The 115992-nt window shown below is 39.7% G+C and overlaps 1 protein-coding gene and 2 long non-coding RNA genes across 3 annotated transcripts; 2 read left to right on the plus strand and 1 right to left on the minus strand.

Moving 5' to 3' along the window:
• Window positions 1–5252: 5252 nt before the first annotated feature.
• Window positions 5253–82924, minus strand: UBL3 (ubiquitin like 3). The gene is made up of 5 exons (XM_006085459.3): window positions 82193–82924; window positions 22366–22474; window positions 17214–17300; window positions 8705–8782; window positions 5253–8149 (listed from the first exon to the last, which is right to left on the minus strand). The coding sequence occupies exons 1-5, from the start codon at window positions 82217–82219 to the stop codon at window positions 8097–8099; spliced, it is 354 nt and encodes a 117-aa protein (XP_006085521.1). The 5' UTR covers window positions 82220–82924; the 3' UTR covers window positions 5253–8096.
• A 461-nt stretch (window positions 82925–83385) lies between these two features.
• Window positions 83386–92339, plus strand: LOC106696533. The gene is made up of 3 exons (XR_002828414.1): window positions 83386–85001; window positions 89743–89882; window positions 92282–92339. It is a non-coding gene; the product is annotated as an uncharacterized LOC106696533 (long non-coding RNA).
• Window positions 92340–92345: 6 nt separating this feature from the next.
• LOC111825257 lies at window positions 92346–98192 on the plus strand. The gene is made up of 2 exons (XR_002828415.1): window positions 92346–92393; window positions 98090–98192. It is a non-coding gene; the product is annotated as an uncharacterized LOC111825257 (long non-coding RNA).
• Window positions 98193–115992: the final 17800 nt, after the last annotated feature.

The following is a 115992-nucleotide window of genomic DNA, read 5'->3' on the forward strand; positions in this document are numbered from 1 at the left end:
CGGGGATATGGGGGCTGCGGTAGGGTGTCCGTGCAGGGGGATTGGAAGAGCTCCCCGTGGCCGCTTCCTCTTCCTTCTTTGCAGTCCGGGCTCCTGTCAAGCACTCTCCTCAGACCCCCGGGAACTTGGCTCCAGCCGCTCTGCCCCTCCATGGCTCCCTGCAGCCCCTGCCTCACTTGGCTCTCCCGACAACCCTCCTGTCAGGAGGCTGCCAGGATGCCCTGCTGTGGGGCCACCAGGGAGTATGTGCTAAGCCTTAGCTAAGCCCCCGGCCCTGCACGCGCACGCTGGCAGGCCCCCCCTCTTTGCTCTTCGCTTGCCACGCCGGCCTTCGCTCGCTGCTCCTGCCCGGGGCCAGCCGGCTTCGCTCCATTGCTTGGTGCCTACATATGCAAATTAACTGCCATCTTTGTTGGTGGTTAACCACCATCTTTCTTGGCAGTTAATTTGCATATTGCCCTGATTAGCCAATGGGAAGCATAGTGGAGGTATGGTTAATTACCCTTTTTGTCTTTTATTAGATAGGATATATATATATATATTTTTTAGAGGCCTGGTGCATGAAAATTCATGCCCTTAAGGGGGGTCCCTCAGCCCAGCCTGCCCCCTCTCACAGTCCGGGAGCCCTCAGGGGCAGAAGGCCACCTGGCAATCAGGGGAAGGCGACACCCCATCACACCTCTGCTGCTGCCACTGCCAGCAGTGCAAGCTTTGGCAGGCCCTGGTTACCTGAGCCTCAGGCGGCCCTGGGTGGCTAGGCAGCTGACAGCCGAGGCTTGCCTGTGCCTCGGGCCGGTGCTGGGCAGCTGGGAGGCTGAGAGGACTGGGGTTCTCTGGAGGCAGGTGTGGGGAGTGCCCTGCTTGCCCTGGCAGGGCTGAGGGGACTGGGCATCGCCACCTTGTGGCTGTGGGTGCCACCATTTTTGAGGGCAGGGCAATTACCATATTTCCTCCTTATTGGCCATGGGTGCCATCTTTGAGGGAAGGGCAGTCAGTTAGCATATTCCCTCCTTATTAGATAGGATAATTCTTTATTGTTGAAAGTTTTACGTATGACCACCATTGACCTCCCTCAGCTCACCCCGCCCCCCCCTCTGCCCCATTGTCTGTGTCCATGGGCCATGCATATATGCGTATAAGGTTCTTGGTTGATTACTTCCCACCCACTCACCCTCCCCCTGCCTTCCCCTCTGAGACTTAGCACTCTGTTCCCATGCTTCCTTGACTCTGGATCCCACTCCATTCTCAGGTTTATTTTTATTAGGATTTCCAAATCTTAGGGAGATCATTGATACTTGTCTTTCTCTGACTGACATTTCACCTAGCTGATACCCTCCTTGTCCCCTCCGTCTGTCTAAAAGATAGAGATTCTTCCTTTTCTTATTGCTGAATTAGAACCCCGTTGCACGACAATTTGCGCCAAAGAGCCTTCCTTCCCCTGGCTGCTGGCACCGGTTTTCCTCCAGCACCCGGGACCCAGGCCTTTGGTCCAGCCGCAGCGAGGCTTGGCTTCTCCGCTGTGGCTGCAGCGGAGAAGCCAAGCTTCTTCAGTCTTCAGTCTTCAGTCTTCACTCTGTGCTGTGTAGCAAATTACGGCCATCTTGTGTGATTAATTTGCATAGTCACTGATTGGCTGGTGGGCGTAGTGGAGTGACACCAATTTGCATGTTTCTCTTTTATTAGTGTAGATAGTATTCCATGATATAAATGTACCACAGCCTTTTTATCCACTCATCTACTCATAGGCACTTGGGCTGTTTCCAGATCTTAGCTATTGTAATTGTGCTGCTATGAACATAGGGGTGCATACATTCCTTCTGATCTGTGTTTTGGGGTTTCTTAGGATATATTCCCAGAAGTGGGATCACTGGATCAAATGCAGTTCCATATTTAATTTTTTGAGGAAACTCCATACTGTTTTCCATATGGCTGCACCAGTCTTGTAAGCTATATTTGTAAAGTCTGGAGTACATGTTAATGCCTAGTACTTAATGTCTAACAAAAAGCCTTTGACAGGTTTGCCAGTTTGTCAAATTGAGAGATGTTAGTAAGCCCGGACAAGCAGAATAGGGAAACTAAGATAGATATACAGCTAAGTGGTTTACAGCCATACAGTAAATCACAAAATCCTACCTTCCCCAAACCAAGGACACATAAATGGTTTACACTTCTCAACCCAAAGAGCAAAGAGCTTTAAATCACCTCACTCAGGGAGATAGATAACAGAAAGCCAATTAGTGCCATTTGCCAACCACACCTATGGACAGATGAAGTTAAGGGAGTAAATCTCATTTTGGCACCTCAGGATCAAGCTGATGAATATTCTATCAAGGTCCTCCCTCAAGACCTCCCCTAAACTCCCAGCCTTTAAAACCCTCAAAACAAAGGTCCCAGTGCTCACTCTCTCTCCCCCCACCTTCCCCTCCAGGCATGGGTCTCCTAACCTCTAAGGGACCCCAGGAGGCTTGCAACCAGTAGCTGGTCCTGGGCTAACCCTCTGAACCTGTCCCCAAGGCCCCTATTTTTGGACGTCCTTGTGCTAAAGCAGCCCCACTTAGGCTCTCCTTGTTTCACTGTTCCCAGCCTTAATAAATGTACTTTGGAAAATTACCGAGACTCATGTGAAATCTTTTCTGCACAAACCCTAGGCTTGTCCTCTTTCTGGTAACAAAATGGGTTCTTGGGCAAAATGTGCTCTACATGTTTATTTAAAAGTAACTCTTACAGCCCTTCAAAGTAGGTATTATTCTTATTCTATATATGAACAAAACAGAAGTCCAAAGATTAAGTAATTTGTTCAGTCACCCAGCTTGAAACCAGGGCTGACTTCAAAGCCCAGGAATTCTCATGGGATTCTGAAATCTGAGGACCAAATGAGTGTCAGTCAAAACGGACTGTTCAAATGATCAAAAGGGCATCTGAGAAAGTGTGTGTGTGGGAGTGGGGGTGGGGGAAGCATACAAATTAGAGGAATTCAGGAAAGCAATGCCCCTAGTGAAAAACAAAACAGTGAGATAAAGATGGGGAATGTGAAGGAAGCCAGGCTGCAGAATGCTGGAAAAACCATCTTAAAGGCAATCAGTCCACTGGGACCTGAATAAACACTCACATGGAATGTCTGGACAAATGCAACACCAACTGGAACCTTGAGGTTCTAGCTCTGCTGATGGTCAGTTACTACTTCTAGAGTCTGTTCCTTCAAGTTATTTAAATACGGCAAAGTTGCCCTGGCCAGTGTGGCTCTCAGTTGAGCATCATCCAATGTCCTACGCAGCCAATGTTTCTCTCTCTCATTGATGTTTCTCTTTCCCTTCCTCTCTCTCTCAAATCAATAAAAACATCTACACTAATAAAAGACAAAGATGTGCCGAAACCGGTTTGGCTCAGTGGATAGAGCGTCGGCCTGTGGACTGAAGGGTCCCGGGTTCGATTCCGGTCAAGGGCATGTACATGGGTTGCGGGCACATCCCCGGTAGGAGATGTGCAGGAGGCAGCTGATCGATGTTCCTCTCTCATCGATGTTTCTAACTCTCTCTCTCTCCCTTCCTCTCTGTAAAAAATCAATAAAATATATATTAAAAAAAAAAAAAGACAAAGATGCTAATTGACCATACCTTCGCAAGGCCCCAAGCCACGCCCACCAGCCAATCAGAGCAACTATATGCATATTAACCCAACCAAGATGGCAGCCGGCAGCCCTGGAGCTGGAGCAAGCAGGAGGCTTGGTTGCCTGGGTGATGGAGGAAGCCAAGCTTCCCACCAGCCCTGAGCCGGCTGTAGGCTCCACTCATGGCAACAAAGTTTCAATTATAGAAGCTAAATAAATCCCAGATACCTGCTTCCAGCCAGTCTCCACTGGGAGCTTGGGTGGCTGGGGGCGGTGGCCAGCCTGCAAACAGCCATCAGCCCCTCACCCAGGATGGCCACACCCTCATGGGGTAAGGGTCCTCTCTGGGGGGCTTGGCCAGCATATAAAAAGCCATCAGCCCCTTACCCAGGCTGGCCACACCCTCATGGGGTGAGGGTCCCCGCTGGGGGCTTAGCCAGACTGAAAACAGCCCTCAGCCCCTTACCAGACTGGCCAGGCACCCCAGCAGGACCCCCCACCCTGAAGGGGCTGTGGCCAGCCTGCAAACAGCCATCAGCCCCTTACCCAGGCTGGCCAGGCACTCCTATATAATAAAAGGGTAATATGCAAATTGACCCTAACAGAACGAGTGCGAATGACTGGTCACTATGACACACACTAACCACCAGGGGGCAGACGCTCAATGCAGGAGCTGCACCCTGGTGGTCAGTGCATTCCCCCAGAGGGAGCTCTGCTCAGCCACAAGTCAGGCTGACGGCTGCCAGTACAGTGGTGGTGATGGGAGCCTCTCCTGCCTCCTCAGCAGCGCAAAGGATGTCCAACTGCAGCTTAGGCCTGCTCCCCCCTGGCAAGTGGACATCCCCTGAGGGCTCCTGGGCTGCCAGAGGGATGTCTGACTGCCAGCTTAGGCCCAATCCCCCAGGGAGCGGGCCTAAGCCAGCAGGTGGTTATCCCCCGAGGGGTCCCAGACTGCGAGAGGGCACAGGCCGGGCTGAGGGACCGCCCCCCCCCGCCAGTGCACAAATTTTTGTGCACCGGGCCTCTAGTATTTAAAATAAATTAAAAAGAGTGAAATTTCTCACTACATTATAGACATTACCAAAATAAGGCACAAGAAAAGTTTGTAGAAAATAAAAATCAGATACTAAATGTTTGAATGTGGAACTCTACTCTGAAACCAATGGAAGTCTCAGTGTAAGACTTAAATCCCTTCCAGATTCATTAAGAAGTGTGTGTGTGCTTACCCAACCAACTCCTTTGGTATCACTTAAATTGTAGAGTAACTGACATCCCTTTTCCGCCTGGGCCAGGGAAAGTGTGCCTGGATAATGGGCAGCAGTCTGCACTTTGTGTCCATCATAATTCTAGATTTTATACTCTTCCCTCAAGCCCTCATCTCACCCAAATCACTGTCTGGCTAACAAGAGACTATACTATGGAAATGTTAGTGGAAAACTTGAAGACATGCCTGTGAGTTACCATTAAGGATGGCACACTAAATTTTGGTTGATCCCTTCTCAGAAGAATAAAGGCTGGCACACACAATACTGATTTTACTGAAGAATGTAATAAAGTAAATTGAAGGGAAAAAAGAAAAACAGTAGAGAGATAAAGAACAGGAAAATACACCAAAATTATGAATAATTTAAAGGAAGTATCCTACAACAGATGAAGAAATTTTTAATTTCTTTTCACATTAAACATTGTTTACCACAATCAGCTAACAGAAATTACTGTAACAAAGGTCAAGATGACATAAAACTAAGGATAAATGTTTGTTATGAGAAAACCTCATTTAATATGAATGACAATGTCAGATACTATGTTTTTCATGACAGGATAAGATACAACTTATCTTGAAGAGAAAGCAAATAGTTCAGATCAAGGAGACATGCTGAGGCTTAATGGTGAAGGAAAGCTTAGCCTTGTCCAGAACACGTAAAGTCTAGGATAATTTACGTAAAAGAAGTGTGATAGATACCAAGCGCTGGGCAGAGTCACAGGCCCATGATTCAGGCTTTATTTACATTACTGGGTCTATGCAGCTTCCACCTTTTGGTAAGTGAGCTGTTGTTTTGGCAGAGGGACCTTCAGTAGTAGCCGTGGCTATGACCAATCATATTTCAGACATCAGGCAGTCCAAGGAACTATTTTAAAGAGATAACTGAGTATTTTCATGAATATACTATTAAGGCATCTATATTTTTGGTGTTTTCAGTATATAATTTTACTGTTATTTTTTATTTTTTTTCATTTGCACAACAATGATATTAAATATTAAGTGACATAATTCTTTCTCTAATAATAAACAAGTTTATCCATTTTGCAAACTTTAAATTGAGGTCTTATGAGAGGGAAATGTATAACATGGGAGCACACAGAAAAATATATTAAAAACCAGTAGAGAATATTTTTAACCGTCGTAAAAATTCAATCACAATTAGCTGATAGTTTTTAACTATGGAAAAACAGAAAAGTAAATATAATTAAAATAGGTATTAAAAATAATTACCAGTAGTTTGTTTTACAAAAGAAGAAGAGAGCCATACATGACTAAATTGCCCAATTAAGTAATTACCAGATTCTTCTTTAGTCAACACTAATAGAACTCACATTTGAGCTAGTCAACAAAGCATATAAATATTTAACATCTCTTGAATATAACATTTTAGTGATAACAGAGACTACATAATTCTAACCATTGTTTTGACTGTGCGCAAATTAACCAGATTAAATATCAAAGATACATTGTAAATAACTCCCAAAACTAACAATAGAATAGTAATTAAACAAATTTTTAAAGATTAAGAAATAAAAGTAGAAGACAAATGTAACATGAATGACAGCACTTAAACAATTATTAACCTAATCAAGACCTTTTAGAATGACCACTGAAATGCACGATACTTTTTTATTTAGTTTACAGAAAGAATCTATAAGTACAGGTTGCGGAAAAAAATGTTTAGTGCTATTTACATTCATTTTTAAAACTCTGCTCTATACAAATTTAATTCTATCAGTATGAACAATATTTTTGTAGACCTACTGCATATAAAGCCTTTTCATCAATGCATTAACAATGAATAAAATAATCTGATTATCTTTAAACAAAGCTGACAATCTGAAACCTTTACACTTAATGTTTGTAAGGACCGTGGACACTTATTTAAATACAGAACATGTCAGCCTGCAACTTCATTTTATAAAGGCTAAAGTTATTAATATGGATTATTGTTCTATATACTACACGCCAATCTATATTTAAGTTCTATAGTTAGGTATTTTATAAGTTTTTTATTAAATATAATCTACACATATTTGTAATTTCATCTAGGAAGAAAATTTCTCCCCAGTGAAAAAATATAAAATCTTTTATATTTTTACAGGTTTAGATGAAACTAGCTCATGCTTTAGTGCTGTGCAAATTGTTTTTAGCATATTCATTTTTAAATTATTGATTTAAAACAAAATAATTGATTTTAATACAACTGCAAGCACTAATACCAAATGCAAACTACATAAAGAAAGAAGTCAGTTATTATGGAGAATTTTTTAATTTTAAGAATTCATCTGAACTCTCTAATGAATAAGTCTGACACTGGACACAATTATAGATGAGGAAAAATTATGAAAAAATTCCATCTACTGATATTCAAATACATAAAATTGAACAGTAAATGAGGTTTTCTAATACTTCTGCCCAATCATGAAAGTCTATGAGTGATTAGAACTTACCCCTCCACATTAAGGCTAGGAAGCACACTCATCCCTTTTGTGCTGTGTGAACTAGCATTCGGTTACTTATGACTGAAGAGTGCATGTGTTACAGGAAAACAAATTGCTCATCAGCTCTCTACTGAGTCCTTCAAACACCAGGCACATTTGTTTCTTCACTTGCTGCGGTGAAGATCGTCACACCCAGTTTAGTGTCCGTGCCAGTGCAGCCACCACAGCTGACTTAGGTAGAATTCACCCAACATTTTAGTTTCTTTTCCATTTTTTCCCCTCTCCAGTTGGCCCAGTAATTAACTACATTAACTGCTGAGTGTTTTCCAGTGTGGAATTGTATACATGAGTATTTCTAGGTACCATAAACTACACTATAAATTCTGCTGATGAAAAAAATAATGTCAAACTTTTTTAGTGCAAACTGTATTTGGAACAGTTGATTTGTTAGTTCTGGTGATAAAATTTTTGTGGCAGCAGAAAGGCTTCTGCTATGAAAAGTAACTTGGTTAACTTTTCCGTTGGAGATTGACTGCATTCAAAAACCAGTATTTTAAAACTGCTCAACATAAACAAAAATACTAGGAATAGAAAATCATAGTGAAAAATGTTCTTGGTTCTTTTTACTTTCATGAGAGAAGATGACAGTGTTCATGTGATCATTCAATTCCATGGCTTTACAGGCAGACTTCCTAAGGGTTTCTGAAGCAATGTTGGGTCTCCTCTGTCCCAGCAGCATGAAAGACAAGGATGACATCACATCACACTTAACAGACAGTGTTTACAAGATTACACAACAATTACTCTCTCCAGTCTTCTCACGATTCCTCTGACCTGGAGAAAATGAAGAAAAGCCTTGTTTATAATAATGCTTCAATTGGAGGTAGGAAGTGGAAAGGAAGGCACCCAACACAAGAATTATAATAGTGTTTTTTTAATGTTTGCATTTTTTGCTATTAAAAAGCTATAATAAATGCTGTTAATTTTAATCTATTTCGAGAATGTCTGGTTATTTGCTCAACACATTCTATTCATAAACTATGAAAACTTCCTTTCCCTAAGAATTCCTGTTCAAGAAAAACTGAGCCTTTAAAAATATATATATATATATATATTTTAATTGATTTCAGAGAGGAAGGGAGAGGGATAGAGAGATAGAAACATCAATGATGAGCGAGAACCACTAATCGGCTGCCTCCTGCATGCCCCCCATTGGGGGATTGAGTCCGCAACCCAGATATGTGCCCTTGGCTGGAATCGAACCTGGGACCCTTCAGTCTGCAGGCCAATGCTCTATCCACTGAACCAACTGGCTAGGGCAAAACTGAGCCATTTTTGAATGCTTGTCTCTGTGGCTCAAGTGAGACCCTTCTCCAACGCCTGGCTTACCTTGAGAGTTTGGCTCTGGCAATGTCTCTCTGGCCACCAAATGCATCACTGTTGTTTTGCCAAAAGGAAGTTTTAATGCTGTGTGAAAGTAGAAGACAATCTGTTACATATTCATCAACTTATCGAAATCACTAACCAGAACTGAAACCATTTAATACATTTTTTGTTTTTTGTATGACTTCCTCAACAGGTTAAACTGCATCCTGGATAGAGTATCTCTTAAAAAATGAAATTAGGTTAATATTATCAAAAATAATTTTTTACAATTCAGAAGTTCAGATATGGCCATTAGCTTGATACATAAACCACACTGTTTAAAGAAGGCGACAAAAGAAAATGTATAACTGGTTAATATTGGAAATAACCTTTAGAAAAGAGGAGAAAAGGAATAAAAAAAAATTATTTCGGAGGGCAGTGACTTGGTGATCTGGAAACAATGCACCAGGGACAATGTTATAGGGACAATGCATCAACCACAAGGAACAATCTCACAGACAAGCTAAATTGGCATTCAAGAGCAAGGCTCAGAATTCAGGTTCAAGATGGTGGAGTAGGAAGATCCAAAGCTCACCTCCTCGCCCTGATATCAAAACTACAACGATATAAAGAATAGCTACCTTTGAGAATGGCCTGAAGACTTACAACAAATTTCCTACAACTACGGATACAAAGAAAAAGCCACATTAAGATGGGTAGGAGGGGCAGAGACTCAGTCTAGTCAGGACCTACCCTACCCTCACTTGCAGTGTGGTCACCCACAAGTGGGAGGGATATCACAATTGTGATGTACCCCTCTGAAGAGGGAGGGGTCCTAGCCCCAGCCTAGAGGACCTGCACCAGGAAGAGGAGCCCCCCAAAAATATGAAAACCAGTGGAGCTTACACCTAGGAGAGTCAAAGGGCTGTAGGAAATGAGCACAAAGGTAGCAATTTGAAAAGTATCTGGGCCGTACGTGAAGGTGATACACTGACTAATTTGAGGGATAGGGATCTACTGAAACTTTCTCCAGGGGCAAGAGTGCTGGTGGGCACCATTTCCCTCCTTTTAAACTCTCCTTCCACCTAGCTGGTCTGATGCTGGCAGGCATCATTTCTGACACTCTTCTTTAACCTTGCTAAGAATGTTCATTCCACTCTGGTGTTTCCCTGAAGACTCATGTATCTCCAGTAGTCAAAGCTGGGCCTCGAAGCCATTCACACCGAAGAGCTGCCCTGCACACCAGCATGCCCACAACAGTTGTGGCCAGGCCACAGCCAGAGGGCCAGGAACCAGCCTCGCCTGCCAGTGTGTCCTTAGCAGTTGGGGACCAACCACAACCGAAGGCCACACTAGTCCACATCTCTGGAGCATCTGGCTCTGGTGACAAGAAAGGATTCTACTTGCCCTAACCGGTTTGGCTCAATGGATAGAGCATCGGCCTGCGGACTCAAGGGTCCCAGGTTCGATTCCGGTCAAGGGCATGTACCTTAGTTGCGGGCACATCCCCAGTAGGGGGTGTGCAGGAGGCAGCTGATCGATGTTTCTCTCTCATCGATGTTTCTAACTCTCTCTCCCTCTCCCTTCCTCTCTGTAAAAAAATCAATAAAATATATTAAAAAAAAAAAAGAAAGAAAGGATTCTACCACCGGGCCCCACAGTACACCTTCTCAATAAGGTCACTTTTTCAAGGCCAGGAGATGTAACTCATCTTCCTAATGCATAGAAAAAGACAAAATGAAGAGACAAAAGCATATGTTACAAACAAACAAAAAGGACATTGCCCCCCAAACAGAACTAAACTAAAAGGAAGTAAGCTGTCTACTAGATAAAGAGTTCAAAGTAACAGTCATAAAGACGCTCATCAAACTCTGCCGATAAGTATAGAACTCCAACAAAGAGATAAAAAAGATTTAAAAAAAACTATCAGAACTGAAGACTATAACAACTGAAATGAAAAATACACTAAAGGGAATCAACAGCAGATCAGAAAATGCAGAAGAATGTATCAACAATCAGGATAAAGGAAATCACCCAATTGGGAAATTAAAAAAAAAAGGAATTAAAAAGAATAAGGATGCCATAAGGGACACCTGGGACAACATCAAGCATATTAACATTCACACCATATGAATCTCAGAGGGAGGGGAGAGAAAGGGACAGAAACCTATCTGAAGAAACAATGGCTGAAAACATCCCTAACCTTGTGAAGGAAATGACATTCAAGTCCAGGAAGTATAAAGAGTTTCAAACAAGATGAACCCAGAGACTCACTGAAATGTTAAAAGTTAAAGATAGCCCGGCCGGTATGGCTCGTTGGTTGAGTGTCGACTTACGAACCAGGAGGTCATGGTTCGATTTCTGGTCAGGGCACATATCGGGGTTGTGGGCTCAATTCCCAGTATGGGACCTCCAGGAGGCAGCTGATCAATGATTCTCAGCACTGATGTTTCTGTCTCTCTCCCCCTCTCATTTACTATCTGAAATCAATAGAAATATATATTTTTTAAATGTTAAAGATAAAGAGACTCTTAAAAGCAGCAAGAGAAAGACAGTTACCTAGAAGGAAGCTCTCAAAAAACTTACAGCTGATTTTTCAACAGAAAATTTGCAGGCCAGAAGGGAGTGGCATGATATATTCAACATGATAAAAGGGGAAAACCTACAACTAAGAATACTCTACCAGGCAAGGTTATCATTTGGAATTGAAGGAGAAATAGTTTCTCAGACAAGCAAAAGCTAAAGGAGTTTATCACCATTAAACTAGCATTACAAGAAATGTTAAAGACAATTCTTTAAGCTTGAAAAGAAAAGACCAAAACTAGAAATAAGAAAATATATAAAAGAAAAGAAAATCTCACTAATAAGGGCAAACATGTAATAAAGGTAGTAGACCAACCACTTATAAAGCAAGTATTAAAACAAAATGGTAATAAGTACCTATCTACCAATAATTACTTTAAATGTAAATGGACTAAGTGCTCCATTCAAAAGATATAGGGTGGGTGACTGGATAAAAAAAAAAAAAAAAAAGATGCACACATATGCTACCCATAAGAGACTCACTTCAGATCTAGAGATACACACAGACTGAAAGTAGATGGAAAAAGATATTCCATGCAAACGGAAATGAAAAGAAAGCTGGGTAGCTTTACTTAAAAAAAATAAACACTGTAACAAAACACAAGATTATGACATAATAAAGAGATCATCCAACTAGAGAATGTAACACAAAAATCTATGTACCTAACATAGGAGCACCTAAATATATACAGCAAATATTAACAGACATAAAGAGAGAGATTGGCAGTAATACAATAATAGTAGGGGACTGAAACATCCTACTTTCATCAATGGACAGATCATCCAGACAAAATCAATAAGGAAACATTAGACTAGATGGGCTTAATAGGTATATACAGAACTTTCCATTCCCAAACAGTAGAATACACATTCTTTTTAAATGAACATGAACATTCTCCATGATAGATAAAATGTTAGCCCACAAAACATTTCAATAAATTTAAAAAGACTGAAAACATATCAGGCATCTTTTCTGACCACAATGACATGAAACCAGAAATTAATTGTAAGAGGAAAATTGGAAAGAACATATGTGAAGACTGAACATAATGCTACCAAAAAACCAATGGATCAATGAAGAATTCAAAGAAGAAATTAAAAAAATATCTTGAGACAAATGAAAATGGAAATGTTACAAAATCTATGGCATGCAACAAATGCCATTCTAAGGAGGAAGTTTACATCAATATAGGCCTACCTCAAGAAACAAAAAAAATCTCAAATAATCTAATCTTATACTAAAGGAAGCAGGAAAAAACAAACAAACAAACAAACAAAACAAAGCCCAAAGTTAGTAGAAGGAAGGAAGTAATAAAGACCAGAGCAGAGGTAAATGAAATTGAAGTTAGAGACCTCACTCTCTGTGATTTCAAACTATACTACAAAGCTATAGTAATCTAAACTGTATGGTATTGGCACAAAACAGACATATAGGTCATGGAACAGAATAAAGAGCACAGAAAGAAAACTATGCTTATATAGTCAATTAAATTTACAACAAAGGAGGCAAGAATATACAATGGGGAAAAGTCTTCAATAAATGGTGGTGGGAAAACGGGATAGCTATAAGCAAAAGAATTAAACAGGACCACTTTGTTATACCATATAAAAAAATGAACACAAAATGGATGAAAGACTTGATTTAAGACCTGAAACCATAAAACTCCTAGAAGAAAACACAGGCAGTCAACTCTTTGACATTGGTCTTAGAAATACATTTTTGGATGTGTCTCCTTAGGCAAGGGCAACAAAATGAAAACATAAATAAATAAGATTACATTAAAGAAAAAGCTTTTGTACAGCAAAGGAAACTATGAACAAAACAAAAACGAAACCTATCGAAAGGGAGAAAATATTTGCAAATGATATACCTAATGAGGAGTTAACATCCAAAATATATAAAAAAAACTTATAAAACTCAGCATAAAAAAACAAATAATCCATTTTAAAAATGGGCAGAAAACCTGAAAAGGCATTTTTCCAAAGAAGACACACAGATGGCGAACAAACACGTGAAAAGATGCTCAACATCACTAAATATCAGGGAAATGCAAATAAAAACCACAATGAGATATCATCACACACCTTGTTAGAATGGCTGTCATAAAAAAGACAAGAAACAACAAGTGTTGGCGAGGATGTGGATAAAAGGGGACACTTAGTGTACTGTTGGTGGGACTGTAAATTGATGTAGCCACTATGAAAAACAGTATAGAGGTTCCATAAAACATCAAGTTTCATGGTACATTCCTTTGCTATTCTGTATATAGAATTAGAAGATCCAGCGTATCTAACTTCTAGAGTTATTTCCATCGTTGTGACCTTTGAGTTCTGACATCCCAAACTACTTGCTCTTCCCTAATTACAAACTGAAGGCAGGCTTAGGACCATTACTTAGCAAGTATGATCCTCCTGCTTGCTATCTGTCTTTTAAATCTTACTCTGTTGGATGATGTTCAACTTGTGGATTAAAAGAGTCCCAATTATCTTCAATCTTAATAGTTCATGTAATCAAGGTGAGTTTCCACCTTATTTAAAATTAGCTAGCCATTATTTGGTCTAGTCTCTTAACTTCTGAAATTCAAATGAAGCATGATGGCCCATAAATACACATGATAATGGAAAAAGGAGGGCCTTTTTGTGGATAATCTCCTAAACCTGACTTAATATTAAAATGCAAATAAGATGTCATATTAAAAATGTCACTAAATGTATTGGGAGAGCCTGACTGAATTTAATATGTACACATGCCCAGCTGTGCATCACTGTCATACCATCTTGTTGACTCTAGTATGTCAGACCTGAGTAAAAATCACACCTCTGCTATTCACCAATCATGTGAAAGGAGTTGTCTGTTACTGACCTCCCCTCCCTAAGCCTCAATTTCCTTCACTTAAATTGGAAATAGTAATTCTGTCACCTGCCACTTAATAGTTCTATTGACTAAATTAAACAATCCAAGGAAGTGCTTAGTTCAGGGCTTGACACAAGGAATGCAATCAGTATGTGTTGCCATGGCCATCATTAATATCAGCCTTTTGAGACAGCAAGGAAAATGGATCTCAGGAAACAGGGCAGAGAACTGAGATGGCAATTTAGAGAAATGTTGGGCAGGCCTGGAAAGCTGCTGAGAAGCTGGCCATTTGAAGCTAAAACTTGGACCGATGAGGCTATAGTTTTCCTTCTCCATTTTAATTTTAACTAGAAAGAATAGGTACTGCTACTAATAGCATCAAAGAAGCTGAAGGAAGAGGGCACAAGGATCCAAAATGCTTTGTATTTCCTTCACTGCGGATGCTTCTGCTTTCTGCTATGAAACTGCACAATATCCAGAACAGAGGTTTTCAACCTTCACATGAACATCACCCAGGACTTCGATTCAGTAGAAGATGGGAGATGGAAGGGAGAGAGGGCATGCAGAATCTGCCTGTTAAGAGTATCCAAGGAAGTCTCAAGCTCACCAGCTCATCCACATTTTGGGAAACACTGATCTGGAATGGAATGTACTGAACGTCAAACCTGTAGCTGATCTTCTTTATCCCCAATTAGTAAGGCTGTTATCACACCTTTTCTTTAGCAGATTGAAATTCTATGTAACTGAGATTAAGAAAAGGGGTTCAGGGCTATGTTTAAGAAACTTGTTAACAAAAATTTACTAGTAAACCTGAAACTTATTAAACCACAAAGTCTCAACAGTGGCAGAGAATGCCCAGGTCTCCTGGTTTAACATAATGACTAACCCCTACCCATGGCTGTATTCACCCACTGCTTGAACGTCACCAATAACAAGGACCTCACTCTTTCTCATGGAAGTCCATTCTTTCTTTAGGCAGCGCCACTGTTCAAATATTCTTCTGGTATTGAATAGAAATCTGTCTGCCTTTGACTTCCAGCTGTTGGTCCAACATCTAAGTCACAGGGCTATAGAGAAAGTCATAAGTGAAGCCTTCCCCACACTTGCCATTAGAATATGGGAAGACAGCTGCTATGACCCTGTGTGCTGTCTTCTTCATTATCCACATTCAAGGACAAAGGAAGACTAAAAAGAAAAGTTGCAATGAAAAAACCAAATAGTTGAATATTACTCAACCTTTATCAAACACCCAAATATACTGATCAACTTGAAAGGACTAGGTTATGCTCCTATGCTATTTGCCTAAATTACTAAAACCAGCGATGGTTAATTTTGTTTTTGAAAACACTGACAGCACCACAGTATGACAATAGCAATAAGTCAATCTGTTAATTATTCCAAAAAAATTCCCAGAAAATACTGGTAAAAATTTTAATTTTAATAGGAATGAAATCAATAGTTTGACTTTAACACAAATTCCACAATCTTTAATTCCATAGTTGGAACTGTGGGGCATAACAAAAAGATAAAGAATCCAAGTTGGTGGGAAATTGCTCATATAGATCAATACTCAAGGGAAACGGAGTCTCAAGATTCATTTACATTGTCAATAGATTAACTTCACTCAACATGTACCCATCAACAGTACAAGAGCTTATGTGAGACACAAACACTGAAAAAGAGACTAAAACATGGCCCCATCCTTAATGAATGTCCAATACAGCCAGGGAGCTAATGGTCAATTCTTACACTAAGAGTTGGTCCATGTAACTACACAAAGAGCTATAAAAAGAACTACAAGCCAATAACTGTATTTGAAATGGCAGATATCTCTTAGTAGGTAGCAGCACCCCTTAGACCAGTTATTACACTGCCACTGAAACGTGGTATTTGTGAAAATTATCCTGAAATGTTCTACCTACTTGATATTATTATACTTATCATTTGCACTTAGCTACTCCAGCACTGATCACACAAGATTTTAATATTGGATTTTATCTGTTTCTATATATTACTAGAGCACCTTGAAGGAAGAGATTCTATCTTGTTTACCTTTTACTGGTATATCTTCAACTGGTTAGCACAGTTTTGGCACATAGAACTAAGTATATGCTGAAGGAATGAATGAAAATATTCTACCTTCAAGGAAAAACAAATTAAACATTTCATGTTAGTTTTAGAGAAAAAAGTCAGATTGTAATTTAAATGAAGATATATTAAAGTAGATCAGCGGTCACCAACCTTTTGGACCTCACGGACCACGAGTGGTCTGCGGACCACCGGTTGGCAACTGCTGAAGTAGATCATTCATTGCTTACAAATTTCTAATCATCAGAATACTTCTGAAATACATGTACTAAAAACAAAACAAACCCTGATGATGGTAGAAAATGTACCCATAAGGGGGCACCATTGAGCTACATTTCTCCAATCACATGTAAAGAGAAGTAATTGCTAACAAGTGTTTACTATGTGCCAAACACTGTTCTAAAAGCTTCACACTAAAATTTAACCCTCCCAACCTAGGAGGCAGGTGCTATGGCCATTCCATTTTACTATGCGGAAACTAGGACACAAAGCAGTTAAGTCAGTTGCCAAGGTTACACAGCCAGTGAGCAGTGGAGCCAGGGTGCAACGTGGACTGTCTGGCTCTAAAATCTGCTCTTTCAGCCACTGTATGAGACTGTCTCTCTAATGTTACTCATTATTCTTGCATGAATGGCCATTACAACAGTTAAAGTCAAACTGAAAACATTCCTTCATCATTATATTTGAAAACCAATTATAATTTTTTCCTAGTTTGTCTGGCTTTAACTTAAATATTACATTTAAATTATATTATCCAGAAGTAAATAAGATTATATTTATAAGATAGTTATGGACAGAGTTTATTTCACAAGGTAGTAAACACTATAATGCTAAAATTAAATTTAACAGAATGCAAAATACAAAGAAGTGGACATAAAAACTAGGCAGAATTCACATTAAGTTTGAAGTTAAAATTTTTTAGTAAAATCAGACATTAGCATTAAACAAACAAATGGATAATGCTGCCATGAGACAGACATTAAATCCCATTACAAAGGCAAATATTACCTCCTAATGTGACATTTCCATGTAGAAATCGTCCTTGATAAATAAGTCGTAGAATATTTGGGCTGCTGACCTGCTCTTCTTCCCAGTCTGAAAAGAACCAGTGAACTTGTTAGGTGTATTTCAACACAAAATTAAAATACTACTGCATTGTTCTAAACTTCTGATCAAAACAGGTAGAATACATCAAGGAAGACACTTGGAGCTTCCACTTCAGTAAAAGCAGGCACTACTCATGCAATCATTGTGGGCTCAGTTTTTTTTTTAGTATCTTTATTGATTTCAGAGAGGAAGGGAGAGGGAAAGAGAGATAGAAACATCAATGATGAGAGAGAATCATTGATTGGCTGCCTCCTGCATGCCCCTACTGGGGATCAAGCCTGCAATCCAGGCAGGTGCCCTTGGCCGGAATCAAACCTGGGACCCTTCAGTCCGTAGGCTGATGCTCTATCCACTGAGCCAAACCAAGTAGGGCGTGGTCTCAGTTCTTGCTAGTTCTTCGCCTTAAATAGTCGGAGCTGTGGAAAGACTAGTTTTTGCTTTTTAAGAACACTAACATGTGCCAAAATAGAGTTCTGAAGTTTAAAAATTAAAAACAAACAAACAAAAAACAAGCTGTAAAAAATCTAATCCCAGGTGAAGAGAAACATCATTTAAAAATTAATTTCAATTGCCAGTAATTAACAGAGGATATTTTAATATTCTAATATTTGTACCTGTTAACATGAGGTTAGAAACAATATGTTTCACATAGATTTTGAAAAGAATTAATATATTGCTATAGAGAATAACAAAAAAATTATATCTCACTAAAACTGGAGAACAAAAATTTTAAAAGAGAATAACAAAAAATTTGTGTTTACTTTTGGACAATGGTGACTTATTACTTTATTGTCTTTTTGAAGCCATTTTATAAATATTACAGAAGACACAACTTTAATTCACTTTACCCAAACTACTTAAGAGAAACTTGAAAAAAAACAAAACACCCCATATATTAGAAGGTATGATGGAAAGTGCATAAAGAAAGCAAAAGACAAACTGGTGGGGGCATGATGAGTAACACAATAGTTCATTTTGAAACACTACTTAAGAAACTTATGAAACACTACTCTGTTAACATGATGGTGTAAGGACACTGGCATGTGATAGGCTATGGGGTTAGTAATTTTCTCTAGCTTGTCGATATAATTAAGCTCTGATTTTGATAGAGATTTGAGATTTCCATCATTATCTTTCTCAACAATTCTAGTATGATGTGCTTGTTTCTTACAGAAGCTCCTATTATCAGATGATAACTCTCAACACACGGACTAGTTTAAAATATTCCAAAGAGCCTAGCCGGTATGGTTCAGTGGTTGAGTGTCGACCTATGAACCAGAAGGTCACTGGTTCAACTCCGGGTCAGGGCATATTCCCTGGGTTGCAGGTTCGATCCCCAATAGGGGGCGTGCAGGAGGCAGCTTATCAATGATTCTCTCATCACTGATGTTTCTATCTCTATCTCTTGTGCAGGAGGCAGCTTATCAATGATTCTCTCATCACTGATGTTTCTATCTCTATCTCTCCCTCTTCCTTCCTCTCTGAAATCAATAAAAATATATTTTAAAAACAATCCCGAAGAGGAAGTGATAGCAGAGAATGGGGCTAAATAGAGCACTTTCCTTTTGCCATTTTTGTGTGTGTATGCAAAATAATGAATATGAATTTGATAAAACCAGTGCCTCTCAGTGACTCAGCACAACAAACTGGGTAGTGAAAAAATGAATGCAATTTCTCCCGCCTCCCCCTCCCCTAGACTCCTCCAGTCTTTTCTCTTGTCCCTCTTCCCTCCCCCAGCAAGCCTTCACTCCTGACTCTAGAGTTCCTAGATCCCTCCTCTTATAGAAGAAAGGTCAAATAAGCCTTGAACACTTTGGTATGGATTACTCTGAATCCATCACATCCAAAATTATGGTTTATCAGAATATTTCTGGTCAAGAGGCAAGTGTTTCATAGATATAGAAGACAAATTACAGCAAATGTCCAATTCACAGGAAAGCATTTTTGAGCTGCAGAAACTTGAAGCCACATATTTCATTATCTTTTTGTTCTGTTTTAATATATTTTTGTTGTTGATAGTATTACAGATATCTCCCATTTTCCCCTATTCCCAACTCCTCCCAGACCCTACCCAACCCTCCTATTTCATTATCTTACACAGAGTGTCCTGATTTCTGCATACACCACTGATTTAATAGGCTATCTCCCTTCCCTCTCAGAGGATCTGAAATTTAGAGAACTACAGAAGAACAATGCTTCAAGGAGCAATTTCAGCTATAGAAACATATATTTAATAAATTATATTTTGAACCTCCGATTCAGTAGGTATGTGTGGCACTATTCCAACTACTAACAATATTCCATTATACTGCGTAGGATTATACCAAGAAAATCCAATTCCTTCCAAAAACATATTGTGCAAAGTATTTTCTTGACTGATTTAACTTTTACTACAGTTTTATTACTAGCAACAATAAATATCTACATTTGTTGACTTTTGGTGCATTTATGTGATACAATGTAGAAATGGATTTTTAACATAAATATTTTATAGAAAATAAAAATTATTTATTTTTATTCCCTGCATTGTCTAAAATTGCTGAGTACAACTGACAAACTGAGGAAAGGCTGGGTTCAAAACTTTTGCCCTGGCTGGTGTGGCTCAGTTGGTTAGGCACTGATCCATGCACGGAAAAGTTGCTGGTTTGATTCTGGTCAGGGCATATGCCATGGTTGCAGGCTTGATCTTGGGTAGGGGGCATGCGGGAGGCAGCCAATCTATGTTTTGCTCTCACATAGATGTTTCTCACTCTCTCCCTCCCCCTTCCTCTCCTAAAAATCAATAAAAACTAAAAAAATTTTCAAAAACTTTTTGTGTGTACATAGCATAGGATTGATACAATAAATTTCCAATGCTGGTAGATGGTTCATTCATTTGGGAAACTATTTATGGCAAAGACCTGCACTTGGGTTGTACCTTTGTTTACCATTAGTCTATTCTAAGGAATTAAAACTAATTTTAATATCCAAGTCAAACAATTATGAAGGTAAAAGTATATCTTTTAGCTCAAATTACAATGTTGCCCTCAAAAAATAAATTTTTGAGACTGATTGTTTTTTGTTCTGTGTGATCTTTTCTAGAATATCCATAGATGTCAAAAGCTATCTATCTTTACCCTCCTTTTCCTCCAAAATCACAAAAGTAATGTTGTGTCATACTTAGTAAAACATCACTACTAAACAGGTATTTTAAAAATGCTTTTCATACTGACAGCTATCTGTCCTGCCTGGCTCCTGGCTATGAGGAAATTCCAATATCCCAAGAGCCCCAAGTTTAGCCCACTTCATCTTTTCTGAAATCCCTTCTTACCTATAACCTTTAGCTTCAGTAGCTCCCTGATTCAGGACTAACACTGACTTGACCCTTGGTTACCAATGGGAAGAAAGATCTTGTATTTCAAAGTATTTGTCTCAGTGTTTCTTAAACTCAGATCTATGAATCCACAAAGACATATTCGTAGGGTCTGAAAGTCCTCTTCAAGAATTTTTAAATTGTGTTTTCATTTTAATGATAATCTGGAAGAAATATTCTATATAATTCAAATAATCACTTTATAACCAAGTATACAGCCTTGGGATTTTAAAGCCCATGTATGTGTTTAAGTTTATGATTGAACTGATGCCAAATAGGACTTCTTTAATTGTTAAGAGGCTAACAATGAAAGAACAGAGGTTGACTTAATACATAATCAATCAATTGTTGCTGAGTGAAGGCTGAATGGCAATCTGGTACACGGTGTGAATGAAGGTTTTGTGGTGACTGTGTCCTCATTCCCCAAGCAAGAACACATGCACGCCAAGTCAACAGTACCACACTTACGGTGCAAGCCTTAAGTTGGTTTTAGTAAAAATACATCATAGGGTACAATAATGTTTTTAATTTGAATATTATTGGTTTTAGAGTTATGTTTGCATTTTCCTTGTGGATCTGTTTTAGTTTTATGGTATATGAGTTAATAAGGATAAAGAGTTTTAACTGGGTTTCATGTTTCTATCTTTAAAAATAAACATTGTGATAAAAATAATTTAAGCCAGCACTAAGGAATCTATAAGAATTTTCTTCCTCTAAAAAAATTCCATATATTATTTAAGGTTGAGAGACACTGAAGTAATTTAATCATTTGTATATACTGTGTTCTTTGTTGAAACAAGTCTTGTCCTTTAAAAGTCCAAATTGCTTTGACTAGTAAAATTAAGTGAAATCAGCTGAAACAGTCGTATCACTATGGTACATGCCATAAAAGGGTCAAGAGAACATGGGGAAAGTTCAAAGGAAGAACATAAGCTAAAGACTCACATTAGGAAGGCAAGATGGAGTCTTATTACAGAGAAAACCAGAGAAAAGAAGAAATGACACCCCCCAATTTTGGTGCCATGGATACTAGCTTAAATATGCAAAGCACAAATAGACTTTATACCTTCTTGACCTTGTAAGTAGTTCAGAAAACTTATGAAGTGACATAAATTAGAAATTAACTTTGTGTCAAACTCAATTTTAAATAGGCTATGTATAGAATAGACCAAAGAGAATGTATTATAATCTGTTAAGGTAGTTTTTCTTTTCCTTTACTTTGTGTTTCAGCATAAATGGGTTTACTTATATGAAAGTGTATGTTTGCTACATTATGTTTTACTTTTAAAAATAGTTTTCATTTATATCAAGCAGTTCTAAGTCAAAAACAAGGACCTGGCATTGTGGATCCTTTACCATTTTGCAGTGAGGTAGCTGAAGAGCAAAATAGGGAAGGTGGTCCCCTTTACCTTTGATCCTTATACCCTCTATTAGTTTGTTCTTTTATCTCTTATACTAGAGGCCTGATGCACGAAATTCATGCAGGGGGCTCGGCCCTCGCAGCCCCGGCTACCTCTTGGCCTCAAGGCCTCGCCCCCCGCCCACTGGTCGTTCCGGAAAGTTGTTCTGCTGTCTGGTCTAATTAGCATATTAGCTCTTTATTATATAGGATATTTAAAACTTTTTCAAAATGTTTGTGAAATAAGGTAAGGGCATGAAGAAGTAACATTATTCATTCTCAATAGGAAAAACACCACTCACCCATTGGCCAATTGTCATACACATGCTTGGCAATGTCAGAAGCAGAGTCATTCGGAGAAAACAGGAACTCTTTTGTCTTTCCGCTTACCAAGATGAGGCGCAAATTGATCTGAAAGAAGACAATGATGCTTTTAATATAAACCTTGAAATTTTAAAGTAATAAATGACTCAGTTTTTTATTTCAATCATATTCTAAATTATTACCAATTTCTCATTTGTGTTTAACTTAAGCTCTGCAAAAATTTTTTGAGAATGGGAATTTGATATATAATTTTATTTCTAACTAGAGGCCTGGTGCACTAATTTGTGCACCAGTGGGGTCCTTTGGCCTGGCCTGTGGGATCGGGCCGAAACCGGCTCTTCGACATCCCCAAGGGGTCCCAGATTGCGAGAGGGTACAGGTCAGGCCGAGGGACCCCACCGGTGCATGATTGGGGCCGGGGAAGGACGCAGGAGGTTGGCCAGCCGGGAAGGGAGCATGGGAGAGCTCCAGGGCGTGTCTGGCCCATGTCGCTCAGTCCCGATCGGCTGGACCCCAGCAGCAAGCTAATCTACCAGTTGGAGCGTCTGCCCCCTGGTGGTCAGTGCATGTCATAGCAACTAGACAAGCAATCGACTGTCTGCCCCCTAGTGGTCAGTGCACATCATAGTGAGTAGTTGAGTGGCCTTAGCATATCACTAGCATATTATGCTTTGATTGGTTGAACGGATGACTGGATGACTGGACATTTGGCATATTAGGCTTTTATTATATAGGATATCCTATACAATAAAAGAGAAACATGTAAATTGACCGTCCCTCTGCTATGCTCACCAGCCAATCAGGAATGAGTATGCAAATTAACCTCATCATCTCTGTGGAGACTGACAGCAGGTAGGAGGCAGCTCCCAGCATGGCCTGCTTGGCTATCACCGCAGCGACCCAGGAGCAGGCAAACGCCGTCCGCAGGCAGCTCCCAGCATGGCCTGCTTGGCTGTCGCTGCAGTGACCCAGGAGCAGGGAAGAGCAGCCTGCAGGCAGCTCCCAGCACAGCCTGCTTGGCCGTCGCCACGGCGACCGGGGAGCAGGCAAGTGTTGCCCGCAGGCAGCACCCAGCACGGCCTGCTTGGCAGTCGCTGCGGTGTGAAGCAGGCAGGCCATGCAGAGAGCAGAGAACCACAGGGAGTGGGCCTAAGCCATCAGTAGGACATCCCCTGAGGGCTCCCAGATTGGAGAGGGTGCAGGTCAGGCTGATGGACACACCCTCCTGCCCCCGTGCACAAATTTCGTGCACCGGGCTTCTAGTTTAATATATATGAGGGGGAGCAGACATATTTGTCACAATACATGAACAAAGGAAAACCAAAATTCATTATGCCTTTAAATTTTACTTCAACAATATTCAGAATTGGACTTTTTCAGGTTATCACTATTAGTATAGAATGCATATTTTCCATTGAAAATTAAAGAAAAGTGGTGACCCTACAGTTCACTTCACTAAATGGGAGAAAATTTAGTTGATAATCTACTTCTTAGAGAAAATAAAGAGAAAATAATAAATTATATAAAATATTTTACCCTATACAATCATTCGAAACTTAATCAAATTAACAAGAAACTATAACTTTAAAGAACTTTATTATGGTTAATAGAGGAATCAATGATAGCAGTTACTTTAATCCAAAATGCATGATGATATATTTTCCTAGGGAGGAGGAGGAGAATCTATATATGACAAAGAATACAGATTTTTAGTGAAAAACCTAAGGTGGATAATAGAATTAAAAATTTTGAGATCCAAAGAATTTATCGTTCTTACTAAATATATATTTGTTTACATGCCATTCTTAACTTTTTAATTATTTTTTTGAAATATATTTTTATTGATTTCAGAGAGGGAAAGAGAGATAGAAACATCAGTGATGAGAGAGAATCACTGATCAGCTGCCTCCTGCACGCCTTCAACAATGGAGATCAAGCCCATAACCTGGGCATGTGCCCTGACCGGGAATTGAACTATGACCTCCTGGTTCATAGGTCAATGCTTAGCCATGTGGGCTGGGCTTAACTTTTTAATTCTTATCTTTTCCACAATTAACTTGGTATTATTATTTTTTTAAACCACACCATCTATTCATTTCCATATAAGAAATACAAGTATGGTTTTCTATACTTCTGGCCCTCTTTTAAGATAGCAGAGAAGATCTTTCCAAAAGTTGGGTCTGCTCCAGAGCTGAGCCCTAGGACTAGCCCAGCATCTTTATATATAAAGAATAGAGAATGTCTTGTACCTGTTTGAATTGTGCCAGGTCACAAGTTACCTAAGCTCTCATCTTCAGTTACTAATGGTCACAAGTTACCCAAGCTCTCATCTTCAGTTACTAATATTTTTTTCCTTATAAAAAAATGCCAAAACATCTTTAATATGGCAAAGGCTACAATGAATAAATTGGTGCCTGCTGCAGCATCATTAAGACATCAGGGCACTGATCTACTATCTACCACCATGATGGCCAGTGCCACTCCCAGCACCTCACCACTTTGAAAATGTGTTAAAAGTTATAAAATATCTCATCTAAAAAAATGCTACACACAAACAATTCTACATTCAATGGGTGTGACTGGATTCCATATTAGATGAAGTAGAACTGGATTCCAAATTAGAAAATGTATTCTAACTGCATTATACTTTCAATTTCAATAAAAAAGTTTTTTAAAAGTCTATATTCCAGAGGAAAAGCTCTTAATATATGTCCAGTAAAACTTTCTTGCTATCTTTCCTGACTAGAATGAAATTAGACCAAAGGGCTTAATACAGGAAGCAAACTGATGAAATCACACTCCCATAAAGAAATGATATAATCCAGAAATTTAGTAAGTTCCACTTGAACTAAATTCAAGTAGTGGTTTGCCAAAATGATTAAACTGTAAGAAATCACCACTTTACTTATTTCCTATAATGAACAAGTAATGACTGATTCTTAAAGCAAGGACATCTACACAATATGATGTGAACTTTAGTTCTAACAGATACATCACTATTCGTAGCTGTCTCTTTATGTGTGAATGTTGATACATATATATTATGCTGTGAATTTACATAGAATCTTCTTTAGGCTTCAAACTACTGTATAAGGGCCCGTTATTCATCAATGCCCAAGAAATTGTGATCCTCAAAATGGTTCAGCTAAATTTATTTGTTTAACCGGAAAAAAATATAACTAAATTAAAGCTTCCTAAAAATTATGCAAATGATATGATCTACTATTTCTTAGAATAATCTTTTAAGTTTAAAAATAATTTCTACTAGACTTTTATTGAAATTACTAGAGGCCCGGTGCATGAAAATTCATGCACTGGAGGAAGGTCCCTCAGCCCGGCCTGCCCTCTCTCACAGTCCGGGAGGCAACCCAGCAATCAGGGGAAGGCGACACCCCCATCACACCTCTGCTGCTGCCACTGCCGGCAGCGCAAGCCTCGGCTGGCCCTGGTTACCTGAGCCTCGGGTGGCCCTGAGTGGCTGGGCAGCCACCATCTGAGGCTTGCCTGTACCTTGGGTGTTGGCTGGGCAGCTGACATCTAATGCTTGCCTGCCCTTCGGGCCGGCCCTGAGCAGCTGGGCAGCTGACAGCCGAGGCTTGCCTGCACCTCGGGCCGGCCCTGGGCCGCTGGGGGGCTGAGGGGACTGGGGGATTCCAGAAGCAGGCACGTGGCAAGGCCGGGCCCACCTTGCTGCACGCCTGCCACCCCAGTGGGGCTGAGGGGACTGGGCGCCACCATCTTGTGGCTGTGGGCATTGCCATCTTTGAGCACAAGGCAGTCAATTAGCATATTCCCTCCTTATTGGCTGTGGGTGCTGCCATATTTGCGATGGCGTGAGGGTCAATTAGCATATTCCCTCTTTATTTGCTAGGATATTTTAAAATAAAGAAAAATGACTTAATCTTTAGAATCTGTAATGGTGACATCAAAGCATATTTTAGATTTTTCCTAATATCAACATGGGAACGGAAAATAAATGATCATGCATCCTTACAATAGAAACTGGCACAGTTGTTAAATGATATAAAATATAGATCTATGTAATTTGACATGGAAAGATGTCCACAATAAATTAAAACAAAACAATACATATACCTCACCCCAGAAATGCATTAGCACTAGCTGGATTTGGGTTTATGCTGCAAAGTTCTTAGTATTTCCTATTTTAAAACTGGTACACATCACTGTCACCAATAAACTGATATTTCACTTTCTTATTTGAAAATGAATTATCTAAAAAATTTGTTTACACAGACCCTATCAATTCCTACTTACTTTACACTGGCCTGCTTCATATACTTATTACTAGAGGCCCAGTAAGCACAAAATTGCGCGTAGTTAAGGTCCCTAGGTCTAGCCTGGCCTCGGTTGCATGGCCTCTGCCGCCCTGTGATGCTAGGTGAAGTTCCCCGCCCCGGCACGCTCCGCGATGCTCACGGCCCCTCGACTGCTCCGCGAGCCCCGCAACTGCTCCGTGAGGCACCCCCCACCCCTCAATTGCTTAGTGAAGCTTGCTGCCGCCCCACAGAGCTTGCCATTGGACGCTCCGCTAAACTCCCCCGCCCCGCCACTGTTCCACGAGGCTCCCCCCACCCCGTGACAGCGTCGCTTCGCAAAAGTCCCCCGCCCCGCAACTGCTTTGAGAAACTTGCTGCTGCCCAGGTGACTGCTCTGGTAAGTCATGGCCACCCCGTGAAGCAGCCCGCCACTACCGCTCAACAGTCCCCAGTCCTGCCCTGCCGCCAGCCCCCCGTCATGGTGAGAGGCTCAAGGGCCAGGGGAGGGGGGGACCGAGAGGTGCTCCATGCACTTCATGGTGACCAGTTGCCCATTCGATCGTGATGGCACCTAGCTCTTTATATATATTAGGATACCTGTGTAGCCCCAGAAAACATTTGAGTTTGTAACTCGTGGCAGAGTTTGAAGTGGCTTTGGACTACAAAATGAGAACAAAAAGCGAGGTAAGATTTTAAAATCTACTTAGAGGAAACCTAATCACCTATGCAGAATGCAGAAGGAGGGAAATATGATGATGTGAGAGTAGGCCCATAAATACATAACTCTAAGAAATGACCAAATCTTACAGTCAAAATTACCTAAAACTGACAATAACAGATAAAGACTGCTTTAGGAAAGAAGCTTATGTCCAAACATTAAATTAACATCAATAAACCCACAAAATTAAGTTGATGAGGAAAGTAACACATTGCCTGGAACATAGTAGGTGTTCAACCAATATTTTTTGACTAATATTTCAGTTTCTTTAGTTTCAAGATGCAAGTGGAAATGCAGACTGGAAACATTAGCACTAAGATTCAAATCTAGGCTTCAGTATTCTGGGCATTTTATCAAATGGCCAGGGCCAGTGCATTATGTTGAATGGGGATGAATAACAATAACTTCTTGGTAGTGATATAGAGATATAGATTTAGTTCCAACTGTGAGCTATTTTCCTTTAAAAGATAATGTACCAATTATTTAAATATTTATTAATGAAAGACCTTTTTACTTATTTGAAGCCAAGCTAAGTCAATCTATAAAATACTCTAAAAGAACCTCTGGTTGTGAGGTAGTGGGATTCCTGACATATCAACAACAAGTTAGAAACAATATTCCTATTTACAGCTTAAAATATGCTATACTACATATACATACTTGTCTAAAAAGAAAACTATCAAGACTCTGGATGACTTAATATGAGATGGAGCTCCTATTAAGTAATAAAATTCCCAAGGGAGGGCATTTAGATCATTCAAATGAATTATATATTTTATAATTACTTTTGAAGCAAAACAAATCAAAACAAGACTATTAGTGAGGTAGAACTACCATGATCATTTCCTGTAAGGCAAATGGAAACAACAACTCTTCCATGCATGTAATTTTAAGTTTAAAATAAAAGTTTTCAGTCAAATTGATTACATCAATTTGGCAAAATCTCACCTAAAACTTAATTCAACAGCGATTTGTTTTCAATTGGTCAGGATTTAAAAAAAATTAAGAGGATGGAGAGAGAGGGAATGAAAGATGGACTTAACTGGAATGGTCTTTGGACATTAAACAGACAATTATGGAGATGGACCATGACCTTTAAAAGAAATAGGACTAATAGAAGAAGAAGAAGGAAAAAAAAGAAATAGGACTATTTTCTACCAAGAGATCAACACATCCTATATAATAAAACCCTAATATGCAAATTGACCGAGTGGCAGAATGACTGGTCGCTATGACGCTTACTGACTACCAGGGGGCAGACACTCAAAGCAGGAGCTGCCCCCGGTGGTCAATGCGCTCCCATGGGGGGAGCACTGCTCAGCCAGAAGCCAGTTCAATGCTGGCGAGTGCAGCAGCAGTGGCGGTAGCAGGCTTGGGCTAGCAGTTGGACATCCCCCAAGGGGTCCCAGACTGCAAGAGAGTGCAGGCCAGGCTAACCCGCCCCCGCCCAGTGCGTGAATGTTGTGCACCAGGCCTCTAGTAGATCAGAAAAGGAAATCCCAATTTCTCTGAGAGTCTCTGAATAACATGAGTAATGTGGTACTCTACCTCACATTCCAGGGAAGCACCTTTGCCTTTGTAATGCCAATTCCTACCTTTTTTGCCAGAGACCAGGCAATAGGCCCAGTGGGAAAGATGTTAGACTTTCTTTACAAATCACTTTTTAAAAGCTCTCAAGTTATCTCAAGGGGATTATACTGAATAAAAACAGGGAGCCCAAAAGATTACAGACTGATTCCATTTGTATAATATTCTTGAAATGACACAATTATGAATTGTGTGGCCAGGTTTGAGAAAGAGGCATAGCTGGCTGTGCTTACAAAAGGGAAACACAAGGGATCCTGGTGCTGGAACTATCCTGTATCTTACTGTGGTAAGTAGTCATATGAATCTGCACATGTGATAAAACTGCACAGAACTAAATACACACACAGACACAAATCTGTGCATGGAAACTAGAGAAATCTGAATGAAGTCTATGGATTTTACCAGTGTCAATTTCCTATTGGGCTATTGTACCACAGTTATGTAAGATATTACCACTAGGGAAAACTAGGTGAAGGATATATGGGATTTCTCTACTATTTCCTATAAAGGCATGTAAATCTATAATTATCTCAAAGTAAACAGATTTTTTTTTTTTAAAAAAAAGCAAGCATTCAACTTGCTAAAAGTTTATATGGTATATGTCTGTCTTTACTTACCTGTCTTATTTACATTTGAAGATAGTTCTTTAAAAACTACTGTATTAAAGTAGCTACTTAATCTTGAAAAAAGATAAACCTAACAGTAACTTATTTTGAGGCAATGTGTGAATTTAGAAATTGAAAGTAGAAAAATGTGTGAATTTGAAAATAGAAAATAAAAAAAAACATATTTTCTATTTTTCTAGAGTTAAGGATTTGTAACTGGCATGTTTTAAATTTCTGTTGAAGTAAAATGAAATGAGGGCGACAAGAAATATGTTTTGTTTTGTTTTTTACATAGGACTGATTTAAAACAAATTATCCAAACAACTGCATGCTAAATTATAGTAATCATGTTCCATAAACTTTCTATTAGGTGTCCATTTATTCAAACATTTTCTGAAGCAGATGCTATGCTTGCTGCTTGAGAATTTCATAACCTTGAAGCTATGAGGAAGACATACAAATATAATTAAGGCAAAGAGAGTTAGCTAGGATATAAAATTTTAAGTGCCCAATAAATATTTGCTGAATGAATTTTAAAAGTAACAGAAAGAAAAGCCTGTGAATCTTAGAATCCAGAGTAGGGTATGCATGGTACAGTGAATAAAGAGGTAAAGTGCTAGCAGCCTGCCATTTGTTGTGTGGTTTACTATATTTCAGGTAGTGCACACCACCTAGCCAGGCTCTGAAGCAGGTATTGCTACCATTTTAGAGTTGTGGGAATGAGTTTATAGAGACTTTAGGAAGTAGGGAAGCTGAGTGAGATTTGAATCCAGGTGTGCTAACAATTAGTATCTGCTGCTCACCACTCTGCTAGAGTGAACCAGGTGGCCCTAGCAAATTCCTCACCATAGTCTCCACTGTTATTCTCCATCATCATCTGGACCACTCTTGGTCTCACTATGCTCCAATCACAGGTATCTTCTTTCAGTTCCTCAAGGCCTTTACTCCGGTTGCTCCTTCTGCTTGTAAGGCTTGGTGCCCTACACTCCCCACCCCAATCCACACACACTCTTGCTGATATATGTTTGACAGGGGATGGCATCAATAAATCCTCCTGAACCTAACCATCTTGGATGAAATAATGAAACTGAATTTATTTTTAATTGTAGAAAAAAAATTCAAAATTAAATTAGGGAAGCCAAGAAATATTCATATTCCCCACTGGAAGGGAGTAGTCCTACTTATGAAGAAGTTATTTTAAGGCACTCATGACAACACATTTTAACCTCTAAGAAAACACACTGAATTCTTGTCTATGAATATACTTCTAGTATGGAATCATAAACAAGGTGCACTGAGATTTGACAAATGAATTAAAACTATGGAATTTTTTTCTACATTCTTCTTAGCACTCAGCAGGATGTCAATTCTAATTTATATGAAATATTAAATCTTTATGGGTAAAAACTCAGTGGGAGTCTATTTTTAATTGGAGAAACACCTATCCTGAAAGATAGGTAAAGAGGCTGACAGAGAGATCTCTAGCTTAACTTCCCAAATAAAACATCTCATTTTATGAGAAATGGAAAATTCCAGAACATTTAACTCATTTTTAAAATGAAGGTGAAGCACTATATTCCAAAGCAGTATTAATACTTCTTGAATTATATGAAATGCCAACTATTTATTCATTAAATTATTTTTTGAGTACTGAACATGAAGAATTGCTTCTGGGCTACAAAAATGAATTAACAGTAATAATTAGCCTACTTGCTTTCTGATTATTTTTTATCTCATCAATGAAGAAACAAAGAAAATGCTAGGTTCTTATAAGTACAATTCAGAATCAAATAATGTAGTTCAAAACTTACACACCATTTAGTGACTGGCACATAGCAAGGACCTAATTAAGCTAGTATCACAAATGATCTATTATTGTCATCATCATACCCATCATCAGTTTATCAAATCACAATACAAACTATATAATGCTCTTTAAATATTTTATAATGCATATTTACTTTAAAATAAGCTTGGAAAACTTTGATAAAATTAAAATTCCATCAGAAGACTGAACAATATATTTTTTTCAAGTTCCAAATCCTGTAATCTAAGGAAACATATTGGTTCTGAAATTAAATATGGTTTTGTATAACTTTAAAACCTGACCATAGGATATCCTTTAAAACTTGCACATACGATATCAACTAGCTGCTTTAACCAGATTTCAAGTCTAATTTCTTATACATATTATCATCTAAATAGTACATTCAAATGAAACCAAAGCACTCTCTCTGGGACACCAGATTTATATCTAGAGAAACCTTTTTTATTTTTATTGTCTAAAGTTTTACACATGTCTCCTTTTCCCCACAATTGAACCCCTCCCCTCCCTCCCTCACCTGCCCCCCCCCCCAAGCCATTCCCACTCTGGGCAAGACCCCACTGCCCCAGTGTCTTTGTCCATTGGTTATGCTCATATGCATGCATACAAGTCCTTTGGTTGCTCTCTAACCCTCCCAAACCTCCCCTGCCATTTCTCTCTGGATCTATTTTTATTCATCAAATTATGTTGATCATTATATCCCACATATGAGTGAGATCATGTGATATTTATCTTTCTCCAACTGGCTTATTTCGTTTAGCACAGTGGTCGGCAAACTGTGGCTCTCGAGCCACATGCGGCTCTTTGGCCCCTTGGGTGCGGCTCTTCCACAAAATACCACGTGCGGGCGCGCACATACAGTGCGATTGAAACTTCATGGCCCATGCTCAGAAGTCGGTTTTCGGCCTGGGCGAGTCTATTTTGAAGAAGTGACGTTAGAAGAAGTGGGGGTATGTTCACTGAGGTCGACCCCTCAGATTGAGGACGTTTTTAGCAAAGGCCAGCTTAGGAGTACCCTAATTAAGTTAATAACAATGTACCTACCTATATAGTTTAAGTTTAAAAAATTTGGCTCTCAAAAGAAATGTCAATCATTGTACTGTTGATATTTGGCTCTGTTGACTAATGAGTTTGCTGACCACTGGTTAGCATAATGCTCTCCAGTTCCATCCATGCTGTTGCAAATGGTAAAAGTTCCTTCTTTTTTATAGCGGCGTAGTATTCCATTGTGTAGATCAGGGGTCCTCAAACTTTTTAAACAGGGGGCCAGTTCACTGTCCCTCAGACCGTTGGAGGGCCGGACTATAGTTTAAAAAAAAACTATGAACAAATTCCTATGCACACTGCACATATCTTATTTTGAAGTAAAAAAACAAAACGGGAACAAATACAATATTTGTATTTGCATGTGGCCCGTGGGCCGTAGTTTGAGGACCCCTGGTGTAGATGTACCAGTTTTTTAATCCATTCATCTGCTGATGGGCACTTAGGTTGTTTCCAAATCTTAGCTATTGTAAATTGTGCTGCTATGAACATTAGGGAAACCTTTGTTTTAAGAACAAAAGTCCAGTACAATTATATCTGTCAACCAAGCACCTACGACATTGAACTATAGAAAGGAGAAAGGAACCCCGCAAAAGCATAGCAATAGAGAGGGCATTGGGGAAGGGAGAGAGTAGCTTTTTCTATACACTGAGTGGCCAGATTATTATGACCACCTGACGTTTGTAGGCAAATTAGCTATAATTTCGTGCTGAAGTTGCTAGAGGGCCAGACCATTATAAATAGGGAAGCAGGTTGTTTACCACGACAGTAGAAGTGATTTTTTTTTCTGAAGATATGGGTAAACAACGCGATTTAACAGCCTTTGAACGTGGGAGACATACATATACACATACACACACACACACACACACACACACACACATATACACACATATACACTGAGTGGCCAGATTATTATGACCACCCCATCAGTACTTCGTTGGGCCACACTTTGCCTTCAATACTGCAGAGATTCTTCTTGGCATTGACTCCACGAGATGTTGAAAGGTGATGCGAGGAATCTGACACCATGCCTGATGAATAGCACTGTCCAGTTCTGTGAGATTTGATGGTTGTGGAACCAGATGCCTGATGGCTCTTTTAACTTCGTCCTACAAATGCTCAATTGGATTGAGATCTGGTGATTGTGGGGGCCACCTAAGCAAGGTAAAGTCTTCCTTATGCTCTTGAAAGCATTCCTGCACAGTACGAGCACCGTGGCATGGCGCATTGTCTTGTTGGAAGAAGCCATCTCCATTGGGATACGCCATCAACATGATAGGATGAACTTGATCAGCAATGATACTTAGGTATGTTGCACTATTCAGACGTTGTTCCACACGAATTAAAGGGCCCAAATCATGCCAGGAAAACATGCCCCAAACCATAACACTGCACCCACCAGCTTGAAGGGTTGTACTCAATGCATATGGGGTGCATGCTTTCATGCTGTTTCCGCCAAATTCTCACTCTGCCATCTGCATGATGCAACTGGAAACGTGATTCATCAGACCACATGACTTTTTTTCCAATGCTCGACTGTCCAATCCTTGTGTTCCTGTGTGAATTGGAGATGTCTTATCTTGGTAACTGCAGACAGCAAAGGTGTTCGAACAGGCCTTCAGCTACAATGTAGTGTACGGCTAATTTGCCTACAAATATCAGGTGGTCATAATAATCTGGCCACTCAGAGTGTGTGTGTGTGTGTGTGTGTGTGTGTGTGTGTGTGTATACACACTAGTGGCTCGGTGCATGAAATTCATGCACGGGGGGTGGGGGAGGGTTCCCTCAGCCCAGACTGCACCCTCTCCAATCGGAGACCCCTTGGGGGATGTCTGACTGCCAGTTTAGGCCTGATCCCACAAGACTGCTGGCTCCTAACTGCCTCTGCCTGCCTGCCTGATTGCCCCTAACCCCTCTGCCTGACCTCTCCCCCAACTGCCCTCCCCTGCAGGCCTGATTGCCCCTAACTACCTCTGCCTCGGCCCCCACCACCATGGCTTTATCCAGAAGGAAGCCGGACGTCCAGAAGATGGTCAGTCAACCTGGTCTAATTAGCATATTACCCTTTTATTAGTATGTATGTATATGTGTGTGTGTGTGTGTGTGTATATATATATCTATATATATCTATATATATCTATATTTATCTATATATATCTATATATATCTATATATATCTATATAAATCCATCCCAGGTTCAAAGGCTGTTAAATCGCATTGTTTACTCATATCTTCAGAAAAAAAAAATCACTTCTACTGTCGTGGTAAACAACCTGCTTCCCTATTTATAATGGTCTGGCCCTCTAGTTTCAGCGTGAAATTATAGCTAATTTGCCTACAAACGTCAGGTGGTCAAAATAATCTGGCCACTCAGTGTATATTTTCATGTATTTCAGGAAGATGACAATTCTCTTTTCTCTGCCCATATTTCAGATTTTTTCCCTTTTACTTCTTCTGTTATTATCAAATTCTCACTACTACTTTTAAATTCCATGTCTTTTAAAATAGTCTTCAATCATTCAACTTTTAAGACTGCTAATAGTCCCAGCTCATATGGAACAGACAGGGGAAACGGCCCTGAAACGCTAGCTAGTTAGTGGCAAAGTAGAACAGGAGCCCAGGTTTTCTCTCTCCTACATCAAAGTTTGCTCTAGCATACTCAATGTCTCCCCAAAACACCCTCTCAACCTCCCCCTATATCTTTCTAAATACTGAATTCATGTCTTATTCAAATAGACATTTCAGAAGAGCTTGCTTTTCTCTTAGGATTCATGAAATTTTTGAGAAAAATATTCCTTAATCTGACACATCTATATAAATAAAAATGTAAATGTTCGTTTGTTCAAAATCTTAAATCTCCGAAAGTTCTTCACTGATTGCTTTGAAATTTTGTCACAACGTTGCATTCAAATACGCGCGTGTTTTTATATACCTATATACCTACTATTATATAGATGTCACAACTGTGACAGGTAAAAACATGCTTTTTTTGAAAAACAGCGCCATCTGTTGGACGTAAAAGCAACACACGCTATACTAAATATTTTACGATTCCATTTCAATGTTTCTGTTTACAATCATTAATTGTAGATAAAATTAACTACAAATATGCGTGTCCAGCTGCAAAACGATCAGCGGAGATATTCTCACATCAATTGCTGGAAATTGGGAACGGAAAGGTGCCGGTTGATCTGACCTCAGGATGAATTTCATTGCCTCATAACTTCTGCAATTTAGTGACGTCAAAAGAAGAATTGGTTGAAAAAGTATTTCCCAATATTCAAACCAATTATAAGAATCACGATTGGCTGAGTGAACGAGCTATTCTTGTGGCCAAGAACAAAGACGTCTACGAACTTAACAATATTATTCAGTCTAACATTCAAAGCAAGGCAGTCACATACAAGTCCGTCGACACTGTTGTGGAAGCAGATGAAGCGGTTAATTATACAACAGAATTTTTGAATTCACTCGATCTGCCAGGGATGCCACTGCACGTACTGCAATTGAAAATCGGCGTGCCAATTATCATGTTGCGAAATATCAACCAGCCAAAGCTTTGCAACGGCACGCGGCTTGCAGTAAAAAAATTAATGAGCAACGTCGTAGAAGCAACAATCTTGACAGGACCTTTCAAAGGTGAAGATGTCCTCATTCCTCGCATTCCTATGATTCCAACGGATATGCCATTTCAATTTAAGAGATTGCAATTCCCAATTCGATTGGCGTTTGCAATCACCATCAACAAAACTCAGGGCCAATCTTCAGAATTGTGCGGTTTAGATCTAGACATGGATTGCTTCTCACATGGACAATTATATGTTGCGTGTTCTAGAGTCGGCAAACCAGACAATCTTTATATCTGCACAGACAATGGGACAGCAAAAAATATTGTATACCCACAAGCATTGTGAAATTAAACATATTAGAAACGTGCGCTTTCTCTTTTCTTTCTTTTCCATTTAACCAGACTGAGCCACAGCAACGCGTGGCCGGGTACAGCTAGTACTAAATAAAAAATAATCCTGCGTTTTTCTCTGAGTGATGGAACATCTAGGGAATATAAGTAAATATTAAGAGAAAAAGAGTCCTTATTTACTATAAAATAAGTTTGGAAATGCCAGTTTTAAAAAGTCAACCAAGGTGTCTGTCAGGAGCTGAGGTAAATGGGGAAGGGGGTTACTATTGAATGAGCACAGTTGCAGTTTTGCAAGATGAAAAGAGTTCTGGAGATGGATGATGTTGATAGTTGCACAAGATTATGAATATCTTGAATACCACTAACCTGTACATTTAAAGATGATTAAGATGGTAAATATTATGTATATTTTACTACAATCTAAAAAGCCAAAAATAAATTTTTAAAAAATTCCAAAGTTTCTTCACTGCAAAACTTCTCAGAATCTTCTATCTGCCAACATGAATGTGTGCCTCTCCAAGGGGAACAGGGGCTTATACCAGAGTGTTTAGGATTGGTCTACTTGCAGCAGAAACTTCAAAAGACTTAGCACACCAATGTTTGTTAAACAAGATACTAGGCTGGATGCTATAAAAGATACAATAATCAAAAACAGTCACTAACTCTACAATACTCTGGGTTTGCTCTATAGCATTTAACCATCTCAGGAGGCAGTGGTGCTAACCCAAGCAGGTCACGAAAATTCAGGTTATTTATTGATTTTTAAATTTGTTGGGCATAGTGTGAAGATGTGGAACCTAATATACCCATAATAAAGAAATCAGTCATCAGTCCTAATGCATAATATTTTATCATAAAAAATGTTGAAATGGCTAAAAAAATTATCTATTTACAGTGATTGTGAGAGGATGTCAAAGTCACTTTCCTCTTTATAACATAACTATGAGTTAAATATTTGTATCATTGCTATATGAAAGGATAGGTTATACTCAAAGATGGTCTTTAATATCAGAGTAAAATTCACATAAGATGGACCCCTTAAAAACACACAATTGATAAGGCTTACCTTTCCCATATACTTTTATTTTATTTTTTAAAATATACTTTATTGATTTTTTACAGAGAGGAATAGAGATTTAGAAACATCGATGAGAGAGAAACATGGATCAGCTGCCTCTTGCACACCCACTACTGGGGACATGCCCGCAACCAAGGTACATGCCCTTGACCGGAATCGAACCTGGGACCCTTCAGTCCACAGGTCGACGCTCCACCCACTGAGCCAAACCAGTTAGGGCTACTTTTATTTTTTAAGCATGAAAAATTAGTTTAGACTTAGGCTGTGGTTAGAAAATAATTTTAATGTGTGCCTTTACCCTAAAAAAGGGAAACTAATGGTTCTCTGAGGGATTGTCCTACAATGACTGTTAAAGTCCCTTCCAGCTCTAATATAATCTAATTAGCATTAAACAAAAGGTCATATTATTTAGAAAAATAACAATTTATTATGTATAATAAAATATACATAGGATACAAAAATATTCAGTAATGACCAATTTGTTCCTATCAATCACACTTTAATTAGAATTAACAGAAGTGGAATGATGTAAACCTACTGCCTTCATTTCCTCATCAATAACTCTGATCCTTAACTAGAGGCCCGATGGTGTCCCTCAGCCCAACCTGCACCCTCTCCAATCTGGGACCCCTCAAGGGATGTCCAACTGCCCGTTACTGAACTGTATTTTTTTTCCCAAACTGTAAGAGAACATTTATTTGGTAAATCGCAGAGGTAGAAAAAGTAATTCCTAGAATAAACAGGCTTAGGAAACACGTCATAGAGGTAAAAGAAGGGCCCTTGGAGCTTGGGAGTGAGGAAAGGAGGAAGGGAGAGTGCACTGGGTCCTCCATGCTACTGAACTGTATTCTTAAAGGCCATGTATGATAACTTAATAAAAAAAACTAATTGCTTCTTCTCATTTCTCATGTTCCTGAATCTCTCTACATTTGACAAGTTTCATTCCTTCCTTCTTGAAACTCTTTCCTCATTAGGTTTCTATAATTCCCTAAGTGTGTTTTATGGAGCACTAGCTTTTATGAAGTATTCTGGGGAGAAGAGGGTTCAGCAAACAGATAAATCTGCAAACCATTACTTCATATATTTCTCTCTTGGAGATTTGCCGTGTATATTAACATACTAAAAAACATAATTCTTGCAATGAACTAATTTAACTTTAACAGAGTTGTAGAATTTAACCACAGAACCAATTTCCTTTCCTATATGCCCTGTTACCACACTATAGATCTAATGTTTGGTAAAACATACTTTGGGAAATACTACACCTGTTTCTTTGATTCTCCCTTTTAGTTGTTTTTTTCCTCTTGTACTTCAAATATGGGCTTCCAAGTTTCCCTCATCAATCGTTTCTTTCCCCTACACTCTATCCTTGAGAGAGATCATCATCTATGCCCAAGGTTTCAACTGTTACCTACGTATTTGGAACATTCCCAAACTCATTCTTCATGAGCACCACTTTTATTCCTCCAACTGCCAGCTGACCATTTCTAACTGGCTGTTCTCCCCTCAAAATTGTCATGTTTAAATTTGAACTTTTTCTTCCTAAATAACAGGTAACCCTTCTGACTTACTATTTTTTTGCTAAATTCTCCTGGTTTCCCAGTCATGCAGGCTTGGAAGCTCAGAGTCATAATTTACTCAGCCCCTTTTTCTCATCTCCACTTCATCACTTACTAAATTCTTTAAAAATCCCCTCTTCTGCCTCTCTCATCCCCAATCCATTTTGCACATTGCCAAACACTTTCAACAGTTTAACCCTTTGCACTCCGAACCATTCTGGACATTGGCTACCAGCTACTCGACGCTACTTTGCGGCGGAAACGTGCATTTACAGACCCTCGTATTATTTAGTATAATTTTGGAACCAAGTAACGTATTATAATGATATTGGACTTATATGAATTGGGTGACATCGAGGAATGTATATTTGCAAAAAAACCCAATATTTTATTGTTTATAATTTTGTACAGTATGATAAGTTTTGTAACACTCCCCAATATGCATTGCAGGCTGATTAGTGCATGTTTGACAGTAATAAGTGGTTTGACGCCTGCCACCAGGTGTTTTCCTGTTAGAACACACAATGCAGTCCCGTTTTCTTTGTCCCACATCGGGAATATGTAGTTTATTGTTTAATCCGACACAAAACCCGCTGACATTTCTTGTATATATCTTAGTAATTTTACGATATTTTGATTTAATTTCTTGTGCCATTTCAAGATAAAACTTCAGGGAAACATGCATGTCTCAAAAAGTTGCGTTGAAATAACTCAATTCCCCGTAATCACTAATAAACTGCAATGTCCCCTGAGAGGGGACCTCTTCTGCCTCTCTCATCCCCAATCCATTTTGCACATTGCCAAACACTTTCAACAGTTTAAAATTTTGTCAGTGTGCCACAGGTAGTTAACACAGTACTTTCCAGGAGGACATAGTTAATTGCTGTACAACCTTATGAGATAAGTACTGCTATCTCCATGCTGTTGATGGCAAACTGGGTCACTAAGGTTAAGTAACTTCTGAAGATCACGTAGTTCATAACCCAAACTTCTCAGCCCAACCCAACTACTAGTATTTCTCTACCCAAACTTCTATACCATCCAAATTGGTATATTCATTATAAATGAATATATTTATATCCTGGCAAGAATCACAAGAATGATTTTCCTCATTGAAGTTCTAATGCCTTCTTTGAAGCCTATGTGACCACTCTGGCCTACACTGCTCATTTTTCCCTCAGAGTTCCTAACCAATCACAAGTGAGTATCAGGGAGACCCTATGTGTCTATGTTTGCCTGGGACATTTCTGATTTATATTTGCTTTCTCACTATTATGAACAGGGCCCTCAAAAGTATTTCAATCTAAACAATAAATTATAAGGCCATTCTACACATATCATATCATTTTATTGAAGCGACAGTTTACGTATGTGTTTTAACTTTGCAATTAAATCATGCTCCTTGATGGTGGAAATCAGTCTTAAGACGCCTTAATAGTTCTCTTCTTTCAGAAATTGCTAACTTATATCAAACAGCACAGTCTCTTGCATGTGTGGCTGGCTATAGACTGGTTTTAGAAATGAGGTACCTTTGGCTGTGTTTTGTTTCCTAATTAAATCCTGCTTTTAGCTCAAAAGAGAAAAAATACCAGTATACATTTTAAATTAATTTATATAGTTAACTTATATAGTTACCTGTGCTTGAAAAATAACAGGTAGTTAATATATTGTAAGATGAATGAATAATGTACCAGAATATTTCAGACTGTAGGCAACATTCCTAAAATATTTCAATAATGTAAAGGTACTAGGATACTTTAAGTACAATGAGAAAGTGAATCTACCAACAATTACCAAGAAAAAATACACTGTAACATGTTTTACTGTTATACAAAGTGGGTGATGACACATTATTTTCCACACACAACTATCATGTAATACAGGCACTGAAACAGACCACAGTGATAATGAAAATCAGCTGACCCGAAGAAGGAAAAAAGAAACCCTAAAAAAAATCATCCTATTCTTTACCATATGCCTTTCAGTCTATTCAAAAGTGATAGCAAGTTCTCCTATTTAAGAAGAATACACTCTGTCTATGAAGAAAACAATTGTTTAGACTGCCTGTGCTCTGCAGTCTTATTCAGCTTGCACAGGCAATTTGCATCAACCTGTGACTAGGAATACTGTCTTTAGTGGTGTCCCAGATAGCTATGACCTCATGTGTTCTTAAGATTGAGGTTCTCATTTATAAATTAATGTCTCTGGAATCCTCATGAATTTGTACTTGAATACAATTGTGTTATATTAATTGTTGTTTATTAAAATTTTAAATCCTAATAAATAATTTATCAGCTTACTCAGGATCAGCATGACAAATTATTCAGAGGCAGAGCTCTGTATAAGCAGGAATAAGATGGGCAAATGTAACAAATGTATCAGGATCAGTATATAATATTAAACACCATTACCAGTAAAAGATAGCATAAAATCCTGCAACTATGCAACACATACCATCTAAGCTAAGAATGTTAATTAATATAATCACTGGTGCTATTCATTTCAAGAAAACGCTGAATGCTCATACAAAGTGGTTACAGAATAGAAATCCATAAGCACGAAAACATTTAGTATTACAATACAGAAAGCAAAAGATATGGTTTCAAAGACCAGAAATAAAGAGAACCACAGAGTAGTAAAGTTTAAATTAAAACTGAAAGTAAAAATTCGACAAATAAATTGTTAAGCAGAAAAACAGATGAACTGGGAAAAAGTAAATGACTAACAAACAGCAAAAAGAAGGAATATTTATAAACAGGAAAGATTGTTATGAGAAGATTAGACAATTATCTAAAGACAAGGACATGAAAGAGTAGAATGCATCATTACAAAAGAAACAATTCAGGAAATAAAGAACCACCACACTGAATTAGAAAATACCACATTATACTTGTTGCAAATTTAGACTTAGCTTTTGAGTTAAAGAAAAATTATCTCAAGTTATAAAGAAACCAGAAGACAGTTAGAAATCTAGGTAAACTGATTCAAGTCAGTTATTATGACAATCCTCTCATTTGGACTATATGCTGAACAATGTGCTAACTTTTAATCAATAAAATAGCCTACATTTGTGTCTATTAACACAACTGCAACAATATGTGAGGAATTTCAAAAATTGCTGTTATATCAATAATAATTCAGAATAACTAACACCATAAAACAGATATAAAAGTCAGACAAAGGTATGAGTTTCTGGAATTCTCATTAAAAGAATTAGATTTTGCCCTAGCCGGTTTGGCTCAGTGGCTAGAGCGTCGGCCTGCGGACTCAAGGGTCCCAGGTTCGATTCCGGGCAAGGGCATGTGCCTTGGTTGCGGGCACATCCCCAGTGGGGAGTGTGCAGGAGGCGGCTGATCAATGTTTCTCTCTCATCAATGTTTCTAACTCTCTATCCCTCTCCCTTCCTCTCTGTAAAAAATCAATAAAATATATTTTTAAAAAAAAGAATTAGATTTTTATTTTCAGAAAGTATGACTACAGCATAAAATGCTTTCTTAAGGAATATAATAAAATTATTTTTCCCCAGTTTCTTCAAAAGCAACCCAACAATGGTAAGGGAATATGTAATAGCTCTACACATACACACACATGGATATACCAATGTGTATGCTGACCTTTTGTGGCCTAGTTTACTTTTTTTCAGGTGGAAACCCAGGTAAAGGTTAATTTAATTTAGAGAATCAATAATGATCCTAGAAATTAGAAGATAATGAAGAACATGGATTCTTCAACAAGTGAGGCTGCTAGTGATATTATTTTAAATGGTATTTTGATCACAACTATTTTTCCATAGCTACACAGTTACCAGGTTTTGTTAGTTTTTCCTTCTGTATCTATTCTCCTCCCACCCATATTCATCTGTCAATATCCTAGTTTAGACCCATATTACTCGTTAAATAAACCACAATTGGTCTTTCTTGGGCATTCTGTACCCCTTCCCTCATGCATCTTGCTCTAATCAATCCTGTGCACTATAACTCATCCATGCAACAAACGTTTATCAGGCACTTATCATGGACCTACTATGTGAGTGCTTTAATATTCAAGACCTACCAAAGCAATAGAAATCAGCAGGTAAACTTCCCATATGTGCTTCTGAGATCATGAAATTGGCTATGCATCTGATTATGGGTTTTTTTGCAGCAGTTGTGGGGAAGAACTAATTGTAAGCAGGTAGCAAAAAAACAAAGACAGAATTCTACCCAAAGTTACTGTTATGATTATTGCCTATTGGAGCCAATACAGTCTTTTCTTGGCATTCTTAAGTGATAAGACTTGAAACATTCATTTCATATTCCAGTATTCATACTATTCACTCATGAATAAAGGTAATGGTTTTGATCATTTTTCATAAGCTTTTATGTGCACAGAACTTAATGCCTTCCAGGAACAACTCTACTATTAATGGCTTTAATCTAGCAAATACTGAATACTTTGGACTCTAACCAATTTTAATATATACTAGTAAGCTTTTATGTCCCAAGGCTTCACATTTGTAAATCCATTGTTTGTAACCTGGATTACATTTCTATAGAAAAAGACTATATATGGCAGTTAATTTCCCAGGGAATTCCTAAATCTATTTAACCTCATAACATGACTAAAGTACCTAATATGCAGTGAAAACTATTATTAATAATCACAACATTATTAATAATCACAAACATCCAGGTTCTCTTTTAGCTATTTTACATACATTGCCTCATTTAATCCTCACAGCAACTGACAGGAAAATTGCTATTATTATATCCATGTTTACAGAGGAGGAAACTATAACAGAGACTAAATACAGGTCCAAGGGCCAACAGCTAAGAAGTACCTGAGCAGGGTCTCCAACCAACCCTGGGTCCAAGGTCTGTGTTTTTTAAACACTGTTCAGTTGACTAGGACTATTGAAAAGTTTTAGGTAGTTTATACAGAGAATCCAAATTTTTTAAAGTACATCATGGTTTTACTTTGTTCAAATGACTCATCTCATACTTTAAGGTTCTCCTGAAGTCTAAGCGTTTAATTACTTCACTCAGTCATTGTTATTTCAGGAATTGCTCACATATATATATATAGAATTTACTTCTATATGGTCAGAGCCCCTGGATAAGCTGAAGCATATAGACTTCCCCATTTGTCTCGAAAATATATGCTTCCTAAATAAAAAAATATGAGTTGTCTAGCTTAAAACAAACAAAAAATAACACAAAACAAAAATCTCGGTCAGGAAGTTAACTGCAAGGGCAAATATTGCCATGACTTCTAATCACTCCAGAAATATACTGAATTAACTTTTTTGTTGTTGTTAATCCTCACCCAAGGATATTTTTCCATTGATTTTTTAGAGAGAGTGGAAGGGAGGGGGGAAAAGAGAGAAACATCGATGTGAGAGACACATCAACTGGCTGCTTCCCATACACACCTCAATGGGGGCCGGGGATCAAACCTGCAACCCAGGTATGTGCCACTGACCAGAATCGAACCTGCAATCCTTTGGTGCACAGGCAGATGCTCTAATGACTGAGAAACACAGGCCAGGGCTTGAATTAAATTTTGATTTCAGTTTTTAGTGTTGTCTTATAATTACTGGGGCAAAGTTATAGCTTGACATTTTCATTTGTTCATTTTCTGTCAATTTTCCTCTGCCACTGATTTGGCAATACTAATCTTGGTAGCACTATCTTGCCCCAAGGAACAAAGATTCAAAGAAGCTACTAACATGGGTTCAAATCACAAAGATTCACTGTTCTGTATGGGCCTATTTTTAGACTAGTTTTTCTGTGAAGAAAAGAAGAATAGGGATGGGTGAAGGACTGGAAGAAGAAAAGAAAGCTCAATAATGATTCAAATTAAAGTGAAAGAAATGAAGAAACATAGTCTCCAAGTAAGAGGGGAAAAAAGAAAAATCCTTGAAGGTGTTGAAGTATGAACTATTTGTTGACCCCATAACTTGCAGACAATTGAGGTCAATAATCCTGGATACCTTAAACACCTGTTATGGAAGCACGAGTGTGAAATAAAAATCTAGCCCTTAACCAAGGTGTAAATGAACAGAACAGCTCTGGAGCAGCAGAAAACATAGGGCTGTGATCACACTACATGAACCCACAAATTAGGGACACCTCCTTCTCCCATGACTTGCAGCTTGACTTTAGAATAATCATTTTTGCTTAAAAACAATCTGCAGAGAACAAAGATGGTAGCCAGTACTTGCTGCTTTCCACAACCACATCAAAATTACAACTGAAATACAGAACCACCAACATTCAGAACCAGGTGAAATCTGGCTGAATGGAAGTCCTACAACTAGAGAAGTAAAGAAGAAAGTACACCGAAACAGGTAGGAGGGGTGGAGATGCATAACAGGCTGGTCTGACACCACGTGTGGCATTATTTTTAATCAGGAGGAAGATTGTCTCTGCAGAGGCCTCCTGTGAGGAGCAAGGGGTCCCAGCCGCACAGCAGACCCCACTCCCAGGGTTCCAGAGCTGGAAAGAGAAGTCCCATAATTTTGGGTTATAAAAACCATCAGGGATTGTGGCTGAGTGACATGGAGGCTGCTGGAGTCCCAGTCACTTTCTCTTAAAGGGCTGGCACACAAACTACACAGTCTGCTTTCCCTGAGCTCCAGGACTGGGGTAACAGCTTGAGGGGAACCAGGGACATATGGGGAGGAACTGGATTGTCTGGCATCTGGGCAGGAACTTCCAGGTGGCTTTCTCCCAGGCAAGGGTGCTCTGTGGGGTCATTGTTCCTGTACTGGGACATCCCCCATCACAGAGCTGACTGGCAGCCATAGCTGAGTTTCCATCACCTTGGCCCACACTGTTCCCTATGACCTAGTAATTCCCTGAGACCCTACCCTATCCACTTTGCAGACTCACCCAAATTGTTTGCAGGGCTTTCACATATGAATGGCCTGTCCAGGCTCAGGTTTCAGACTTTGCTAAAATCTCTCAAACAAGCAGCAGCTGGCATCAGCATGCCCCAAACCTATCAATGAAAGGCCCAAGACCTGGCACTAGCATCAACCTGCCTTGCTTCACAGCTGAGCCTCCCCTGGGCACTTCCAAGCCCAATATAAGTAGCAGCCATCTGCAGATCTCTCTGTAGCTCCTGCCAGGTGGCCCCAGGCAGTGGCTGACTTTGCATCTTCCAGAGACCCCAGAGCCAGTGTACCCAGTGGGCAGCTTCAGGCCATACTAGATTACAACTCTACACATCCACAAGCTACACACTCGAGGGTCAGACTCAGTGAGCACCACAGCTCCACTGAAGCAAATTCTGCTCCATAGGGATGTCTCCTACACAGCATGTGTGAAGCTGTTCCACTGTAGTCGCAGCTGTGCTCACAGCTAATTGGCCTGGAGGTCAATTCCTCCCAGCAACACCAACAGCAATCAACTACAACAAGACTGTGCACACAGCCCAGGTGACTTGGAGGCTGAGCCACTGCACCCTACAGGACACCTACTACACAAGGCCACTCTACCAATTCCAGGAGACATACTAGCTCCACCTAATAGAAACAAACACAGGGAAGCAGCCAAAATGAGGAGACAAAAAAACATGTCACAAGTGAAAGAAATGGAAGTAAGTGAACTACTGGATATAAAGTCAAAACAATGGTTTTAAGTTTGCTCAAAAATCTTAATGAGAGCTTCAAGGGACTTAAAATGAGAGTTTCAAGGGAGTTAGTAAGACTTTCAAGGATCTTAGTGAGAATTTCAAAGACACAAAAAAGGACAAGTCAGAAATTACTAGTAAGCATACACTAACTGAAATAAAGAACAATTTACAGGGACTCAAAAGTAGAGTAGAGGATTCCGAGAATCAAATCAGCAATCTGGAATATGAGGAAGCAAAAAACACCCAATCAGAAGAAAAAAGAAAAAAGAAGAAAAAAATAGAAGCCTCTGGGACAACTTCAAGCATTTATGGGGATGCCAGAAGGAGGGGAGAGAGAGCAAGATATTGAAAACCTATTTGAATAAATAATGACAGAAAATTTCCCTTACCTTGTGAAAGAAATAGACTTACAAGTCCAGGAAGCACAGAGTCCCAAACAAGTGGAACCCAAAGAGGCCCACACCAACAAACATCCTATATAATAAACCCTAATATGCAAATTGACCAAACAGTGGAATGACTGGTCACTATGAACTGACCACCAGGGGGAAGACGCTCAACATAGGAGCTGCCCCCTGGTGGTCAGTGCGCTCCCACAGGGGGAGCACAGCTCAGCCAGAAGCCGGGCTCACGGCTGGTGAGTGCAGCAGCGGTGGTGGGAGCCTTCGAGGCAGCACTAAGGAGCAGTGAGCTGAGCGGTAGGGAGCAGCACGCAGGCGAGTGATAAGGGGCAAGGGGTCCCAGACTGCAAGAGGGCATAGGCCAAGCTGAGGGATCTCCCCCATCCCCAGTGCATGAATTTTGTGAACTGGGGCCTCTAGTCATAAATAAATACTAAGGGTTAAAGACAGAATCTTAAAAGCAGCAACAGAAAAGCAGTTAGTTACCTACAAGGGAGCACCCATACAACTGTCAGCTGATTTCTCAACAGAAACTTTGCAGGCCAGAAGGGATTGATGAGAAATATTCAAAATGATGAACAGCAAGGAACTACAACCAAGATTACTCTACCCAGCAAAGCTATTTAGAATTGAAGGGCAGATAAAGAGCTTCATAGACAAGGAAAAGCTAAAGGAGCTCATCACCACCAAATCAGTATTATGTTGAAGGAGGAGAAGGAGAAGAAGGTGAAGAAGAAGGTGAAGAAGAGGACGAAGAAAGAGGAAGAATGAGGAGATAAAAAACATGGACAATAAAATGGCAATAAATACATATGTATCAACAACTGAATCTAAAAATCAAAATAAATGAACAAGAAATCTAATGAACAAAATAAACTGATGAATAATATAGAATCAGAGACATGGAAACATGGAAGAGACTGACAAATCTTAGAGGGAAGGGGGGAGGGGGGTCAGGAAGAGATTAACCAAAGATCTTACATACATAGATGCATTACCTATGGACATAGACAATAGGGTGGTGAAGGCCTGGGGCAGGGCAGGAACCGGGTGGAGAGGGACAATGGGGGGAACAAAGAGGAGCATTTGTAATACTGTCAACAATAAATATTTTTTTAAAAATAAAAAGTAAAAACAATGTATAATTCCTTGTGAATCATACTGGTATTCTTGAAACTACTTCTACTAAATAAATAACTTGTCCAATATTGCTCCAAGCAAACTGGTCCACACAAGTTAATATAAAACTCCACAGTCTCTACCAAGTCAGAGCTTCTGATGAGATATAAAACCAATACTGAGGACCATTTTTTTAAAAGTCTGTGAGTGGTTGTAGTGGTGGTTGGAGTTTTGTTTTTTTTAAATAAGTAATTTTAACGTTTTTATTTTCAATGACACCAAAAATAATTTAGTTCTGCTGATCAATTTTTATGATGGAGATGGAAAAGACAGAAAAGAGAACTGATGATAAAGATTCATTGCAAAGGAGGAGGCATTATTAGAGCTATCCTAATAGAAATAATAATGTGAGTTGCTTTTGAGCCCACAGAGGTAGCTTTTGTGTCCCACAAATATTTTTTGTACACAGAAATTTATATTTAGAAGTTTACTTCCATTTTGGTTTGTTAAATTAATACTTGATTTATGAAAATTACAAATTCAAAAATTAGCACTAGCTTTTAGTTACCTTTAATTTTTATTCAATTTACAAATCTGTCAAAATGTATCACTTATGAGTAGCTTTCCATTAATTCCTTAGATTTTAAACTGCAATTATAATTGAATAGACTCTTTTTACCTTTTAGCTATTTCAACTACCTTATGGCAAATCTTTTCAATTACTTAAGAATTCTTATAAAACTAATAAAATAAACTTACAAAAACTGAACCTTAAATTCTCGTACATGTTATTACATTAATGTAAATAAACTTATCACAAGCTACATCACCTCAATTACATATTTTAAATTGAAAGTACACTGACCAATAAGTGCATGAAAAGATTTACATCATTAGTTAGTCATCAAAGAAATAAAAATCAAAACCACAATGAGATATCTTTTCAAACCCACTAGGTTTGCTATATTAAAAAGACAAGCAAGTGTTGGCAAAGATGTGGTGAAATTGGAATTCTCAAATATTGCTGATGGGAATGTTAAAGGGTGTAATCATTCTGGAAAATAGTATAGCAGTCCTCAAAATGTTAAACATAGATTTGTCCTACGATCCAACAACTCTAGTCCTCAGGTATGGTTGATTGTTGTTATTCACAGTAGTTCCATTCTACACAGTCCTGTGAAGAATGAACTACTGAACCATTACATCTTTGGGGGAAATACAGGCTTAGGTTGTGAGTCTGTGGTCACAACATTTTCATCAACCAATCAATATATAACCTTAAACAGATATTTGTAAAACTTTATGAATATTCTAAACATCCACTAAATTGTACACTTTGAAAGGGTGAATTTTTAAAAAAAAATATATTTTATTGATTTTTCACAGAGAGGAAGGGAGAGGGATAGAGAGCTAGAAACATCGATGAGAGAGAAACATCGATCAGCTGCCTCCTGCACACTCCCTACTGGGGATGTGCCGGCAACCAAGGTACATGCCCTTGGGCAGAATCGAACCTGGGACCCTTGAGTCCGCAGGCCGACGCTCTATCCACTAAGCCAAACCGGCTAGGGCGAAAGGGTGAATTTTTATTGTGTGTGAATTATATCGCAATTTTTAAGAAGTGGAATTACACTGAACCTGAATCTAATTGACTCTCTAAGTTTGCAGGAAAACTGGGGAATAGAGGAAGATATAAAATGATACTATGAAAAAGCAAAACTTAACCAAATTTAACATGTAGTATATTCTTCAGGATATAAGTCCTTTTCTTCCAACAAATCAATGGCATAGAAGAGAGAAAGGGGGATGGAGAGAGAGGGAACCTGAAGAATAAAAGACATTTTCAAATGCAATGTGCAAACCCTTTTTAGATGTCAATTTGAACAAACCAACTATTAATCAGGGAAATTTGAATATGGACTGGGGATTAAGTGTTACCAAGGAATTACTGTCATATAATGAAGTCATGATTATAGATATTCTTATCTGTTAAGGATTCATACCTACAAAATTTAAGAGGAAATGACAAGATATCTGGGATTTGTTTTAAAATACTCTTAAAAATAATCGGTGGGGAAGGATGGTGGTGACCAGATGTAATAAGAATGATATAAATAGATTTAAAATGGTGGCAGAGTAAGTGGATACTGCTCTGACATGCTCCCAGGACCAAATTGGAATTACAACTAACACACAGAAAAACTTCCTAAATAATTAATAGAAGACTTGCAGGAGAGAACCCTGATAACTGAGGATAGAAAGTGGAGACCTTACAGAGACTGGTAGGAGGGCGGAGGCTTGAAAGGGTTGGCCGGGCACCCACAGACAGCAACTGAATTTCCGGAGAGATATCCCAGCTGTGGGGGATTGCCACTGAGAACACTAGGGTCTAATCCCGAAGCTGGGCCCCCAACAGAGAGCACAACTGAGAAGGGTATCCACATAACATCTGGCTGTGAAAAGCTGTGGGGTTGCTGCCTGCCAGGGAGAGATGGCTGGAAATTTAGGCACCCTCTGAAAGAGCCAATGCACAAAATTCCCTAAGGAGTCACCCACCTTGTGCTCTGGCAGAGGGAGGGCAGAGTGGACTGGAGGCAGAAGAAGGTGCAGAAGCCAGGATCCGGGGCTTAGGAGTTAGAACTCAGAAGGCAGACACCCTGACTTCCTGTGCTGAGTAACTCCCTCATGCTGCAAAGGACATCTTTCTCACACAGGCATTAGCTATATAGGTGACTTTACCTGGGGGTTGACCCACCCTATTGAAAAACACCCTGCGCCACTATGGGGAGTTTCTGAGGCCCAATAAGAGACTGCGAATAATAGCCTCCAGGCAGAAGCAATTGCTCCACCCTACTAAAAAAAATACTCCCCAAACCTGTGGACAATTGCCTGAGGGCAATTCAAGACTAAATCCTACCAGTCTGTAGGCAGAGGCAGTGTCTGGAGGCTTTGAGTTTTTAGACAGGCTTTGATCTAATTAGACAGCAAAAGCGTTTGACACTGTCCTGCACTAGAAATTGAGAGGCACAGCAGATCTACCTAATACATAGTCACAAACCCAAACAGACAGCCAAAATGAGACAAAGAAACAAACCACAAATGAAAGAACAAGAGAATTCTCCAGAAAAAGAGATAAAAAAAATGGAGATAAGAAAATTATCTGATACAGAGTTAAGAATGATACAGCCTGGCTGGTATGGTTCAGTTGGTTGGAGCACTGTTCCATACATCAAAAGGTCAAAGGATCGATTCTCAGTCAGGACACATACCTAGGTTGTGGGTTCGATCACTAGCCCTAGTCAAGATGCATGCTTAAAGCAACTAATTGATCTTTCTCTTTCTCTCTCTCTCTCTCTCTCTCTAAAAAATCAATGAACATGTCCTTATTTTAAAAAAATAAGTAGTATATGCCATTAATTTTTAAAGCACAGTGATAGGTACATAGGGGTCTTTTAGACTATCTTTTCTACTTTAATGAGTGCTTGAAACTTTCTATAATGAAAAGTTTTTAAGAAGTTATAATTATACTAGAGGCCCGGTGCACAAAAATTTGTGCACTCAGGGGGAGGGGGTTCCTCAGCCTGGCCTGTGCCCTCCCGCAGTCTGGGACCCCTCGGGGGATAACCACCTGCTGGCTTAGGCCCGCTCCCTGGGGGATTGGGCCTAAGCTGGCAGTCAGACATCCCTCTGGCAGCCCGGGAGCCCTCAGGGGATGCCCACTTGCCAGCAGGGAGCAGACCTAAGCTGCAGTCGGACATCCTTAGCGCTGCTGAGGAGGCAGTAGAGGCTCCCACCACCACCGCAGTCAACTGGCTTGTGACTGAGCAGAGCTCCCCCTGTGGGAGCGCAGTGACCACCGGGGGGCAGCTCCTGCATTGAGCATCTGCCCCCTGGTGGTCAGTGTGTGTCATAGTGACCAGTCATTCCCAGTCGTTCTGCTGTTAGGGTCAATTTGCATATTACCCTTTTATTATACAGGACTAGAGGCCCGGTGGACAAAAATCTGTGCACTCGGGGGTGGGGGGTCCCTCAGCCCGGCCTGTGCCCTCTCGCAGTCTGAGACCCCTCGGGGGATGACCATCTGCTGGCTTAGGCCTGCTCCCTGGGGGGATTGGGCCTAACATGGCAATCAGACATCCCTCTGGCAGCCCGGCAGCCCATGGGGGATGTCCACTTGCCAGCGGGGAGCAGGCCTAAGCTGTAGTCGGACATCCTTAGCGCTGCTGAGGAGGCAGGAGAGGCTCCCACCACCACCGCTGTACTGGCAGCCATCAGCCTGGCTTGTGGCTGAGCAGAGCTCCCCCATGTGGGAGCGCACTGACCACCAGAGGGCAGCTCCTGCATTGAGCGTCTGCCCCCTGGTGGTCAGTGTGTGTCATAGTGACCAGTCATTCCCAGTCTTTCTGCTGTTAGGGTCAGTTTGCATATTACCCTTTTACTATATAGGACAGAGGCCTGGTGCACAGGTGGGGGCCAGCTGGTTTGCCCTGAAGGGTGTCCCGGATCAGGGTGGGGGTCCCACTGGGGTGCCTGGCCAGCCTGGGTGAGGGGCTGATGGCTGTTTTCAGGCTGGCCACACCCCCTTTAGGGTGGGGGTCACCACTGAGGTGCCTGGCCAGTCTGGGTAAGGGGCTGAGGGCCATTTTCAGGCTGGCCAGCGACTAAAGCTCCCATCCTCTCCTTTTTTTCTTTTTTTTTTTATTCTGAGATTTATTTACCTTCTATAATTGAAACACTGTCGCCGTCACTGGCGCTCCCAGCTCTGAGACCACGGCTGGCTGGAAGCAGGTATCTGGGGTTTGTTTAGCTTCTATAATTGAAACATTGTTGCTTTCGGGCTCAGAGCCGGGCCACGGCAGGCCGAGAACCTTGGCTTCCTCCATCACTGGAGCAAGCAAGCCTCATGTTCGCTTCATCTGCGTGGCTGCGGGCCGCCATCTTGGTTGGCAGTTAATTTGCATATCACCCTGATTAGGCAATGGGAAGCGTAGCGGAGGTACGGTTAATTACCCTTTTTGTCTTTTATTAGATAGGACAGAGGCCTGGTGCATGGGTGGGGGCTGGCTGGTTTGCCCTGAAGGGTGTCCCGGATCAGGGTGGGGGTCCCGCTGGGGTGCCTGGCCAGCCTGGGTGAGGGGCTGAGGGCCATTTTCAGACTGGCCACAGCCCCTTCAGGGTGGGTTTCATATTCTACATTTAGGGAAATTATAGGAAGAGTTAGGAAAAAATTTGAGGACAGAGACTACCTGTCATGTAAGAGAACATGGTTTGTTAAGTGTCTCTTTTCTTTAACCACTGACATTTCAATTATAGTGCCATGGAATAAACAGTTAATATATTTGTAAATCAATTATTTATAAATTAATTAGTATAAATACCTTATAAAAACACAACCTATCAAACAGGCTATAAAGAAAAACACTTTGTGATGTATTTTTCTCATTCTCCATATTTTAGCAACTGTGTTCTATTGGTTTTTGTCTTCCCAAATAAAAGATATTTCATCAGACCTGCCAGGGTGGCTCAGTTGGTTGGAGCATTATGCCCTGTGGGTTCAATTCCTGCGCAGGGCACATACCTAGGTTGTGGATTTGATCCCTGGTCGGGCACACTGGGGAGGCAACCAATCGATGTTTTTCTGTCCTTTCCTCTCAAATCAATAAAAACATATCCTTGGGTGAGGATTTAAAAACAACAACAAAAACACCCCGACATGTCTTCAGATCAGAAAAAGGAGATAGAAAAGTGTTCTACATGCTTTGCTAACTTGTGAAAGAAATGTAATACTGACAGTAAAGAAAACAGGCTTAGTTTGTGAGTAAAGTATGCTTGAGGAGTTCAAACAGAACTTTAGAATTAAAGGAGTGTAATGTCTCTATAGAGACATCAAGTGAATACCCCTTCTTCTTCAAGGTCTCCTAACACATTTATGTCCACTGGCCAGGCTAGTGCTGGAGAAAGACTATTACTCTTCTAATTCTACTGCAAAGATCAAATAAAGTAAGTATGGACATTTACTGTAAATTATAAGACGTTAAAGTGCCATAAGTCTCATATTTATATGTAAGTAGTAATTAGCTTCAATCAAATGAAATGGTTATCTTTGATTTGTCCTTTCCCTAACCTTGCTCAATTATTTACTACCTTATATAGGTCTGCCATACATTTAGATCTATAAATCCTTTGAGTGTTAAATGTGTAAGTTATATCTTCTTGATTAGACAGTATACTCCTCAAGGGCAGGAATCACAATGTCTTGTACTCCTTCTATGTCTTCACTTCTTTTTGCTTTCTCTCACCATTAGCTGGTTTTTCACAGTGGGTATTTATTTGTGTATGTTTTTAAAATATATTTTTATTGATTTCAGAGAGGAAGGGAGAGAGATAGAAACATCAATGATGAGAGAGAACCATTGATCGGCTGCCTCCTGCATGCCCCACACCAGGGATGTACCCTGACTGGGAATTGAACCATGACCTTCTGGTTCATAGACTGATGCTCAACCACTGAGCAACACCAGCCAGGCTCAATATACATGTTTAATGAAGGCATGGTACAAGTACTGAACTAGCTGATCATCCTCCCTAATTGCATCAATAAAATCATTGGGGGCCATTGGAGAGAAAGAGAAAACACCATGATTCCCAAGATCAACCACAGACTCTAACAAGGCCCAGCAACTACTGAAGAACTGATCCCAAGGAGCAGTGGCTAGAGCTCAGCACACAGCTTTAGGAAGAAACAATCCTCATTCCAAGACTCAAGGTACTGGGAGTGTCTGCAACAATTCTACAAATTTTTCAGTCTTGAAACCATTTATTATTTCGATCATTTGAACCTGAATTAGGTAGCCAGAAGCTTGTATAATTAGAAAATACATGGAAAAACAAAAGACTTCTAGTGGTCTCACTCTGTTGTAACACAGCTGTTACACAAAGTATATGTGAATTACTACTGCTCAAACAGGGGAATTTAGCAAAGAAATTGAAAAACTGTAAGTCTTATAGTACTCATCAAACTTTACCACTCTAATAATTTTTGATGTGCTTGATGTTATTGTTGGTAGTGATAATAACAATACCGTGTGTCAGAAACTGTACAAACTAAAATTATATAAAGCAGATATTATCTTTTTTTTTCCAGATGAGGAAACTGAGACTGAGATTGAAAATCTTGCCAAGTGAACTGAAAGATTGAATATAGATCTAACTATTTCTGAGTCCAAGATCTTAGGCTAAGATAGGGTTTCTCAACTTCACCATGATTGATATTTCATACTGGATAATTCTTTGTTGTGGGGGCTGTTTTGTGCATTGTTAGATGTATAATATCATCTCTAGTGGACCCTGCCCTTCAACAAATCATGGCAATAAAAAAATATCCCCAGACATGGCCATAGGTCTCCAGGAGCCAAAATCATCTTGGTTAAGAATCACAGGATTAAGCTCTTTAACCTGTTGAAACACAAAGACAATGTTCTGGCCAACTGGTTTGGCTCAGTGGATAGAGCGTCGGCCTGCAGACTCAAGGGTCCCAGGTTCGATTCTGGTCAAGGGCATGTACATTGGTTGTGGGCACATACCCAGTAGGGAGTGTGCAGGAGGCAGCTGATCGATGTTTCTCTCTCATCGATGTTTCTAACTCTCTATCCCTCTCCCTTCCTCCCTGTAAAAAATCAATAATATATATATAAAATTTAAAAAAGACAATGTTCTTGGGGAACTCTAGTTGTGGTTAATTATCCACAACTGGTCTGTCATGAGCAAAGAGTAGGGCGGCCAGAGCTAAGGTAAAAGGGTGCCATATACAGGGTGTCCCAAAAAACTGTATACACACTTTAACAGCTGATAGCTCAATTTTGAAAATGAAATGTATTTTAATAAGCACTGCCTTTATAATTATTCAAAGTGTGTGTACATTTTTTTGGAGGGGGTACCCTATATCCTATATTTATTGACTCCAGTCTAATGCCTTTTAAAACTGTACCAAGATATTTTCTTCATTGTGAATACTAAGTGAGGAGTTCTTTAGCTTAAATACTGACTGTATTAAAAAACATTTTGTTTATTCCAAAATTTGCTTCTGTTTATATCACATGGCCATTGACTGAAAAGATACATTGGCCTTGGCTTTGTCATCTTCCTTAACCCAGTGATACATCTGCATACTCATAATTCTTTTATTTTGTTTTGTAATTAGTAATGGTTTATTCAGTAGCTTGTGCATCAATGGAGCAGTTTTCAGGTCTTACAATAATCACCCCTTTTTTTTCCCTACTGTGGGGCTGTATTTCCCAATTAATTTTTAATATATACCATATTATATCACTTAATATGTAGTGTTGCTTAAAATGATGAAATCACAAAGATCAATGCTATCAAAAAGAAACTGGTCAGAATTTGAATTCAGGTTTTTGAATTAGAAAGTTTCTGCTATTCTCATTTCTTTTCCACAGAGATTCAACTGTTAAAGAGAATATGGGTACCACAAATTTCATATAATGAATGTTAACATTTATATAATTCATTTTCTATAAAGTCAGGGCTACTTTTGCTGTTTTGTGGATAGGAGAATAACAAATAAACTGGAAGTCAGGAGCCTTGGATTCTCCTAATCCTAGCTTTTATACAATACTAGTGCCCCGGTGCAAGGATTCATGCACATTGAAAGAAAATTAATTAGAAGATGGCCAGCAGGGTGGGACTGGGCAAGATGGGCTGGACATGCCCTGGGGCCAACCTCCCGCAGTCCCTCCCCGGACGGCTGCACCTGGGCGCCAACACGGTTCAAAGGTTGTTGGCGGAATGAGCAGGGTCCCTCCAGCAGGAGGGGTCCCTCAGCCTGGCCTGCAAGGATCGGGCTGAAACCTGCTCTCTGACATCCCCCAAGGGGGTCCCGGATTGTGAGAGGGCAGCTCTTGGGTGATGCACCCCAGAATCGGGCTCCCTCTTCTCTGGTTCTAGGTGCATCACCCAAGAACCGCTACTGCCAAGTCACTACAGCTCGGCAGCTCCTGTGTTGAGGTCTGCCCCCTGGTGGTCATTGCACATCATAGCTACCAGTCAGACGGATGCTTAGCCTTTTATATATATAGATAGATATGGCCTGACTCCCAGCCCCTAATAAAATGGAGAGCTGGACAAGAATCTAGCTTGCTAGTCTAGCTTCCTATACTGCTTCTGAGTTCTATGAATCTAGTATTCTATACTTCAATTCTCATTGCCTTTACCCCTTCTCTCTCTCCTCTCTACCTAATTACTTTTTTAAGCACAATTCTACATCCAGTTTGCCATATTAATTCTATTAATTTTTAGAGCTCTTTTTTCCTCCAGTAGTGATAGTAACTTTTTATTGTTGTTCATTGAGGTATGAATTAGTTTAGTAATAGTGAAAATTTGCACCACTGCTTCCTTGAGGGCTGTATTTGATCTAACAATAATGAGCTTTGCTTGTAGTTTGGGGGGGAAAAAATCTAAAGAACACTGAAGAAGAGATGGCAAAGTTGATTCAAGATTTACTTTTAACCATTACTACTTGCAAGATTAGCAACAAATAAACCAAAATATTTACACTAGTCATCTTTGGGTGGGAACAATATGGATGATTTTTCTGCAACTTTAAAAATATTTTCTATACTTTCTAAATTTTTTAAAGAATTATTTATTTATTTTAATGGATTATGCAATTTATAATCTACTTTATGAATTCTTTGTAGTGGGCAAAATCACAATTATCATTAACAAATGTTCATTAAATAGCTTTTATAGTACTTTCAGGAGGTATCAGGTATATATAATGGAATTCTGAAAGCCTGTTTGCTAAAGAAAAAACTGATAGAAAAGGAATCACTGTGTAGGCAGCTTTAATTAATGACCTGTTCCAGAGTCCTTATACAACTTTTTAAAATATACATATTTTTTTATTTTACAGAGAGGAAGGGCGAGGGATAGAGAGTTAGAAACACCGATGAGAGAGAAACATCGAACAGCTACCTCCTGCACGCCCCCTACTGGGGATTGAGCCTACAACCAAGGTACAAGACTATGGTCAAAATAGAACTCGGGACCCTTCTGTCCAAGGGCGATGTTCTATCCACTGAGCCAAACCGGTAGGGCTACAACTTTTAATATTAAATATTTAATGTAAAGCTAGCAAATTAACTTTGTAGCAAACTTATTAAATGGTGCCACACACTGCTTATTTCTCTATGTATACTCAATGCATTCTATACCTTATATATATTTGCTCAATTAATAAACTTAAAGCATGATCTTACTATCTATAAAATCTATAATAAAAGCATAATATGTTAATTAGACTGGACATGCTTCTGGACAAAGCCAGGGCTGCGAGGGAAGCCCGGATCCCAGATGCCTGGCAGCGGCCAGAGGGAAGCCTGGGTGCCAAGTGCCAGAGGGAAGCCGGTGCCGGCAGCCAGGGGAAGGAAGGCCTACTCTTGCATGAATTTCATGCATCGGACCTCTAGTCCTATATAATAAAAGCGTAGTATGCAAATTGTCCCCTCAACCAGGAGTTCTTCCGAGAGTTCGACCAAGGGGTGGGGGCCGGCCAGGGGAAGGGAGAAAGGCCCTGGCCAGCGGCAGTGGCAGGTGGCTGGGGGAAGGGAGAAAGGCCCTGGCCAGAGGCGGCAGGGAGGAGGGAAGCCCCCGGCCAGCAGCTGGCAGCTGCTAGGGACCCTACCAGTGCACGAATTTTGGAATTAGGAAAATAACTACCAATTTATTGCATGGTTTCTAAAAAAGTACATGGTATTGCCTGTCAAAAAACACAAAGTTATGAAGACATTCTCTCTCTCTCTCCCTCTTCCTTCCTCTCTGAAATTAATAAAGAAATATATTTTTTTTAAAAGAAGTAATGTTTAATACAAGAAGACATTAGAACTATAGCAAACCTCACTGCAACAAGTAGTGGCTATGTGATTTAGTTCTGTACAATGGGGTACAAGAAAGACTGATGGGTCTTCCAAGAAATTTTACTCTTTGCTGATAAGAGAGCTGAAGGAAAATGGTAGTTGGGCTGTCACTGCTATGCCCTTCACTCCATCCTTTGCCCTCTGCCTTTGACCGGGCTGTGATATTCATAACCACATAGCTATCTTGAAACCACAGGACAACAAGCACAAAGATGAAAATCTAGTCTCTAATAATGAAAAAAAACCTTGCAGCTTGTTGACATCATTAAGCTGTTATACCAGACCCAGAATAGCTTTCTCCAGATTTCTTGTTATATAAGATAAATGCCTTTATTGATAGTCACTATCAATTGAGTCACCTTTATTTTTTAAAGGTGGGTTTTTCCTCCAGCTAAAAGCATTCCTTCCTTCTCTCAAATATCCATGTGCCTTCATGCTACTCTTTGAGTAAACAAAAGTTCCTCTGTTAATCTGGCTTTGCATCTCATTTCAAAATGTCTTCCCTAATATGGGTTGAAATTATACTAGTTCCATCCTTGGAATGCTCTCCCATCTAATCTTACAGGGTCTAGCTTAATTCCTGTGGCCCTCAAGGACTTTCCCCAGGGAACCATAGGAATTATGTCTTGAAGTCCACAATTCTCTCCATTCATTTATTAACAGTCACTCCCTATTCTTCATCTCCTGTATATTATTCTCCATGTAAACCCTCCCTTTCAAGCTGGCACAGTATTTAGCCAATTCAAATTTCAATTCTAGCCCTGGCTGGTGTGGCTCAGTCGTCCTGTGCCAGTTCGATTCCCGCTGGAGGGCACATACCCAGGTTTTGGGCTCAGTCCCTGGTAGGGGGCATGCAAGAGGCAGCTGATAGATGTTTCACTATAGCATTGATTTTTTTTTTCTCTCTCTCTCTCCCCCTAAAAAAATCAATAAAACAATCTTTTAAAAAACCAATTCTAAGAGTTTTCAGGCTGGGAACACAGAATACCTGAATCCATGTTCCTGCTGCTACAACCTTTACCAAAAATGTAGTTGCAGGAACTCCTGGTCACATTACTTTAAGTATATGCAACTAATTCTCAGGATCAGTGATTCTTAACTAAGAGTGTAAATCAGAATATACCTGGGAAACTTTTCCAAAATACATATGTCAAGGAAGCACTCGAGTTATTGAATCATTTCCAAGGGCACATATGTTCAAGGCCCCAGGCGATTTTGATGTATACTTCTGGGTAAGTTTTTTCTACTCTAGTATTCTCCAGCTGCACTGTTCAATGTGGTAGCTATTGGTTATATGTGGATACTGAGCATTTGAAATTAATTTAAATTTAAATCTGATATGTGAGATTCAGTTACTGGAAAATTCTAAGTATGTTTGGAATTTGGATCCATATATTTACTTTTTGACTGTAAATGTTATGAAATATTTTATGACTTTTTCTGATAAAAATTTAACATCTGAATTGACAAGTGCTGTAAGTCAATTTCAAAGACTTGGTATGAAAACATTTAAAATACCATAATCATTTATATTAATTACAGATAATTCGATAATTAATTAGAGATAATATTTTTGATATGTTGGGTTAAATATATTATTAAAATTAACTGCGCCTGTTTTTTTTACTTTTTTAATGTAGCTAATAAAAAATTTAAAATTATATATATTGTTGCACTGTGTTTCTATTGGTCAGTGCTGTTCTTTAAAAAATCATTTTTTACCCCATTGTGACTAGGAGTTATACCGTTAAAAACTCCCTATTATATTTACTTGGAGAAAGCTACTATATTATATATTACTTGATATCTCCTAATAAAGGTCTATGCAAGAAATTTCTCTCAGACTTTGGTATCAAGAGAAAAAATTTCCTGTTCCTAAGCAACTGGTATAGTTTTATTTTATGAACGTTTTGAAACCAACTAATAATAAGAAATTTTCATCAGAGAAGCTACCAGTTATGGCTACTTAGGGAGCATATCTCTTATTATGGGCTGAGTTAATCAGTTTTAAATTGTGTCTAAATTAAGAGCAACTATGCTGTTAATGTTGAATTCTGAAAATCTTCTAGGAATAAAGTATACCAAGTTGGTTACAAGAATTTTTACTGTTTGGAGACTATTATTTTCTTGGTCTTGGCTATGCTTTAGGGAACAGGGATTGCTATACAGATAACCACTAGCTAAATTAGGGCTTATTTATCCTAAATTGTATCATGTCTCAATTCAAAATATGGAACACACATGATCTTAGCTGCATGTAACAATCCTCAAGATCAAGACCAAAACTGTAGCAATGCTGCTGTGTTGTTTCCTCTTTATTTCCGACATATTGTGCTGAGGACTGACTGTTCAAGTCTAAGCTACAGTGCAAAATGCTACTTCAATCTTTGAAATCATGGGTAGAAGGTGAATACTTTAATTTCTTATTGACTATATTTTATTCATTCTGGAAAGAAGAAACAAAAGCATTTTTGAGTCTTAGATTTTTAATGTCAATGTGGGAAAAGGCTACTAGTTACTATAGCTCAGGATGCTATAGTGTTTAAAATGAAAATATAAAAGGTAACAACTAAATTTGTTTCTCTGTTTACTTTGCCTCCTGTTTGACAAATCTGTAGAAGCAGCAGAAACCCTGAATTTTTAAACATATGATTTAAGCCACCCAGCCTTCCTCTTATGTTTTAATCATTGCTTTAGACCCTCTCCACCTTTGAAGATTGAGAGTACAGGGTTATGATATAACTGGCTAGCTGCACTGATGGGAATGAGAGAATGGATTGGGAAGGAACAGGAAAGGGGCCATAAACAAGATAGCTTAAATGCATTAGAAAGGACAGGGTTCTTGAGGTATTTTATTTTTTAAATGTCAATCTTGTGATCCAATTCTAAAAGCAGAAAGTAATCACAGATTAAAAAAACAAAACACACCAAAAAATGAAACTCCAGTCAACAGATCATTATCATTTGTTAAAAGGGAGACTCAAGTGCAAACTCCCATGTACACGAATACAAGCATGTACGTTCTTGTGCATGTGGCCAATCCCTGCTCTAATCCAGAACTGGGCCAGAGTTTTGAGAGATTGGGAGAGTAGGCAGCTAAGTAAAATGGCAGCCTGAATTAAACACTTTCTCTGTAAACCAAGGATTCCAAATGAAACTTGATTCAGAGAATTTTTAAAAATTTTTGCTTTTATTCAGTTCAAGAGCAATAGAAAAGTAACTTTATAGTTTGAACTGTTTGCAAACATTTATTTGTAACTCTCCATTAACCCTTAATTGTATCAAGAAGTGAAAAAAGAGAAGCAAAAAATAAAGCTAAATATAAGAAAACAGCCATATTTTACCTCTAGGTCAACACACAAGCTTGCTAATTCATTATCAAAAAGTCTAAATTTAGAGTGACTAAGGAAACAAAAATACTAACACATCCTTTTTAGTCAGGAAAAGAAAGTTAATAGTATCTATCGAGCCTTCAAACCACAGGGATTCAGAGACACTTAACATCAATTATTTAAAGAACTACTAATCTATTATAGAGCAAAGGAAAAAGAGAACAAACTAGGTCACTTGACCAGAGATAGAGATGCTATCCTTTCCCTTCCAATAAAAGAGGACGACAGCAACCTAGTGATTTCCCAAATCAAAGCCAATCAATCTCCTGAATGATATTTCCCTATTCAAAAACTATCTCTAAATCTTGACACAATTTTTTCAACCTTTCAAAAATAGTGTTATTTATTTTAAAAGTTCTTATTTCATAGTTGCAAATGTGCTTGTATTCAACATTAGTAGCCAATGTATAATAGTTTGTAAATTCGAACAGCAAAGTCAGAATATTTTTTACTTCTTTAAGAGGTAAGATAGAAAAACAGAGAACTAAAAAATACTGTATTTCCTATGACTTCTCCACTTCTCAACATTCATAAGACAAAAAACACTTTAATGCTAAACACATTTTGAAATGTTAATTTTTAGTGTCTTCATACTGCTAAAAGTTAGCATAAAAATTTGTCTTTATATGCTTTATAGCTGTATGTTTTATAAAATTAGGCAATTACTGTTAATTTTGAAACTGTAATGAGTATTATGGTTATTTTTAAAGAGGTACATATCTCATACATATACATCAAATATCATATATAATATTTGGGATTTGATTAAAAATAATCCAGGAAGGGCAAGTACAGCAGATTACAGATAAAACATTATTGACCATTACCTGATAATTGTTGAATTTGGGACATGAGTACATGGGGTTTCATTATACTATTCTCTCCACTTCTGTGTTTGTCTGAAATTTTTCATAAAAGTTAAAACAATGCTTACAAAATCCCACCCAAGTGATTCAATGTTATAATCTAAAAGAGTTGACTCGATTGGTAAAAACAGTAAAGAGATTGATAAGTACAGATTGGTAGTTACAAAACAGTCATGGGGATGAAAAGTACAGCATAGGAAATCCTATCTAATAATAGACAAACATGGTAATTGACCGTACCCTCGCTATGCCTCCCATTGGCTAATCAGCACGATATGCAAATTAACCACCAACAAAGATGACGGCTAATTTGCATACTGCAGGCAGGGCGGGCCAGCGCGAGCCACCATCTGGGCCCCTGTGTGCCACCTAAGCCCCGTCCCCAGCCGGGACCCCCGTGTGCAGCCCTGGGCGGACGGGATCCCCATGTGTGGCTCTGGGCGGCAGGGCTTGGAGGCACAATTGGCCCGAGGAAGCCCTATTCTTGCACCTCAACCCCCTGGTCGGCCCTGCCGAGTGTGCGACCGGGGGGGGCACCCCAACCCCATGATTGGCCCTGCCATGTGCGCGACCGGGGGTGGCGCCCCAACCCCGATGGACCCTGCCGAGTGCGCGACCCGGGGCGGCACCCCAACCCCCTGATCGGCCCTGCCCTGTGCGAGACCGGGAGCAGCGCCCCAACCCCCCGATTGGCCCTGCCCTGTGCGCAACCCGGGGAGGCGGGGCAGGCACCCAGAGATCGGGCCTGCCATCTGCCACCCGGGGAGCGCAGGTGGTTATCTCCCAAGGGGTCCCAGACTGTGAGAGGGCACAAGTGGGGCTGAGGGACACCCCCCTCCCCCCGCCAGTGCACAAATTTTTGTGCACTGGGCCTCTAGTATAGTCAATAAGATTGTAATAATTATGTATTGTGTTAGGTGGGTACTGGAAATATGGGGGGGGGGAGTGGAGTACTTTGAAGTATATGACTATGTAACCACTATGTAGTATACCTGAAACTAATTCAAACTAATACTGAATGCAAACTGTGAAATAAAAAGTAAATTGATAAAATAAAAAGTAAATACATAAATAAATAAGTTAAATCCAACTGTAAAACTAGTAAATTAGCTTTGGGACAGAAAATGAGAAATAATGTAAGATGGAAGAGAAAGGCTAAGTAAAGTTGTTTGGTTGTAGTATGTAGTAGAAATCCTGGGATTAAAAAAATATAATTACAAAGTTCATAAGAAATACAGCTGCCTATGAATAAAAGAGTGAGATAAGTGCATAAACTAAGGAGATTGCTATAACAATACTTCCATATATCTGGAGAAAATTAACCTACCTATTCATGGAATTAGAAGATTTGATCTAATAAAAGAAGTTGTTTTCAGCAACCAATCCTGGATAATTACTTATAATAATGAATTAAAATACTAGGGCACTACAAATTATATAGATTTTTCATGAGCAGTTTTCTAAAATAAAATGTGTTCTTTCTACCAAAAAGGAAATCATTTAACAACAACAATGAGAGAGAGAGAGAGAGAGAGAGAGAGAGAGAGAGAGAGAGAGGCAAATGTTTATTTTGCTTTAACTTTAGGGGGATTCATGAATTAAAATTAGCAAAATGTTTTTTGTCACTGGCACATCCATATTAGACTCTACAGAATCCCCAGAAAGAACACTGCAACTGCATTTTAAAAAGGAAAAATTGTACAGATAAGATGTGCTAAAAAGAAGCCTATTTTATTATTTGGAAAAACTCAAAGACTTAAAGGTTTCTAATGAGTGAATGTACACTGCCTACACATAGTTAAATTTGATCTTTAAAACCTCCCCAAATTAGAACATATCAAAATGAATCATCAACTGTACAAACACTTCCCCCACCAAGTCTAGATAGAGGGTAAGAGAACAAAACATTCACAGCATTTATACTAAGTAACAAAATTTTATAAATGGCATTATATGTTTTAAAATGTTTTCTATTTTACAATAATCCTATTGTTTTTCTAGTCAGTAACACAATTAGAACAAAACAATAAAAAAGGTTTATATTTAAGTACAAATATATAAAATACATAGACTATGGCCAAGAAAGGGCAAAATAAGGCAAGCCAAATAAACACTTCCTTTAGAAAAGGTCAAGTATATCAAGAGATCAAAGAAAGGATAAATGTCATTCAATTCACTATAGAGATAAGTTACATCTCACCCACTGCTGAGTGGCAATCACATTAACCTACTTGATATTGCATTATTATGATTACCCTTCCTTAATCTACATAGTTTATTTTTTAAAACTATCAGATGCTAAGATTAACAATATAAGGACAATCTCAGAAACTTAACTCTTCAGCAAAAATTAATAATAAATGACCACATCTGTGACTGTTTTCAAATAGAGTAAAAGGTATTACTGTTCTTGCCTTTGTACTAGTACTATCTGATGTACCTATTCTGGGACATCTCCTTTTTGTCCTTGTGATTATCTTTGGTGTACTTCACAGGTAACTATAATTTACATAGTTTTTCAAGTCACCTAGGAATCAAGAAAATAATTTTACAATTTCAGGATAGACTGCTCTCCCTTTTGTCCAACTGGGATGGCCGCTTAAACTGGTCCAGGAAGACTTCAGCTGTATATCTAGTGGTTCTAATTAAGAAATGAGATTTCACAAATGACTCATGTATTGGCAAATTTGAAAATAAAAGATATAATAATAAGCTTACATGTGCACTACACACAACTTAATAGTGAACTCACCTCTACTTCATAATAAAAATATTTAAGAAAAATATCTTCCCAGCTTTTTATTTTTCTTGGCTGTCTGTCCTAAGTCCCAAAAGAGTAAGGTAGACAGTACTCTGGGAAATGAAAGAGCCTTTTGCTACCTCCTGTGCCAGCTGGAATTCTGACAACACCTCTGAAAGGCAAGATGTCCCAATTTTTTAGTAAAATGTCTTTCTCTGGATATAGAGAATTTAACAAGAAACAACAACATCTCTTAGTAAACCCTGCACCAAAACATGAACTGAATGGTTGCTATGGAACCAACAATCCTATTAGGTCCTGTACTTCTGCATGATTTTAAAAGGCTCAATCTCAGAGCAAAAAGCAAATATTATTAATACTTGTCCAGATTATATACAGGAGCAAAACAAAACATTTTAACAAATAAAAAGGGTTGAGAAAAGTTAGATATGAGCACAGAAACTGCAAAACAATAATAACTTCAAAAAAAGTGGACATACTTAATTCTTCTATGCCTAACACTTCAATATGAAAGAAAACTGAGAATTGAAACAAAAACACTGTTTTGACCACACTTGACGAGTTAAGATACAGCCTTCACCAGATTACACAAGATGGACTTTAGTCCTTATTCTTCACCGCCCTTCAGTGTATGCTTTACCCAACCACTCCTCCCTGAGTTTCTCCTTGAATGGCTTTCAAGATATAAAACTTTTTTTTTTTACTTTTCCTGTAATTCTGTTCCTTTAGTCACTTTTAAAATTCTCCACTGAGAAAAAACACACAAAAAAAACCCCCACAAAAAAACAAAATTCTCCACTGTACTTTTAGGCTGCCCTCCCTCTCTCTGGGTGAATTAATGTAATCTCATATTGGTATTATTTTTTCTTCAATTAAATGCCCACACTAATTTATATTTTTAGCCCTCTCTTCTTTCCTGAGGGCTAATTTCATATTCTTACTGGGGGTTAAAGAGAGGTCAGTGATGACACCCAGGTTCTTAAGAGTATTTGCTTTTTTAAAAAGAGGATTCTAGCACAACTGATGTGACTCAGTGGATTAAGGATCATCCCATGCACCAAAAGGTCGCAGGTAGGATTCCAGGTCAGGGCACATGCACAGGTAGGGCACATGCACAGGTTTCGGACTCAGTCCCCAGTGGGAGGCGTGCAGGAGCCAGCCAAAGGACCGACCTTCCTTCCTTCCTTCCTTCCTTCCTTCCTTCCTTCCTTCCTCCCTCCCTCCCTCCCTCCCTCCCTCCCTCCCTCCCTTCCTCCCTTCCTTCTTTCTCTCTTTCTCTCTCTCTCTCTCTCAAGAAAAAAATCAATAAAACCATACTTTAAAAAAAGAATTCTATAAACTTGATTACATCTTTCTATGTCATGTAGAATAAGATCTGAAAAGTTTTTTAAAAAGGCTGATGACTACCTATATCTACATCCATCTATCTATCTATCTATCTATGTAAAATAGAGAAATATGCTAATTAATCGGGACCCGGTAAATTTGAAAATAAAAGATATAATAATAAGCTTACATCTGCACTACACACAAGGTTGAGTCGGCAGGGGCCTCCAAGGGCCTGCACTGGGGGAGGGCCTGATTAGCAGTGGCCCGGCCTGCTTCAAGGGCCAGAGAGGGGGGCAGGGCCAGACCGGCAGCGGCTGCAGCTGATGCAGGGACCGGGGAGCGAGGCAAGGCCGGACCAAGGACTCTTGGGTAGGCGGCGCCGTGCGATTTCGAGTATCTGGCACAACGGTATCTAATAAATGTTTGTTGCACACATTACTGAATAAGATAATGACCACTTAGACCACAAAGAAGGGCAGAAAACAAAAACCCTCGAGAAATACAAAAATTTAAGGGAAGGACTGGTAGAAGAAACAGCAAGAGAAACTGTAAAGGAATCAAGAAATCAAGAGGCAATAATCCCTTTGTCCGTAAGGGGATTCCCCAAGATATCTGGATGGCTTGCTCCCCGTCTCCTTCAGACCTCTCTGTACAAATGTCAACATCTTAGTGAGCTCTCCCTTGATCACACTATTTAAAATTGGACAACACAGGCATACTCTCTTAGTACTCTCCAACCCTCTCCTGCTTTATTCTTATCTATAGTACTTATCAATAGCTAACATACTATACATTTTACTTATGTACTTTGTTTCGTTTTATTCACCACTGCACACCAGAGCCTAAAACAGTGCCTGGCATATAGCATGTGTTCAACCAATACTTGATTTGATTGAATGAATAATGCAAAGAAATAAAAAGAACAGGATTATTACATGTAGACTCTATAGTATATAAAATATCTAACATGGAAATTCTACTGATTATTTTGAGTGCCAAAACTAAAAATCTGTATAACTAAACAGTCTTTTAAGTAAAAAAGGCTCAAAGTTTTCTTAAAATATGTATTTTATACATATAATATATTCAAATATACCTAATTAATTGTAACAGTCTATTTACAGTTACAAAGTAATGAGAGAATTTTATAGCTTGAAACATCATTCACAATACTTGATAGACACACCACAAATATACCACTTTAAGTATCAACACTTTCTCGATTTTCCAAATTTCTAATTTCTTTTCTGACATTTTGGCTATTATTAAATGTTAAGCAAAGGCAAGTAGCTAAAATTGAAATACTGGAATATTAGTATAATCATAGCCATTAGTTTTAAGATATAGTGATATAGGAAAAGGATATGACATAAAAAAGGTAAAGAATGGCCAAAAAGTTAGAAAAATAAAAATATCCAAGAACACAATGATTATGCCTCATTTTCCTTATTAATCAAATGCTGCTAACACTACCACCTACCTACCTGATAGACTTGTTCTTAGATATTTTAGGGGGGGATTAAATATATTTTAAGTAATAAGTTTGGCAGAGCATTTATCACAGTCATTTACTCCTTTAATCCACAAATATTCATGAAGAAACTACTTACTACACAAAAGGTGCCATTCCAGATGCTGGCTATAGTAGCAAGTGAAAAAGACACATACCTATTCTCAGAATATATGGCCTACTGGAAAGACAAACAAATGAATTACGAAGTGTGACAAGTGCTATGGAGAAAGTCAGTAAGGACCTGAGACAGAAACCAAGTGAGAGAGAAAATTCAACTTTAGATGTGGTCAGGAAAAGTGTTTCTGTCCTGGCCGGTTTGGCTTAGTGGATAGAGCATCAGCCTGCGGACTAAAGGGTCCCTGGTTCGATTCCAGGTTGCGGGCTCTATCCCCAATAGGGGGCGTGCAGGAGGCAGCCAATCAATGGTTCTCTCTCATTATTGATGTTTCTATCTACTTCTCTCTCTCCCTTCCTCTCTGAAATCAATAAAAATATATTTTTAAAAAAGTGTTTCTGTGGACAGAAAAACCTAAGAAAGCACTGATATGAGGGTGTGGAAGTGTCACAAAAATTAACTCAAAATGAGCCCTAGACCTAAATGTAAAACACAAAACCACACACACACACACACACACACACACACACACACACACAAACACACAGACACGAAGTATACTGGTAAGTGTTTTAGGCCAGTGGTCGGCAAACTCATTAGTCAACAGAGCCAAATATCAACAGTACAACAATTGAAATTTCTTTTGAGAGCCAAATTTTTTAAACTTAAACTATATAGGTAGGTACATTGTTATTAACTTAATTAGGGTACTCCTAAGCTGGTCTTTGCTAAAACCGTCCTCAATCTGAGGGTTCGACCTTAGCGAACATACCCCCACTTCTTCTAATGCCACTTCTTCAAAATAGACTCACCCAGGCTGAAAACTGACTTCTGCGCATGGGCCATGAAGTTTCAACCGCACTGTAGGGGCGCGCCCGCACGTGGTATTTTGTGGAAGAGCCACACTCAAGGGGCCAAAGAGCCGCATGTGGCTCGCGAGCCGCGGTTTGCCAACCACTGTTTTAGGCAAAACAATGATGATACACGCTTAAGCTCACCCCAGCTATGTGAAGAGCTTTTGGCTTATGTGAGGAACTGAGAGGAACCAGTATAATGGAAACATATTAAGCCAATGAGGTAAGATCATAAAGACACACAGGAGCCAGATGTTGTAGGACTCTGCCGGGCCTTGGTAAGGATCTGTGATCTTATGCCACGAGAATTTATTTTTCAACTAGAGGCCCAGTGTACGTGCACTGGGCGGGGGGGTGGGAGTGGGTGTCCCTCAGACTGGTCTGCACCCTCTCGCAGTTCGGGACCCCTCAGGGGATGTCCAACTGACGCGGTGGTGTGAGAGGCTGCCACCACCAGGGCTGTGCTCGCCAGCCGTGAGCCAGGCTTCTGGCTGAGTGGTGCTCCCCCTGTGGGAGTGCACTGACCACCAAGGGGCAGCTCCTGTCTTGAGCGTCTGCCCCCTGGTGGTCAACGCGCATCATAGTGACCAGTCATTCCGCCATTCAGTCCATTTGCATATTAGCCTTTTATTACATAGGATGGTCTTTGGTTGATTACCTCCCACCCACCCACCCATGATAGTGGCCGGAGAGGGATGCAGGAAGTTGGCCAGCTGGGGAGGGACTGCGGGAGGGCTCCAGGGCATGTCTGGCCCGTCTCGCTCAGTGCTGATCGGCTGGACCCCAGCAGCAAGCTAACCTATGGGTCGGAGCATCTGGCCCCTGGTGGTCAGTGCACGTCACAGTGACTGGTCAACCAGTCAACTGTCTGCCCCTGGTGGTCAGTGCACCTCATAGCAAGTGGTTGAGCAGCCTTAGCATATCATTAGCATATTATACTTTGATTGATTGAACGGACGACCAGAAACTTAGCATATTAGGCTTTTATTATATAGGATGGGAACCTGAAATTTCCTGTTTTTCAGAGGAAAAGATAATTCAATTTATGTCTCATAAAGATCACTCAAGCTATTTCTGGAAAATGTATTACAGGGGAATGTGAACAGAAGTGGAAGAACTAGTCCCAAGACCAATACAGCAGTCCAGGTGAGAGAGATGGCTCGCAACAGGGTGGTAGTATGAAAATAAAGAAAAGTTGATGGATTCCAGATATATTTTGAAATGGATTGAATTGGGGGGATGAGGGAAAGAGAGGAATCAAGGATGACTCCTAGATGTCTAACTTAAGCAAACTGTTTGGCTGATGGTGCCAAGGTTAATTATTTAATTAATTTTAGCTATACAAAAAGAAAGGGTAATTGGGTCAAGCTATGACAGAATAGCGGTATAAGACCAAATTTCCCACTGAAAACAACTATGAAAGTGAGAAATAAAATACAAAACTAATAAACAAAAAATCCTGTTATCTGAGATATGGAGAGAGCAATTAAGAGTGCCAGGACATTAGGGGTCAAGAGCTCCTAGAGAAGGGAACACATTGAGAAGATCCCTACTTTTTCCCCTCGAGGTACCTGCCAATTACCAGTACAGGGCACAGAGCCACACAGAAAATAACATCCAGGCCCTGGTATCAGTTTCACTGGGTAAGGAAGACAAAAATTGGAATTATGTACTACCACAGTAGCCAGAAATTGAGGCTCCCAGATAAAAGAATGAGCCCTATATTCTGCTCAGTTTTTGCCCTTCCAGAAGGAATATGCTGAATCATAGACAACAGAACTGACACAGGAAAACTCAATGAAAAGATGCTGCAAAGAGGCTAAAAAAGCTAAGCACAGCTTTTATCAGCTTCACACTACTTGGAACTCAGGGCCTGCCAAAAAAGACAAATCTTAGTAAATACTCCAAACTTTCAAGTGAAATCTCATAAGCATTACGCACTAGGAGTGAGTCTATCTGAATTTCTTGATTGCCCTGAATTCCGCCTCATGTCATATCAATCACTGATGAATCAAAGTGATCCATGTTTTTTTAACTGCCCTGACAGAAAATATGAAATTCTATCGGGAGAAAGATAATATCATTTTGATCCTCTATAATTTTTCATCACAATGTTAATAAAACATTACCAGGCATTCTACAAAAAAAGATATAATGATCGAAAACCCAGACAACTGAAACAGGCTATTGGATGATCTAGATATTACAGTCATCAGACAAGAATATTACAACAATGATTAATATAACCAAAAAAGTAGATGAAAACATCATGAGAACTTGAATCTGTGTAAATTTTAAGACTGAAAATACAAAATCCAAACTTAAGAACTCAATAATTGGGTATACCTGGATATTGGACAGAAAAGACATAAGTGAACTTGAAGGTAGATCAGTGAAAAATATCAAATCTGATACATAGTGGGGGAAGGGAGGGTGGAAACTGTGAAATGACCTAACATACATGTAACTGTAGTCCCAGAAGGAAAGGAATTTAAATAGAAACAATATTTAAAGAATACCAGCTTAGAAAATTCCCAAAGTGACAAAAGATAGCAAACCACAGATTCAAGACACTCTACAAACGCCATGCAGAATTACAATAAAAGCCACGCATAAGCTCACAATACAATCAGGTGCCTCTTTAACCACAGGACAGGTACTGAGAAATGTGTCATTATATTATTTCATACCATGTGAACATCACAGAGTGCACTTACACAAACCTGTATGGCATAGTCTACTGCACACCTAGGCCATATGTTGTAGCCTATTACTCCTAGGCCACAAGCCTATACAGTATGTTACTGTACAAAATAACACGAGATTAAATTAAGCACAAAAGAAAATGATTCAATCAATAGATGCTGAACAATAATCGTAAATTTATTTGCAGCCATTAACTTAGCCTCAAAATATATGAAGCAAAATTAGAGGTAACTAAAAGAACATAGAGAAAAATCCTCACACAGTTGGAGATTTTAACACACCTCTCTAAATTGATTACAAACCCCCCAAAATAAGACTTTGAACATAATTAACAAATTTGATTTAAATATTAAGCGTACCACACTCAATTTTCTAAAATTAACTATAAAGCAAATAACAGCAAGTTACTCACGATTGGAATCATGGAAAAAATAATCCTAAGACCACAGTACTATTAAACTGAATATCAACAACAAAAATACAGCTAAAAAAAAATCCCCAAATGCTTATAGATATTGTACATTACACTATTTCTACATAACACATGGGTCAAAGAAGAAATCACAGTGGAATTTTAAAAATATTTTGAATTGAGTGATAAATAAAAATACATCAGACTTGTGAGATCCAGCTAAAGTTGCATTTATATGGAAATATCAGACTTAAATGCATACATGAAAAAAAGAAGACTGATCATTAGTGATTTGAGTACCCATCTCAAGAAACTTGAAAATAGCAATTAAAAAAAACAACAACCAGAAGAAATAAAGGTAAAAGCAGTACCCAATAGAAATATTTTTTAAAATTTAAATCTAAAAGTTGGCTTTAAAAAACTGACTGATAAGCAGAAAGCACAAAATTACCAACAAACAGATTTTACAAAGCAGATACTATTACAAATATCAAAAGGATAATAAAAATATTGTGAAAAATTTTAAGCCAAATAAGAAAATTTAGATAAAATGGGCAAATTCCTTGAAATCAAAACTTGTCAAAACTGACAGTAATAGAAAATGTGAATAGTCCTATATATAATAAAGAAATTGAATCAATATTCCCCAAGAAAACTCCAGATGGCTTCACTAGCGAGTTCTTCCAAACATTTATGGATGAAATAAAATCGATCTTCACAAACTCTTCCAGAGAGTAAAAATACATCTTCCAGCTTATTTTATGAAGTCAGCATAACCCTGATGCCTAAATCTGTCAGACTTTACAAGAAATTAAAATTACTAGTCAATCTTGTTCATGAAAATTTCAAACATTGTAAATGAAATATAATCTAGCATATAAAGAAGATAATGCATAATGAAGTGAGGTTTATCCAGAAATTCAAGGATACTTTGAAATTAGTAAATATGTATCTTCTCCAACCCACTAAATTTTTAACACATATCCAACACACAGGAACTATATTCTTAAGAATTTCATCCTAAGAAAATTATCCCATAAGTATAGAGATATGTTTTAAAATATGCATTATTTCGTTGTTTATAGTAGCTCTTAAATGTCCATGACTACGGAATCAGCTAAACAATTTATGTATATCTATCAGAATCCGTTCAAAATCATGTGGTTCTGTAATTATAGGTATGGTAGCTGTCATGATATATGACTAAATGAAAGACGCAGGATACAAAAGCAGGAATATTTCTAAGGCAAAGGCACTAATTTTATTTGAAAGTAAAGAAAATTAAACATGTATCATGAGAGACCATTTTGTCTAGACACGATGAATTGCCATCTTAATGTAAGTTCACAAAAATATAATGCCTAACTTGGACAAGTTTCTTTAGTGGAAAGAACATTTCCTTCTCAAAATCTAGTCATAGAAAATTGCCCATGTATGTATTTTATTTATACCATAAATAGATTTAAACAAATCAATAGAAAATTTGCATCATACATAAGCAGTTATAGTATAAAGACAAAAACAAAATACCTTAAAAACACTAAATTGTTGCTTATCAATCAGTTTTACATATATAAAACAATATAGTTTCTGCATTCAAAGTGGTTAGTATATATGAGATACACAAGAGAACTCAAAGTTCCAAAGACTATAAAGAAAACTCCTTTTAATTTTAGCAATAAAACAATCTACCTTCATTAAAATCATTCCAATCCAGAGAGTATATATATATAGTAGTTTGCAAACATATTTAAGTGTTATCTCTACTGGACCATGCTAGCTCAGAGCAATCAGCAGTGTCTGCATAGAACATAAGGTCTTGGGAAGGAATCTGAGGTATTTTGCTTAGGAAAGTGTGCCTGAAGGATTTAGCAAGATTTGCTCATGTATGGCAGGGGATAAGGGCTTAATATGTTTATCACTACTGCCATCAGATCCAAATTCTTATCCTAGCTCTATGTTTTACCAGCTACATAACCTCAAAGAAGCTCCTTACCCTCTATGAACCTAGGCTTTGAGAAAGTAAAAATCATCTCTGCTGATAATCACACTGTGATGCTTCTTAAAGACAGACAAGGCCAACAGAAGACCATAGATAACAACTTCTCTCAGGGCCATGCTACAGCTCCAAAATGACTAAAGATCTCCCCCAAAACCCTTTCATTTCTCCTGTCTCTTAAACAAAGATGGCTAAGACATCTAATCACTAACGTCCTTCCACTTCATGGGTGACAGCATTCCATCCAAAGTTAGTCTCTACTTACCCTGGTCTCTAACTAGAATCATCTTGCACTGCCCAAATGTTACCAAAATCTTGTTCTTCCTGAAACTACTAAGGGTTCCTCAGGTATGTGCTCTTCCTTGCTGCAGCAAATCAACAAACCTAACGTGTTCCACTACAGATGCATTCCTGGTCGTCTTCATCTAGTGGGCAGTAGCAGTTTTATCTATATACCAACTGTATTTCCCCAGGATCACTGTGAGGATTAGATGAAATGTTATCATGTAAAATGGCAAGCATCTGCCTGGTGAATACCAAGTACAGAACCACTATTAGCTTCTCTGCCCTATGAGTATAAAATAAAGTTATACATGTAATTTTATTTTTTAATCATCTACATAGTTTGTCACTAACAAGAATCTACATCTCTGCAAAACATGCTAAATGCCAAAAAATAAGCCCCTCAAGTAAACAGATCTCTTGGTTGTCCGTGAAATAACGATCATATACTCTGCATAGGTTGTCTCCTGAAAATTCTATTCAGACACCATTTCCTCAGTTTTAACACACTTTATTCTAATAAACTTTGAAAATCTGGTTTCCACACCAAGAGTAAATAAGAGTCAGCAACTGTAAATAGAGAGGGATAAGTAGGCATACTGACCACAGAAAAATATAATTGCTCAACAAAGCAGGAGACAGAAAAACTATAATTATCAAGCACAAGAACTTAAAATACTCAGCAATTTTGTTATCTTATGCAATGGCTTCAAAACAATTTTATGACTGAAAATCCCAACTATAAAGTACTTGAGCATATACCTCTGATATGTGCATATTCATTTATAAATCATGTATTTATGTATATTATATATATTAACTATTCAAAATATTATTTATTTTAATCTTGCAATCACTAAACATACTATTACTATTAATATGTTAAGTGAGAGAACTGTTATTGAATACGCTTCTGTTTTTTTAAAATCTTGGTTTCTCAATTTGCAAAGTTCAATGTATTTTGACACTTGATTTTAAGAGCTGAAATAGTCAAAACTGAAAAACCTAGCTCACTAAGAGGCATAGGTCAATATAAAAGAATATGTCGCTTACTGGTTTATTAAATTATATCACTTTTCTATTCTATCACCAAATATGCACAAGCTTTTTAAACAGGGGGCCAGTTCACTGTCCCTCAGACCGTTGGAGGGCCGGACTATAGTTTAAAAAAAAAACTATGAACAAATTCCTATGCTCAGTGCACATATCTTATTTTGAAGTAAAAAAACAAAACGGGAACAAATACAATATTTGTATTTGCATGTGGCCCGTGGGCTGTAGTTTGAGGACCCCTGATATAATCTATCTATCTATATATATATATATATATATATATATATATATATATATAATCTATCTATATATATAGAAGTCTAAGTGACCATTCAACCATTTGACCAGTAACTATGACACTCACTGACCACCAGGGGGCAGACACTCAATGCACAGGCATGGAAACATGGAACAGACTGATGAATCTCAGAGGGAGGAGGGAGGGGGAGGGGCGGTGGGAAGAGATTAACCAAAGATCTTATATGCATACTAGAGGCCGGGTCACGGATTCGTGCACTGGTGGGGTCCACAAATCTGTGCATCAGTCGTATAATCTATAATAATCTATAATAATAATAATAAAAGCGTAATATGATAATTAGACTGGACGTCCTTCCAGACGACCTTCCAGATGAAGCTGGGGCTGCAAGGGAAGCCCGGGTCCCGGGTTCCTGTCGGTTGCCGGAAGGAAGCCTGGGTCCCGGGTGCCAGAGGGAAGCCGGTGCCGGTAGCCAGGTGAAAGACGGCCTACTCTTGCACAAATTTTGTGCATTAGGCCTCTAATATAATATAAAAGAAAAACTGCAAGAACTTGGAGAAGCTCATGGTGCTGTTGATCTCTATATTACAGAATTCCCACATCTTTCATCAACAAACCACATCCAGCCATTGTAATCACCTGGATGTGAACCTAAAATAGTCTTAGAGCCAATCCATAATTCATATAAAAGCTCAGTTCTTCCCCTTTGGGGAGCAAAAATTAAACAAACAGAAGTTCTAATATTTTAATTTTCATATCTCAGTTGTCTTTCCTCATTGAACTTAGTAAATTACTGAACTAGTGAAGAAGCACAAAGCTTCACAACTTATATTAGGTGCAGAGGGTATGAACAGTTATAGTTTATAGAATGATACTTCATTACACAGAGAAGTACTCAATGAAAAATAATTGAATTGAATCAATGATATTCAAATATTGGCTCTAAGTCATCAAATGTAAGTTAAATTATGCATACATATTAGGATTAACAGGACAGTCATTCAAAATTATTAGATTGGGATATTTCCAAAAACAACCTTCATATATTCAAAAATTTACTGATTCAGAATCTCTCACCCAGAGATTCCAGTTACCATGAATTCTATAGTCTCTTTCCATTTTTCCCAAGAATGAAAGGAATTTTTTAAAAGCATATTTAAGAAGCACATACTTCAGTCTCCTAAAATACATTTACTGTTCCAATTATGAAAACCAGTGGAGCCATTAGTACGTTATCCACTAATTTAAATAACTTCAAACCTTAATATTAAAATTTTTTTTAATATTCAAAGTAGTAATAGAAGCAAACATCATAGACTTCATATTTAACACCATTAGCAGCAGCAGTAGTAGTAGTAGTAGTAGTAGTAGTAGTAGTAGTAGTATGGAACAAACAAATCTACTTTTTCCATAGGTAACAAAAAGAGTAATGCTTCATGAGTCAAGAAATCACTCAACCAGTTTTTAAATGTCTATTTTGCATTAGAAAGTACAAGAGATATAAATATAAGATACATATCCATATAAATTTGGCATCATAAAAGAATCTCAAATATACTGATAGAAAATGTTTTACAGGAAGAAAAGATGAACTAAAAACTATTTTCACAGGAAAGGGACATGAACTGGAGGATTCAGAGCCAGAAAGGGCATTGAAAGCTGAGGGAAATAATTTGCTACTTGCTTTAATAAAAACAAATAATTCAGAACACCAAATATAAGACAATTTGAGTAAAACAATTTAGAGAAAGTTTCCATTAGAGACTCATAATTTATTAAGCTATTTGTTCATTGTCACACACTTAAATATAGAACTGGTACCCTTTAGGTTCATTCATAAACCCTCTCAACTTAGTCTTAAACACTCTAGCAAGAGAAAGAAAAATTAAAAGGAGCTGTAAGCTGAAAATTTGGGGCACTAGATCTTAATATACTCTTTTGTCAAAGTTAACCATTTTCTATTCTCTGGACCTTTTTCTAGCATGGCCTTTTCCCCTAATATACTTTATACCTGTCATTCTACTTTAAGTTGGAAACGTAATAAAAGTTCACTTTGAAAAGAAATTAATTTTAGTAATTTCCTGTCCACCAGAGGGCTCCAATATTTATTTCTCCCACAAATGGAAGAGATATAACATTACAATAAATTCATTAAGTACTGAAAAAATTCAAATTATCATTACCTCATTTAAACCCAGACTAAAATGTTTACATCTGCTACAATTTCTACATTAACAGTTCAAAAAGATACAGGGCTTTTAAACTAATTTATCACCTAAAATGTTTCAAATACCAAAAGTGCTTTGCCGTTATTCTCACACTAATTGTCAATTTCTCTCAGGAAGAGTTTCAATTTTATAAATATCATCAAGTACAATTTTAAGTCCAAAGCTCTAAATAGTAACTCAAATGTTTTATATAATACTTTGATAAATACAATTTATTAATAACTCTCCTTATCCAGAAAATAAAAGTACTACCTATCTACCTAGCCTTAGGCCTTATTTCTAACAAATAGAGTAAACATTCTCTTTCAGAAAACCTACAGTCATTAACATCATTCATGCTACAATTATAAACAATGAATACTGTCCCATCATTACCTATGATTTGGCTGAAAAAAATAAAATAAAATAAAGGCAGTGAATCACTTATATACAATGTATTATAATATTCTGTTCAGATATTCTCAGATTTTTTTCACAAGTTATTATGCTGGAAGTAAATCTCAGTTCAAACTCAATCACTCTTAGCAAAAAAAAAAAAAAGCCAATATTTTATGTAAATACATGCAAATTATTTATAGAACATATTTACAGAATTTTAATAGGAAAGGCATCAACTGCAAATTATTTTTTTAAAAGAGTACAGCAAATCCATTCCCTACGGGTGCTACTCCCCTTCCAAAAACTCAACTTGCTAAATTTGAATTATAAAAAGAGAATCCTTATGGTAAACACAAAAATTTACTGAATGTTTAAAAATAAATTTTATAATGTGAGTTATATTTACAAAACAAAAAAGATGCTAAAAATCTATTTTAAAGTGAATCACAATCATTGCCATAAGACTTTCCAAAAACATCAATTGATTTAGCAATTACTGTAGCTCAAGAATAAATTATCTCTAATGAAAACATGGCAGGGTTGTAACCTTACTGGACCACCTCATCTCCCAAATAGGATTTTCCTGTACAACTGACAAGCACCATTATCATGGAAAAGAGCGCAACATTTTTTCTAAGTAGCACATACTAGCTGTCAGCACTTAGAAACGTGAAAATTTTACTGCACCTAGCAAAAATGTATGTATTCATACTTGCAAGAACACATATCCTGATCAATTTAGAGTTATGCTGCAAGGAAAATGTCAGATTGTAGAAAGAGGTGGGGGTGGGAAGGCTGAGGCTTTTCACAGTGGTAAAATTGTTCTCACTTTAAGTCATGAATAAAAGCACAAATTAACTGCCATTACTGCTATGAAGAGCTTAAAAATACGAAGCACTTAATCAACAACTTCTAACCAGTATTTACCGTGTTATATTTCAAAAAGTCAAGAATTCTAGGAGCATATCAAATGAAGGTATTTCTTAAATAAAAATTCTAAGTAATAGCAAATAAAGGCTTAAAAGGCTTTAACATAGGGGGGAAATCTATGGACCTTCAACAAGTTCAACAGCTAGAAAACAAGACATAAAAAATACGCAGAACAATCTCATCTGAGCTGTACCTTAGATACACTCTGAAACAGCATCAAGATATTATGTTTATTATATAATATTGCTGTGCCCTTGCATATCACCTTTAATCAAAGGATCTCAAAGCACCACAGAATCATTAAGGCCTTAAAATAAGGTCTATAACAGAAATAATTACATTTTATAATTGCAGCTATTAATAAAAACCTTGCCACTATTTCTCAGTCCCGTGATCCAAACAAACATTAGCTTCCAAACCTTCCCTCTGACATGGAAACAGTATTTCCCAAATCATTTCAATTTGTGATTGATGCTATGCACATTTCAGCTTTTCTTCATCACTGGGACTAAAGAAAGTGATGGTACTGTTTGAATGACACAAATCTATTTCATTCTAACTCTCTGCTACAATAGTGCACATATCTTGCAGGGTGCAGGATGATATAAAATGGTGGCCTTATGGAGATCAAATTTTTGCTGGAGGTGATGAGCCCAAGCACCTACCAAACAAGAAACAGCATTTCCCAGCTCAGTCTAGAGACCTCTCCAGGCAACTTCTAGAGGGGGGTAGAGGAAACCATGTCGTTATCTCCTTAAGTGGGTAGAAGACTATTCTTCTGTGTGCACACCAGGAGGAAAGAGAAAACCAAAAGGATAAAGCAAGGGTTTTAAAACTCAGGAAGGAGAGTGTAAGGTTGCTGCATGGCCACCCAAAAGACAGAATGTTGTGGTTCCTTCACATTTAAATAGCACGTTAAATGGAAATCCAACATAAGCAAAATGTCTTTAAACCAAGGTCAAAATACACCACTTAGGGTCACTTAACTTTTTAAATTATTTTAAAATCTGTAACTGAAGTTTGCTCCTATAGAAACATCTGAGATTTTAAAATGTAATCAACAAAGTTCAATTTTACTTTTTGGCTGGAATACATGAACACTCAAATGGAATGTAACTATGTTAACAGCAATTCTTTTATAAACAAGATTATCCATCTTCTTGTTAACTGCATTATGTTTGCCCCTAGGACTGCAAAATGTAGTGTCACACACAAACCCACCTCCAGCACGGTAAGTCTACACGGCTAACTACCGTCGGTCAACAAACTCACAACCTTAACGTTTATAAACAAAAAGAAAAGCAACATCAAAGAATACTTTTTGTTTCGAGTTCTCAACAGTCAAGGGTCAAGGCTCAATCATGTGTTTTATTAGCGTTTAAAAGTCCAATGATGGAATAGGTGCTAGCTTCCAAATATTTGGTACTAAAAGTCCTGTAATATTCATTAAAAGTCCCAATATACGGTGAGCCTAGATTTGTGAAAATCCCCAAACATCTTAATATTTGTTGCCATGCTTGTTCACCTAGACACTTCAAAAAAGTCACTGCAAATTCTCGTGGACTTTTTCTTGAGGAGATAGATACACGACACTGTTCTCGCCCAGACCAAGTTTGCACCTAGTGCCTTCAGGAGCTCGTCAGTGTCACAGACTCCGTCTCCCTGCCAACCTCGGTGTCTGGTGGGGACGCCCGCCCTCGGCTCTGCCCACTGTCACCGACGTTTTCCAAAGCATTCAGATACAAGATACACTGTTCAGAGGCTTCTAGCTAAGGCATCTTCTCCCCTTAAAGCTACCTCGCCACATTTTCCCGACTTCTCCATTGCCTTGGGTGATTTGAAAAAACGCAACCAAGTGAGAAACCCCATCCTCAAAGCACTACTGGCTAAAAGGGGGAACCTCCAACTTCTCCAAATCTCCCAGCACCACGGCTTCTCAACAGGCCCCTGCAAACTCGCCCCACCTCTGCATCCTTTCTGATGAAATAAGACTGGAAACCACAATTAAATCAAAGTGTGTCGTAACTTAGCCTTCACTCACCATATCCGCCGGGACATTACTGGACATCTTGCCACTTGATAAACAGCCGGACGTTCACGCAAAAAAAAAAAACCCAAAACAAAAACGAAAAAAACCCACACAACAAACAAAAAGGTGCAGAGGTCTTCAAGCCACAGAAATCAACGTTAACGATCTCGATGAGTTCGTGATGTGCTTTCCAAAAACTAAGTGATGTGGGAGCCAAAGTCGCGGCCTGGCCGAGGTTGTGCGCGGAGGAGCGATCCCAGGAGCCGAGTGGCCGGAGCGCAGGGCACTCGGGAGGGAGCAGCCGGGTCGTCGTCAGCAGTGGCCCCAGGACCGGCCGCGCCAGGTGGACGGAGCCGAGTGACACACGGGCATGGAGCGGTGGGAGGGGGTTAAATGCGCCTTCCTCCTTCGTGGGCCGGCAGTGATTCACACGCGCGCCCGAGTCCAGTCCTCATGAAGCAGCAAAACGCCCCGGCGGGAGGTACACAGATAACTATGCGGCTACACATGGACGCGTGAGCGCTGAGTGGCCGGCGGGGGAAACGGCTTACCGAGCGCCGCCGGGGCCGGGGGCCGGGCCGCCCGAAGCCGCGCTCAAGGGCATTTAACTCGTTGGGAGCCAAGGCCCGAAGCCCGCGGCGACACGCGGGGGACAGGAGCTCGGGCCGGGCAGGCACCCACCGCCCCTCGGGGCTCAGGCCGCGGGCGCCTCCGGGCCGCAGCGGCTCTCGGGGCGCATCGTCTTCGCGGCTCCGCTCTCCTCACCGGCCTCCCCTCCCCTCCCCGGCCTCGCGAGGTCCCGCGACACCGACTCCAGCCGGTCCCCGGAAGAGGCCGGTCCTCCCTCTCCTCAGTCCGGAACGGCTTCCTCTCAGAGCTTTGTCTCGCTTCCACAATCAGTGCCAGACGCCGCAGCCACCTCCTGTCATCGCCCCTCAAGCCAACATGGCGGCTGCAGCTGCCTGAACGCGAGTCGGGGACTCCGGGAGCTCGCCCCCCACTAGCGGCCGCCGCCCCCGTCCCCCTCGCGGACACCGAGTGCGTCACGACGGAGGCCACCCTGGAGCATCACGGGAAGGGTAGTCCCCCTCGCCCGACTTCGAAGCCACGCCCCTCCTAGTAACAGTTGCTAGGAAAGGAAAGCTAGCTTTTGCCAAGCTGTGACCCAGAAGTTAGGTGTGACCTGGAGAATTATTGTGGGGGGCGGGGCGGGGGGGGAGAGATAATTCTGTACAGAGAAGTTCCCTCATGTACAATATACATACAGATTTAAAATATGGTTTACTTCTAAGCAGAATCATTTGTTTTAATGACAGAGAGCTCTCCACATCCTGCAATCTGAAAGCATTTTGTGTAGTGATTTCCTGAGTCTCAACATTACATTTGGAAGATCAGAGGCAATCATTGATTTCCAATGAGGCCCTACAAGTTCAACAGGAACATGGATCTTATTAAGCAGGGAAAATGTTTGAACATGTGTTTCTTGAAGACCCAGGGCCATAGAGCTACAATCTAATTAATTGAAATTACCAAAAACTGTAATAGTGAATAGTGCCAAAGCTACATCAGGAAATAGCTACTACAGACTAAGCGAGGATTCACTAGTTTACCAGGCCAGCCTCTAAATTCTATTTAACTCAAAATGTAATTGAAAACCTATATACCTGCAGTGATTAACAAATAGCACCAAATAATACCATTAGTCAAGAGACACATGAAGAATATGTCTACCCCAGATTTAGGAACAAAATGCAGAAAACACAAATGTCTCTCTGAATCCATATTCATATCTCTCTTAGTGCTTTGGCCGCATATTTTAGGAAGGTCAGTCTCAATAACACACATGTGTAAAAATGCCAGCAGACTTAGAGTCTGAAAGCCACCTCTCCAACCTATAGCTATGTGATCTCATCTGTAAGACAGTCTTGCCTACCTTCCACTTTTAAAGTAGAATGACTTCATGCTGGGAAAATAGATTACTTTGTAAGTAATAATGCATCATTTGGTATGAAGTGTTACTACTCCTTCATTCAGCAAACAACTGTGCCAGGCACTGCTAGGCATCAGGAGTTTAAAAATGGATAATCCAGGCACTGTGCACAGGGAACTCACTGTCTGACAGCTTGTCATTCCCCATAGCAACCAATCAGGTTTGTCTCATCAGGATAGAAACTCACAGGACATGTAGAGTGCCTGCCTCTTAAGTAGCCTGGTAAGTTCCAAGTACTCCTCCAGCCTACCTCATTCTATGGTGAGTTAGGTTGGTAACCAGGCTGGAGGATAGAGCAAATACCCAGAGAAACCAAAGGACAGAGGAAATAAAGACCCAATCACACCACAATTAGGCTTCAGGACTTTGTCTAAACATTTCTGAGTCTCTAGCTGCATGACTTTCCATGGCCTTGGTACTTGGTTCCTCATTCACCATGTTTAGCAAGCAAAGAGCCCCCTTCCCAGTCCTCCAGATATAAGGACAGTTGAAAATGCTTCCATTGACCAATGAGTTCAGAAGGAATATTGGAACACAGTTAGAAGGCTCTTGCTTGCAAAATTAGTCCCCTCACACCAACTTTCATCCAATGACTGCCCTGGCAGAGGTTTGTTGGGCCTCCATGCTACTGTAAGTAGGAAGGCAAGGAGCATAACATGGCAGGACTTATGCAAGCTTCAATTCACACCTCTTTTGCGGCTTTCCAAGGGCCACGCGGCAGCACAGTGTAACAACCACCAAGGGAGCCCAAGACCTTGACATTTCCAACAAGATGTTGCTGTTTGCTGCCAGCTACCTGTGCACTACTAGAAGAGACCACATTTTTCAAAAGTAAAGTCACTGTACCTAGCTGTGTTTCCAATCACTCTTATAAAATGGCTGAGACATTTTTCTCAGTAAAACTTATTGTAACTATTCATTCACTGAATTAGGGCATGAGAGCATTACTGAACACAATGTAGATTCTCTTATCTTTACTCTCTGCCTCCAGACTCAAATGGGTGAGCCAGGAGGCTGCAGAAAGAGCACAGTTGTCCACAACAGGGAAGAGTAGCATCTTCTTTCTTTTTTAAATCTTTATTGTTGAGAGTATTACAGATGTCCCCTTTTATTCCCCACATTGCCCCTCTCCACCCAGTTCCCACCCTACCCCAGGCCTTCACCACCATATTGTCTGTGTCATTAGGTAATGCATATATGCATATAAGATCATTGGTTAATCTCCTCTAGATCTCCCTTCCTTCTGAGATTTGTCAGTCTGTTCCATGTTTCCATGACTCTGATTCTATTTTATCTATCAGTTTATATTGTTCATTACATTTCTTATCTATTTATTTTTATTTTTAGATTCAATTGTTGATAGATATGTATTTATTGCCATTTTATTGTTCATATTTTTAAACTTTTTTTCTTCTTTTTCTTCCTCTTCTTGAAGAATACCCTTTAACATTTCATGTAATACTGATTTGGTGGTGATGAACTTCTTTAGCTTTTTCTTGTCTGGGAAGGGCTTTATCTGGCCTTCAATTATAAATGACTAGAGGCCCGGTGCACAAAATTTGTGCACTGGGGGGGCGGAACCTCAGCCCGGCCTGCACCCTCTCACAGTCTGGGAGCCCCTGCCCACACCGGGGCTCCGCGATGGGTCACCCCAAAGAGGGAGGCCCCTCCTACCTGCCACAGTGCTGCTGCTGGGTAGCCTGGGCCTCCCTCGTTGGGGCAATCGATCGCGCTCTACAGAGGGAGGCCCTGCCCACTCATCACAGCCTGCCGGTCAGTGGCCTGGGCCTCCCTCTGTGGGGCAATCATGGGGTGATGGTGGGGTCCCCAACCAATCACATCACACCACCTTGGCTGGCCTGGCGCCAGTGGGTGTCATAGCGTGGTCATTCAGATGGTCATTCCACTGTTCGGCCTTTTGGTCAATTTGCATATTATGCTTTTATTATTATAGATAGCTTTTCTGGATTGAGTAATCTTGGTTGTAGGTCTTTGCTATTCATCACTTTGAATATTTCTTGCCAATCCCTTCTGGCCTGCAAAGTTTCTGCTGAGAAATCAGCTGATAGTTGTATGGGCATTCCCTTTTAGGTAACTAACTGCTTTCTTTGTGCTGCTTTTAAGATTCTCTCTTTGTCTTTAAACGTTGGCATTTTAATTGTGATTTGTCTTGGTGTGGGCCTCTTTGGGTTCCACTTGTTTGGGACTCTCTGTTCTTCCTGGACTTGTAAGTTTATTTCTTTCACCAGGTAGGGGAAATTTTCTGTCATTATTTCTTCAAGTAGGTTTTCAATATCCTGCTCTCTCCCCTCTCCTTCTGGCACCAACATAATGCGAATGTTGGTACACTTAAAGTTGTCCCAGAGGCTCCTTACACTACCTTCATATTTTTGGATTCTTTTTCTTTTTGCTCTTCTGATTGGGTGTTTTACTTTTTAATATATTTTTATTGATTTCAGAGGGAAGGGGAGGGAGAGATAGAAACATCAATGATGAGAGAGAATCATTGATCAGCTGCCTCCTGCATGCCCTCCACTGTGGATCGAGCCCACAAGCTGGGCATGTGCTCTTGACCAGAACTGAACCCAGGACCCTTCAGTCTGCAGGTCAATGCTCTATCCACTGAGCTAAACCAGCTAGGGCTGATTGGGTGTGTTTTTGCTTCTGCATATTCCAAATCATTGATTTGATTCTTATAATCCTCTACTCTACCGTTGATTCCCTGTAAATTATTCTTTATTTCAGTTAGTGTATGCTTAATTTCTGACTGATCCTTTTTCATGTCTTTGAAATTCACACTAAGATCCTCAAAAGTCTCACTAAGTCCCTTGAATAGCCTTATGACCATTTTATCTGGTCATAAATTAAGAGATAAATTAATGACTTAATTTAGCTCTCATTAAGTCCCTTGAATAACCTTATGACCATTGTTTTGAGCTCTGTATCCAGTAGATTGCTTGCACCCATTTCTTTCAGTTGTGACATGTTTCTTTGTCTCCTCATTTTGGCTGCTACCCTGTGTTTGTTTCTATGCCTTAGGTAGAGTTGCTATGTCTCCTGGAATTGGTAGAGTGGCCTTGTGTAGTAGGTGTCCTGTAAGGTCTAGTGCAGGGGTGGGCAAACTTTTTGACTCGAGGGCCACAATGGGTTCTTAAACTGGACCAGAGGGCCGGAACAAAAGCATGGATGGAGTGTTTGTGTGAACTAATATAAATTCAAAGTAAACATCATTACATAAAAGGGTACAGTCTTTTTTTTTTTAGTTTTATTCATTTCAAACGGGCCGGATCCGGCCCGCGGGCCATAGTTTGCCCACGGCTGGTCTAGTGGCTCAGCTTCCCAGTCACCTGGGTTGTGTGCACAGTCTTGATGTAGTTGATTGCTATTGGTGTTGCTGGGAGGAATTGACCTCCAGGCCAATTAGCTGTGAGGACCAGCTGTGACTACAGTGAAATAGCTGCACACATGCTGTGTAGGAGACATCCCTATGGAGCAGGATTTGCTTCATTGGAGCTGTGGTGCTCACTGAGTCTGACCCTCGAGTGTGTAGCTTGTGGATGTGTAGAGTTGTAATCTAGTATGGCCTGAAGCTGCCCACTGGTACACTGGCTCTGGGATTTCTGGAAGATGCAAAGTCAGCCACTGCCTGGGGCCACCTGGCAGGAGCTACAGAGAGATCTGCAGATGGCTGCTACTTATATTGGGCTTGGAAGTGCCCAGGGGAGGCTCAGTTGTGAAGCAAGGCAGGCTGATGCTAGTGCCAGGTATTGGGCCTTTTATTTGATAGGTTTGGGGCATGCTGATGCCAGCTGCTGCTTGTTTGAGTGATTTTAGCAAAGTCTGAAACCTGAGCCTGGACAGGCCATTCATATGTAAAAGCCACTGCAAACAGCAAAGGGTGAGGCTGCAAATTAGATGGGACGGGGTCTCAGGGAATCACCAAGGTGGAGGGGACAGTGTTGGACACATTGATGGAAGCTCATATATGGCTTCCAGTCAACTGTGCAATGGGTGAGGTCCCAGCACAGGAACAATGACTTCTGTGAGCACTCCTATCTGAGAGAAAGCTGTCCCCGATTTCCTGCCTTGATGCTAGACAATCCAATCCCTTCCTGTATGTCCTGGATCCCCCAAAGTCACTGCCTGACTCTGGAGCTCAGAGAAAGCAGACTGTGTAAGTTTGTGCATAGGCCCTTTAAGGGGAACTGCCTGGGTCTCTAGCACCCTCTGTGTCACTCAGTCATAATCCCCACTGGTTTTTACAGCATGAAGTTACTCTTCCCAGCTCTGGGACACTGGGTTGGGAATCTGGTGTGTGGCTACGACCCCTTGCTTCTCATGGAAGATCTCTGCAGCAAAGAAATCACTCCTGATTATAAAAACATTACAGGCTGGTTTCGGTCCAGCCTGTTCAATGCCTTCACCCTTCCTACCAGTCTCAATGTTCTTTTTTTATTTACTTCTCCAGTTATAGGACTTTTATTCAGCCAGATTCAGGCTGTTCTGAATGATGGTTTTCTGTATTTTAGTTGTAATTTTGATGTGGTTGTGGGAGGTGTTGGGTACCTGCATTTAACTACCCACCATCTTGGTTCCTTTTGATCTCGAAATCCAATAGCATCTTCTTAATCCCATTAATCTATTGTCAGCATCAATCTAAAGGAAGCAAATGACTCAGCATTTTTGTATTAGGAAAAGCAACTTCACAGGAAATCAAAAGACCTGGGTCTTACGAATCAGCTGTGTGACCTTTGCCAACACACAACCTCCCTGAGCCTCCATTCTTTTATCTGAGGAGTTGAACTAAATCTCTAAAGTCACTTCTAAGTCTCTGAGTGTCAAGTCCCAGAAGACTATCACATGACAACCATGGCCTGTTACAAATATCTCCCCCCAAGTGACTACTATGACTATATGGGTGTTTTGTGTGTGTGTGTGTGTGTGTGTGTGTGTGTGTGTGTGTGTGTGAGGGGGAGTGATGAAATTATTCTAAAATTAGATTTTGATGATGGTTGCACAATTCTATAAATATACTGAAAACCATTGAATTGAACATGCTAAATGGGTGAATTTATTTTTTATTTTTGAAATTATGGTAAAATATGCATAATATAAAATTTACTATCTTGTATGTTCTTAGGTGCACAATTCAATGGCATGGTCAGGAAGAGAGAACAGGTGGGCCAAAACCTAGACTAGAGGGAAAGAGTACAGGGAGGGGCAGTGGCTGAAATTCAGAATGCTGCATGGGAGTGGGGCAGGAGTAGGATAAGAAAAGGTCAGGAGAGAGAAACTAGGGGCCAATCACTAAGGACTTTGCAATTTAGGTTTTGCAAATTAGTTTGGATTTACTCTGACAGCAAATGGAAGCCACTAAAAGGTTTTAAACTGGGGAATGTTGTGATAAGATTTGTTTTGATAGAAGGATGGAAAACGGTCTCTGAATTCCAACAGTATATTTTGTCTATATTTTGGGAGTTAGTTGTCATCTGTACAACCTCTTAGATTCAGATAATTTAAAAGTGCTTCAGGGGTCTTGGAGATTATCAAATCCCAAATATTCATTTTACAGATAAGGCAGCTACCAGTTTAATAGGAGATCAAGCTGACTCCTAATACAGAGCTCGTCCCACTATCTCCTCTCCTACCAACAAACTTCTACAAAACCAAGGAGGACTATTAATCACTCTACTGCATAATATATTCAACCCAGTATGTATTTTCTCTTTTATTTTTAAAGTAAAAAGTAATATCAATGATATAAAATTCTAGAATCTAAACTTGCTGTCATGGCCATGGAGTTTTAAGGGTCTTTGTATCCACAAAGCTTAGCATAGTGAATTAATAACACCCAAGAAACCTTGCCAATAGTGCATTATAGAGATGAATCTTTTAAAGTTTTTCCCAGTTCTGTGATTCTGTAAAGTCAGGAATTATCTTCCCTTATTATGTTCAGATCTAGAAGTGTGTTTCATGAGCACAAAAATGATATTCAAGGCTTTGCACATTTGTTTTCCCATGACTAAATTAAGGAATGGAAAAGAAAACTATTTTTATGTGAAAAGGAGTTCATTTTTGAAAAAAATAAGAGTTATATTTTTAATGGTAACAAGTTTTAAGCAATTTTGTGTGTCCAAATATTCAACAATGGACGTTGTGCAATTTAAATTCATAGGCCATCAGAAAAGTAATAACTTTTGTGTTTGCCTCTTGCTGGCATCCCATAATGCCTTCCTTCATGACCTGACCCCACTTTTGCTGACACTTTTGAATCAGCCAATGCTCAAGCTGGAAGGAATTTGCACATGATGTCATCTCCCTCTTTTTGAACAAATGAGGAAATAGAAACTTCTTGAGAAACAGCCACGTTTTCTCTGTAATTTTCAAGTGTACATGAGAATGAGTTGCATCTAAAATGTTCTAAGAAACAAAAAGACAGAGTTATTCCTACTGGCTTTATGAAGTTGTTGAATTATTACATAATTTTATCTTAAAAATGACAAATATCCCAAATAAATATACAGTGGGGCCTTGACTTACGAGTGTCCCGACTAACGAGTTTTTTGAGATACCAGCTATCTCTCGGCCGATTTTTTGCATTGAGTTGATAGAGTAATTTGAGTTAAGAGCTCCTTAACGAGCTCCTTAACGAGCTTGGTCTCAGAAAGAATTAAACTCGTAAGTCAAGGCCCCACTGTATATATTGTATTATCAAATTGATATCCTAAAACACAATCAATATTCTTGGTTTTTATTGTCTCACCATAATAGGGTTAGTCAATGAAAGAAAAAAAATTTGAATACCCAGAGTAATAAAATTCAACCCAATTAAATTTAAAAAACCCACAAACAATTATATAAGCATTATATAAGTGGAGGCAAAAGAATTCTCCTTAACACTAATCTTGTGGCATGAACTATAAATTCTGTTTCTTCAACCTTAATAACCTTCACCATAGTCATTTTTATACTAGTTTTTTTTATTGATTGATTGATCCATCATTACTTCACATTGTTCAAATTGTGTTTTTCTATTCACCAAGGGACTAACTTTACTGTTTATCAATAAACATATTATGCATTATATTAACATTTAAGAGCCGAATAAGGAATCAAGGAGAGATTTCTCCAAAACCTTGTGCTTGCTCTTGAAGCCTTGCAATGTTTCACATTGACAGGGAAGTCACCACAGTTGGAGAGTGGCTTCTGTTGATGCTGATTCAGTACTTAAGCCAGGCCTTATTGGGCAACTGCCTATATGGTTGAATTTCATGGCCTTGTTCCCTAAACTGAATAATCCAGTTAGCTGTTGCCTTCTCCAGCATGCCTGTTAGAGATTTCACAGGGGAGCTGCCTAACAGTCTCGTAAGGGGAACAGCAGGAAGAGAGCCAACTGCTCTGTTTGCCTGGGCATCTAGTCCACCATGCCAGGAGCTTTCAGATCAGATTACTGTATCATCTTTTGTGGGGGGACTCAGACATGATTAATTTATCACAATGACAACCTTTGACTTAAAAGAGAAAACCTGAAATGAACTTAAATCAACAGATTCTAGTGAAAGAGAAGGGGAGGGGAATACCATATTAGTTATGAATGTGGGCCCTGGATTTAAATTACTATTTGAGTAAAACTGGATGACTTACTCAATTTTCTCATAAAAAAAAACAACTCAGAAAAGTTGAGTATATTTAGAATATTACACTAAAATATACACATTTAAAACAAAACTCTTTCTTGCACAAAATAAGCTCTCAATAATAAGCTACTATTATAATTATCATAATGAAGTGGGATACAGTGGTGGATGCTTTGCCTGTTACTTGTGTAGGTCTGTCTCACACTATTTTCCTGCTATGCTAACATTTTCATTTGTGATAGTGACAGGATTAAACCAACTTCTCTTCAGGCATGTGTTTTCAGCTATTTGTTTATGCTCAGCTCAAATCTTTCTCCATTCTTCTGCCCTTTTTATGGAGACCAAAGGAACCATGTTTATGCAAAGGTTGTAGAATTTATGAAAAGGTTGTTCGCCTCATGGCTAATAACGTAAAGTGAATTGAACATGGAATTTGAACTCTAAACTGTGACCTCATGGCCTCTTACTTCACAGAGAAAAGGAATAACCTGGGTATGTGCCCTGACCTGGAATTGAACCTGCCACCTTCTGGTATATGGGACAGCACTCCAACCAACTGAGCCATACCGGCCAAAAAAGGAGTCAAGTAAGATATCTCACAAATTTGTATCCAGTCCCTAACTCATTACCATCCACACTTATTTTTATCTCATCACCCTCCTGCTTTAGGGGAAGCCCTAGCAACCTCCTTCCAAGATTCAGCTCTCTTACCTGCCTAGGAGCCACTCCTTCTGTCTCAGAACCTTGTTGCAACAAACACTGTCCTTCTCTCTCTTACTTCTTCTGCCTCTCCTGTCCCGAAGTTCTTCTATTTAGGGTGACCATATAATATGCCGTCCTAACCAGGAAAAGTCAAAGGAAAAGGAGCACTATAAATAATTCCTCAGCCCTAGCCAGTGTTGCCTAATGGATAGAGTGTTGGCCTATGGACCAAAGGGTCCCCGGTTCCTTTCTGGTCAAGAGCACATACCTTGGTTACAGGCTCCTCCCCAGCCCGGGCCTGGTTGGGGCTCCTGCAGGAGGCATCCAATTGGTGTATCTCTCTCACATCAATGTTTTCCTCTCTCTTCCACTCTCCCTAAAAAATCAATGGAAAAATATCATCAGGCGAGGATTAACAAAAAAATAAAAAATAAATAATTCCTCAGAAAAGCTGGGATGACCCCAGGCAAATTTCTCTTTATTATGAAAATATGTCAAATCACTCCCATATTTTAAAACAACAAACAAAAATACGGGCTCATTTCTCAGTGCTCTTTTCTATCTCTTACCCCGTCTTGTTTCTCCCTGAACATCAGCTTCTTTAAAGTATAGGGGACCATGTCCCATAAAATCCATTTAACCTCCACTCAGGACTCTGCATAAGGCTGTGCTGGTTGTATACCTCACAGCTCCAGAGGAGTGACTCCTGTCATAATTGGAGTTGTGCGATGCACAATTATCCCAACCACACATGGATGAGTGGATAGGGAAGCCTTACCCACTCTGTCCCTCACACTTCACTCAAACTATTAAGCTAAGATTTTTAACTGCCAAATGCCATGGACACATTTTAAGCCTGGTCATCCTCGATCAATTCTCAGAGTCCTTGGCACTACTGGCCACTCTCTTGCTCTTGGATAGGTCTGGAGTCAGACCTCATGGGATTGGATTCCAACTCCACCACTCATAGCATTGTGAGCAAGTTTACTCAATCTGTGTAAATTGGGAGCATCTCAAGTGTAAAATATGGTTAATAATAGTAACTTCTCCATGGAGTTGTTGTCAGGGCCTAATGAAATAGTTGCAAAACACTTAGCACAATGCCTAATAGATATGTCACTCTAGAAATGCTCACTATCATTATATTTTTTAAAAAACTGCTTCTACAATATCCCTCTTTCCAAGTTTTCCAACTACCTCTTTGCTTCCTTTCCATCTTTTTCACTAGCTTCTATACTACATCTGATTCTTAATTATTGATTTTATCCTGATTCCTTACCTAGGTATACTTTCTACCTCAGGGGATGATTGAAAACATTTAATAAAAAACTATATATGCAAAAGAACTTTGTAACCTCTAAATCCCTCTATAAACATGAGGTGTTCCTAACAAAGTTTAATATCTTACCTGCTCTCTCCAACAGTGCTTCCTTGCCTGGCTGCTCATTAAAATTCCCTGGAGGGAAGGGAATAAAGAATACCAATGGCTCTTCTTTCTCTCACCTTTGCTCTCCTCTCTGCTCTGCACACCCTCTACTCCAGTGGCTTCAGATGCCCTACTGAACTGATGGTGTTCACTTTTATATCTCAAGTATAGCCTGCTTCCCAGGACTCCAGCTCCATCCATCCCAGCAGTCCTGTTAGACCTCTCTTCTGGAATGTCTCACAGCAACTCCAAAGTTAACTCATTACAAACCAAAGCACCACCTGCTTCTCCACCAAACCTCCTCCCCTCCCATGTTGTGCCTCCTTCTCCCCATGACCTATCCTTGACTTTTCCCTAATCCCTCACTCAATACCCAAGCCCTACTGATTCTACCCTCTTAGTGTTTTTTTAAACCATCACCCACATTTCTGCCCCCATTCCTACAACCTTAGTTCATCTCTTCACAAGTTTTCCTGGAACCAACTGCCACCCAGTTAGCCTCCCCACATCTAGGCTCATACTCCATAATAAAATCCGAATATCAGAGGTTCCAACACACCAGTGCACGATGAGTTCTCAGAGATCTATGAAAAAGTATTAAAAATAATGTTCTGAATTTTCATAAAGCAATTTCTCCCCCAATGTAAATGTTCACCCTTTGGAGAGAATGTTCTTCCTGCTTTTATGGTGTTAAAATAATTGCTTTTGAAGCAGTTGATAGTAGGTCATCATCAATATTTTTTCTTTTTTACAAATTAGCCTTCTATATTTGTCTCCAAATATTCTTAAATTTTTAAAATCAAACTGTATACTTTAAATGAGCAGTTTATTATGCATTAACTCTACCTGAATAAAGTTTAAAAAATGTTTTTCCGGTCATGAAATCTGAAAGCTTATTACATCTATTCTGCACTGTTTCTAGAAGACTCTTTCTAAGATGTATAAATGAATCATGTCGTTCTAATCATCATCAGAGTTAAAAGCAATTGCACACTTTTATGTGTCTAGCACAGGGCACAATAACTTTGCATCACAACAAACATGTGAGGTGGTGGGTTCTATGCCTGTTTTAGAGATGGCACAGGCAGCAGGTCATATAGCTTGTAAGTAGTGGAACTGGGACTTGGACCTAGGTTTCACTCACTCAGAAGCCACTGATTGATCATCACCAGTATATTTTTTGTCTCCTCGCTTAAAAATCTCTCAATTATACCCCAATACTTTAGTTTGTCTCACTTGGTATTTGACCTGTGCCTTCTCTCACTTATTTTTTAAACCTGTTTTCACCCTTAAATGCCTGCTTTAGTTACAACAAAAAACTTGCAAACCTGAGAATTTGGTAAATTCTTTCTGGCACCCATGCCTTTGTATGAGCTTGTCCTCCCACCTGGTGTCACTTTTTCCTGAGTCATCACCTGGCTAGTGCTACTGATCCTTAGAAACTCAGTGTCCTCCCAAAGTAGTCTGTGACCCCACCCAAACAATCATAGTGCCAGCTTCAGAGGGACCAGTGGACGACTCTGGGGACAGCCATGTGTATCATTGGAATGATACTTCTTTGGTAGATATATACTCTGCTTTTGCCTCCATTTGCATACTCTGTGTCAGACACCTGGTGAGTGCACAGATAAGACAGGAAAGGCCCAGCTCTCATGTAGCTTGTATTTTAGTTGGGAAGATGGCCCATAAACTCCACAATTAAAGAAATGAATATACAAGATCATTTTACATTGTCATAAATCTTTAAAGGAAATAAAACTAAAATGGAGTAATAAAATAAAAAGTGAAGGGGCAGGGGGCTGGAGGCAGCTCTAGAATGAATGGTTAGAGAAGTATTGGAAAAGAAGGCATTTGAGCTGAGACCTGAGTGAAAAAAGGGAGTCAGCCTAGTGAAGAGCTAGGGGACAGATGGTTCCAGGTTCTTCTCACTTAAAGGACGTTTCATGCACAAATGTCTAAAATCTTAACCTTACCTGGCATGTATCAGAGTCCAGTACATAGTAGTTGCTCAATAAATGCTGAGTTGTTAAACTGAAGAAACTGGGAAGGCTCCAGAGCTGGACTCTGCATCTTTTAGGAGTCTCCTAGCATTCTCTGTTGGGAAAATATTGCTTTGCAAGATTCCTCTAATTGTCTTGGGTAAGCCAGGAAAATAGAGCCAGTGGGGATTTTCATGTTTCTGACTTGTAGACACAACTGTTAACTAGCTCCTGGATATGAGCCCTTCTGGTGGTTTCAAAATTCTATGGATATGTGGGGAGGGATTTTCTAATTTGTCTTTGTGGCTAAGATTTTGTGACGTGTTCCTCTGTATGTTTCCTACTGTTTATTTTTCCTCTGTCACTTTCCCATCCCTGATCTTATGCCCAAGTGACATTAATGTAGGAATATACGTGTTTCTGTGAGATCAAGATCCTGTGGAAGAGAGAAGTACAGTAATCTTATTACATCTGGTAAAGTCCCAGAGAACATTTCACAATTTCGTTTAGTGGAATTTTTGTCTTGCCATCTATCTTTAAACACAAATACTCAGATTGAGTGTGAAAATGAAAACACAGATAGTTCTAAACCAGCTTCAAAGTTGAGAAAATAGGTTACTTCCTAATCAAAGAGAATCTAAGACGAGGGATTTACCCCAAATGCTTTATTTTGTAAAACTTCAAAAACACTCCAGAAATTTGAAGATGTACTTGATTTTCTCAACATGCAGGTGGTAGTCTGAAGATTTGAATGGTGATCCCCAGCAATTTCCATTATTCATGATTTTTTCAGCAAAGTTGTCTTTTCCCTAAATCCTAGGGAGCTCAGAACACACTTCATCCAAAATGCTCTGACGTGCTACATAGAATACAGGTCAAACATAAACGGAAGAGAAATGGAAGAGACAGAGGCAGTACACCCAGACAGAGAGTTTGCCAAACAGTAGGTGAATGGAAAAACAGGACCAGTCAACACAGATGCCATGCCCAGGGCAAGAGGCAGAGGATGGCAGCAACCCCCTGATGGGTTCCTGCTTCTTCCCGAGGAGGAGTCCAGGGCAAGTGTCCTTGACCCTTTCTATGTCCTCCTAGCTCTCAACTTTTGCATTTGTAAATTATTCCTGGGCTGTTTAGCTAACTTTCCCAAGGGGGATTCAGCAATTACAAAATCATGGACATGAATGGATTTGTGAAGCTCTTGTAAGTTTTCAGACTACGTATGGCTTTAATCAAGTAGCACCAGGGGCAAAGAATATGGAATTTTCTGGTGACTTCCATGTGTTAGGCATCATAGGGCTTTCTATACTTTGCTTTATGCAATCTTTAAGACAACTCATGAGGTTATATTATGTCCAAGATTACAGAGGCAGAAAAGAGCTCATGAGTTAGATAGAACATAAGTGTCACCCTTCTTAGCTCATGCATATACACTTTTCTTTCCAAAATAGCAAAAACAGATAAGTAACTTTAGAAACCTAGAAATAAGTATTGGCTTAAAATGCTGGTCCTAGAGTTTACTTTCTTTTAAAGATATAATTTGCTCATCAAATCCACTCTTGGGTTTGTCTTATTCTTGGAAGGGTGTTCCTACTTTCTGTGCAAATATAATTACAGGTAGCTCTGCATCATGAAATAGTAAAATAAATAAAAATAAAAATTTACCATTTATTTAAAAGCAACTCACACCACTAACATTATTGGTATAAAACGATGATAAGCTTAAGTACATGTCCTGATGCTATGAAATTCTTGGTGGTCTGAACGGGTCTTGTGACTTTTTATTCTTCTTTTTCTTGCAAGTTTCATCCTGTTAGGATGGAAGCACGTGGCCCAAAGCTCATTTTTTAAAGATGTACTTGTCAAATTTTAAATTCAAATTTTCTTTCAGGAGGCACGTTAGACAAAGTGAAGGGTGAGTGCTGGAAGCTTGAATGAGCTTTACCCCCCACCTGGAGGTTCTTTGGAGCTGATACCATATGGCCATTAAATTAATAGACCAGTTTACTCTGAATAAGTTGATTCCTTTGGAATATATAAAACAATTATAAAACTATTTGGGGGAGGGTTTTGCTGTCATTGGAGGTGTTTTTTCCTTCCAAATACTGTATTTAAACCCCAATTATACTTGAGATTGTGCGTGTTCTTTTCACATGTGCGTGTGCTATTTTGTCCTAGATCCTGTGGCAAATCAAATATGTGAAGTCTCCAGTTTACGAAGAAATTGAATTTGCAATGATTCTTATGAGGCTAAGTGTAAAATTAAAATTCTTGATTATCAGTCGTCGGTACCTTTATTTTGAGGAGTGTGCTGTGGTTCTTAGAACAGCTCCCTGGTGAAACCCATGCTTTAGTGGGTTGGTTTGTCTTTGACCTGGCTCCCTCTTTACCCTTTATTGATAGTACCATGGGTATGTTTGTTTTCATTCTGTAAAAATTTTTTAACTGTAAGATATGACAAAGCTTTCACATCAAGGGACCTACATTTGGAACAGATCATTCTTACTGGACAATTCCCCATGGATTATCTAGCTAAAGCAGATAGTTTCCTTTCAGCCTTTGTTTTCAGCTCAACTAACCTGACTGGTGGTGGGTCTGGAATTCACTTGACCCACACAGACAAGTAAAGAAAAACATGGTCCTGAGAGAAAGGTGACATTTTGAGGTCTTGTTCAGCCAACATTTTCTAGTGCCTCATAAAATCTGAGAGACTTGAAGTGGCAAAATACATAAGGGTTGATCCAGGAGGTTTCCAGCTTGGGTTTCTTCATGCCAGGGATCTGAAAAGATGGTGATGGGGCAGAGAGGAGGAAGAAATCCTTGAGATACTTTCAACACTTTAGAAAGGTTAATAGGAATTGTATATTTATGACTGATGAGCTGCTCATGGGACTCAAATGTCAGATTTATTATATTTGGACTAGAAGGTGATGACATTAACTATCTCATGGGAGAATCTATTTAATAAAAACTATTAATAAATTAGAATCTATTAATAAGTGCAGTTGAGGAGATAAAAATCTTTCAGAAAAATGGAATAGATTGGGAAAAGGTAATAAAAATTATGCAAAACCACTGACTGATCATTGCTTTATGCAAACACTTAGCACTTCCCCTGAAATGACATGGTGGTAGCATCAGGGCTGTGAGCAAAAGACAAAGTCCTGCTCTTGTGATAATGAAATTCTAGTATGGGCAGACAAATATAAATGGGTAAGCAAAAGAAGCAAATAAATAATTGTGTTCCTCTCAAAATTTCAATGTTGAAGTCCTAACCCTATCAGAATATGACTGTATTTGGAAAGAGGACCCTTTACAGAAGTAAATAAGTTAAAAATGGGGCCATTAGAGTGGGGCCCCATTGTAATCTGACTGGTGATTTCCTAAGAAGAAATTAGAACATACAGAGAGATAGCAGGGATGTTTGCATAGTAGGATGGCCATGTGAGGAGGCAGCCAACTACAAGCCAAGAAAAGAGGCCTCAGAAGAAACCAAACCTGTCCACACCTTGATCTTGGACATCCAGCCTCAAGAACTGTGAAAAAATTAATTTCTGTTGATGATATATTTAAGTCAAATCATTATATTGTATACCTTAAGCTTATATAATGCTGTACATCTCAATAAAACCAGAAAAAGTAATGTCTGTTGTTTAAGCCACCCAGTCTTTGGTACTAATTATGGCAACCCATAAACCTAATATAACAACTAATTATATATATATGTATATATATGACTTCATATATATATATATGACGCCAATTCAGATTGCATTAAGAGCTAGGAATAAAATGACACAGGGAGATGGAACTAAGGGATAGGAAGGGAGGTTAGCTCAGTTAAGAAGGCCTCTCTGAAGAAAAACATTTGTGTTCAGTCCTAATGGCAAGAAGAAAAACAACATAAAGAGTAGAGGGAAAAGTGAAAGCCAGACTCTGGACTTTGGTCAAGTTACTAAGAGGCCTCTTGCGGGGAGGGTTCACTCAGCTATGTTCTTTCCTAGTCAAGATTGCTGATGCTCCCAACCTCATTGTGTAGTCTTGCAGAATTCAACATGCTTGCAAAGCACTATGGTCACTTTGCCTAGCAAAATATTTTCATTTTATATAATATTTGTGAATGGTAATTATATTTGAAAACATTTAGTCTTAAAAAATATCTTTGATGAAATCAAACAAAAAAAATAAAAATAATAAAAGAGTAGAGGTAAGAGTTGTCCAAGCAGAGGGACCAGCAAGTGGCAAGACCCTGAGTTGGAGCCAGGCTTGGTGAGATGAAGAGACAAAGAGAAGATTGCTTGAGCTTGAGCTTGGTATACATGGGAGAGCTGGCAGAGGATGAAATCGGAGAAGCCAGATATAAGTCGTTTGTGTAGGTTTTTGGAAGTCCAGCAAAGAGTGTGGCTTGATGTTAATGCAGGGGGAACATGGAGGATTTAAGCAAAACATTGTCAACATTTCACTTAAGTTTTATATAAATCCCTCTAGCTCCTATATGGAGAACTGGGTCTTGTGTTAGATAGAGGCTTGAGGAGAAGCAGGGAGAGACATTTGGAGATTTTTACCATAAACTAGGTAAGAAGAATTGATGAGTCTGGATATGTTTTAAGGTAGAGTCGACAGGACTAGCCAAAATGACCCCCTACAGCGACCACAGAAGTCATATAAGGGAAAGGATTACCAAAAAGACAGTGATAATAATCCAGGGACAAACTTACATGCCAAAATGTTCTAAGGAGCTTCAACAGTGGCAATAAGGAATGTCAGTTTAATTAGTGTTGCTGCTTGTGGCAGCCATGTCCTGGAGTATGCTGCCACAGCACAGACCTCCGTGTCCTTGCTTTTATCTCCTAAGAGCTTGAAATTCTTCTTTCTGTCCTTGGCCAAAAATCTATCATCCTCCCTGTATTTTTCGTCCTGGGAGGTCATCATCATCATGCCAGCAATACTAGTACACACGCAGGCCAGTCTTTGCCAAGTGTGGTGATGGAAACAATTTTCTTCCAGATAATAATTGACAGGGGTGCAATTGTCCATGGGCAGGTGGTCAGAGGTAATAAAATAGAATCTGGTTTGGTTCAGGTGACTCAACCCCCCATGACGTGGACAGCTCTGTCCAGCCTCACAAGACAGGACTGTTTGTTTCCATCTACCGTCATCCTGATTGCTGCCCAACTCCTGCAAGCCAACTGGTCTTCCTGAATGCCAGAGAAGGGCTTCTGCTGGGTCCTCAACTCTGGTCCCAGTTTTGGCAGAGCTCCCAGTTAAATTTCTGTGACCTCAAAAAAGAGGTCTCTTCTGATGCTCAGCTTCTACTGAAATAAAGACCAAGTCTCTTCTGGAACTATTCTCTGTTTTCTGCCTGTTTCCCTTTTAAGCTGTTGTTCACCTCTAAGCCATCTAATTTTTCCTAGAGGAAAAAAAAGTATCCTTTGTTTACCCATTCAAAGGTAATCCTTAATAATCATGAGGGCCATTTAAGAGATATATATGCACTCTATTACGTACTGCATCTGGACAGACCTCGTCTAAATTAGCCTCTGATCCACACCACAACTCTCTTTTGGATTCTGTTTATACCAATACCTAAGGGGCATCTTTAATTCTAACTTTGCAAAACCGACAAGAGGATTAATTAGAAATGACTGTGGCCCTACCCAGTTTGGCTCAGTGGATAGGGTGTCAGCCTCCAGATTGAAGGGCATGTGTTAGATGCTTGATTCCAGTCACATGCGAAGGCAACCAATCAATGCGCCTCTCTCACATCAGTCTCTCTCTCTCTCTCTGTCTCTCCCCCTCCCTTCCACTCTCTCTAAAAATCAATGGGAAAATGTCCTCAGGTGAGGATTAACAAGAACAACAAAAAAGAATGACTGTGGCCAAAAAAGGCATAGAAACAAATGTGTCTTTTAAAACTTTGTGTAAAATCACAAACACAAAAGTAATACATCCTTAATAGAAATGTGGAAAAGAAAACCAGAGGAGAAAAAAAGGAAAAGTGTGAAAAAGACACAAAGCCTGACAAATTCCACCCATAACACTAACTCCTCCCTCCTCCCATTAGTCCTGTTTTCTACATTTAAAAAAATATTTGGACTCATATTGTATATACAGTTTAAAATCTTGCCTTTATTTTTCATGGTTGTAAACACTTTGCAAACATTACAACTTTTTGTAAATATATTAGTTAGTGGCTGCATATTGTTCCATCATAAGGCCATGACACAACATATTAGTATTTTTAGCTGAGCAAGAACAGTTGAATATGCTTATATCTTCTCTTTTGCTGAACCCAGCATCTTGGGAAGATACTAAGGAACAATTGCCCAAGGTCCAGGTATAATCAGGAAGAAAAAGAAAAGGTTCCTAATGTATAACTAACCCTTAAATAGTCAAAGTTGAATGTATATAAGTGTTTATTTACTTTTTTGCCTTTCACTCTTCAAAGCTCAATCTAGCATCCTTCAGAGTGCAGGCCTATGGGTTCTTGGCAATTGACAAAGAACAAATACATTTATATAATTGGTGATTAATGCTTCCACCTCCAAAAATTATTCACAACCCCGTCTACTTTTTTGATTGAGGTATGGAAATGTATATTACATTTTTTTAAAGTTATTTTTGGCAAGGGGTTTCCAACATCCTTGAAGTAGTTGGACTTACCCTAGAATATTACATAATTAGGGTCTTGGAACTATAGTGAAAGTTATGTTAATACTAGAGGCTCGATGCACAAATCTGTGCACAGGTGGTCTGGCCAGCCTGCCCCAGGGCCAGTTGGGCCTGACCAGCCAGGGGGAGGGGACGTGGGAGGTTGGCCGGCTGGCCCCGCCCCCTGGTCAAACTCTGGTCGAACTCTCAGTTGAGGGGACAATTTGCATATTACCCTTTTATTATATAGGATTATGTCCTACATGATGGGAACACATTCCTCTGTGTTTTGATGGAACAGCAGGTTTGAGGAGCCAACAGGAAAAAAAATGCCATTGTTTGCCTGGCTAACTTTAAAGTCTCATTTCATGGAATGAAATTCATTTACATTTCATTATAAGATCGTTTTTAGTTATTACATTCTAGTGATGGAGGAATTTGTAATGCATTCATAGAAATAATTAAAATTTTATAATGGTGCTCTTGTTCACAATTTCTGAAAACAGCATTCTTTTAAACTATATAAGCTCAGAGCTCTTTTATTATCTTTGATTGATCCCCTGAAATGCCCTCGTGCTCAATGTCAAGCAGAAAGGCACACTGAGGATTCAGAGAACTGGAAAAGGAAGTTCAAAGAGGTTGACTGAGCTGAGCAGTCAGAATTGGAGGTTTCCTTTTGAAAATGCATCACCCTGAAGAGCATTCAGCTAAAAATCTCAAGAAAAATTTAGACAGCTAGAGAGGCAAAGCATTTAAGTGGGATAGATTTTTTTCCTCCTTAATCCCTACATTGCTTGGCACAGAGTTCCTGAAAGGAGGCCTGAAAGCATGCAGGGTCTAGACCACCTACATGTCAGCCTTTATCCCAGGGGGGTGACTTGAAATGTATCCTGCCTTGGTTGCAGGAAGGTAAATTCTTTTTCTGCAAACCTGCTCCCACTCCCACCATCAGATTTCCTCTGATTTGCAGAAACTGTCTCAGCATTTTGTGAAGGTGAAAGAGCTCTGAAACAAAAGGCTGCATTTGCTTGGAAGGTCTGGCAGGGACAAAGCAAGATTCTTTTTCTCCCTGGAGGATTGGATGGCGGCCACACCAGACAGAAGCATGTGAGTGAGGGGCACAAAGGAGAATCATAAAGGACACGCACGGCCAGCCTTTCTTGATAGGAAGGAGGTCTTATTTTTAGTTTTCTATTCTTCAGGTTAGGAAAACATACTTCTCCAACTCACTGTCCTTTTCCACATGGTTTTGTTTTACAACATCAGCTTAGGCATTTCCTTGTTCAGCCTACATGTCTCTGTGCTGGAGTCATCCTCTTCTGTTGCTACCACTCCTTGTACAGAATCAGTTGTGAAAAACTGCGTTTTTGTTTGTTTATTTTTGTAGGATGCAATCTTGCAAAGAGCCTGATAAATTTAAAAAGGAAATATAAGGTATTCAAACTTTAGCTCTGCTAGGATCTTGAACTTATTGATCTGAGGGCACAGTCCCCCCAGCCCACTCCAATACCTTCCATTCCATCCCATTTATACCAAATTGCTCTTTACACATTAGTTGTCAACCCTACCCAACCCAAAACATGATTGGAGCAATCTGGTCTTGATTATTTTATTCTTTCAATTAAAATTAAGCCAACAGACCAACCCTTAGAGAAGCAAATAAAGAAGGGTTATCTGTTTTTAACAAATCTGATGTATTAAATTCCAGATTTGCAAAACCCATGCATTAGGAAGTGATTATTGGCTTTGTGAAAGAATCCTTCACTTTGCAAAGGAGCAACTGGAGGATTTGTTTGAAAGCTCTATTGCATTTAAAATAATTTGGTTTACCTACATTTAATTTGTAGTGAGAGCCAGCAATCTCTTGCATATGGCCAAAGATGCTAACCAATCATTAAAGAAAGTTGGAAAGATAACAGCTGTTAAAACCATTACAGAAATCAACTAGGTTGGAAGTAGTTTCTTTAAAAATGAATGACATACAGACATCCACCACATGCACTAAAAGGTCCCCACTTTGGAGAAGCAGAATGGTTTTGTCTGTCCATGAAGACCTGTTTGACTGGTGAGATAATGATAAGTTGCAAATGGAGATCATGACTGCAATAATATGTCTACCAAAGTACACAAGGAAGAATTAGTTCTAATACAAAACCTTGAGATAAGGGTATTAGGGAGGGTCCAGTATAATTAAAAAACTGAACATTTTCATATAGTTCCCATTGTACATTTAAACTCATCTAAGTGGAAAAACATGGGCCATGTTAATGAAAAATTTGAAATAATAAATTTGCATTACTGCAGATTATAGCTTAATTACACAGCTTTATTAAAAATAATAAATTAACATTTATTGAGCACTCCATACTATGGCCAGTCAGTATGCTGGACATTTTCTCTCTATCTCAATGAACACAAAGTCATAAATTGATGAACCCAACCATTTAAACCATGTTTAAAGGGAAGCTTTATTTATACCTAGAATTAGAAGCAAAATTTTATTCACCTTAGACTGGATTTTTCTTCTAATAGAAAGAATTTTACATTTGCAAAAGGAGAAATTTATGTTGAACTCATGGGTAATTAAATATTGAGTGCAGTACATCTAAATTATTACTCATTTTACAAAAAGATTAGACATTATATATGCATATGTGGTTTAGAAATAAGATTAAAACCTCATTTCATTTTCACTTATTTCCCTCTAATAGCTTTTTAGTGGAAGTGTTTGTCGTTCTTTCCTCTCCTTGTACCTCAAAGGGTTTTACTGAAGAAGAAAACCCATGCACTCTTACAGGTGGGTACAGAAGAGAGTTAAGGGTCATTCCCACGCAATAACCTGAGTGGCTTTCCCACTCGTAGAGCAGTAAGAAGGAACATACATAAGAGTCCATTTCCTTTTAACCAGTACTGAATGCCTCAATATTGAAACTTTGCAAAGACCTTAATCGGATCAAGTTCTGGCCCGAACAATAGCCTTCAGAAGTTCTGAGAGCTCCCTCTGAAGTTGGGTAGGCTCACCTTGCCCTGACTGGATCTTTCCAGTTCTTACACCTCTCCACCCACCTAGTTCCTTACTCACCTGAGCTCTATTTTTAGGCATGTACATTGTTATTTCAAGGACTGACTTCAAACATGACATCATTGTTAGTTATCTTCAATTGACATTGTTTCCTAATTGTTTTATTCATTGTCTTGCCTCCCACAAGAAGACTACCAGTTAATTGTGTCAGTCATGTCTCCAGATGACTATACTCCCTTACATGCCTAGGAGAGTGCAAGTCAGTCCAGAAGTGTGCTTCTGCCCCTGAACTCTGTGTCCTGGTCTTTGATCTCCAACTTGGTGAGCTTAGGGGGCGAAGGCCTAGAAAACACACACACACGCACACACCCCAAAATAACAACAGCAATTATATAGTAAAGGGACATTTCTTAAAAGGGGAAAGTAATAAGATTTTTAAAAAATAATTATGAGTAACAAGATATTTTGATAGTTTTTTTGTTTGTTTGTTTTTAAAACTTATTTCCTGCCAGAGGACAATTGTAAATAGCAGTGAGATGAAAAAGAGAGGGAGGAGGAAGAGGATGGTAAGATAAGAGGCGCTGAAAGGAAAGATAAGAGGTTACCATGAGGTTACTTGCTTGCCTACTTTCCAAGGCCAGCCTTTCATTTCAAGGCACTGCTATCTTCAAGGAAGTTGGTTTACAATTACATGTCTGTCATAAGCTGTTCCTTTGGGGTCCAGGACACAAGCTCAAATTACTGTATTTTTAGTGGAAGTGATACCAGTGGTGGCTAAGGAAAAGTGGATGTTTATTCAGGCAGTATTTCATGACTCAAGAGGTCTCCTGTATTTCCTCTTTATATATTTCCCTGACTGTTAGCAAGCTCTGACTTATGCAAAGTTAGAGAAAAGCCTATTAATATATAAGCTATTGAAATAACAACAAATCATTACTTTTTCATAAGTAATTAGTAATTTGGCTTTGATGGTTCAAGGAAGCAAAAAGCATAATATTGTGTTAATCAATGGTAGCCCCATAATTTCCAAATCTAAGGCATTGGGATCGCAATTTTGTTGGAAGAACTGGAGCTAGGGGACTTGTCCAAAAGTGGTGTTTCCATATGGTGCACATCTTTTTTTCCTTAGATTGCATGCTTATTTGCATGGTAGAGGACTAGCTGATGGAGATTATGGGGGGAACCAAAGACTTTTCACCAAACATTGCTGTGTTAAATGTAGAGGCCTTTTTCAAACACTGTTTCTAATTTCAATGATAGGAAAATCAAAAGAATATCATTTCTGAAAACTTGAAATGTTTTAAAGTGTTAACTTTCACATTTTTTCTCACCCAGCCCCCATGTATCTTATTTTGAACTAGAGGCCTGGAGCACAAAATTCATGCACAGGTAGGGTTCCTAGGCCTGGCAGGAGATCAAGGCCAATCTGTGGGGCAACTGGCAGGGCAATCAGGGGCCCTCCTGCTGGCACCTGCCTTGGCTGGCCTGGGGCCTGCAGGCTGGGGGGCAGCTCCTGCATTGAGCGTCTGTCCCCTGGTGGTCAGTGTGCATCATAGTGACCGGTTGTTCTGCCAGTTATTCCATCATTTAGTAGATTTGCATATTAGGCTTTTATTATATAGGATACAAGTTTTATTCAAGTAAGCAATATAAGGAGAAAGTTAAGTATCTCAGAATACGAATTGAATCCGACATGCTATGGATGAACTTGGAGCTGCCTGACAGTTTGCAGAACTATATTTCTTATATCAAATGTCTAAAAGCCTGCCTGTCTGAAAATGCTTGCCATAGTTATCTGCTAGAAGACCTATGTTAGTCATTCCTGTGGTCTGGTCACCCTAACCCCCACTAGAATGCTCTATTACAGTGGTTCTCAACCTTTTGGCCCTTTAAATACAGTTTCTCATGTTGTGACCCAACCATAACATTATTTTCATTGCTACTTCATAATTGTAATGTTACTACTGTTATGAATTGTAATGTAAATATCTGATATGCAGGATGGTCTTAGGCGACCCCTGTGAAAGGGTCGTTCAACCGCCAAAGGGGTTGCGACCCACAGGTTGAGAACTGCTGCTCTATTAGAATAAAAACATAGTATACATTTCATTATCACATTACCTATTCAGTCACCTGCCATATCACAGAGCAGGTAGGATGTAGGATTGGTATGCCCATATAGAAAAGTGATTAGAAAAATTGCAGAGCATGGGCACTTCAATGGAGGCATTAGTGTCAAGGCAGACAGAGGGCATCAGAGGACAGTGGGCTCTAGGGGAAGAATTATGAAAGAGAGCCCAGAAGATGAAAAACCAATTCACCTGGTCACTATTTGACTATGGCTAGCTCTATAATTGTAGCATATAGTTAAAATCAAATTTGGCTGAGTAACATATAACAGTGACTAAAGCAAAAAAGAAGATTATTTTTGTCGTATGTTCTATAAGTCTGGAGACAATTATTTCCGAGCTAGATTTAACTAGATAGTGTCAGAAGAGCCCAAACTCTTTTTTGTTTGTTTGATTGTTTTTGCATGTATAGTTTTCATTCTCCAGGCCATCTCAAGGCGTATGATTGCTGCTAGAGCTCTAGCCATTGCATCGACATTCTCACCAACAGAAAGAAGGGAGAAAAGAAGGCTAGACCCCTCTCTTCCGTTTTCACTTATATCTCTTTGGCCAGAGTTTAGGCATGTGTTCTTACACTTAACTGCAGGAGAAGCTAGAAAGTGTTGCCTTTATTTTGTATTACAAAAATTATGGATTTTATTACTATGGAATAGTGAGAGAAAGAACACTGGGAAACAAGAGTCTGCACTGGATTCCAGCTCCCATCTATGATGGTTCAGCTGCTCTGGTTCAGTCATGTCTCAGCATTTCTATTGATTTGATAGGCAGTACTGGCTGGAAGCCTATGATTCCTGTCAGTGAGATGGAAGACTGGAGCGGCCATCAGATCTGGCAGGGTGCCTGAGGAGCCACAGCACTCATGGGCATGGCCACCAGGCACTGGCCTGAAGATGTGACACTCTGTGGGGGAGGATAGGGCAGGACACCAAGGAGCCTGAAGAAAAGAAACACTACCACAGCTGCCCCCTAAAATTCAACTAGGCTTTTCCAGGAGAACAGGGAGCACAAAACTCTCAGAAACACTTGGAGACAGAGAATTGGGCCAGGATACTATGTTAACCATTGGCGTGAAAGCAAATGAAAGATTGGCTACACACAATTAAACCTTCACTAATCCCAGCTTTAAAGAGAAGTTCTCCCCATGTGTCTAGGGTATGATTTGGGCAGAACTTAGAGAAGGACTTTTTTTCACTTGAGAAAATGTCTCTTTTATTCTCTGGAAGCTTGATGGTGGTTTAATTATCCCCAATCAAATATCAGCAGAAGGTAAGGACTGAGCTGGTCCTCTTTATATATATATATATATAATTTTTAAAATTGATTTCAGAGAGGAAGCGAGAGGGAGAGAAAGATAGAGATATCTGTGATGAGAGAGAATCATTGATCAGCTGCCTCCTGCAAACTCCACACAGAGGATCGAGCCAGCAACCCGAGCATGTGCCCTGACAGGGAATTGAACCGTGACCTCCTGGTTCATAGGTGGATGCTCAACCACTGAGCCATGCCTGCCGGGCCTGAGCTGGTCCTTTTTTAACTCTGTCAGATATTAATGTCAAAGTCTTCATGGACTTTGTCACCATGAGTATTATAATGCCAGCGTTTTTCACTCTGCTCTGTTTCTTCATTTTATGCATTAAAACTAAAAGCACAACGTTACCTTAAAGTTATGGTCTAAAAAAATTCGGGTTCTCATGGTAACATTAATATATTCCCCACTTTCCATGTCCTATTCTAAGATTTTGCAATTAGCAGGATAAGTGAAAATTTAAAATACTAGGGTCAATATGACCAATTTGATGTTTTTTTCTTTTTTTATAAAAACTTATATGTTCTAATTTTATAGCTTTTAGTGTTTTATGGCTTTGTTGTGTTCTCTGCAAGGGTTTTGTCTTAATATATATGAAAGGTTTTAATAGTTGTGTCTGCTGCCCATCCATTTTACTCCTATTTTATAGTAACAAGTAAGCATACAAAAGATGAGATTAGGACCTTGTAATATATACAGTTGAAAGAATGTTGGTCATGGAGTGGGCTTTCATGTTGTTTTGCTGATGGTTTCTTTTGCAGAGATTTTAAGACCACACGTCAGCATGTGAGCAGACTACAGTATATTACCAATTGATCTGCTCATACTTCAATGCTAAAATAGATTTTTAAATAAAACAATTTTTTGCTAATATGTTGTTTCTGGGTTTTCCATGGTGTCTTTCTCCTGATGGGAAAAATTTTATTTTGTCTTAAATAAAAAAAAAAAAACACTTAAAGAGAAAATTTAGGATTAAATCAAAGATACATTTTTGGTTTGTAATTTTACATAAATCCTTATGTGTTAACTTTCCCATCCTTAAATTAACAAAGTATATAAAACTCTATTTTTAAAAATTCATCAGAAAGTCCATCTGACTGTGACTGGTATTTTCTGTTGCCCTGGAGATAGGCTCAAGACTCTCCCCATTGTTTCCACTTAATGGGACAATACAATAGTCCAGTGTCTTTGGGATCCTGCTGTTTCATGTCTCTTTAAATTTATCACTATAGATACTGGGTACAATTAACAAAGATTTTGCAAGAAGGAATCCTGAGAGCATTTGACATCCCTGAATCATGCCTTTCTAGTTCTCCTCAATGTGAGGCTTTCTTTGACATTGCAGAAAAAAAAAAAAAAAAAGTCAGGGAAACTTAATCATAGAGAGAGGTGATCTTTGAAACTCATTATAGTGAATGGATTCTTCTTGAAGAGTTCTGATTTCTCAGTCAAGGCCCAGAACAGCTAGAAAACTGGGCTCAGAGATTGAGGGGAGAGAGAATAACATCTCTGCTCCTTCAGTCTTATGCTTGTGAGATCAGAAGTGATTCTGATCTTTCCCAGAAAGACTCCGATTTATGCCTATTAGCTAAGCTGACCTGTGGTGGGGGTGGAGTGGAGGCAGAAGAACCAGTCCTGTGCATGTACACAATGTGATTGGCAGAGAAGTTGACCTAACCATGTGTGATCAGAAAGAACAAGTGCTCAAGGTTTGCTAGCCTGTTTCTGTAAATTACATAGGTAATGGGTAAATTGAAAGCCTAAGAGAAAGGATGGATTGATTTACACTACAAAGAGATAGGAATCAGTGTGCAACCCCCCCGCCCTCCTGATGTTCTGAATCAGAGTGTCTGCGATTGAGGGGAAATGTGTTTATGTTCAAATAGCTCCCCAATGATTACTATATTCATTCTTGGTAAAGGGCTATTGTCCTAATGATGCAGCCATAGAATGGGTCAGATTGGAAGAACAAGGTACATTTAGGTTTAGGTATGGCAGTGGCTTGTATGAGGGGGAGGGGAGCAATGGCTGTGGCAATCAGATAAATGAATGGATGTTGGTGGTCAGATAACAATAAAAAATGGCTGTGACACAGAAGACCATTACTCACACTGGGTTGGCAAGCCAACAACATCAATGTCATCTGAGAGCTTCTTAAAAAATGCAGAACCATGGCCATATCTTAAACCTGTGGGATCAGAACCTGCATTTCCACAAGATTCCCTGTGTACTGGAAAAGGTGGTCTAGGACATGTATTCAAATTCTGTCTTCACCAGGATTCTGGTTGTTGCACACCCTGGGGTGAAGAGCCAGGGCTCTGGGGCCAGACTGCCCGGTTGCCCTGATAAATACTGACATCCCACAAATGCTGAGCCCAAGGGCAAGATGCATGCCTACTCTCTGTGCCTCAGCTTCCCTTCTGTAAACTGGGGACAATAATATCCCTGAGCTGTTATGATGATGAAATCATAAAGCCAAGTAAAGCTCTTAGCTGGAAGTAAAAAATGCTCAGTAAATGCTAGATCCTAGGATTTTTTTTTCTTTGGATGGAATGATGTTGAACAAGTCTGTTAACCTCTCTGGACCTCAGGTTCTGCCCTGAGAATGTGAGGACAATAATTACTAGTGCCTGGGCTCTAATGAGGGTTAACAGGAACATGGTCTGTGGTCTGTAAACACTTCTACGGATGTCAACCGAGGAAGAAGGACAAGTATGAAGGTGGGGCTTCCAGCCAGTCCCTGGAAAGAAGGAAATCCTCAGGAGCAGCTGGGGACCACCAAGATTTCTCTGAAGCCCAGTGAGAACTGGACCATCCTCCATGCATGATAAGATGAAATGTCAGTGGGCTCTTTTATCTTATCCTTTGTCTTATTCACTCCACCTCCACCTCCAGTGGGTCAGACCACCATGAAGGGAAATTGGCTCAGAGCTGGTGAGTAAAGGACATCTTTGTTGTATATTGGCTGGTGTGAGACAAGGAGCAGCTGGGGGTTACCATCTTGGAGCTCTGTCCTAGAGTCCCCAGACCTTCCTTTTTCTTTTCCTCCTAGGTAATCATTGATCAAACTGACAAATCAGACTTCTCACTCCTGTCTTCTGATACCTTTGGTCCCTTTTGCAATCTTAGCTTTCCTCTGAGGATGCAACCAAGCATGTCTGAGTTACATTGCATTATTTTCAGGAAAATGAGGCAGATAAAATCTTTTGCACTCGCTTCCTGTAGCTTAGTGCCTAAGGCAGGGGTCCTCAAACTACAGCCCGCGGGCCACATGCAAATACAAATATTGTATTTGTTCCCGTTTTGTTTTTTTTTACTTCAAAATAAGATATGTGCAGTGTGCATAGGAATTTGTTCATAGTTTTTTTTTAAACTATAGTCCGGCCCTCCAACGGTCTGAGGGACAGTGAACTGGCCCCCTGTTTAAAAAGTATGAGGGCCCCTGGCCTAAGGGGTAGAAAAGCTGACCTTGGATTTACTGCCCTAATGGGGGGATGAAGGTTTCTGCGGCAAACATCACATTTTTTTCTCCCCTAGGGCTCTGTTGATGGAAGCACCATCTCAGCCCCCAGTGCCCTGGGACACCATGAGGTCAACATGTTAATGCAATCACTATTAGGGTCCCTAAAGGCCCCCAGAAAGGCCTGAGAATGTGCCCCCATTTGGAAGGAAAGTATCCACACTGATTCATACCACTGACTGGCTTATTCCTGGCGACCTGCCCCATGCATTACTGCTGGCCTTCTGTTGAGGCCTGAGTTACAGCACCTCTTCCTTTGTCTTCCTGCTCCTCCAAGACAGCCTTGGTGAGTGTCCCACGTCCTCTAGAGCTGACATCCCACAACCCAGGTCAACACTTGAGAAGTGTAAACTCTGCCAAGCAGTGTAAATTCTGCTTTTCCTTTAATTATCTGTTGCTACATCTAGAACCATCTGTAAAACTTTGGCAGCAGAATGCCCCTCCGAAAAACAGTGCAACATTTGAGTCTAACCAGAGCTGAGATGCCATCCTGAACTCCCTCAGTCCTCCAACCTCCTGAAGGAAACCCCCACATTTGCCCTGCTTGAGCTGTCTCATGAAGGACTCTTTCTGTCTTAGGAACAATGTCAGTTACTGTTCAGAGTAATACACATTTGTGGTGCCCAACAACTTATATAATAAAAGCCTAATATGCAAATTGTCCCCTTGACCTGAGATCCGCTGAGATTTCGACCACTCAACCAGTCGCTATGATGTGCACTGACCACGGGGGGGGGGGGGGGGGGGGGAAAAGCCCCCAACAGAAGGTTAGTTTGTTGGGGGGGCTGGGGGGCGGGCCTGGAAAGGGAGGGGGGGGGGGAAAACCATTAGGCCCAAGCCAGGGGCAGAGGCGGGCAGAGGTGGGAGCCAGGAGGGACTGGGTGGCGTGGGAGGCTCCCACATGTGATCCACAAGCTGTGGACTGCGCAGCCTTTCGCAGCCTGTGGCATTCTCAGTGTGCAATTTATAATTTTCAGAGCTGCTTCTTTTTATTTGTTAAGTTTCAGTTACTACTCCAGGAGAGTGGGTAGCACCATTATGGGGAAACAGGCCAGGCATACCTGCCCAAGGCCAAGGGGTGGCCTTGGACTTCCCGGGAAGCAGTAGAGAGGGTTCGGGGATGAGTCAGAGAAACTGAGTCCAAAACTTGAAAGGAAGCGGAAGGCAGTGAGGGACGGTGGGTGAAGCTGCACAGGGGCCTAGAAAAGCTGCTGGGTGGGGGCAGCCGATGAGCCCAGTGTCTCTCCCAGGAGACAGGCTCCACTTCCCTCCCTCCTCCTCCCCTTTACCCATCAAACCTTTGGGGAGCTCTGACCCCAGAGGAGAAAGGGGGAGGCTGCTAACAGGAGGTCACAGGAGGAGGGGGCAGAACAGGGCCCACCAAGTTAGATGGAGGGGAGGGAGGGAGAGACCTCAGAGGACTGGGGACAGAGATGGGTGGGGAAGCAGAGCCACGCAGAAGCGCCACCCTTGGTTGAAGTAGAAATCCTGACCCCATTTTACAGACCCCAGTGGAGTGTGCGTGTGTTGGGGGGGGTGGCAGGGGGGCGGGGGCAAAGACAAAAGAAGGTGTGAGGGGACTGGATGGATGAAGAGCAGCGATGCTTGATTCATGGCCTATTTATTTTTATTAATATATTTTTATTGATTTCAGAGAAACAGGCAGAGGGAGAGAGAGATAGAAACATCAATGATGAGAGAGAATCGATCTGTTGCCTCCGCATGACTCTATTGGGGATTGAGCCAGCAACCCAGGAATGTACCCTTGACCAGAATTAAACCCAGGACCCTTCAGACCGCAGGCTGTGGCTCTATCGACTGAGCCAAACCATCTAGGGCAACCCATGGCCTATTTAAAACTACAGCAGTAGGCTGAGCAGGGGTCTTACCACAATGGTGTTACCTGATAATGAGGGAGTCTCTCCTTATTTTGGGGTAATCAGAACTGCAGCAAAGTAAAGACACACCCATGGAGCCTGCAAAGGGTTTCCATGCACATGATGCAATTTGCTTCATGTGGCAGCTGAAGTGGGTGAACAGAGCCTTAGAAGGACATGAGGTCTCCAAGACCAGGGGCTGGAAGGAAAGTGTGTGTAGAGCATTCTGCACTGTGGGTTACAATCTCTCTCTCTATATATATATATAAAAGCCTAATATCTTAAGTGTCTGACCGAGCGGTCAACTGACCAGTTGCTATGACATGTACTGACCACTAGGGGGCAGATGCTCTGACCAGTAGGTTAGCTTGCTGTTGGGGTCCAGCTGATCAGGACTGGGCGAGTCAGGGCCGGACATGCCCTGGAGCCCTCCCGAGGTCCCTCCGTGGTCCCTCCCGTGTTCCCTCCCTAGCCACCAGCCCTGATTGGCCTCAATAGCCGGCCAGGTGGAGGGACCCCACCCAAGCACCAATTTCATGTACCGGGCCTCTAGTATTAAATAATGACACCCTTCTTCTTCCAGCACTCTAGGGAAGATGGAGTTCTTAAGATTGACTCAACCATTTACTATTCAACATGATGAGAAAAGGATGGTGTGCACAGAGAAGCAGCACCACTAGTCTCAGTGACCCGGTGTCAGTGGGTCTCTCCCCACTGAGCAACTGCAGATCCTCCTCCACTTTAGAAAACAAACGGCAATGTTGGGAGGGTTGGTTCTGTAGCAGGGCATCCATTTGAATATGTAGGTCCATCTCTCTCTGGCACCTTCTCAGAGGATTCCACATCAGAAGGTGAATTCTCAGAAGGAAGGAGGGCACTGGTGACATGGTGTCCAAGTTGACATGAGCAGGTAATTGGCTCCCATTTCAGGATCCTTCCAGGGGTGTTGGTGACCCTGACTCTGGCCAGTGCCAGGGGCCCTGCAGTCTGATCAGAGTGGAGCAGGAGGCCGAGCTCCTTCCCACGGGGCAGCTCAGGCTGCTCTGAGACAGTTTTGTCCTTCAAAACAAAAGTGTCCCTTGATTTAAAAGAAAATGCTGCTCCCAACTTAGTTTACTCTTTGTGGGCAACAAGCCTCCCATTCACTCTGCAGAGGGTCTCTTTCTCTGAGCCTCAGAGAAGGCCTTGTTGTTAGGAGACTGGAAGTGGAAATGTGGGACAGTGAGGCCCCGTGCTGCGAGCTCTATAGTACTTACATTCTTGGAAACAAGCCCCCCTTTTCTCACAGAGACTTGTTCAGGTTAGAGAATCAGAAACTTTCTCTTTTGTGATGTGTACTCTTGATCTACCAGTGTGTAATTAGTTTTTTTCTCATACCAGGTGAAAAATGACTACCATAAAAACAAGGCGGGTCTTCCCTCCTTCACGTGCCGGCCGGTCGCCTGGACTCCAGGACATAGTCACTGGGGAAACTCAAACTAGCCGGCCCATTATCCCCAAAAGAAAAAGCCTCTCTATGTGAATCAGACGGAAGAGTCTTTTTTGCGAGGTAAGATAAATCTCAGTTAACGTCTCC

This window comes from Myotis lucifugus, unplaced genomic scaffold (genome assembly GCF_000147115.1).
Source record: "Myotis lucifugus unplaced genomic scaffold, Myoluc2.0 scaffold_19, whole genome shotgun sequence".
In the NCBI taxonomy this organism is placed as follows: domain Eukaryota; kingdom Metazoa; phylum Chordata; class Mammalia; order Chiroptera; family Vespertilionidae; genus Myotis; species Myotis lucifugus.

Bases quoted from the DNA above. Each gene is read 5' to 3' on its own strand.
- UBL3 (XM_006085459.3), bottom strand. From the start codon at position 82,219: ATGTCCAGTAATGTCCCGGCGGATATG. The intron at 17,301-22,365 runs GTGAGTGGTGTT...GGTTCTTTTCAG, and splicing joins GTATGACAATTGGCCAATGG to ACTGGGAAGAAGAGCAGGTC. The intron at 8,150-8,704 runs GTAAGCCAGGCG...CATTTTCTCCAG, and splicing joins GCCAGAGCCAAACTCTCAAG to GTCAGAGGAATCGTGAGAAG.